Here is a 144,179-nt window from a genome sequence, read left to right as displayed (position 1 = left end):
CATGTTCATTGACTCAGGGATAGAGGTTGGGGGGGGGGGGGGGGCGGGAGGGAGTGGTTCAAAGAGATTCTCATATTGTCCTGTCCCCTGGAAAAGTTGCTCTCCTATTAGAGCTGCCACCACAGCATAGCTCAGCATTGAGGTCCTGGGCTGCACTTTCCCACTCTTCACCATTTCTTCTGAAATATTAGATGTGAGCTGTATTCACCAAGGTGCTGAGTATCTCCAGCCACATCCTCAAGGTCAAATGGAAGTCAAAGTACAGGAGTTTATTTCTCTTTTCTCCCCTGTTTTCTTCCTTTATCAGCAAAAATCATTATGCCAGTTGAAGACAGACAGAAGGAATCAGCTCCCTGTTAACTCCTCAGAAAACCAGGAACACTTGTTCAAAACGAAATATTTCCAGCAACCAAAACCATTTGTATCGAATTTCTTTAGACAGAAAAACTGAAAAACTGGGAGAAATCAAAACACACTTCATTTTTGAATAGTTTTGTTTCAAGCTACCTAAGGTTAATTTGAAAATAAATAGAAACATACAATGTTTTTATTTGTTTGTTTCTAACTGTAAACAGACTGGAAGAAAAATAATTTGGTTTGGTTTGATTTGGATTGGTTTAGTTTCTGAAATGATTTGGCCTTTGTGCAAAAAAATAACAAAACAAACAAATACACTGTTGTTTTTGTTAACTTGTCATGGGAGCCACAAAAATCCTTCGTTTGTTTTATTCCTAACTGATGTTCATTAACTCTATGATATCCCACACACGATCCCATATAATGCTTGGGAATATGGGCAGCAGAAGAGCTGCTAGTTCTATCCAAATGCCAATGTGGTGAGGAAGGGTATCAACATGGCCATCCTGCCACACAAGCACTTATATTATTCATTAGACCCGATGCTCTGGCCTGACTGGTAAGATATTCTCTGCCTTGTGATGCCCCAAGACTCGCACAGGGATGCATTTTTATTTCCTCAAAAGTACAGTGGGTCTTACTGTTCAAGGAGGGATGCTGGTAATCTTTTATATGTGGTCATGAAACTTGAGCATCTTTGTAGAAATCTTCAAGGGATTTTTTGCTTCCTGGAGAGCTCTCAAAGCTACTTCACCTTTGAAACTGTGCAGGACAATGATGTTAGAAGAAGACATTAAATTTTTGGAGCTCTTCTGTGTTCTTTTAAAGAGTGAGTGAGTGAGGTCACAGGCAAATTAGCAGGTTGCTGGAAGGAGATCAGTACTGTTTCTGAACATTTACCCTTTTCCTACGAGGGGTTTTTAGCATCCTAACAAGTGACCTCTACAGGAGTGGGTTGAGGGAAACACTTTGAACACACCTTCGCCTATCTAATTGCCAGTGATGCTTCGAGGGATTAGGCAGCTTTGCAAAACTCCTCCACCCAATTCAAAGCATTGTGACTAACCCTCCTGCATAGAGACCATTTCCTCAAAACAGCAATCAGAGGTTGCAGACAGCAGACAAAACCTTCCAGTGATGGGAGACCGGTCATGCCTGAGTGATGTCCTCAATCTAACCAGTTTAGTGCAGCACGGTGGAAGGAGCATTAAGATGGGTGTGATACCGTGCCGAGGAATTCCAGTGTCACTAAGTAATTATTTGTAATAACTCAGAATAACAATTTCCATATGTAGAACCCAAAAACAAGAACTGCAAGTTGGGAGATGCCTTCTCCAGCTTGTTAGATGACAGCAGGATTTCTATCTCTTCTAAATTAAGATCTATCCTGTTTCCTATTCTGCTCTCCATTACACCACTGACATAAAATCAGCTGAAGACAGATCTGTCAGTGAGCGGAGTTGGAATTTTTGCTAGAGGCTGGAGGGGGTGTTGGCATGGGATGAACTCTCAACACCATGATCATATTTTACTTATTAAGGAGCTGGGACAGATGCACCTTTCACTTCCAGTGTAGATGAGAATCTTTACGGTCTCCTGTAATATGGCAAGTTTTGCTCAATGAGACTGGGAAGCCTCTGAAACAACCTTCCTGTATGGCGTTTGTGCTTTTTTTCAGGTCTAGCCAGAATGTGGAAATTCTGAAACAGTTGGAAAGATGGAGGGGAGGTGGGGAGGAGGAACTAAAAAACTAGGACTGAGGGCTTACTGAGAACTTCCATCCAAAGAGGTCTGTGTGCTTCCCCAAATGGAGAAATGGGATTTTCCCTTACCCATCCCTCAGAGAGCTTCTATGTCCATCTGCGCAGTAAAAGCTAGGAAGCTAAGGGTTAATGCTAACAAGGTTATTTAGCTGAATGGTGTCTTTTTTTTTCCCTCCCCCCAATCCCACACACACATCGCTAAGCAAGAGGAAGGAATTCCCTGTGCAGCCAGATGACAGGACATGGGCCAGGGCCCCATGACACCTCAGGCTGGTGCTGACCTCCTCCCGCTGTGCCCCCTCCTGCATCGGGAGCCTGGCCATTGGGACCAGGGACAGGCACACAAATACTCCTCTGTTCCTTGCCCACAGCCTCATCCTGGCTGTAGCCGTCACAAACCCTCTGGCTCCTAGCCAGGCCTCAGGGTTTTTTCCCCCTCTCTCTGCCAAAATAAATTGACTTCTGACACCTTCCCTTACGTTTTCATCCTTTAAAGGGTGGAAAGCTGAAAGCCTGTCTTTGCTGTACGCACTTCCATGCCTTCTCCTTACTCCCCCAGCCAGACATTAAATAAGCTCTTTCAGGGAGTGCTGGGCTCCTGGGTTAGTGGTAGGCAGCTCCTTGTGGGCAGGGGGAGTGCACATCCTGCACTGTGCCTGTGTCGGCCACAGCTGAGCCGCGTGGTCCTGAGTGCAGCCCGGCTGCCCCGCAGCCCACCGCAGCCCACCACGGTGGTTGCCTCTGCAATGTCTGGTGAAAAGCACTGTTTGGAGTGTAGGTGTTAGGCGTGGTGCCTAAAACTGACAGCAAGCAATGCTTCGATATCTAACTGCTTAGCATTTGTTCCTGCAAGAATCCATTGCCACTGTCCCTGTAGCAAAGCAGGTCTTGGAAAGACATTCCAGGAGAATCAATTAGTCATAGAATTGATTAGTTATATTGAACTGACACAGGACAAAGGCATTTTCTCTCTTTGCCTCTAAACATTTCTGATCCTTCTTTTCATGTTGCTTCTTTGTCATCTCAAAAACAAACAATCACAAAAAAACTTAGACATTTGGAAATTCTTAGAAATGCAAATTTACATTAAAATTTAAACTGTCCAAAAATGAACATTGCAGGAGCACTCAGACCTCCCAGTTTGATCCTGGCAAGTCTTTGCAGTGCCAATTCAGTAATCCTTACAGCAGGTGAGAGAAAAAAATTGTTTAGGACCTCCTTTTCCCACCAGTGAAATGCAGTGAGCTGGGAGGAACAGATTGTCTGAGTACACAGTGACAGCACACCCCAGCTCAGCTCCTTGAGGAAGATACACTCAGGGCTGTGGTCAATTGCAGGCACAGTTTGTGGCATCAAAGTCTGTCCCAGAAACCTGTCACCCAAGGAGCTGATGTTGCTGCCCTAGGATTTATAAAGGCATTGTGTGATGGGGCTGAACTGAAGCCCTGCATCTCAAATGTCACTCAAATGATTGACTTCGTTCTGAGTTACTGTATTCATGCTTTTGACTTCAGCAGTGCTATTCTCCACATATATCATCACATATATCGTCACATTTCAGCCATTTCACGTGCCCATAAAACACCATTTTAAACCTCTCTTCTCATTAACCCTCTAGAAGGTGAGCTGGCTGAATTCACAGGGCTAAGACATCTAAAGGATGCTTTTTATGCCAGTCATCACTTACTTCTCTCTAATTGAAGAGATTGCTGCACAGCTGTGAAATAGCTGTTTCATGGGCCGCCATACCAGCAGGTCTCCAGCTGGAATCAATGACAAAGTTTGGAAGTAAATTGCTGACTGCTTAGAGCAGGAGAACCAGGAAACCCAGCCCTGCTCTGAGCTAGAAAAACAGAAACAGCCACCACCAGTCACCATGTCACATACCTCTCACGTCTATGCACTTCCTGCAGACCCACTGAGAGTGCCTCACTGGAACACGAACCAGTGCTCAGGGAAGCATAGAATTCACAGGATTTCACACACAGCTCAAGGAAAACTTAACCTGTACCAGTCATGAGAAGGGACTGTCTATTCCCAACCACGATTGCTTTTCCAAACATGAGCAGAGCAGCATTTCCCAGCCCTGGCTACTCCATCGGTTTGTTGCATATTTTACTCGGCATGCAGTGAGCTATTCTGAAGCAGTGACTCTTACCCATGCTCCCCATAAATCAAATCAATTGACAAATCAGTCCTCTGTATAGCTATGGAGAGATTTCTTCCACTTTGTAATTCGCATCTACGATGGACATGAATACAGACTTTGACTGACAAAGCTCAGTTGACAGCAACTGTAGAACCAATCACATTTGCAAAGTTGCACCAGTTTCACCATGTCTGTAATATATTATAATACAGCCTATGTAGTATCTGTTCTTGGAGCACTTCAGAAGTAAAGGTCAGGCTTCTTACTGATTTAAAATGGTCTGAAATTGTAATACATCATAAAATATGTCCAAAAACTATAAATAGAATACTCTCTCTCCATGGGCCTTATTCCTAGGGAAACTTAAAACCCAGATAAAAGAAACCAACAGAGTTCATGCAGACGCTTAACAGACATCTCACAGTTTGTCTTTTATGAATAGCAAAAGGGATGTAGTTCATTGTTTCTTAGATACCTCATGTATTCTTAGTTTTGTCTTGTCTTTAAAAAAAAAAAAAGTTATATATTTTTTTAAGTTTTGGAATAGTTTTCGGCTAGCCCTTTCTGGACTTTTGACATTTTAAGATAATGATGTTTCTGCAGGTTTGAAAAACATGAGGACTGAGGGTAAACAGGGAGAACTTAATGTAGCTTTCACTTCAGGAAAGTATGCAATCTGGTTCATCCCTTTTTTGACATAATAAAAAACCATAGCAGATTGTGACTGAGAGAGAAACCAAAATTATCTAGCCCTGTAGATTGTGGATCTCAGTGTCTTCTCAAAAAAAACAAATAAACAAACAAACAAAGTTATTTATAACAATACTTTAGAATCTGAGATAAAACCTCATGCTGACAAGTGGATACCTTGTCCTATGTCTTTCACATTAGCAGAAACCTAATCTGCTTTATAGTCACCAGCCAAAGAATTATCCTGTGTTTCCAGATTATAGAGTGAAATGTAACAGTTTTTCCTCTTAGAAAGGTCCCACCTTGACTTAATTTACTAGGTCATTGTTCTTTTAGGCAACTAAAGGTTTTAGAGACACAGGGCAAAAGGAACCAAAACCAAGTGTCCATTTCTTTGCCCGTGTAGCAAAGAAGGCCAACAACATCCCAAGCTGCATTAGGAAAAACATCTCCAGCAGCTTGCGGGAGGTGATTCTTCCTTGCTGCTCAGCACTGGTGAGGCTGCATATGGAAAGCTTTGTCCAGTGAATGGCTCCCCAGTAAAAGAGAGACATGGACATACTGGAAAGAGTCCAATGAAGGGATACAAAGGTAGCTATGGAACTGAAGCAACTGATATACAAGGAGAGGCTGGAAGGGCTGGAGCTGTTCAACCTGGTAAAGAGAAGGCTCGGGGGTGTCTTATCAATGTGTACAAGTACCTGAAAGAAGCATATACAGAAGACAGTTTCTTCTCAGCAGTATCCAGTGACATAATGAGAGGAAATGGATACAAACTACTTGTACAAAGTACAAGTACAAATTTATTGTACAAAGTACAAGAAATTCTACATAAACATATGAAAAACTTTTCTGTTGTGAGCGTGAGCAAGCATTGAAATAGGATTCTCAGAGAGATTGCACAATCTCTATCTTTGATGGTATTCCAACCCTGACTGGACACAGTCCTGATCAGCCTGGTCTAGGTGACCCTGCTCTGAGCAGGGTATTGGACTAGTATGATCTCCAGAGGTCCCTTCCAGCCTCAGCTATTCTGTGTTTCTATGGTTTCCATGTGCAACGTGATATATGCTACTGGTTTTACCTGGTCTGCACTGTCTGCCAACAGCCTGCTTGAGGAGAGAGACAGTTTTGAACCCATTCCCTGAAAATAACCTTCCTGATTACCTAACTGTACACATAAGGCTTTAGACTCGGACTGTACGGCAGGCTACATTTTTTTAGAGACTAGGACTATGAGAAGGGACCATTTTAGACTGAACTTGTCTTAAACAGCTTCTGTCAACATCTGGGAGAGTGAGAAAGGAGTCATTCTCTTGATTGTGTGGAGCATTGAATGAAAACATCACTTGTGTGGGAGCTAGGCGATACTGGTATAGATGTTTGCAATTTGCAGTAATAAAATCCAGGTGTTACTCTTAACATTTGCAGTATGTTCACATATCACAGCACTCTCTGAGTTGCAGCTGTCTGTCACAGAAACTGCACACACAAAAGTTACATACATAGTGTAACTTATATGAATGAAGGCTAACAGATCTACTCATGTCCTTGATCATATGTAGTTTGCAGTAATTTTCCCAAAAGAATGAGAAAGGAAAAGGATTGGCCAAGAACTGAATGAATTCTGCCTCTTCTACTCTGTATCTTTGTCTTGCATGAGATTAAGAGGGTCTCTCTCTTGCTTTGTGCTTATGTGAAATTTAACACTGGCATTATCACCATCCAACGTAACGAACTGATTGATAATAAAGGTGATGTCAAAGCTAAATAGGATCATCTGACAATTTGTTTAGCTAACAGGTTGCAAAGGAGCAAGTCCAGTGTCCACTGGAAAGCAACTGTGAACGTATGTGTAATCCAATGAACTTGACCTTACCAACAAATCCATTAGCTTTGCCATAAATGTAATCAGGATTGTATTACCAGATCTAATACATGGAGAACTAAAAAAGCACTGTTCGACAGACTAGCATGAAAAAATGTGTCTTGCCAGAGTCTGTTCTTCCTTGGTTTCTAGTGCAATTTTTCCTATTACCAAAGTGGTAACATTAATATTACAGTACTTAGCTGCACACCGCTGTGGTAAGGGCATCTCATCCCAGTCTGTAACAAGCTCAGGGCCCAGAGGTAATGCAGTGTGCCACAAAAGATCAGAATGTGTCATCTGGCCTTGAAAAATGAGAAACAAAAAGCTTAAACATATGCAGGGACCTCCACGTCTCCCTGGGACCACATAGCAAGAACACAAAGAAACTCAAACATACATGGAAAGGAATGTCTCCCTTCCTCCCTTTGCATGTGCTTCAGTCAGGATGTTTGTACAAGAAGAAAGTCAGTTGAACAATAAAACCCGTATGTCAAATGTTGAAGGGAAGTCTAGAGTCGAACATGCCAAAAAAAAAAAAAGAGAGAAACTGAGACCAGTTCATCCTTATGATAAGATTACTCACTCAAATATGCACATCACAGCATCTTTGCTTGGGGACTAAACTGACATTAGTAACCATGTGGTATTTGGTACTTTGAACTTTTCAACCAAGAATTGCAAAGCACTTTACATACGTTAAAAAAGCCTAAAAATATCTCTCCGTGACATGGAGCAGGGAGGGCTCTAAAGGGATAATTTTGTTTATTTTGAGCATGAAAAACACAATTCCATTACAACACAAAACAGAAAGCTCTAATCCACCTGAAAATGGTGCTTTTAATGAATTTTAATGGAATTAGACTCCAAGGCTAGTGGACTTGAATATTGCTAGGAAGAGAGTCCTAAGACTCAGTTTTTGAGGAATAAGCTGAATCCAGGGCCAGACAGAGCTTTATCTGAAGATGGAGCTACTCCATGGCCAAATTCAGACCTTCACAAAGATGTGAGTGTGAAGAACTGGACAGAAAAGCTCATGAGAGCCAAAAGATCTGCCATGAATTCTTGATGGCTTCCTGCTGTTAACTATGGCCGGAAATGCTGCAAGAGCAACTTTTCTCAACACTTTCTTTGTTTGGGATTACGTTTACTCACTCCTCAAATAATGGAGCAGGAAGGGAAGTGTTGTGGTCTGAGTCTGGCAAGCCATAATTTGAAACCAGGTCTAGACACTGGGAGTACTGAGTACATCTGAGTACTTGATTTTTTTCATCAAATTTTCATCAGATTCATCAGTTTTGGCTGGACAAATTTTGGCCTCTCATCTCTCTGTGTGGGAAAAGTTCTTGCTAACATGGTTTCTTTTAGCATGTAACCCAAAAGTAATTAAGCTCATAATTAAGCTTCCAACAAAGTTCTGGCAATGACAGTGCCTGGCAAAACAGTCAGCAGTCCTAACTGGATTTGGGTCGTTAGGCTTTTCCAGAGAACAGCACTGAGCATCTCTCAAAGTTCACAACAAGCCCTGCTCATCCTGCCCTCCCCAGCATCCTCTGGCTCCTTTTCATCTTTCTTGGCTGTAGGCAGCTCAAAGAGATGTTAATATCCTGGAAGTGATCCTGACGCCAAGTTTCTCTATTAAAACCAACTTCAGGCAGCGATCAGGTTTGCCACATGCCTGTTGTCCTCATCATGCTCAGGCAGTTTCAGTATTTCAAAGACTGGGGTTGGTTTCATTTCATGTCTCGTGCTCCTGCTGCTACAGTCCCCAGGTTCAGGAAGGGCTGTAAACAACGAAGGAGTGGGGGCTGCATCTTTATTTATCTCATCTGGCAGTAAATGCCTTGCAAAATGTATCAAGCCAAATAAGGAGGGGAAGAGGCTGGTGAGATAGACATGTGGTGCATTTCAGATTCTGCAGTTTCCCTGATGCATTTCTTTTTCTTTTGTATTTCTATAGAAAGCTTAAGCAAGTGAGTATGGCCCTGGATGAGGAGTAAGCAGCAAGGCCTGTTACACTCCCTGCTGTGGCTCTGACCACCAGAGGCTTCTGGCTTCCTTCATACCCTTTGCCTGTATTTTTATACTCTCTTTAAAGTGGCATAATCTGTTTTTTCTGCCAGAAGAAGCAGTCCTGAAAAAAGAGTTTGCATGGTGATCCCAGTGTGGGATCTTACCCCAGCTCAATTTAACACAGCAAAATAATGTATATACGTTACCCAGAGATCAGTCCTGTAAGCTGTGCAAGCCATCTCACGAGGACTGTGCTACCAGAGCATCTCTCAATTGTGTCGTGCTAGTCCAAACTCTTTGGGACAGGAACTGTCTCTCACTAACTGTGTATACAGCACCCTAACATGACGTAGCACTGATCTCAGTGGGATCCTTGGATCCTGTACAGCATCACCTGTCCTTCAATGGCAAGGTGCACCTTGCTAATAATGCACACCAATACTAAAGGTAAAACAAGGAACACTAGACTTTAAATAACACATTGACATGGCCTGTTGGTAATGAGGAGTAGCAAGGAAAAATGTGGTTCTACTGCAAGAGGGCTTGTGACCCTAGCTATAAATAGCAGCCCCAATGAACACTTTGCTGGTCATGAGTGGACAGCGTTGGAGAGACAAAAGCGTTCCCAGCTGATGACTGGCACAGGAGCTCTTCATGGGGAAGTCTTGAGGCAAACAGTTCAGAGACACTGCTGGAAATGTCTTCTAGTCCAGTACGAACCTGTAGGCTGCATTTTATCAGAGTAAAGAAACACTGCTTGCCTCAAAATGTGCTTTTTCTATGGAAAAGATGGTTTATATGGGCAGTGCCCTGCTGCTAATATCATTCCTGTTCTTTCAGTCATATATCCTCCTATCATTTGTTTTTTCTGGGGTAAGTTCCCTTGGCTCACACATCCTGGTGTTATTTCTTTGACTGTGCTTAAGCTGTTCTGCCTTACAACAACTGAGAACTTGCTGCCACACTGGGAGGTAATTTGGTGACCTGTGTAACATAAGCTGTTAGTCTCTTGTGGTGTCCCGCATAATTGGTCCTCTCCAGTCCTTTTGCCATCACCCTTAAGATGGAGATAAGTGCTAGACCATGGAGGCACTCCAATGTTTTTCTGTTCCCTTCCATACTCATGCGTTTTACAGATAAGGTAGATGTCACAGGAAAGCATGTGCTGGAAAACTCTTTGTCAAAGCTGCCTGGGCCAGATTTGTCCTGGCAAAGAAAAGTTGTTCTGTGAACATTTTCACAGTCCTGGAGCAGCAAAGGACAACTCACCACCACATCTCCTGAGCCTGAACATGCCTCTTCCTCTGGGTGTGCAGGCAGGAAGCAGTAGCCTACAAGTAGGAGAAATTTGGGGTGAAGGTTTGGCCGTCCTGCATTGACTGTGTGGCTGCTCTCAGCAGGACTACTTCCACTCCAAATGTGTTATTGCAATGAATAAACGGGAGATGGGTGTGGTTGCAGGGGCTGTATGGACAATAAAAGGAAATGCCTCTGCTCTGCATATGCTCTGCAGAGGGAGGGTGTCTGTGTGTCCAGGAAAAGGGGATGTTGTGCGAGACAGAGTATGGAGGGGAGGTGTTTGCATGAAAACCAGAGGAGAAGGAAGTATTTGAGAGAGAGTGGGTGGGTGGGTGGGTGGGTGGTGGCCAGGGAGTGGGAACGGGACTAAAGAGTCTGTGTATGGCTGTGAAAAAAAGAGTCTGCTGAAAAAGAACTGGGAGCAGAGAGTTTGTGTGAGAGGACTGCAGAAGAGAGATGAGAGGCAGAATGTCTGTGGGTGGCATAGAGATGGATGCAGTGCCTGCACCATGCTGCCAAACAGGACACCCTTTCAGGGATGCTCTAGCTGCCCCTTGCAATCCCATGGGCTTATTTTGCCCCGTTAACACTCAGTATCATCCAATGTCCTCTTCTGAAGCTGGAAAATTCTTACAGGCTGAGGGTGCCAGGGTTCAGAAAGAGCTGTCCATCCCTGCAAATGAATAAGTGCTGCATCTTTTCAAAACTCCCTTGAGGGAACAGGGAGATTTTAGAGTCACTGTAGTGCTGGTGGATTAAGGATCATTAGGGAACAGCCCATCCAGAAATGCTTCTCCTGATTTTTGAGTCAATCTTTTTTGAACCGTCTTCTTACCAAAGGCACTCTTTCGTACAACTTTGTCATTTTGCAGTTCAAGGCTTTGTTTTGTCTGGTTTAAAAAAAAAAAAAAAAAAAAAAAGGCTTAGGGTTAGCACCCTGTGGTGCTAACTTCTCATGTTTAAGATTGGACACACCTCTAAGCCAGAGTCCTGAATCAGAGTTGGCATGTGCCAAGTAGATTGCTAAATAAAATTAACTCATTTGAAGCTGAGAGAGAGAGTGAAAATCAAGCGTGCTGATAAATATTCTGCAGAGAGTAAAAATATACAAACAGTGAGGTAGAAGAAGGCTGTATTCAAAATTCCAGAGGATCATGGTAATCTGATAGTTACACTGACATCACGTGTTTGGAGTCCTCCTGAAAAATCAGACCAGAGCAACACACATTTTATTTCAGGCCCTGCATGTGATCTCCATGCCTAGCTATTATGATTCCAGTTTGCAAAAGGTTTCTGTTTGTTCCCTTGGTGGATTCTAATTGTTCTGGATAAAATTCAAATAGGAGGGAAAATGTTGGAAAAAAAAAAAAAAAAAAACACAAAGGGAGTCTTCAAAGGTCCTGAACATTATGGCGAGCTGGTGATCTCATGGCAGCAATGACCTCAGAGGTGTGTTTGGCTTGGTTCAGATTCACAGAAGTGGCTCTTGCCAAAGATATTTTAACTGGGCCAAAAACATCTGTAAACACACCCATCCAAAAACACATGCTGCATACAGTCACAAACACACATCATGTATCTTGCAAAAACTTACGTATGCTCCTGATGGAAGACATGGGGTCTGCAGTCATAGTCAACCTGTCGCTGCTATTTATCACGCAGCTCAGGTGCCCCAACACACAGTTTAAATGTCAAGAGTTCAGAGCACACAAGCTCATCAGCTTGTAACCCATGCTGTGTGGTACAGCTGTCTCCTGTGCAGTTCATGGCACTGGATCCCAGATGGGGGACTATCCCCTATTTCTGCTTGTCTTATTTTGGCTGAAAACCAGTTCTAGGATAAGCAATCTGAACTTCACTGTGCTCCTCACAGTTAATCCATTTTCAACAAGAAGGAAGGTGTTCCCAGTGGTCCATTGGGAACAAATCATTCCTTTCATGCTAATTCCCTTCATTCAACCCACTTATTCCTCTTTTCCCACAGGATAAGTGGTCCAGGTTCAACAGGTTCCAGATGTACTGCAAATGCCAAGGATGCTGCTTAAGGCTCTTTACAATGGTTTTCACCATAGCTGTTTCATATCAGGAGAAATTCTGTGCTAGCCATACAGAATAAAACTGATTTTGCACCCTTTTTATGACAAAAAGCTTAAGAACAAGACTTCCTAAATAATACATGTATTTCATTACCACAGCTTCACTTACATAAGCTATAAAACTTATATAAATAGTTCCATCAACTGCACAGCAGTTGACCCTGGTTTGTACTAAGTGAGAAAAGTAAGAAAAAACTCATAATCTGAATTCTGTTTTGTCTTACTCTGGATTTGTACAGGTTTAACTCCAGTTAAATTCCCAGTTATTCCAAATCCACATTTCTCTTGCCTAGAGCAGAACTTTGCTCTGAATAGCTCACAGAATACCAGCTCAGGCCCTGCAGCATTTAATAAGGCATGTGACATGCACATTTCTGAATTGTACCAGAATATTTTTTACCACTTAATAATCCCAGCCTACAAATTAATCCAGGTTTATAGATCCACTGCATCAACAGATTAATCAGAGATGAAACCAACAGAAGGCACACTAAACTTAAAGGCTCAAAGCTATGCAGTGAGAACCCCTGTAGGCACGTCTTTGTCCTGATCCTGTTCCCAGCTACTCATCTCATTTATAGTGGCCTTGCCCAGTTCGCCTGCTCCCACCTGTCTTCATACAGCATAGGAAAGGCAGAGGTACACAATGAAAGTTGCATGTCTGTGCTAGAAACAGATGATTTCTGTTAGTTGAGCAGACATCAAACCAAACTTGAAATGAAAACCATAGTCCTCTTCAGAGAAAAATGTGGTCCAACAGCCAGTCTTAGTATTTAATATTCACGCTATTAACTCCATTCACTGTTTTGTCCCTGTTGTACCAAATGTGGCAGACATGGTGAATGGTAGCAGCTATTTGCATATTTCTAAAGTCACAGTTATATACATCTAAGTATGAACATGAACCCAAGTTCTTGCTTTGTGCATCCCCAAATTGTGAGGAATGCAGATATCCAGATCTGTATTCCCCATCTGACTTCTGTGTTCATGTGTTTGTAGCTCAGCAAGTTTGAAATGGCCCCACGCTTAGGAGCAAACAATCCTACAGAAGCCCAAACTGTCATCTAGAGCCAACAGAAGTAGGAAAAATGGTGAGGCTCAGAAAATGCAGTACTCAAGAGAAGCTAAATCTCTGGATAAACACTATGAGATGATACTGTAGATTCAGTGGGAAATACTGGCAAAACACCATAGAACCATAAAATGATTTAGGTTGTCAGGGGCTGCTGGAGGTCATCTAGTCTGTTCTGCCTCTAAAAGTAGATCCAGCTAGTTCAGATTGCTGAGGACCTTCTTCAGTCAAGCTTTGAATATCTCCAAGGATCAAGACTCTAGAACCTCTCTGGATAACCTCATCTGTGTTTGACTTACCCTCACGATGAAAAAAATGTCAAATTGAAATTTACTGTTTTGCAGCTTATATCTGCCTGGCATCTGACCACTGTGCATCTCAGAGAACACTCTGTCTTCTCTATACCCTCTCCTTAGATATCATAATATTTAGGCAGTCCCACCCTCCAAGTTAGAAAATATGGAACTGAAATCACAGTAATGTGAAAGCAGAAGAGAAAGGAGCTGGAAGGAAGGTAATCAGAGCCTCAGAATGATCCAATCCTAGAAGGTGACAAAGAGCGAAAGGAAAAGAATGGAAATCCTAGGCTTTTTTTTCTGAACATTGTGCTCCTCACAGCCATGAATGGTGGTTGCTTAAAACTGCAATAATGATTGGGAAAAAAAAAAAAAAAAAAAGCACAGGTTGATCCCACAGGGAGCCCTCAGAGCTGTGCCTGCTTGACATTCTTGGTGCTCAACACATGCAGTAAATCGTTTTCACAAGCTGCTGTGCATTCCTCTCCAAACACACACCGGATGTGCCGATTGCCTCTTCCTTTCCAAAGGCTAAATCATGTATGCAGGGCCAAGGCTGGAAGTTGGCAAGAGGAACAGCCCTGTCTGCGTGGGCAGAGTGCTACCATGGCAAAAGCTCCTACTCTCAAAAGCACATATTTTCCCATAAATGGCCAGTCATTAAGACACACCATGAACTGATAGGGGCGTGGGGAGGAGCCTTTATGTCCGTTTATGATGAGGGAGCAGCTCTGTGACATGCTTGGATTGTAGGTGGCTTCATAGCCACTGAAATGCACACAGAGAGAGCTTGGGGCACTGCAGCCAGCACACGGGGCTTGAGACTTTCTATCTGCCAAGCGTCCCCCCAGGGATGTGGAGGAACCAAACCACAGCCATCTCTGATACCAGCACTGTTCTCCCTGTGGGCCCCTCCTGCTCACTGAGCTAATGTGTGGCAAGGCAGAGCAGATACCAAGTCTCACCACCTCCTTTGGGAACAGGAAGGTGGTAACCATGGGCAGCACCACGCTTCTCCCTCCAGCTGGGGAGTACAGAGGAAGCAGGGCAGCTGGGCCCCAGGGTCTGCAGGCCTCTGGAGATTTCAAGAGCAGTAGGTGCTTGGCTGGGTCCGAGTGGCACCATGCCCAGCGGGGAGCCATGCCCGTCCCGCCACCCCAGCCAGCCAGGGAGGGCAGCCAGGCCACTCAGGATCATCACAGCTACTTAGCACCTTGCAGGCCCTGGCAGCATGCTCTAGCTAGTGGGTATAGGAGGTGGCTAACCACCAGGGACAGGCAGCATCGCGCTTACCGTGCCGTGAGAGTAGCATGGGGAGGTACCAGGGAGTAATTCACACGCAGTCAATTTAGAGACCATGTTTAGCACATGTAGGTTCTGCAACAATGCCCTGAGTGTCCAGACTGAGGAGTGCACTCCACTGACTGCAGCACCACCTGGGTACTGACAGTATGGGACCACATCCCCTGACTTAAATGAACCACATTTAAGTAGATACAATGTACCAGTACACTCTAACAATCATAGCAATTATTTTAGAAAAAATATAGCTTTAACTGATCGCACTATTTTTCAAAATCTCTGGTGCATAGTGAGTGTTGAAAAGGCTCCCTTAACTTTCTAATATTCAGCATATTTTGTCTCAAAGTGGTGTGTATTTCAGTGTGTTATTATGGCAGATATCAGCCTCACCAAGACAAGGCTGCAAAACAATGCTCATTGTCATCCAACGTTTGCTTAGGATGCTTCCATTGAATATTTGACCTCATATTTCCCATGTTTGGTCTCTCTCAATAGAGGTCATTTTGTTTTGAAACTGGGAACAAAATCCCAGTAGGTATTTTCAAGTTGAAGGAAAATGAAAAGAAACAAACCCAAACCCCCCAGTGTGCAATCGTCTCCTCTGTAAAAATACTGAGGCTGTACTTTTTTCAGACAGCCTCCAGCAAGGAGAGATGAAAGGTAGTTCTCAGGATCAGGCCTGGAAACAGTACTTAATCCAAGGCTACTACATCTTTCGTGCCTATTACATTACATTGTTACATTGAGGTGTTGAAGGAAAGGTTGGACCTCGTGCTTAGGGACATGGTTTAGTGGGTGACATTGATAGTAGGGTGATGGTTGGACCAGGTGAAGGTCTTTTCCAATGTTAATGATTCTGTGATTCTATGATTCTAAGAGAAGGGTGGAATCTGAAGTGAAATCATTACCAGTGCTTGAAAATTCCCTGTGGGTGTGTCTGTTAGAGTTTTGTAATGCACCTTAATAAAGCTTACTGTCCTCAGTCTTGTGGATCAAGTCACTACTGATTCAGGGCTCCTGCTGGGACAGTTTGCATGAAGAAGACTTCAACATCAGCTGCCCAAAGCAGAATCCTCAGCAGACCTGTCCCCAGGTCAGGAATCAAAGAAGGTCACTGGTCTCCCTGCATGCAGGGAACTCCTGCATTTCATCTCCATTCAACAAGAAACATAAGAGTGTGAGGAGATAGACTGCTGGAGATGTGCTTGTCTGAGTGGGGAATCAAGCCCTGGATTTTTATCTTTTATTCTACCTGAGATAAAGCAGTCACCACATAAACAGACATATTCCTGTCCTTTCAAACCAGCTTTGTGTCAAGCTTTTTACAGCCAGGCAATAACAAGAGCAAGCATGAAGAAAGAGCCCTCATTGTGCCATCACTGTTAAAGACCAAATGTTCTCCAGTTCTTTCACTCTCCAGTCTCTTTGCACATCAGTGCAAGACTGTTTAGAAAATACAGCTTTTCTAATCTGGTGGCATTCTTGTCTGAATTTGCAGGACTGCAAATATGAAATAGAGGCATGGCAAAGCCTAATTAATCACATTACATAAAATCACAGCCCAAAGCTCACTCAGTTTACTCATGTGATTAATATTTCATTGAAAGAGAAAAAAGGAGCAACCCATGAGTTATCCCACTGGTCATGGATATTTGAATGAGTATTTCCAGCTACTCTTATGCTTAACCACACTGGAACTGGCTAGTTCAGTGTGCATGGAAATGCACAGGACAAGATTCCAGAAGTAACAACACCTTGGCCAAATAGCAAGCGCAAGGTATTTTCTAATCCTTTTTGCCTGTTTAATTGTGTAGCAAGGTACACTGAGTGTTTATATGGCAAACAGGAGCACAACTCAAAGTAAGAAATGGTTTTTAAAAGATCTTCTTGATGTCTCATTGTGTTCATGCTAGGAAGGAGCATGGGGGTGGTACCTGTGGGAGAACTTTAAATGTATTGTAGTCACGTTTTTCTCCTCGTCTAAATTATCCCTTGATTCTTTTCTCCACTCACATTCTTGTTTGGGAAAAAAAAAAAAAAAAAAAAAACTTTCATAAAGCAGAAAATCAGTCCTTTTCCTCTTGGCTTTTGCAGGACCCCTACAGACACATACACATACATACACACGTCTAATATTTTAAAGTATATCTAGTCTCCATTCTCTCTCTGGCCACACCTCAAAGAAAGAGGCCTCCAAAGCATCAGTCCCAGAGCATGATCTCTCCTGTACACTCACATAGGGATGTAGCTATATTTGCATTCTCCCATAGTTCCACGTACACTCCCAGGCACATTCCCTTACAGCATCCCCTCCCTTTTTATTGGCCATGGTTCTGTGTGAGATCACAGGCTGAGTGTAAGAAAGGGCAATGACTTGAAACTGCAAACCTTAAATGGTGTTTAATAAGACTGTGGCAAGAAGGGCTGTTATAAAACAGACTTTTTGCCCTGAGGAAGGAAAGAAAAAGTAGTATCTGCCCTTAGGAAACATCTTAATTCAGTAGCCTTCATGATCTTCAGACATGCCAAATCACTGCAGAGACATCCTTATGGTATTTTCAGCTCCAAATGAAGCTACAGTAGAAAAATGAACCAGGCAAACAGGATGCCAGCAAGTCCTGCTAAAGGAAACACGATGTAAATCAGGGAGAGGAATACACAATGAATATAGAATGCATTCTTTCTATAGCAGGGGGCAGCTAAACCTTTGGCTTGAGAACAAGATCCAGCCTAAGCAGCCATTTTAAACAACGTTGTGTAGGAAGAAGGTGATGAGTCTTCATGCATCAAAGGTTATCATCAAAATTCAGGGCACAGGAACACAGACTTTTGTACAGATCTAATCCATGCCCTGGTTAACTCAATTTCCTGCTCCCAGTCACGGCCTATGACTTAATTCTTCAAGGGAAGGAGGAATTTCCCCTTGTTTCAGCTCACAGACAGTGCACCACTAGACACAAACAAGTTTCTTAGGTGATCCCTGCATTTACTCTGAAAGCATCAAATACAGACTGATGGACATCAGTTCATTACAAATATAGGTAGCAATGTTAGCAGTATGGCAAATGGCAGTATGCAATAATGAGTCAAGTAGTATTTCTTCAGCACTGTAGTAAGGAAAGCAAATCCAGGAGCACAGTAAATTTATTTGTTGATCACATGTGTTGGCAAACTCTTTCAAATGGCTTCTCAGATAACAATTAAAAAATAAATAAAATAAAATCCTATCTGTTGAGAAATTTACTTTTGGTCAGCACTAGCCTGCCTCTGGTTGAGTTGCTCATGCCATACAGACATTTCATCATGTCTGCTCATGCAGCAGGGTCAAGAAATTTGGAGAAAAAAGAAGTTTTCAGCCATGTCCCATAAACTAGAGAAGTATTCCAGGGCTCTTCCCTGCCTTCACAGGAGGACGAGGAATGGACTATACTCTGTTTCGAATCAACTCCATAACCAGCAAAGGAAAGAACTGTATTGTAGTGGAATCCCTTGGCTGGTCCTTTATTTTGTAATGTAGATGGGGCCAGTGGTGTGGAATTAGGTCAGACTGAGATGCCTCCGATGTAATAGTCTATAGCTTGCATCTTTCCAAAGCACAACAATTTGGAACAACAGTTGCCAGGCAATTTCTCTTGAATGTCCTTTTGAAAAAGAATTCCCAGCAGTTGCTGTTCGCTTTTTTTTGTTGTGTTTTTTTGGTTGGTTGGTTGTGTTGTGAATTGTTGGTGTTTTTTTATTTGTTTGTTGTTTTTTTGGGGGCGGGGAGCAGTGAATAATTCTAAAAACTTACTCTGCGTTCATTTTGATCTTTTTGCAAATGGGCTTTTCTGTTGGAAAAGGCTGTTTCAGTGGTGCACTGACATTTGGTGCCCCTTTGAAAGACATCAGGGACCTAAAGATCATTGATGCTCTCAGATTTCAAAAGCTGAATTCCTCCTCAGAATATCCAGGCTTGCAGCCAATTTGTCTGTCTTGGAGCAGTTTAATCTTTAAAAATGCTTGATGTGTATTCACAATAAAAAAAAAATACAAATACAAATACAAATACAAATACAAATAAAGGAAGAAATAGATTGCAGAATGATTCAGAAAGACAGGCATATGATGGAGTAGAACAACAGAGCCACATCAAAGACAACCCAAGAAGAAATGACCTTCCTTCCTAAATTCCATACCATCAGTTCTGCCTCTTGGAGAGAGTGCCTCAGCATTTGTATCCCGACATGGTATTTCCTTTCTCCATATCTGATCCTCTACACAGCTGCTGTGATATCATAAAACAAATCAGTTTGAGAAACCAGCAGGCTATGTCTGAGCCCACTCTTATGAAGATGTACCACTCTTCAGAAAATGATTGTTGTTGCATGTTGCTTGGGAAGGATTCTAAGGGGAGGGAAGAAGATCCTCTAAGTTTCCTTGAAAATTTAGGAGAAATGTTCTCTTGACAAACTTTGCTGATCTATAAGACACACATATCCTGAAATCCTATGCCCATGCAATGGAAGTAAAATAAAACATAGCTGAACTCTATTAAGCTACCACCATAAGTATAATAAGCTTAGAGGCTCTAGAGCACCTTTATTTAATATAAAGAGTGTTATTCAACTCAGAAGTCACAGGAACTTCCAACTACAAGGAAAAACTTTTATGCTTGCTCTATTAGGAAAAAGGTGCTAGCACTTTGGAAAGAAATGCTCAAGAAATTTTTATCTGGAGATCTCCTTTGGAAAAGGCTGTACCATTTTAATTATAGTATTGTTGCTATAACAAGATAATGGGCAGAATTGTTACAGGATTGCAGATCCACTTCTATCAGATATATAAAAATATGAACGGAAAGCACTAGAAAGCTCTAGTATTGTTTGCGATCTTAAATTTGTCTGGCCCGTTTGTACCTTTTGGCCTACAGGAAATGCCTCCAAAGGTATTTCCCATGAGAACGCAAGCCGATAGGGAGGGACTACTTTTTTTTTTTTTGTAATACTCCATGAACGTATGCTGACTGCCTTGTTTGTCTTTTTTCCAAAAGTATCTCTTGAGTATCCTATGCTGGAAAATATTTATAAGAGTTGTATAGAGACAAAGTAGAGATGTCATTACGGAAAAAAAATCAACTTTTCAAATCTCGTATTCATAGAGAAAACATAAAGATCAGATCACAGTATACCTGGTGGCAAATAAAGCATTCCTCATATTTCTTTATAGTTTTTAAAAATCACTTGATTTTCCAAGACAGTCTGTGTGACTGAGGTGTGGTGCATTTTTTTTAAGAGTTCAGTTTATTTAACACTTTAAGTATGTGTTTGCATGACTGAACTTTTAATGTGGAAGAGATCAAAATCTTATCATATATTAGAGCACATTCTCCCTCTGTAATGTATTCTTTTCAGTACATCTCCAGAGAGGATTTTATAGAACAGATATTTCCCCAAAGTGACAGAACTGTGAAAGTATCCACCCTCGGTACATGTTTAGCTTGAAATAGCCTCTGAACTGTCTCAACACAAATAGAGTTCCCCTCAGAGACAAAATTTTCCTGCAGAGCAAATTAGAAAGCTTTCTAAACAGAATTTCCTATTTTTTTTAAAAAAAAAAGGGGGGGTGGGGTTGGACTTGGTCTCTATTGCTTTTCATGTCTTCTCAATGATGAACGGTCCCAGATACTTCAGCCTGTGAGACATCCACACAGGCAGATCCCACTTTAAGCAGCACCAGTAATGAAGGATGGCAAGGAATTTGGGCATTTACATACCTCTCAACTCTGTTTATGATGGCAAAACATTCCCATGACAGAATCTTTAAAAATCTTGGAGTAACAACTTAATAGAATACCTACTGGCTTTAGCTTAACTTTCAGCAGGACTTAAGTCCCTGCTTAACAGTCTCTTTCAAAAAATTCCAGCCTTATACATTATGGTAACACTAACAAATACCATAATGATAAAATCTATTATCACAATTGTCATTAACTTGCTTCCTTGCAGGAAGATAAGAGGTCAAACAAATATAGGAAGGAAGATAAGTAAGCCTTTCTCATAATGAGATAGCAACTCTCCACCTAGGGTCAAGCATTAAAAGGGAATGATATAGGAGAAGCACATGTATTCAATCTGCATTGTGGTAGCACAGTAAGCTCCCTTTGCAAGGTTACCAGTCTTCTACCTTCTGTAATGCACAAAGAGTTGTTTAAAATATAAATAAATGAATACAGTTTTAAAAAAAATCATACGCAGTAAATAAATGACAAAATGTTCCAAGCAGATATTTAATAAGAGAGCTACAAAGGGGAACAATACAGGCTTTGCCAGCACACAGAAGAAAGATGAAAGATCTAGAAGATATGTTGATAAATGATGGCTTCCCACAAATATTCACCTAGTAATAATTAGAAAGGAAAAAGCAACAGGATAATCTAGAAATCTCTCCAAAACAAGAATCTGCATTGCTAAATGTCTTTCCTCTTTTACCAATACTCCCTTTAAGACCCATTGCATTTCTCATCCATCAGCTCTACCACAGTGTTGTGAACATTACACGTATGGTTGCTTCAAGTAGCAGGGAGGGTCACTGGATAGCAAGTTCTCCATGAAAGGCACAGAAGAGTGGAAAATTGGATGACTGCCAACATACGTTATTTCTGATCCCATAAAATGTGCTGCAGTCATGACTTTTGTTAGTACAGGGGAAGCTGTAGGAATCTCATATGCTTTCCATAGTAGTTTCTGCCCAACAATCATGGTGGAATTACGGAATTAATGTATGGAATTTCTACCTGCTCAAGAGCCCAAGGACACTGTCATTTGTGTCTGTTTCTGTATGCCATCAGAACTGCCAGCACAGAGACATGCCCCTCATGGAAACATTATCATCATAGACCCTTGGTCTTTCTGACCAGACACCAGGCATCAGATGCCTTCCTTGAAAGTAGGAACCCACTCACAAGGCCTCCTGCATCTGACTGACCCCCAGAAAACTGACCTGGCCTGTACTCATGGGCTCTGGAAACACAAAGTTTTCAGATAGACAGCTGTGAAGCTGAGCTAAGCTGTCCAAGCCAAAGTCTTCCCTTAATGGGCTTTTGCCCGAGTTCCATCAGATTTGCCAGAACAAACATGTTTCCCCAAATGTGAACTATTCATCTCTTTCCACTGGGGAGAAAAAAAAAAAAAAAAAAAAAAAAAAAAAAAGGTTCCACTGGAAAATTTCTGACCATTTCTTTAGTATTTGTATTGCAATAGATTGTAGACAGAATTATGACTGGTAGGTTGTGGTTGCAGTCTCTCCCCCAAACAGCCACAATCTAACTGGAGAAAAGATGCAAAGTGGAAACCCTGAAATGAAAGAGGTGAGAAAGCTGGAAGGAGGAAGAGTGGGGGTCAGGAAAAGATCATGTCATACAGAGGAAATGGCTACAACTTGATGGGCACAAATACACTAATGTGTACCATTCAGCTGTAACCAAAATTTTCCTCCCGAAGGAATGAATGGACTGCTATGTTGGGCCAGATTTTGGGGGACTGTCTATGGAAACATGTAAGGAATGATACAGCAAAGTGGGAAGCTGACTGGTGTTACAAGCTGGAAAATCAGGTGAGCAAGGCTATTCCTGCTATATGGGCCAGTAGATCTGGACATGAAAGTGAAGGAAGAAATTGGCAATATCTTGTAGAGTTATGTTAATGCCCTCATGCTGAGGTGCCTGGACTTGTAGGGACAACTGCTTTCCGGAACAAGAACATGACCATCTCTGGCCCCATCAGTTCTTGGCTCTTCTGCTCAGTATGCCCGCAAAAGCTGTCTGTTAGCATGATTTTCTGTGTAGCTTTTTCACTGTATTTAGTCCCTGCCTCCACTCTTGGGCAATACCCACAGTGGAAAGTAAGTTTCTGCACCACTGGGGGTAGCAAAAACATCTCCTAGCCCGCGTTCTATGCCAGGTTCTCTTTGCGTTGCTTCGTAGTTTTCCAGCCTGCAATAACTTGTGCTTAAACCCTGCCCAGAAACACTTACTTTCAACAAGCAGATCCTGCCCTTTTCCCCCAGCACGAGTCCTTTTTTTCTCTTTTTTCTCCGCAATGCTTTGAGCAAACAAAGGACCCTCAGGTGAACAAGGAGAGGGGTGGGTTCATCCCAGCAGGATGAGTCTGGCACATGCCAACCCACCACCCTCTTCGCGCTGGGTGAATTTTCCCACTCTGCCTTCCCCCGTCGCGTTTCTCGGGAGGGAGCGCAGGCTGGGAGTGCCGGCAGACCTTGCTGCTGCTGCTCGCCCACGGACCGGGTCGTTCCCCCGGGCACCCACACCGGGGCGGGTGAGCGCGAGAGGACGGGGCTCATCCCACGGGGTTTTCCGCCTCCGCCGAGCTCCAGCCCCGCAGGAGCGAGGCGCAGCGCTCGCCCCGCGTCCCCATGCCGCCCGTGCCCGAGAGGAGCACGGCGCCGCCCGGCCCCTCCGTCCCTCCCTCCCTCCCTCCGCCGCCCGGCCCGCCCCGGCCGCCGCGCCCGGCCAATGCCGGCGCCGGGCGGAGCTGCCCCGCTCGCAGCGGCTCCGCGGCCCCGCGGAGCTCCGCTCGCCGCCACCGCCGCCGCCACCGAGCGCGCAGCTCCCGCCGCCGCCGCCGCGCACCATGCGGCGCGCCGCGCCCCGGCCGCGGGCATGACTCGGCCGCAGCGCCCCGAGCTGCGCCGCGGGCTCCGCGCGGAGCCAGGCAAGTACCGCGGCGGCAGCGCTGACGGCTGCCGGGGCGGCCGCCCTCCGCCGAGCCGGTGCCCCCCGCCGGCTCCCGCTCGCGCTTCGGGGGCAGGTCCCCGCCGGCCTCCCGCAGAGCTGCCCGCGGGGCGGGGGTCTCCGCCTGTCCTCCGGAGGCGGCGGCGTCCGTCGAGTGGGTGGTGCCGGGCGCCTTGGAGGGTCCGCCGAGCCGGGCGAGGAGGCGCTGGGGCTGGGGGAGCCGCCGGCAGCCGGAGGGGAGGCCGAGGGGCTGGCGTGCTCAGCCCGGCTGCGAAAGGGAAGGGAGGCAGGGGGAGGCGGGAGAGTTCGGGTGCGGGTGCGCACGTGGAGCCGGTGATCCGTCCGTCGTGGGACGGGTCAGGAAGGAAACAGCCGGAAAATTTCCGCAGCACGCAGTTTTGAGAGCGGTTTTGCTTGAGGCGTGTTCGCAGTAGGCTTCTCTAGAGTGGTGGCAGAATCGCAGCGCTTTTGCCTCTACGTGCTATTGCAGGAGACCCATCGAATGCGTTTTACGTTTGTGTCAGGTCATCGTGACAGGCAAAACAGCCCTTGTGTTACTGCCTCGTGTTTTTAGACTCACCAGAAGAAACTGCTGTCTCCTCTGGTGTGAAGAGCATGTGGCGCTGGCTCCAGCAAAGCAGAGAGCGTGCTGGTGGGGAAGAGATGCTCAGCCCGTACTGAATGGCAGTTGCCTCTAGTGATGCTTTTAAAAGCAGTAAAGCAAACAATAGAGTATCAAACTAGCTTGGAGTTAGGCTGAAATAATGGAAAATAAGGAAAAACCGTAAACGTTACTCAAAATGCCAGTTTGAAATTCTTAGAACAAATCATCCAGAACAAACAGTAGCTGAGTGGAACAAATTTCTTTGGAGGCTGTTTCCACTGGAATAAATAGCGAGTTCAATTAAACAACAACAAAAAAAAAGGTCTGCAGTTAGCTGGAATACTAATAGTGCTTGCCAAGGGCTGGAGAGTGCCCACAACCAAGAGGGACTTGGAAAGATCCATACAATCCAGTGAGGTATTATTGCACCTTTTACTGCCTGTTCTGGGTATGCTTGTAGCTTTTACCTACAAAGCCCTAACTGGAGCAGTTGAGACAGAGATGTCTGTTTTTCCCTTTCCTTCCTGTCTTCTGCTTTCAGAACATCCCTTAGCATTCCTTTTCTTAATGGGAGCCTCTGCTGATGCCTTTTGTGTAATCCAAAGCATTGCTGTGATCTATTTTACCTGCAGATACGGAAAGCAAGGGCCTCAAACAGTCTGTTCTTTGCCTCAGCACCGCAGCTGGCTGTTAGCTCACGCAGCCAGAGCAGTTGGGCTGTGGGCGCCCACTTCTGCAGGAGCACACAGCTCCTCCATGAATTGTGCTCCCTGGGATGCATAGGGTGCCACAGGGCACAGCACCCCAGCCTTCCCAGTGCTTTCTTCAACAACGTGATCATCAGTTTGTTCAGCATGGCTTTAAGCTAATTAAGCCACCATTACTCGATGGGCTTTGTATTAATGGCAGTGTTCTCTGTCACGGGACAGCTGCCCCATTATCTTGCTGACACCTGACACAGCTCATGCCCAGCTTCAGGGAAGTTCCGGGGTGCATTTCACAGGTCCCTGGGCTGGTGTTCTCCAGGACACACACTTAAAGAGAAGCATTTCATTTGTGAATATGAGAGAAAGTTGTCAGGAGGTCATTGTGATATGCACAGATGTTTTAACCCCTCTCCTCCCAGCAAGATTTGCAACTAAACAACTTTCTCCAATATCTCACCGCCTATACAGGCAGTTGGGTTGATTGGGAAACCTATTTATTTAACGCCCTCTAGTGATGTTTTAAAAATTAACATAGATTCCTTTCAAGAGGAAAACAAATATTAAATTTTATTGGTTAAAACAAACTTACATTTGCTGCAAGTCTACTGCTTCAGGGAGTCCCTATCAAACACGACACCACATGCTGGGTCGGTGTACAACCTCGTTATCGACAGGCGTCTCATGGAGGCATTGATAGTCTCAGCCAGCCTTGTAGACTCTCAGTGGTGATCAGTGAAGGTCTTTCCACCAATAGCATTGAACACAGTTGCTTTTTCTTGATTTGTCTTTAAGTGCTGCTGCATTCTAGGTTTTGGCTGAACCCACACACAAATCACTTAATGTGGCTAGGCTTGGTCAGCATGGATTGTCAGAAGGGACAATCTATGCTTCCTGGTGCTTCTGCTGTGTTCATTATACTTCAGCTGGCCCGGAAATGGGAAGCCTGTGGCCTTGTCCTTGAAGATGAGGCTCCAGGACCTAGAACTGTTCTAGACTGTAACAAGGGGATGTGACTCAAACATTTGTAGTCAGGCTGGTTTTACTTCATAGGTGTGTGAGATGCTGAGGAGTGTGAGGAGATATGGTTTCTCGTAGCAGCTTTAAGATCTACTATGCATTTGTTCCTTATGACTAGCCATGAGGGAACCCAGATTGCCTCCTGCTTGTAATATGGGAGACTCTGAATTTTTTTTTTAAAAAAAAGGGGGGGCATTTTCCTTGGTAGTTTGTACATCAGTACACCAGAGCTGTGAGACTGGCTTCTCAATATGAAAACTGTATCTTACTGTCAGAAGTGAGAAGTGAAGCTGCTGGGCAAATTTGCAGCTCTGATGATCCTTCTCCTGGATCCTTTCCCAGTCCCTCGTGGACAGTATCACACCAGTATGCTGTACTCTAACTTCCTGTCTGCCACAGGTTCACCACCCCTTTGCTCTTTCACTCTCTTTGTCATGCCAGAACCCTCACAAACACCCCAGACTCCTGTATTTGTTGTGTTCAATTTCATCCAATAGTACTCACTACTCCACACTTGCTGGTGTGACCATCGCAGCAAGTAGCACCCCAGTAGCACACATCTCTGTAAATTCCTACAGCGGCACTCAGTCACTCGTACTGTTATTGCATCAGCATCCGGCTTACAGCTGTGTACTGTCACACCTATATCTGACTGTACCCATCTCAAACAAACACCCTCAGCAGCCTCCAGAGCACCAGCAGCACATCACCTGTTTGGCAGCGCTGCTCAGGAGACAGCCTGTATCCTCTGGCTGGAAGCTGATATGCAGAGGTCATCTAGAGGAGTTACTACAGGATGGTACACAAGTGATCTGCATGGTCACTTTCTCAGATAAAACATGGAAATCCAGCCTTGCTAGTTCCCCACCTCTCCATGTCGTTCTGGTAAGGGACCTGGCATCTCCTTAGGATACTCACTTTGACTTACCTGTGAAAGCATCTTCACTATGATTACTTATGCCTTGAACAGCATATAGAAAGTCTGCTTAACAGCACCTCCTCCATTTCAGCCACGGACCAGGCAGTTGCTGTGATGAAAAAAAAAAAAAAAAAAAAAAAAAACACTTTTGTTCATCTTCTTCTTGGCATTTTCTCATGAGGGGTGTTAGAGCTGTGGGAGAAAGGACTGGAAGAGGGATGGGTGTGCATGGGCATGGGGTCAGTCCTTCTGTTCTTGGCCACACTGTGCTACCCCTTCTTACATTTCTCTGAGAGCAAATGGCAGGACAGATAATGACATGAAAGTTTCCAAAACCTGGCACTCATAGTTAGCCCCTCTGAAAACAGTTAGGGTGGAGTCCAGCTTGTGGCACGTGAGAGAGAAACTGAAGCAAAACAGGATGTTTTTGTGATTTAAAACTTATTTTTCATAATTCCTATTGAAAGGCTTGGTTTGGTTTGGTTTTGAAGTTGGCTGCAGTGTCTGTTGGGAATTTTATGAACGAAAGAGCTTTGTGCATGTAAGTTTATGTGTGCATGTGTCTGTGCACATGTGTTTGCATAAGGAAAATAAATAAAGCGGCTACACATGGCAATTTTTTTCCATGAAAAATTAGTGAAGCTGATAGGGGACTAACAGCTAAGTGGTGGAAAAGATAAGCACTATCTTTATAGCTCTACTGTAAATCCTGCTGGACAATTGTTTTCTGCTCTGGATTGCTCAAAATCAGAAACATTCTGTCAGATTATAAAGTATTTTTCAAAGACCCACAAAAGCGCTCATGACTGGAGGTATGAGTTTACAGAGTTTATACATAAACCTATGTTAAACCCAAGTGATGGGGAATGAAGTATAAGGGGAAGGTTAGGAAGCTTTTGGGGTCTTGTGTGCCCTCTAATGTGCCCTATGTTTGTCCTGGTTTAAGCTGATAGAGTTTTCATGCTAGTTCCTGTAAAGATTAAGGCAAAAGTGAAAGAAAAGTACTGGGGAAAAACAAAGGTGAGGAAAAATATATGAATCAGAAGAATCGTCTTTAAATAGAATGTTTCTCGGAGTTTTCCACTGCCAGCTTCTTTAGGCTGCACCAGAAATACAGGCATAGAGAGTGACATGTCGGAAAAGCCCCACGGCCGCTTGCGCTCCCCAGTGCCAGTGCAGGCTGGGTGCTACCTCTGCGTCCGCATGGCTACTTTATGCCTGCCTGTGCTACAGAGCAAAAATGCCTCCCTGACCCAAGCTTGTGCCCGTGCATGGTATATGCAGAGTCATTAATGTATGTAGCCTTTGTCTGATTCATTGGTGATGCTGTACCCACTCTTATAAATCGTAGCCCCTGCAAAGCACTGGCATTGTATCATGGACTTGAGTGGATCAAGGTGTTTTCTGCCTTAGTCATTTCTTCTCCTTGGCTCATCTATGACTTTCTGCAGTAGCCTGCAGCAGTTGCTCCCATGGGATAATTATTACAGCCTCGTGCAAGGTTCTTAATGGGAATAATTTCATTCCACTGCTTATCTTTTTCCATCTCTTCTGCCATTCAAAAACTGGAACATGTTCTTTAATACCACACAACTTTACTTGCATTGGTTCTTAGCAAGAGGTTTTTTTTACTGTAAGAATGTACATATTTCCTTGTGAGCCTCACTTGGCCAACCATCCTGACTTCCAGGTTATTTGATCTCAGCTATTTGTCCTCTGTAATTAGCTTCTCTCCTTCCCTTTCTCAGTCCACTGGCATCTCTTCAGGCTGTGTTTTCAGGCCCCTCCTTCACAGCTTCTTTTTTACATGTACCTTAGCCTGCCTTTCCATTCCTGATCTTTGCCTAGCTGCTCAGTGATGTCTCTCTTGGCCTTTTTCGGTGTTACACCCCTAACGTCTTCCTGCAACTACAAAAAACTGGCAAAAATGTGCAATTGTTCGAGCCAAAGTCTGCTTTTATTTGCCCAGCTTGTGTAACTTTAGACTTGCAGCTCCCCTGAAATTCATGATGTTTGGATCCTCATTTTCATCAACTGCAAAATTCTGTGGGATTAAGTCCTGCAATTCAGCACAAACCTAAAATGAGTTTTGAGGAGGGGTTCAACAGGGGTTATTACTAAGATATTAAGTGTGTTAGCCGTCCTGTTGCTGACAGGCAGATGAGCAAACAACAGAAAGCAGAAATTGCCTTTCATGGTGCATGTGCTAGAAAAGCTGTTGTTATTAGCCCATTTTTCAGCCACTCAGCTCTAAGAATGCCATTTAACAACTCCAAGTCTGTATAGTGCTAACAGGATACGTATAAGTCATAAAGGGATTAATGTTCAGCTCTAATGAAATCCAGATGCACAGAGCTGCCTCTTTTCAAGTTCTTTTCCAAGGCTAAGCTGCCAATAAAATGATTTAATCATTGTAAATGCATGTGAAACACCAGGCTTAAACTCACAGGCACCAAAGTCTGCTGGCAGTTACCTGTTGGAGAGGACTGAGTTACCCACTGGTGCTTTGCTTGCAACAAGATTGATTATTCATAAGGTGGGAACTTGGGACCTTTCTTGGGGACCACCGTTCATGCACATATTTTCATTTAGGCTGAGGGAAGGTGGCTTGGAAGTAAGCCTGCTTCTACCCCTAAGAGAAAGCTAAGGCAAATATAAAGGTGTTGTGTGTCTGGTCAGTCTCTGTCAAGGATGTGTTGGAGGTCCAGTAAGAACTTGTCAGCTCACAATGAATGTGCGTCCTCTGGGGTGGCAGGCAGAAGGAGTGGTGCGTTCAAGTGGAGATGTGCTGCCTGCTCAATGGACCTTAAGCGCTGCTGTCTCATAACTTTTTGTAGTTAACATTTTCACTTCCTCATGCAATTTGTATCTTCTTCTATCACCTGCTGAGAACAGGTACTGTGCATTTCAGGTGCTAGTAGATAATCTGGTCCCTAGTGAAGGCTGGGCCTGCATACTCAAGCTCAGAAGCTCTGCTTTGGAAAGGCTGAAGTAATTCTGTAATTGGGCAGATCCTGCTGTCTTTGAATTTTTAATTTTTAATACGGCAGGAGGAGGAGTTTTGAACCAGGAGAAGGAAAGAAAAAGGGGGCTATTTTAAAGACACGAAGGAATGTTTTACATTCTTCTGTTCTTCAGGTTTGGCTGCTCTGCAAGCTTTTCATTTTTCCAAATATCAATTCAGTGAACCATTTATTTGCATTAAAAAGAAAAAAAAAAGAGCCTGGTTCTTAATTTACTTTGGCCTCAGTGATGAATTTTTATGCTGTGAAATCCAGTAAGCTCCCTCCCAATATTATATATATAAATCTAACTCTAAAATAGAAACTTCTGCTCCGAATTACCCGCCTGCATTAAATGGTTTAAACGGCTTTTTAGAAGTGTGCACCCACTGATTTCCTACATGGGTCTTGTAGTTAGTCACCTGATGCTAGAGATCAAATGCATGTGTAGAGCTATGCAGAGGTTTTCCTTAGAGCTATAGAGGCAAGAAGGTGTTCTTAGTGAGAGGTTCCTGGGGTAGCTTTTGGCATTGATTCAAAGGAAGGAAATAGATGAGAAAAGAGTCCCTTTACTACTGTGAGAGATTTTAAAGTTGTATCAAAACATGTGAGTGAAGTCAGTTGCAGTGAGTTTTCACCATGGGCATGAGCACTGCAGGAAAACCCCAACAGGTGACGATGTCTAATCTGTTGTTAGTAATTATTTCAAATTTACTTAGCCCTGGACATCAGAATTGCTGCCAAACCTTCAGGACCTCCAAGAATAGATTAAAATATTTTGCAAAATAAGGTTTTACTTTTCCCACTACTTTTGGCCTCCTGAGTTGGTACTAGCAGGGGGAAGTGCTTCCTCCAGTGGCTGTTAGTTTTTCTGCAGCCCAGATGCACAAAGTACAGAAACATTTCTAAATCAACACTGATATCTATCGATCTCTTCTGTTTCCATCAATTAGCATCTTCTGTGCTGTGCTGGCTACAGAGAAGAGACTTGCATTTGTGTTATTCAGAGCTTTTCAGATTTATATCAATGTGAAAAAAGGTTTCGTCCAAGTGCACCCTTCAAATGTTCATAGCCTGATCCTGTTGTAGGTGATGGCTAGTAATCATCCTCACCGGGACTAAGCATTTCTTCCTGCAGTGCATTTTTCTGTTGTTGTCACACAATATGTAGATGCATGCTCTTGTGCTGTACCTTCAGATTTACAGAGAAAAGATTGACAACAGATTTTTCAGAAGCAGTTGCCCATCATTTTCACAAATTCTGTCCACTGTCACTGTATCATTGGACAGGGGCTAGCAGTGTGTTTTTTTTTTCATTCTTGTATTCACCAGTTATCACATCTGTCTGGTACTGGATACCATAGCAAGGAAGCACAGAACTCCATTTGGGTACCCAGGTGTTTACAGAGGCACAGTTTATTTTCCTGCTTAAAGCTTTTGGTGTCCCTTTTTAGGTACCTGTCCTGCAGCTTGAGTGGCAGCTAAGAGTTTTGCTTGGTTTTAGGACACCCTGGGCAGTGTTAGAACAAGGGACCAAAACCTTGTGCTAATCTCCATGCATCCGCGCTCTCTTGGTGGAGGCTGGCACTATGCAAGCAAGGCTGGATTCACTAACTGGAAACACAGGTCCAAGCCTTGACAAATTCAAAGTGTTTTGATTTGGGATCCAATGCAGTGTCATTTAAGAACATGGGCCAATACATCCACTGTTCAGAAAGATCAGCTTCAGTCTGGAAGGTCTGTGGTGTTTCCATGAGGTGTCAGTCCTCTGTGTTTTTCAGGACATCCTCATTCTTTGTCATCTGCTGTAAATGTTGTGCCAGCAGTCCTGAGGAAGGAAGGCCCTGCAGGCACAAATAGCCCATGGAAGCAGGGGGAAAAAACGAGATGGAATGGATTAGTGTGAGTCAAACTAGTCCCCAGTCACCTCTGGGTGGAAAACTCACTTGGCCTTTGGCAGACGAGAATTGTTTCTCCCAGGCCCCTTATATGGGACATTTAAAAATAAACCAGCAGGGCTTCATTTCTTGGAAGGAAAAGGAAATGTTTTAAAGTGTGTCCTTGCAAACTGATTTAGTGCCATCAGGCCCTGCGTATTTTAAGAAATGTTTGAGTTTGTTTGGAGCTGCTTTTTAACAGTGAGGAAGAGGGAAGCAATTAGTGAAACAACATCTGAAGATGAACTTGTGTAAAACATCTCAGATAAATATTTACACCCAAATTTCATCGGTCTGAGTTCACGTTAAACTCTACTCCATCTCTTTGAAGGGACTTGCATCCACAATAAAATACTGTGCTGTGGCCACTCAACATTATTTTACTCTTCTTCCTCTGATTAAGCTAACTGTGGATCTAAAGTAGGTCAAAGGGTTAAAGTGGTGGCAGTGTTAATGCTTTACCATGTGCCCTTGCTGACAAAATTCACCCCAAAGTGATCATAAAACAGCTGCACTTCTATTATTTTTTTTTCTATCTTCTGTACCCTGAATTTTCACCCTGTTTGGAATGAAGTAATGTGAACCATTAAAATGTAAATGGACAGACAGGCATGTCCTCACCTGAGTGCAGCAATATGGAAAAAATAGGCTGGATGAACTGGAACAGTGTTGCATTAGCCAGAAAATGTAATGGACTGCCAGTGTCTCGGTGTCAGGAGGCACAGGGCAGTTAGTGTAGTGTTGAGATGTGTGCACGCTTAGAATTGCTCCTTGTTAGATGGAATGAGTCATCTCTGTTACGGAGAAACTTCCCCAGTGTTAATAAAGGAGCCTGCTTCTTCAGACAGGTGGAGGATGGCAGATTTTTAGGTATCGGGAATTCCTAGTAATATGCCATGAGATTTGATCTGTTATGATTCTGTCTGCTCACAGATGTTGTTGGTTTGTTCTTTGGATGAGCTCCTTGGGCAGGAACCATGTAGGTCTTGTTTTTTCAATGAAAATGTCACAATAATAACTTTGGGGGAATATGTAACTTTTGATTTTAGGAGAAAGGAGATCTAGCTTTGACCTCTCCCAGAAGGAAGACCTAGCTTCCAAGTCTGGCTCTGTCAGTACGTTTCTGCACCACCGTGGATATGCTACTTAAGTCTTTGTTCTGAGCCTCAGTTGCTCCATTTTCCAAGCAGTCACTTTGAAGCTGAAGTAGACGTATATAGGATATGGGTAAAGAAGTGCTCGGCTGAGTAAAAACTGTAGTATGTTTTAGAACCCATGAACTAGAAGGAATCATGGTGAAACAGTTATATAGAGGGAAAAGCAGAAAGCCACTTTGCTAAGGACACCAGACACTTTGGAAAAGAGGCTGTGCCAGTCCTTGTAGCACTGACACTAGTCGCAGTCCTAAGAGAGCTCCTCACTTGGCCACTTGTAGCAGTAGGTATTCCTCTAGACATTCAGGGTTTGCTTCTCTTCCCCCATTCACCTGCCCTGGAGTGTATCTAGAGCAAGGACAAAGGACTCACGCACTGCAGGGATGCCCACGTGGCATCCATTTGGGAGCTGGGCATGGGGTGGTGTCACGGCACAAGGTGTGGAGCCACTCCTACAGCTGCTGGAAACGTTTCTGTCCCTGGAATGAGAAGCTGGGCAGCTGGCGCGTGAGCACTATGAGCTGGATGTCTGAGCCTGCTTCATTTTCTCCTGGCTATTCTGAGTTGCGGGAAAAGGCTCATCTGGTATCTTGGGGTGGAATATATGACAGAGGTGTGAAGCTTGCCTGCAAAGCCCAGCTCTGCACAGAGACAGAGAATGTGGAGCAACTGCAGCTGTTAATAATAGTTGTAGAGGTGCTGTAGGCCAGGCACCAAGCAGGCAAAATACATTATTTTTTGGCTGGCTTCCTCTCAAAATGAGGTACTTGCTGTCACACTGAGGACTGAGAGGGGATTGCACCCTGAGGGGATTGCTCAGACCAACAAAGTCTGAGCTTATTGGTGGATTGCACCCGACTTGGTGGGCAGAGAGGTCTCAGCAGCTGGCGAAGTTGCAGTAGGCTCTGTAAAGGAATCCAGCTGTGACATCTCACAGCCCTACTGCTGTGAAGGGTGATCCTGACACCCCCCTTGGCAGAAGATAGCCCACAGGTAGCAGAGACCCATTTAACACAGTTCAACCTAACTAGTGATGAAGTTGCAGGAAATAAACTGAACTGCACAGCAACATGTTCAGCTCTCTGCCCTGAGATTTCACGTGCTCCCTGGTGAAGCCAGCCGTTGCAGTTGTTGACACTCATGGTCGTCATATGCACTCCAACTTGGGGGAGACTAAGGGAAGGACAGATACAGGAGGTCTTTTTTAAAATGTGCTTCTCCTTCCTCTAGCCAACACTTCCATGAATGTTTTCATCTCCTGCCTGGCTCACTTTGTCTACATCTGCAGACTCACTCCCTGTTACATGCCTTACAGCATGTGCTGCAGACACTGCTGATCCACCTTCTGACATCATTCCTGTTTGCTAATGTCGATAGGCACTACACTTCCACAGATAAAAAATGTTAGGCATAGCATAATTTCTGGATGTCTTCTGAAGACACCTACATTAAATGTGCGTAATGCTACTGACTACAGTGGACCAGAATTGATTTATCTCAGCTGAGGATCTTGTCATCTTTACTGGCCTCTGCTCAGTCCTGGAGATACTCAGCAAGGTCTGTGACAGTCTCCTGTCTTTCCATCTCCCTCCCCATCCACAAAGCCCCTGAGACCTTCTTCACTGCAAACACCGGAGCTGGGGGTGTTTTCAGCCTGCCTCTCGAGGCCCAACTTCTCTGGGACCATTAGTGAGGTTACATTCATGCCGGGATGGAGGCAGAGGAGGTCTCAGGCCAGCAGTCTGTGCAGGACACAGCTGGTCCTCTCAGGACCTCCAGGTTCACATGCAGTGTGTTTTTTGGAGGGCCTTCTCCCTTTTGGCCATCAGGCTGTACTGGCCTGCCTGACTGGCAGCAAGCTGGAAGGAAGCTGATTAACAGTGCCTAATCGTGACCACCATCATAACAGATCTCTGCTATATATAGCATCTTCCTCTGACTGGGAACTGGTCAAAGATGGGGAAACCAGCACGGGAACCGAGCCGCAGCCCAGGCCTTTGTCTCAGTCCTAGGACTCCAAACACTAACCTTTTAAGGGATGCTTGGAGGAGAATTAGAGAGGTTTTATCTTATTATGGGTAGCAAGCTGGGCAGGAAATCAAGGCTGCAAAGAAAACAAGTCCTCTTCCAAGGGGCTGGTGGTATGGTGTAGGAAAGAGTGTGGCTTTTCAAGCCTATATCACCCAAGATCAGACTGGCAGAGAGTTGTATGGGCACACCTGGATGAGATGCAGAGCAGGAACACGTCTGAGGCTGCTTCCCAGTAAGGTGGTACTGGGCATCTTGCAGGGGATTTTGCCATCTAAGGGCAAACGGGGGATGATGCCAAGGCAGCAGCTGTTACAGCCCCTGCTAAAACTGCTCCTGGTCATGGGGTCACATTCAAGTCTGCAGTTTCTCAGGTGGCAGATAAAATCTGGAAACAAGGGGGAAGGACACAGCAGCTGTACAAACGCAGTACACAAGAGGGTGGAAGGACTGCAGCAGCAGGTAGTGCTGGTGGTGCAGGGAGGGCTGATAGTACATGGCTTCATTTTCCTTCCCGCTGTGCATGGTGAATTATGCCAGTGGACCGCTCTGCTGCACAGTGTTCCTCCTGGTCTTACACCAGTCCTGAGGATTGCGGGAGGATTTCATTTATAGAGTTATTAATCAAACACTTTTTTCTCTACAGTAATTTTAAATGCAAATCAGCATGATAAAATGACAAGCCTACTTCTTGTAACCTAATGCGAGATGTCCTTTTTTGCAGTGAGCAATCTCTCCTTCTCTTTCTTTATCTCTCTCTAATTCAATTTTCTAACTAGAAATGCAACTGCAGTATTATCCAGGCGCTTTGTAAATCATTCTACGTTCACATAAACAAGGGATATAACAGAGCTGAAGCCAGAAGTGTTTCACATTATCTCACATTAAGATACTTCTGCAGGAATGCTGCTGCTAACATAAACTCATTGGATGGAAGAGCAGCAGCAGTTTTTTTCACGTGGATGGATCTAAGCCCAAGCCATCAGTTAATTGTTTCTGCGCTCTTAAATGGATTCTCTAATATTTTTTAGAGCTAAATAGCCATGTGCTACATTTCTGCAGTAACTTTTGCTTTTATGTGCATTTACCAGGATCAGTTGATTAATAACAGAGATCAGCTATCTGCTCTAACACAACATACCAATACTGTGATGAGAGTATTCATAGGAAGAGAGTGTTTCACGAGATCTATCCAAGAATGAGAATAATATTGGTGTTATTGACTCTGAGCAATCTGTGATACTCCAAATAATCAAAGACATTGTGGCTGATGTATTGTTCTTTCTGACAGTGTCCTTAGCAATGTAAGCCTCCCTAACTGATCTAAATGTCAGCATGGAATTGACTTGGAGTCCACATTTATGAACACACATATATATATTTAAGAGGATATGATACTCTTTCACTGTCTTCACAGTTAGAAAGTAGAATGTCTAAGACTTTGGAGATTGACATGGAGAGCCAAATCCTCCATGTGAAAAAGCAGCAGAAATTAAAAGGTCAGAGTGGTGGGAGAAGTGAGTTTCCTTTCGAACTGTGAGCTGGGTACCTACAGCCGTACTAGTGACATTTTGGTAGGGTTGCAATTCTTTTTCTCCGTTCAGCAGTATGCAAAGAACTCATGGTGAAACATCAATATGCTGAAAATAAGGGTAGACCTAAATTAACTATCTCCCTACATCTGATCATACTGCTTTTAACTCCCCTGAATACAGGAAAGCTAGTCCAGTGTCAGGTGTGAAGTTGGTCTGACTTGCATATGACGGTTTGTAATAAAATGAAGCTTCAAAGCTCTTTAAATCCTGCTTGTCAGTGTAAGAGCTCAATAAACAATCACATAGAAAGGAACAGAGGGGGAAATGGTTAAACTGAATTCAGAGCTCATTGGGGTAGGTGGACTGTTCATTCACAACAGATTAGACACTGATGGGTGAAATGTCCTGGATCTAAAGTTGTCTTAATTTTTAGACTATGTCCATCTCTATCAAGGGGCAACTAGTAAAGTCAGTGTACAATGCTTCCGTTGTCCAGGAAAGGGAGGTGGTAGCTATCATCTTTGTTTCAGCAGAGAGCATATGGGATGGACATAGGCTAACTGACTGATCGTCTGCGTTCAGTGCTCATAAAGAACATGTTTCCACTACTAGCTGCAGGGTGGCATGGATGTACCAGGCTAGTTTTAAAGTTGCTAGCTAACCTCGTGTAGTGGCAGAGACTCTGCAGAGCTCCATACTATTATTTCTACACTGCTATTTGTTTTCAGACTGGCTTGACAATCTGTTTTAGTGATGACATACCCCATGGCCAAAGAACTACCCACAAACTTTTCGATGGCATATTTTTTCCCTGGAAAATGCAGATTCATTGAAAACAAACACTTTTATGGAAACACTGCTTTGGAAGAGCCTTCCAGTAAAATGAAAGGGGGGCTCTGAGGGAACTCTTCCTACCACAAAGGATCTTAAAGCTTTTTGTCCAACATGTTTCTATGGGAAAACATCCTTGTTTTGTGCCAGCTTACCCACCCTGTGCCATAGTCTCTAGTGTTGCAGAAGCCCGTATTGTATGGTTTAACATAGAATTCAAAGTCCTGTAGATCTGCCACGTCTTACCATGCAGGTAGTCATAGAATGGCCTGGGTTGAAAAGGCCTTTAAAGATCATCTAGTTTCAACCCCCCTGCTCAGGGCAGGGTTGCCAACCACTAGAGCAGGCTGTCCAGAACCGCATCCAGCCTGGCCTTGAATGCCTCCAGGGATGGGGCATCCACAACCTCTCTGGGCAACCTTTGCCAGTGCCTCACCACCCTAAGTCCTGGGCTTGCAGATGGCCAAGCCAACCCACTCTCAGCCTTGGCTGTCTAGCTCCCACATTCAGTCTAAAAGTAGGATCTCTGATCCATGCCCTCATAACCTACAGTCTTTCATAGCACGAGCAGCCTGTGAATGATAGAGATGTGTTTCCCTGCTGCTTTGCACTGACCGATAGAGATGAGTCTGACCAGGCAGCTTCCCACTGCTGCTGGCAGAATGCACTGGTCTTGTCAACTTGCACCAGCTGCTGGGGTCCAAGAAAACACATGGTGTTTTTGTAAACATGCATCAGTGTTTCTGAAACAAATATTTTAATTTATGTTTTGCAGAGAAATTGAACTATTAAAAAAATTCAATTTCTGAATATGAACTAAACCAAATATGAACTAAACCAGACATTACAAACTTTGACCAGCTATCAAGAGAAGGAAAATCCACCCTGTACTAAGCAGGTGTCATTATTTTTCAGCTCCCTCCCACCTTAACTATCTGAAGAATAACATTCAAGCACAGAGGTCAGGGAGGGGTGCAGGGGCATGGAATCTGCTCGTGCTGGCCAATTGAACCGATATTGCAGGCCTTACATGGGTTTGGAATGAGGGGTATTAGACTCACAACTTTCCCAGAGCCAAGAAATACACAGCTAAAATTGGCAGCTCTGAGATGAGTAATGCACAAACACAGTCCGGAGTGTTGCAAGTGTTCAAGCACTTTCAGAGTATGTTGGGTAAATGAGTATCTGTTTCCGTGGTAACAAAACAGCACAGATTATGACCCTTTGACGGTTCTCTAATTCGAGTGCCTGGTTAGTGTGAACAGAGCTGACTTCCAGCAAAAACACTCCCTGGCTCAAACATGATGGAGCACAGCAAAGTGTTCTCTTCATGTGAGAATACTGCTTTTGTGGAAATGTGTGATGCTGTCCCGTGTCCAGGTGAGCCCCAGCAGCTCACCAGCAGCTGCCTCCAGGCTCCAGCAGTTCTGGAGGGCAAGGAGGCCATGGCCATGTAGAGAGCTCCTGACTGAGACAAAGGCCTTGTGGTGTTTCATCCATGTAGTAAGATGGGAGGCAGGCGCTGGAGTTGCCCGTCCCATAGAGTGCATGGGAATGAAGCGAGTATCTGGGCCGCTTACCTGCCGGTCAGTGATGGCGATGCTGGTTCAGCGATTCCAGTTCTGGTTAGTGAAGAGCATCCGTTAAAGGCGGTGCAGTGTGATGCTTCAGATTTGTTACAGGAGTGGTCTCCGAGCTGTTCACGTGTATAGTAATAAATAATTAGCCATTAGTATTGATCACATTAAAGAAAAACGTGACCTATTTTTCTCCTGTTGTTGCACCTGTGAAAATGTTTACATTGCATTTCAGTTTAATTCTTACAAATGATTTCTTGACATGTTCAGAGATCACCTCAAAAAGCATAGCTTACATTACCACCATCAGTTGCTTAAGTTTAATCACAACCGCATGAGGCAAATAAAAGTTCTGCTTCACTTGTTAACAGGAAAATGAAGGCACCAGGAAGGTGACTCTCCTTAGTCTTCTTACTCTCGTTAGCAGCCAAGCAAGAGCAAGAACCCAAGAGTTCAGCCTCATACAACTTTTATCTGTCAGTCCGTAGTGTCAATGACCTGTAAGACAAGAAAAACATTCAAGAGGTCCAGTTGTGGTACAAGGTTTCCCTTAGGGCTTTGGTGTAATGAAAGCCCAATCAGACTCCTGCAAAGCTTGAGGCTCAACATCTAGAGGCAAGACTATTCTCTGCAGCAGAGCTAGAGCAGAGATGAATGTACTGAATACAGTGGCATGTCCTGTCCTGTAATCATGAGATTTAGAGTGCAGATAATATGAGATGATAGAGAGCTGTCGTGTGTGGTTTTTAATGTCCTTCCATTAGTGACATATGACAACAGATGTTGGTATTAAAAGTCATATGATATTTAAGCAGGCTCCAGAGCACTTTTTACATGTCACTGAAAGAACACGCAAAGTGTTAGGAGACTCTTTCCTTGTCCAGCAGCTTCTTAAAGATACATCATTTACATTGGCTAGCCTATGCAAACCAAAATTGCGTGAAATGGGGTACATAGCTAAGGAAGGAGGAAGTGAGCAACTATTTAACCTTGCACAGCTACAGAAAATTTATTATTCCTCTACTAAATATGCAAATAAAGTATATTAAACATGAGATTATGCCATTCAGCTGTGTCCTGTTCCCTCAGTAAGATGCCACTTGTGTGATCTTGTGGCCATCATCTCAGTGGTGTCCTGCCAAGGCTGCTCGACTGGCTGAGGTCACAGAGACTTTGGATGAGGATTTGGAAAGCAATTTGGTGTTTTCCCTAGAGTCTGTTTTGCATCAGACAACTGGACCTCTGTGCAACCGATGATCTCAGTGTTTTATTTGGAGATAGTGAGTATGGGGAATAACTTGTGTCTTGTAGTCACAACATTTCACAAAAAAAAAAAAAAGAAAGTTCTGTCTTGATTGAGAGGCTTTCATGGTAGTCCAGTGCCTGCTGGAAGCAGTGCTAGTGAACAGGTCCTCAAACTTCTCTGGAGAAAGCATGAGCAAAGACAAGGCTTCTTGGAGGGCATTGCTGCCAACATTCAGATACAATCTGGAACCATTCCTGAAGGTCAGAAGAAGAAATCCACCAGTACTTTTTCCTCTATCAGCTGTATAGTAAATCCCGACTCTCTGATATCTCCCATGAAACGTATTCTGAGTAAAATGTCCTCCTACACTACACACACATCATGTATATCATTGCTACTCTTTACCACCTTATACCACAGAGAAGACTAGTTTTGGGGTGGCCAAAATGATTGTTTTATCTACAGTGAGGTTATTACATGCCATAGGATTCTTCAGAGCAGAGGATTCCATCACTTGCAAAGTTTTTCTGCAGTGCCATTCAAAATGTTAAAATAAAGTCCCTGGCCCAGAGATGCATTAGATCTCCCTGCATGCCTGCTTTATTCATTCAAGAGACCTTTGCAGCTGACAGCCACTTGGGGTTTTCCACGAAGCAACCACGCCCTATGATATGGCATTTCTGATGCTTTACTGTACTATGTTTTGTAGGAACATTTTATCTTGTTAAGGCACCTATGAAAGGCAGATGTTCTCTTTCAGTATGGACTTTAAAACTATATATATAGTTTTCAAGTCCATACTGAAAATATATATATTCATGTTATTTTTATTTAGTTCTGTCTGTGAAACTTCCAAGGAAAGAACATTGTTTGGCAAGGTCATATCAAGGAATGAGGGAGAAACTGCTGTCCATCTGTCCCTCAGTCTACATATGTACTCATACATAAGGAAACTACTTGGAGAGCATTAGGAATGTTGCAAAGCTGAGCATTCATACATTAGAAAATGACTTAATTAAATTGCACTTGTAACCCTACTCCAACTTTGAGTTATATGACCATACATTATTTTTCACAAAGCCACCTGTGCTTTGGAGGGCTCAGATGGACATGATCAGGTATTATTCAACAGTCTGTGTTGTAGAAAACCTTTACCTGTTGAGTTCCCTGGTGTCTTGTCACAGGAGTCAAGAAGCGTATTGTATATTAAATGGGATGTGAGTAAGCATGAGACTTCCCTGGCAGCTGTATTCCACCCCTGCCTCTGCCACAGATTTTCTTTCTTTAGTGTAGTAAATCACTTCCACCAACTTTTGAAGTGGTTACTAATGTCTTGTTCTTAATTTTTGGGATTCCTCACATAAATGCTAGGAGACAGACTTATAGATGTGCTGAGCCCTTGTAGCTCTAGCAAAAAATGAGCAGGGAGAGTGCTTCAAACAAACCCCCTAATCCAGTCTTTCTGTCTACGCAGAAAAAGCAGATCCAATGTGTAGAACAGTGTGCACCCAAATTCATTGTAATCCTTTGTTCTTGGCCTTTTCATCAGTGAAATGGGGACAATACCTTCCTCTAACATCATAAGAATGCCATGTTAACATGATTAATATAAGGTACCAAGCTCTAATAGCATAAAATACTCAGAGATTGTACTAATGAGTTCACATGAAATGACTATTTCTACATTCAGCATAGTTTGAAAAGTATGGGGTTAATAAAAGTAACACACTTTATCCACAAGACCTCAACCAGCAATCCTAGTTTCTTTTATTCTTTGGATAGTCCATATTTTAATATGTTCAGAAGTCAAAAGATCAATAATTCTGAACATAATCTTAACCTCCTGGTACTTAAAGCTCTAGCACAAGCGAATGCTGAAATTAGATATGAGGTAAGGGAAAGATTTTCCCATGCTTACTAAGTATGAGCCACTGAAGTGCGGATTTGTTTCCCAGGCTAAAATATGGCATCTTTCTCCAGCACAAAATTCATTTAGCAACTAAAAGAAGACCCGTGACCTTCTGTCTGTATGTTGACATATACTTATGGATGGTTATCATGTCTAACTCACAAGTCTCACCATTACAGTCACCTCATTTATGTGTCATACAAGACTGTGGCTAAGGCTGTTAAAAAAGATACAAGTGTCTCGAGGTTACATTACCTGGAGAGAGACATAATAATAGTCTATTTGATGAATCTATAAATCATGGAAAATAAAGAGAGAGAGAAATCTAATAAGTAAACTCATCCATTCCTTCAGCCCATAAAATATGGCTACCTATGGCATTAAATGCTGTCCATAGCTCTGTCCAGTCCAGTCTTAAAGGGGATGTCCATGCCCTTCCTTAAGACTATTCCACTGTCTACTAGATAAGAGTGTTAGGAAGTTTTCCCGACCTTCATCCCATGCTTTTTTCTCTGCCTAATTTCGTGTCATTACTTTGAATTTTGGCTGTGAAAACTGGAAGTGTTTCAAGGTAGGAAAGATTTAAGTGTCTCACATAAATGCAAGACTTTACAAGTGTTTGAAAAGTAAGTATGGAAGGGGAAGTGTCTCACATCATGGCTTTCAGTGGTGAGGTATGGTAAGTGTTGGCAAGATAAAAAGAGAACTTGTAGAGTGCAGTAAGCAAATCTGCTTCCAAGGTGGTCAAACTAACTGGAAAGTATTTTTCTCTTGCAGAAGATGAAGCCCATAGTCCAAAGAAGACGATCTACACCTTCTGCCATTACTAAAGCTCTCAGCAAGTCAAAGTACCATTCCAGGTAAAGGAAATAGCTTTCCAACTCCTTTTTCACTTTTCTGCCTATACAGGCTGAAAAGAAACTGCTTTTAAAATTCATTTAACAGTGTCAAGGGCAATTGGTTTGTGGACAGATCTGGAAGATTTTCTTTTTTACTGCAACATACTTTAAAAATGCAGTGCAGAGGATGTAAAGTGCCAGACAATGACATGAGCTGCAAATGAGACAAACTTCCTGTGCCATTCTAGCTGGGCAGTCAATGTGTGTTTAGCTGACACATTCATGGCTGTTTAGTCTGCCGTCTAACCCGCAGCAAGCAGCGGTATGAGAAGGTGAACAGAGGTACCCCAAGAAATGAAACAGCTGATGTCTCAGGAAGTGAGACCAGTACATGAGGGCCTCCTCTGTTCAACAGTGCATTGCCGTGGGTGAGAAGCACAATTGCAAATTGTCAGAAAGCGGACTTCAGTGTAGAGAAGCTGCATATGGGCCTGCCTGTGTTCTGCAAATGTCCACTGATTTGGGAGAGAGCAGTCATCCCTGTCCCCTTAGTCCTGACTGCAGTGAGGGGCTGCAGTTTGGATTAATGGGGAAGGGACCATAAACAGTCCCCAACTGAGCAGGTGTGGAAGGAGCTGCTCCAGGGAGAAGGCTGCACAAGCCACAAGTCTTTTCAGGAGAACAGGCAGCCCTGGGGACACATCCTGGCCCTGCAACCAGGGGGACTCTCCACTGGGGGACCCTCCACAGGAGACCTCTCTGCCCTCTGCTCTGCCTGTTGGACTGCCTGTGGGAAGGTCTGGCTTTGAGATTTGGCTCTGTTTCAGACACAAATTCACTTGGGAGTGTGAAGAGGCTGGGAGCTGCTTTGGGGAACAAGGGCAGTGCTGGGAAGTCTCTACGAGAACTGTGTGTGTGGCATCATCTCTGGCCATTTGGTGAGACAGGATCCATCCTTCCTCTAGGACAATCATGTCCCCTGTCAGAAGACAGCAGCTTCCACTTGCTACTAGCTTGGGTGGACAGGTTAACTGACAACCTTGACATGAAAAGCTCCCTCTCTTGCCTGCAGCTCCAGAGCCATCCAGTGTTGTCGTGATGGTTTGCCCATTAAGATATAAAGCACCAGGAGTGTCAGCAGATAGAGCTAGGTACAAACATGCCAGACTTGCAAATCTTCCACTGAAATATCAAGTGCCAGCTATGAATTGAGCTCCTTCATCCTTACATGGGAGCTGAACCCTAGTCAATGTCATGCTCTCTTCCTCCTGCAGCACCATGTAACTACTAGACATAGCTCAGGGGACACCATGCTCCTTTCTGCCTTGCGCTGATAACGATCTTATAAATAACGCTTCCTGAGGTATCAGTCTAGTTTGATCTTTTTTTCTTTGTAAGAAAAAGTTGATAAAGCTGAACTGCTTTACATTTTGATGCTGACCAGCCCTCCTGAAGAATACACCTTTTATGTTACACCATAGGTAATTGATGCATAGTACATCCTGCTTTTCTGAAACAACCACCTGAGGTCAATCTTGCGGGATCATTTAAAATAAAGGTCAGGACTGATTTTCATTTGGTCATCTCCTGACCAAATTATGTGGCTTCTTTGCCATTCCTCCCTCCTTTAAGTTGCACTAAGGAAAAAAAAAAGAGAGCGAGAGAAACAAATTCTTGACTTTATTTGGCTGAAGAATATCCTTGTGAGGGAGGGAAACTTTAAACATTTCTCATGACGGATTGTTGTGGAAGGAGCTGGTACAATGCCATCTTTGCTTAGGCCACCAGAATATCGGTGAGTTTTTTTTTTTTGCTATCCTGCTGTTATGTTTACAAAGCTGTGTAACTCCTCCACCTTTAGGAAGTCCATTGCTGAGCTTGTGTGATGATGTGGCTCCCACTGCTCAGTTAATGCACATGGAAAAATTTTAATAGCAAGTTTAAAGGTGATTTAGCTTCTCACTTGCAGTGGCAACAGATGTATAAGCCAAGAATTCACTTGTTGGTGACTGTGGTGAGGAGGGAAGAATGTAGTTTTTCTGTAACTGGGGAATGATTTTCAAAAGCAGTTAATAGCTAGCTTTAACCTCACTCCCATGAAATCAAAGAGGCCTCATTATGAGATCGGTGGAAATTGAGTTAGACTAATGATGTCAAAAGTAGTACCCCTAAATTTCATGTGTCTGATTTGCCTGTATAGAGACTGCCCTCCAACTAGAGAAGTATTGCAGAGGGGTGGAGGGATGGCAAGTATCTGTTTTACATGCACCCTTGCCTGCAGGCAAGATGCACATTTTTGTCTGTGTAGAGACAGGAGGATCTCTGTTACTTTCGATCTACATAAATATAGGGCCATTTCTCAAAGGTTAGCTAGTTCAGTCGGGATCAGGTACTCAAACAAGGTCTTTGAATAAGACTCAGCTGAGAGTTATTGCTTGTTAGTTCAGCACAATCCCACCTGCAGGGTGAGGGTAGACCCAGGAAATGATGGTGTGGGACCTGTTGTATGGTCAGCACTGCTGATGACAGGCTGTTGCAAAATAGTCACCAGTGTTCAGTCACAAAACCTTATGAGAAAAGCTGCTGACAGTCATACAATTTTTTGTCCTCTTCCAGGGAAACTACCCTCTCCTCTTCCCATTCAGACAATGGGCTGCCAAGTTGGATGTTCAGCAGCCCAGGCTCCACTTTCATCCTGGATGAGCGAGTACAGCTAACTGTGGGCTTACAGACCCAGGAGAGACATTTGATCTTGTTCAGTGACATGCTGATCATCGCCAAATCCAGGTAAGGAATTTGCACTCAACTCATTCTCCCCAGTACGTGCTGTTGAAGCTAGACCCTGAGCTATCTGTGTAATGGGCATCAAAACAACTCTTCTTTACAAATGTGGATCTAAAATCCGGCATCTCCCCCTTCCACCTAAAGAAATTCTTCTTGGTATTAATGTTTCACTATATTTTTCTGAAGGAAAAGGTAGTTTTTGCCCTATTCCTCATGGGATTTCTTGAAGAAATCACATGAGGGCAAGAGACAGTAAGTACAGAAAACTGATTCTTGGTCTCACTGTTTCTGCCATAGTTTCATGTAACACATGGTTACAACAATATTTAGCCCAAATCATTACCTGCCTGTGACTGTAGTGAAACACATTGCCCTAAGCCACAAGTGGAGCCGCCAACACCAAAATCCACTTGCAAAACTCTCCTGCAGTGCCTCCACATGCCCAGACATTTAGTTTTGGAGGACTGTTAGTGTTGCTGCATCTGCAGGACGATGGTGGCACGAACAAACGTTGGAGGCATAGTTGTTAGAATATGGCCTAAGAAATTCATAATTTGAATTGCAGGTCTTCTGCCAGCCTGAAGCTGAAAAAGCAGGTACATCTGAGTGAAGTGTGGACCGGCACCTGTCTCAGCGAAGTGACGGAGAAAAAGATGAGTCCTGAGAATTCGTTTGTCATCGGCTGGCCTATCATCAACTATGTTGTCACCTTCAGGTATCACATCAGACCTCTCTCCAACCAGGCAGCTGCCCAAGTCTTCCATGTGTCAAGAGAAATGATGACTGAGGATGCAGGACCCTGAACTCTACCACAGCCCTTCTCCCCATTGAGTGCATGACTCATATTAGGCAGTGTGGTAAAAATTTAGATCTTGGGAGACAGTCATATTTTAAAAGTATCTGCAGGCTAGTCCCTGAGAGACTTTTAAACTAGAGGACCATGCCTTGCAAGTGGTGTTGTAACAAGGGCTGACCCTGCTGCAGAACGTACTGGAACATCACATCCAAATCAGCCATAGCAAACTGGCTTGTGCCATCATGTAACCTACATACATGTTGTTTCAGCACCTGCCAGCAGACATTTCATAGAATCATTGAACAGCTTGGGTTGGAAGAGACCTTAAAGATCATCTAGTTCCGACTCCCCTGCCATGGGCAGGGACACCACCTACTAGATCAGGTTGCCAAGGGTCTTGAACACATCCAGTCTAGTCTTGAACACCTCCAGGGGTGGGGCATCCACTACTTTTCTGGGCATTTCTGTAGAAGATTAATCCTAGTTTGGGAATTTTTCACTACAAAGGATGGTTTAGTTACATTAATGAAAATGCCAGATGGCTTTGTGCAGGGATTAAATTCCTTTATCCACCACTAATGTGGCATGGGCAGCTCCTGGGTAAACCTTGCTCCTGGAGTCATCTTCCAGGATGTCTCGTGCCCACAACAACAGCCTGTAAAGATGACAAGGATTGTCAAGATAGGTCTGCACAAGCAGCACAGTCCAGACCTGTTTAGTCCTTGCTAACCCCAACATCAGAAATGCAGGGGAGTGTGAAGCAGGCTAGAGAGAAGCACGATCATGTCCAAATGCCATCTGAAAGGCTATTCAAGTGTTGCTCCTGAGCTCATAAAGCTCACCAAAAAGAGTGTGACTTTTTTTTTAGCTTGAGCTCAGTCTAGCCTGGCCAAATTGAATCTAGAGCTGGTATATCCACAAGGAGCTCAGGTCGCTGCTAGCTCAGGCATCTCTGCTTCACAGTTGGTTGCGAAACTGGGAGGCCAGCAATCTTCAAGGGTCATTCTGACCTTAGGGGTTCTGCTGACTTGGCTAGAAAGGGCTGATCTAGCCTGATGCTTCTCCTTTTGTGGGGCAGCTGTCCTTGTGGGAAAAGAAATGGGAACCATACCCTACTTTTGCACTTGCTGCCTCATAATTTCCAAGGGTCAGGATGGTCTCTTCTGGGTGATGGATTCCTGGCCTTAGGACTCATGCTCTGACATGGAAGCAGCTATTTGTGTCTTTGTCCAAACTCAAAAACAGTTGCTATTCCTTCATGTCACTGAGACCTGGGTAACCCATGTTGGCAGCAGAAGCTTCTAAGAACAGCAGACATTGGAAAGGAAATAATAGTAGAAAGAAAATCGTAATTAAAGGTCACCACAAAAATAATAAAGGCCCACAAAATGAGTTAACTCCAGAACCACAGGAAGATATTTGTTCCTTATCTGAACACATGCCAGCCTGGGCGGGAAATGTAGTCTAGTTTGTTCTTGGGATTTTTTTGTCATGGTTATTATTGTTGTTCGTTGAAATAGGACAGAAGTAGGAAAGGACTGTGCTTTTGTTCCAGGGCTTTGCAGGAAGGAACTTTGACTTACAGCTATATATAAATGAAACTGGGTAAAGTTTCCAAAGGCTGTTACCCACTCAGCACTTGTTTGATGATCTGCCTCCCTTTTTATCTTCAGCTCAGCTGACGTGAAGGAACGATGGCTGTCTGCATTACTATGGTAAGTGACTCTCCTTTTATCCTTCTTTGGGGTGGTTCCTCTACAATACTCAGAGGAAATTTGTCATGCTTGATATCAAATTGCCCTCTGATTTTCAGCACAGAGAGTGTCTAGCTACTGTTTGAAAAATCTACCTTTGAAGCCTGATTGTAGAATCCGTTGGTGAAAGCAAAAGTAGTGTTTACAGTCCAGAAAAGATGAACTCCACTAGAAGATATTATTATTGGAGCATCTTTATTCCTTTGGTGCTGGAAGTTGGCTTTGCAAATCACTGTGGAAATGTCATACCTGGTATTGATTCTTCAGATGTTTTTTGATTTGATTTAAAGTTTGTATTTCATGGCATCTGGAGGCTCCAGTTGTTTCTTTTTAATGTTATGTTTCTGTATGTCATTTCCACTAACGTTCAGGCAGAAGTGTTTGTATAGATAGAGAGAGGGGAAAAAGTTATCTCCTGATTCTTGGAGAACAATAATGATCCAAACAATGATGGAAGGTGTTAAGCTAGGCACGTCTATCTGCATTAGCATTGCCATGTGGGTTTTTCCTAGCCTGGGGCCTCAAAGAAAGATTAATAAGTTAGTAAGAGCACATGACCACTCTGTAAACATTGCATGTTATTATTACTGTTGTAGTTACTCTGTATTTGTTGCAGTGCCGAGGAGCAGGTCTCTTGCATCTCTTGGATCCAAACTTTAGGGTCCTTCTTGAGTTTGCTTAGGAAATTATATTCTCCCCTCTCTTTCCTTTGGCTTTCAGGCATATCAGTGAGATAAAACAGAATGAATATCTGAAGAATCTAACCCTTCAAATCTTTGTGCTGGATGCTGATAACTGTTCTTCTGTAAGTAAAACTACAGCAGCTGTTGCTGCTACAGCTATCCTTGTTTAAAATTCAAGTCCCACCTGAAAAGGTTTTAGAGGGTGCATATCTATGCAGCTGCTCACTTCCTGCTGGAAGCCCACTCAGAGGGTTTTGGCTTGGGGAATCATGAGGTATCCAGACCCTTATTAAAGAATAGTAAAGTCTTAAAATTATTCTTGGCTTCTGGCTTCTGTACTCTTTTCCTTTTGCTTTACTTCATAATTGGCGATGTTTTGTGGTAGAGTGCCCAGTAATTCCTATTTTCAGTGCAGTAAGTGAAGATACTGATCCTGAAAGAATCACTGGCTTAGTCTCCTGAACTATTTTACTAGAACATGTCCTGGTCTCTTCATATTTATAGCACTCATTTCTAGGCTTCACACCAAGCTTGGTGGGTCACCTTTACGTTTTAGCAAGTCGTCTCTCAGAGAGGGACCCCAGGCCCTCTTGATTTATTAGCTTTATGCCATGTTCAGCCTTTGAACTAACAATGGCACTATTGTCAGTCAAATACAAACGTGATCAAATACAGTATCTGAACACCACCCAGTTCCTTTGTTTTCTACAGGATGAAGCCTTTGTATGCTAATAAACCAATGATGGAAGTAGCTGACAATAGTTTTCACAATGTATAACCCTCACCTATAACAATGATTCCATTGTAGTTCAAATTAACACAACTGTTCTAAACATCAACATTTAATAAAGACAGCCAATAGACAGATGAGTGATATTTTTTTGCCAGATTTTCAAGCTACAAGAAACTGCAACCAATCTTCATGCCTTCTTAATGGCTTCCTACATTTTCTCTTTTCCTTTCTAGACCACTGCAGTCAATGTGTCCAATGTGGAAACTGCAGAGAGTGTGATGAGGAAGACGCTTCTACAGATTGGACTTCCTGTAAGTGACTGTTGCATAGGTTTGCCAGATCTTAGCTAGGGGAGCTGGCAACATCTGGGTTTTGGGACAGTGCAGATACGGAGAAGTCTACATTTGCTGTAGTTAACCATTAAGACATTGATACTCTCTGGACTAGAAGGTGAAGAAATCAGTTTGTGTGGATGCAAAAATTTAGAAAGACGCACATGCTTATGTTCCTACATTAAATTCAAACTTTGTAAAGTGATCCAGCATTAGGCTTGAGTCTAGCTTGTCAAAAAATTATTAATATAGCCATGAAACAGTGAACAAATCAGTGATGTTATCAGATGAGTCTTTCCGATTGCAATGGTCCAGCAATTACAGTGTTTGGTAGCTTTTACAGTGTCCAGTAATATAATACCAAGGAAAGGTGTGGAACACATTGCTAAAATAGTCCTGGGAAGTCTCATTCTCTTTCTGTAAAAAGGAAATCACTTCTATTGTGTCATATGCTTATGTGTAATTCTGTGGAAAAGTGTCTGGGCATACTCCATAGCATTGCAGTCTTAAGAGAGACATTAATATTTCTCGTCTTTCTTCAGCTTGCAGAACATGTGATGCCAATACATCATACAAGTATGGCAGTGCTGTGGCATGCTAGGGGATTGGGAAGTAGGGAATAGCTGGGACAGCAAGAACCCAAATAGGCCAATCTGTAATCTGACCTGGCAGCAACACCTAAATGCATTGGACTGTTGAGGCTGAAAATGGTACTGCACTATGTGTTTTCCATATACAGTGTGGGACACCAGCATTCGTGAAAAAGCATGTTGACTTGACTGGTAGTGTTTCTCTGGTTGTGTGTAGGGATTTCTTCACTCAGAGCCTACTGGGTGGACAGTCAGGAAACCATTACGTGGTTTTACAACCTCGTGGCGCTCAGTCTATTCTTCTGAACCTTTTCCCTTCCACTCTTTATCAGACAGAGTGACCCAGAGCACCCATCCCTCCCATCCCTGTGTCCTGCAGTTAGCTATACACGTCTGCTGCTTCTTGGCCTGTTCAGCCATTATCTCTGTCGTTTTCTGAGTAGAATGCAACCCCTTGGACCCTCATCCTGGTCCGCTTCACCTGTAATTCTCTTTTCTGTTCTTCAACCACCAGGGCAGGACAAATGACCATCATCTCTGGGTGATCTCAGGAAAAGATGAGCCTGCTTACCCTCTCATTGGTAAGAGCTCTCCCATTTTCTCTTAATTCTAGCACCACAGAAGTAAGTGAAAAATGACACTGGTTTATGTAGCAGAGAAATAGCTCAAACAGTGCATTCTTCACATAAAAAGGCAATTGTAGGGGGACCGTATCAAGCTGATGTAGAATGTCACTTGGCTCTTATGGTGTCAGGATACACATTTAATGAAGGTATGTTGACATGTTTGAATATCTTCACACTTACGTCCCTTTTTCAAGCAAATCTGTGCATTTCTGGATCTGAAATCATGACACTTCTCAGTAGACAAAGCAAATTTACAGGAGATTTTTAAGCTGGGTGAAGAATCTCTTTCCTTTCGGTGCTTGTGATGCAAGGGGCTGTAGGTAGAACATAGAAGAAAGCTTGCTCCTATCCCCCTGGCTGCTGGTATGAGCTTTCAGGTCTGTTTGCTTGGTGACTGGTCATTCTGTCCAGCACTTCTTGGTAGGCTTCTGCTCCTTACAGAAAGTGCCTGTGGTCTGGGGCAGCCTCTGTCTGCCTTCACTACCTGTGATAGAGATATCCACTGATGTCCATCCAAACATCATCAGGAGCATCTCCGGACACCTTCTCAGCATTTTGTATTGAGGCCCTATGAGAAGTAAAACAAGTCATTGCAGTTAGGTGGCCACTCAGCAGAAGCATGCTAGGTCCAGGGGAAAGCAGTTGAGCAGCTTTCCCCTGGACGTAACAGAAGAATGCAGAATTTTTAGGTGGATCCACTGGTGACTTGTAAGCTTTTTATGAAGAAGATAAGATATTTATCTAACTTTTTTGGTACTTATTTATCTTTCATTGCATTGCAGTTCACAAATAATGAAACTGTTTTATATGGAAGATCTTTATATGGAAGATCAAAGCCAATTTGTTTCATAAGGCTCCTTATAGTTGTTGTCCTCTGAATCTCCACTTTAATCCAATACTGATCTGATCTCACACAAAGACATGGGCTACCCAAGGCAATGCCCTTTGCAGGCTGTTTATTTGAAAAGTTTCCGTTTTTAACATTTTGTGTTTTGTTTATAGGAACTCCCAAAGCTTGAGGGAAAGCAGGTGTATATTTAGAGGGTTTTGAAGACAGTCACAATGGAGGGGAGTGATGGAAATCTGTAGCAGATGATACCAGAAAACAATAAATATTTTAAAATAAAACTCTGAATTTTGATTATTCAGTACTCAGCATCGATCGCTGAAGCTGGAGTTTTCCAATAATAGTAATAATAATAATAACAATAATAATAATTTCCATTTGTGAACTGTTGGCAAAAACAAGACACCAAAGTGTAAGGTTAAATGCAAAATTAAAATAAGGCAGAATATTTAATGTGGCAAAGGATGCAAAACATGTCTCTGTTTTTCCTGTTGTAATACATAACAAATTCTATTATTATGTTTGTATTCAATGATATAACTATATTTAGGTATCGGCCATTAAGATAAATTAAGAATCAATCCTAATTTGAACTTTTCCTGAAATTCAGAACACTTTGGTTAATTTTCCTGGGAAAGGTGGTGGTGTTTTAGGATCATTTTCTTTAAATACCTTCTTGAGAGTTTGCAGTTCTGTCAGGGACCGAAAGAGCAGGAGTGTCCTGTTCTCTTGTCCTTACTGCTAGGTGAGAGCAAGGTAGCACTGACAGTACTCATAGACAGCCCGAACTTGCACTAAGCAGCTCACTATTTAGATTTAACCAGAGAGGAAGCAAAGATATACTGTGATTTACCCAACATGTAAACCAAAGCTGTTGGATGCATTTAAACTGCTTCTTGTTTCTCTGACGGATGTGTCAGTGGTTCAGCCATTGCTCCCAGTGTTGTCCTAGAGCATACTGCTTAGTTACACCAAACAGGTAATCTCTGCATTAATGCTGCATTATATTTTCAGAGATAACTCAATAAATATATCCCCAGGCTGTCCAAGGAAGTTTATGCCTGTTAGTTTATTCAGGAGATCTTGCTCTGAAGACCACATAGTCGTATTAAAACTATTATTCTGGTGTTCATTAGACTGCACGTTTGTTTATTTGTGGGTGCTTAAAGATGTTTTCCAACTCCTCATGCCACATGCTTATTTTTTGTATCTGTCCAGTACATACTAGACTGTCATAGGGAGCTGACTGCAGCACAGAGCAATGCTTACAGTATTTTGTTAGTGTAATGGGGTTCATAAGTCTATTACTGAAGACTTGAACCATAATGTTCTGAAGAGCTGCTAATGAAGAGTGACTGGCCAGGTTTAACTTGATGAACTTATTTGTAAAGCAATGATCATATATGCACAGAGGCACCCTAACCTCTTTAGTCCTCAGGTGGAGGTTTTGAGCAACATTGCTTAAAGGCCCAGCTGCAGTGAGAGCCATTGGATGTGGCTGCTTCCTCTCGCCCAGGTTTAGATCTGTTTTCACATAAGTCTGCATCTTTACTTGCTCTTTACACACCTCTTTGTTCCACAGGGCACGAGCATCCTTTCAGCATCGCATTGTACTGTCTCCGAGATTCTGTTGACCAGCAACAAGGAACCAACAATAACACCCTGCTGGCTGATGGGTCAGAAACCTCCTTCCTTGAGCAGCTTCCAAAAGAAAAACAGTGTCAGTTTGTCCTGAAACCCAGGCTCCAAGTTCCATTGCAGCTGAAGAGAGGTAGGAGCTGCAGAAGTGCCTCACAACCAGACAGATTTTTCTGTTTTCAGTGGCAGTGCCAAATTCTTCCAAGCATTGTACATGTATCCCAGAGTCACTCCCATATCCTACTGCATGCATAGAGGATGGGATTGCAGAGGGGCTAAATTTGTTGGTGCAAATGTTCAGAATTAGCTTTCAGTTCCTGAGTAGCTTTCAACTGCAAGCCATTCAAACATTGCATAGATGGTAAGGTTCCCTAAAGAACAGTGAATGAGTAAGAGTTTTGATGATGGTTGAGAGATGAACAAGTGTTTTCACTGCAGTGGTTTCTACCTGACTATCCCCCTTAACGGTGTATTTATTATCGATGAGATGGTAGAAAGTTCTTGTTTTGCCGGGAACTCTGACTCCCCTGCAGGTCAGTCACTGGCCAGTAGGACGACGATCACATGTGTAATGAAGGTCTGTTTCCTTTTAGAGTCACTGCAGAAACACACCAAGAGGAAGAAGTCCTTGATTGACTGGGCCCTGCGCCGTAGCACCAGCACACCCACAGACAGCCCTCCTTCACAGTCGCCTACCACCCCACGGAAGCTCTTTGGCCTGTCTCTATCCTCTGTCTGTCCTGATGGGATCCTTCCCAAGCCAATCATGGTAAAGAGCAGCCTAGGCGTTCATTCTGACATAAATGTGATGCGTTCGGTCAAGAATTTAAAGAAGACAACCAGCATTTGCCTGTGCTGTCAGTGGACTACATACATCTACATTGTCTAAATCTCATTCACTACAAGAGTCCACTGGACTCTTGCTTGCCACAGGATAGGAGCGCCCATGTGAACTGTACGTGCAACTAAGGTGACAGGCTCTTGTCCCTGTTTAAGTCATGACAAACCTCTTCTACATCTATCCTCTTCCCAGTGCTGACTAGGTCTTACACTAATTATATGTGAGGGATAACATACACAACAGGATAAAGTATTAGGTTCTTACGTATAACTGAGCTTTCTCTTAGGATATGCTGCTCCTGCTGTACCATGAAGGTCCCTCCACTAGGGGCATTTTCAGACGCTCTGCCAATGCCAAGACTTGCAAGGAATTGAAAGAGAAGCTGAACTCTGGAGGTGATGTCCAGGTGGACGGAGAGTCAGTCTTTGTGGCTGCAGCTGTCATCACGGTATGTTGGGCCAAGTAACTCAGCTGTCTGAGCTAATCATGCCTTCCTTCTTTTAGTAAGAAAGCAACATGAGTCTTTATGCGGAGGGATGATTCAAAGCAGGGATGGGCAGGGGGGGTTGCACAAACCATTTCTAGCGAGGCGCATTCTCAGCTGACAGCTTTGTCCTCTATGTGCACGAAGGTATCTGTCTGACCCAGTGGTGGTTGCTTTAACGTGCAGGTATGTGCAGTGGCCCTCAGGCCAGTGTTTCATTTTGCACCTCCCTTGTACAAAACAGCCTTCACCAGCAGTTCTAGTAACATCTACCTCCAAAATAACCATGGCTTCTACGAAGGAATTATCTCACAGTGCCAAATACCATGACAGTGCCTGAACTCAGCAATTCAGATGCTAGACACAGCAGGCCATGAAGCCTTGTGGTGACAGCAGTGTAATTGTTTTTTTGTCCTTTTCGGACACATGGAAGAGCGTGGAGGGAGATGTGGGAGGACTAGTGCCATTTGACTGCAACCACTCTGTATTCCCCACAGAGAGGCCATGCAAAGGAGATGGCTTGTACAATCTAGGCTCTGAGCCTTCACCCTCTAATCAGACAGCAAGCAAGAGGAAAACTGCTGCCAAGTCCAAGCAGAGGCATTGTAGTGAATGGGGGATGAAGCTTGTAATAAGACACAACTTTTGATAAGAAAAAGCCTATCTTTTGCATTGTCAATTAAATGTGGTCAGAACAATTCAGACACTAAAGTGCCAAAAACATTCCTACCTCTTGTTCTAGTTGGCCTAATATAAAAAGCTGTTGACTGGGAGGATATTCAGGCATTTTACAATGCAAAATGTATGTTAAGTTGTTACAAAGTCCTCTCATAAAAACAGCAATCCTTATTGATTAAAAATATTTCAGACAGAACTATGCATAACCTTAGATACCAGTCCTTGGCCTACTGTAGCAGAGATCAACCCTGTCCTGGAAGAGGGGCAGGCATGAGCATGTTCTTCTGCCATAAACTATAAACACAGTTCTGCAGTGCTGCAAATGAAGAGCTTGGTGGAAGTGGGGAGGGAAGGAGAAATGTATTTGTGTCGCGTCTCATTTTATCTTCTTAATATGAATAAACACTAACTATATGCATCATAAAACCAAAACAAGGAATTCAAAACTGACCAGACTGCTCTGCATATATATATTTAATTCAGGATTTTCTCCGAAATATACCTGACAGTGTTCTATCCTCAGACATGCACGGACTGTGGATGGAAGCTGTGGATACAGAAAATCGGGCACATAAAATTGAAGCTATCAAAAGGTTTGTAAAAGCCTTTGTAAAAACTTTGTAAAAGCTTCTTTTGGTGGGAGAAGGGGAAATGTAGGGCCCTAATCATAGGCTTCATCTTCTGGGAGACTCCTGTTGCTGCTCCAGGCCACAGTAGAGCTGTTGCTGGTTGCCAGTGTCACTGGTCAAAACCTTTCACTGGTCTTTTGTTAACATTTTTGACACAGAAAAAGAAAATTCTTTTCTGATGACCAATTCAAATTACCAGAACCAGCAAACTGAAAAACCACAGTAGTTCAGTCACCAGAAGTACATCAAATATTAGTGGAATTAGATCTTTAACAATGGTAACTTTTTTTCTATGAGCACAAAATAAAGATAATCATATTGGCAGTTAGAAGAAATAGCCCTACCAGGATGGTGACTGGAACCTTGAAAACAGCTCTACTGCCTTGAAACTGCTGCCCCAAGCAAGAAAAGTGTATTAGGAGCAAGCGGGATAAGCGGTATATTGAATCTCTTCTTGTTAGTGGCTTTTGAACCTTGCTGTTTGACCTGGATCTCCTTCTTGCATTGTCTCTATAGCGTAGGACACAGGCAATGGCACTGTCTCATGCGCTGCTGGCATGGAGCTGCATGCAACTCCTTTGGGTGGTCTTTATTTTGTTAAGACACTGTGGACTTCTACCCACAAGTTCTGGGTGTAAGTCCCTTGGTCTCCCCCCCCAGGCTTTGTGAACAGAATAGCTGGGCAATATGAATGTAAAACTGTGGCTCTCACATACTTTGAAGAGGGAAGTGTCTTACTTTATTATCAGATGAGAATGTCTCAGACTGGTTACAAAAGAGCAGAAGGGGACAAAAGCTTTGGGAAGCAACCTCCAATACTTGAAGACCAGATTTTTTACAGTCTGTTACATTTGCTGTTTTTCTGTTATCACTCCCTTAACAGCCTAGTCAATCAGCTCCCAGACGCCAACCTCATCTTACTCAGGCACCTCTTTGGAGTTCTTCATCACATTGAGCAGAATTCGGGTGTGAATCAGATGAATGCCTTTAACCTGGCTCTTTGTATAGCACCCAATATGCTGTGGCTACCTAGTCCCACTGGGCCTGAGGAGGAGAGCAGGTCTACAAAGAAGGTAATTTGTCATAGGTTTGGCCTCATGATTGTCTTTCCATTTTACCGCTTTTTATTGGCACTATATTTTGTAGACTAAATGGAGGCATAGTTATCAGTGATATTGTAAGCTGAGTGGCATCTGAGCTTCATCCTCTCCCCTGTGCAGTCATGCCCAAGCTAGTGGGTCAATTTAGCTACTCAGGTTATGTAAGATGGAAAGGGAAGCCATGGTTGCTTTACCAGATAAAGTCCTTTCTGGACAAGCATGTTCAAGAAAGATGGGGCAGCTGAAGTTAGACACTGCCAGTTCAGCTGGGTCTAAAGCTAGCCTACAGAGACAAAGTGAGCAATAAACATGATGGGGTATCAGAGGGGAGGAATGCTTGCTTGTGGTTTGTGAGGTGTTACCAATAGTAAGGAAAATCATAGAATGTTCTGTATCTGGCTCACTTCACCAACGCACATAGTTCATATTCCTGCCCCAGGTGTAGTTAATAAATAAGTATTGCTGTATCCTTAACAGCTTTTTGAGCAAAAGATTCTGTAGGAAATTGCATCTTTGTCAAAGAAAGAACTTTTGGGGACTTATTTGATTTGCTATATATTCATGAAACTGACTGTAAATTCATGTCTTTGCCAGGTAGCTATGTTAGTGCAGTTTCTGATTGAAAACTCAGCAGAGATTTTTGGAGGTGACATTGCTTCATTGTTTCAAAGATCAGATAAAAAGAAGTCCAAAAACTCTGAGGAATCTCTGGGTAAGTTTGTGGTACTGTATCTTCAAGAAAAGGTTAAAATCTTTTAATAGATAAACTCTTCATGCAGAAGAGTTTGTTTCTCCTTCACTGCCAAAGAAAAGCACTGAAAAACAACAGGTTTGGATTTTCTCTTTCCCTGTAAGACATAGGCAAAAAGCAAGGGGAAAACAGAGGGCTGAGGTGTGACACCTCAAACGTGTCCCTGAACGATTGTCTTTCTCTGTGGCTGCTGTTCAACCTATTCCAGCCATTCCAGATTAAAGCACTATCACAGGAATTTAGTGTAGCCTTAGCAATGCCATGGTCCAGCAATCTTCCAGATTAGTTCTGTAGAGCTAAACCAAAAGGTTGAATGAAAAAAGATCCAGTTGTTAACAATCCTGGGTTGTCAACCCAGAATTTTTGGTATTGTTCCTAGTACTGTTCTAGTCCCTGGGAAAATAATAGCTCATCTTTGCTTTCCTGTCGGCAAAATGCAGATGATAATATTTCCCCTGCCTTGATTGTAAGGTGCTGTATGGAGTTGGGAGACATAGGTAGCAGATTAATTTGTGTTCTCTGCCCTAGGCATAGGCTTGGCTCAGAATGATGATTCCTCCGATGAGCTGGAATTTTCTGCTTGTGACCCAGAAAGACCAAAGCATTGCCTGGTACCTGAAACAGATGCCATTTTTGAACAATCTAGCAGCTTGTTACTCGATGAGGAGCAAGAAGACTGGGACTTGTTCAGTGAGATCACAGCCTGCTACCAAAGCAAAGCCCAGAATAACACCAGTGCGGATAGCTATGACCTCCTAGAAGAGGAGGGCTCCTTCTGCTCCATTGGCTCAATACGCTCACTCAGCCCAGCCAGGGACCGGTGCTCATCAGAGCCCAGTGTCTGCCTTAGCTCCCAGCTTCCTGCTCAGAGCCATGAGCCCGTGGCTCGCCAGTCTAGCTGTGATGCGACCATCATGCACAGCCATACAGACTACATCCACAGGCTCAAGCAACTACAGGTGGAGAGCCAGAAGTTGATTGACGAAGGCCTAAGCGCTGGGGGTAATAAGGTCAGGCAGAATTTGTGGCAGTCACCTCAGACCAGCTCTAGGGTGAAGAAATCCAGCCTATCCAACAGGTCCAGCTTCTCTAGTCTGTCCTCCACCACCACATCCCCATCTGCCTCCTCACTTAGCTCCTTAGACAGTGCTTTCTCCTACTGCTCAGAGTCATCAGCTGTTAGTCCTACAGATGTCTCCTCCCTGCCATTCATGTTTGGCACGTCTGCCAGACTTCATGCTGTGTCTCCCAAGATTGCCAAGAGGTCCCCAAAAGAGTGGCACAAGTCTTTCACCTCTCCTGTGCCTTTACATCTGTGTGACCTGGACAGTTTCCATGAGTATGAATCCAAGACTGTAGACAGCAGCCATTTTGGGGGGGAGAGGAAAAGTTCTGCATCTGTCAGCAGAGCTGCAGTGGGAAGCCCACTAACCAACACTGACTGGGAAAAGGAGGAGAGACAGCTGAGTTGTGCAGGGGGCTCTGGTCCAGTGCTCAGAAGCCAGGATTGTGCCAAGGAGCTAAAACAAAATCCCGAGCCCTCAACTGGCAGCCCAACCAGTGAGAAATTCCCACCGATCAGCCAACAGCAGCACAGGGAGAAGGCGGTGAAGCACATTGAAATCAAAAGCGTTGATGACTGCCCTCCAAGTCAGGAAAGCCTGAAGCGCACCAAGATAACTTTTTACATGGCTCCAAATAAAGAAAGCTGTCAGGGGTCTCCAGTGGAAGAGGAAGAGGAGTGTTCCAAGGCAAACACCAGCAGCAGCGACTCATCCAGTAGCAACAATGAGCAAAGCCTGTCTAAGAGCTTGCAGACTGTGAGAGTCCATATCCCCCAGACAGTTTTCTATGGGCAGAATACCCCCCTTGTCCTGCAGTCCACCTCCAGGCGACACCACCATGAACCAACAATCCTGTCCTTACAGGCAGAGCACAAAGAGAGTCCCCGAAGTGCCTCCACTCCCAGTGAGCTGGAGAGCAAGCCAGTGGAAGTGGTGCAGGCACCAGCCCAGAGTAAGGGCTTCAGCACATTCAGCCACACCATCCGTATCATCCTCCCTGCCTCCATTCGAAACACTGTCAGGGAATATTTCAAACACGATGAAACCAAGACCTGTCCCATGGCTGAGGCAGAAGCAGTGGAAAATGAACTTCTTCGGAGCAGGATGGAGTGGCTCAGGAGCCAGCCACTGGCAGAGGTGACCACGGAGGAGTGTGATGCAGTTGCATTTGCAGAAGAGACGTTTGTCTAGAGAGATGGCTGTGGGAGAACTGAATATTTTTTGTGTATATGCAGCAGAAAATATTCTGTAAGATATGATCAAGGTGTGAAGAATCTAGTGGGCTGCATTGGCAATAAGTGTAAAGTTACTCTAATGTGTATGTAATATAATGTTGGGGTTTACAATTCATTTTGATTGGGCTGGGGGGGAGGGCATCTTGTTTTTCCTTTACATGCTTTTTATACTTCAGAGACTTCACCGACTAGGTGTCAATTGGTCTGAATGCCACCAGACTCCATCCCTGAATTAGCTGATGTACAGAGTCTGATCCATTTCTTTTTAAAGCAGGAAAGGGAAACTCTGCTTTGTTTTCTCCAGTCACCAATGTGTGTGGATGACTGGAGAACCAGGACAGCAAATACTGCATCAGCATTAGTTTAAAGAATTTAAGCTTGCACAAAATTCTCTACTATTTGCTGTTCATTGTTACATGAACAGTTAGTGCTGGTCATTCATCCAAAAGAAGACCCTTCACCCCCATCCCACAAGTCACTGCTTCCTCTCTCTGCTCATCTTCCTTTTGTCCCCCCGTGGTTACAATTTGCGTTCATTACTGCTTGAGGCAGAAACACCAGATGGAGCCTAAAGCCCAGCTTTCACTGACAAGGCATGTGTGATGTTTAACCCCAAGATGTTTTTGTTTTTTTCTAAGTTTATATTGATTCTCTCTTGTCATAGCTCCTCCAAAGCTAGCATTTGACAGAGCCACAGTTACTATAAAGGGCAGTAGTTCTGTCACTGCAGAAGGGCTATGAATATTTGTCTTCTATGGTATTCTCTGGGAGCAGATGGTCCTTTCAGTCTCAGTAAAAGGTGACATTTTTCTGTGAATGATGGTGACGTTTCAGACAGCCCTTTCCAGAGGCAGTATGAATGGGAATTCTAATCAAATCCCTAGTCATTCTGAGAAGGACTCAAGCAGTATTTGGCTTCAGCATGAAGTTAAGGAGCTGTGGAAGTAGTCAGGAATGTTGTTAAGTGGATGCTGCAGCAAAGTCCCATCTAGCCAGAAAGCTGACAGACACACTATAGGCTGACTGTCCAGGCTTTGACAGCATTGATGCTGTGTTAGAGTAGTAATGAGATCCCACTCATCAAAGTGCATAGCCCACTGCAGTCCAGCAGAATTAAATATGGAAAAGTCACAGGCAGGGATGTGTTAAGAAGCCTGTTGTACCACTAAAGAAATGCAGCCAGTAAACTCCTGGAGCATCCCCATGATTCTACTCAAGACAATGCTCAGAATGGCTTTTGCTATGATGCGACAGAGGATTTTGATGCTGCTAGCTGCACTCTAAAAAAAAGCTAAGAGCACCACATTAGCTTGACTGGCATTAAGAAAATGATGGGAAAAGTCTCAAAGGTTAAAATGTTCAGAATGTTTCATTTGAAAGTTATGTGAGAGTTTTCTACAGCAGTTTCTCTCAGAGAGACAGCCCTTTTACTCAGTTACTAGTGAATGGGTGAAGTACAAGAGAAATACATGAATCTTAGTGATCAAATGGCTATCCTTGTGGAGTAAGTGCCCCATGCAGGTTGCCAAGTGTATGCCATAGCCATGCCTGGGCTTGCTTGGCATCAGCTGCGGTTCAGTCCTTGCACAGAGGGGAAATCACCTTTGTAAAATGATCCAGTAAGTATCTTCCAGGTGTCAGTGACAGTCAGTGCCTGTGAGCTGGCCCAGCACTCGAAGTTCACACCCCATTCCTGTAGGGATGGGGGGAGCCCCAAGTCTACTTTACCAGGTGTATAGAAAACGATTTGTCATGTTCAGAGTGTTTAACTCTCAGATGTGGCATTCTTTGTCCCAGCTCACCTTGGTGGCCCTTATATGATGAATGGTATATCTAATTGTAGTACAAACCATCTGCCATCATTTTCCGCACACACAAACACTACAGAGGCATTCAGTTTTTTTTTCCAGAGCTACGGTTGCAACTATTTCAATAAAACGAGACACAGTTTGCTTGTGATGTGACAATTGCCTTTTGTTCCCTCTTTGCTCCTACTTTCCCTCTCTTCTGTGCTTGGGTGGGCGTGCTTGCAACCATGCCATGAACCAAACCATGCCATGATACACGCACGTGCATCCCACTCGAGCTGTGAGACTGGGTCTTGCTCACAAGGAACCCTCTCCCAGCTCCCTTGCTTCTCTAGCCCTCATTATTTGAGCTCCCCTCCAGGGGAATACAGCTACCCACACAGCATCAAGGAGAATGCAGTAGATAACATTACTGCTGTTTTAACAAAGTAGCCCACAGAAGGCTGTGGTTGAAGTACATGTTGGTCTTTTTCGGGGAGGTTTAAATGGATGTGAATACTTCCAGGTCAGGGAGGGCACATTGAGCCTGACACTGACTACAGCACAGTGTCTGCAGCACTCTGCCCTGATAGGCCAGGCAAGTCCAGCTCATTTACCTTGAGGAGACAATGACTCACGCACTTTAGCCTCTTTTCATTTCTGTTTGGCATGTATAATTTGTTCCCTTATCCCTCAGGCTGACCGAAACTGATGGAAGTGCCCAGAGGCAACTACAGTTGTTTATTTTAACTGTCTTAATTCCATTTCTGATATCCCAGTAGAGTCAGGAAAGCCAGGTCTCTAGAGACAAATTCAGAAAGGATTCTACCCTCATCCTTTGCAGATAGCCCCTTTGTGCAGCATACTCACTGCTACCCTGTGGCAACTTTGAGGGTTAGACTTGCAGAAGGGAAGCACAGGCTATTTTTGCTACCTGCATTTCAAAGCAGCCTGCCCTAGAAACCTTTTCTTTGAAGGGCAACAATGCTCTGAAGAGGAATGTGACAGCCACTCAGACCTTTTAAGCCAGTAGTTAGTGCCTCACTTGCCCTCCCAACAGCACATGGCTTCAATGCCTCTGTGCAGGGAAGTGATGTCTTTCAGCCACAAACTGTGGTCCAGCTTCGGGCTTACAAACAGGAGATGACTGATGAGAGGGACTGCAAAGTCACAAATCATCTCTGCTTTGCAAAGGGATAGTGGCAGAATCAGGGAGACATAAAGCGGTACTGAAACCGGTGGTTTCACTGCTTTCATTTAACCTCTTTTACAACTTATGTTAAGTCACAAGCAAGTGTGCAGCACCAGAAAAATCCTCCCATTGTATACACTTGTCTTAGTCTCCCAGCATAAAATTTTGTACAGATTTTTGCACAGTGGATGGACCCGAGAGGAAACCAAAGTTTGTACCTGGGGATATACAGGTTGTCACTCTTCACCTGTGAGCCCCACACTGACACTAGACCACACCTAGCGGGGCAGAACTCATGTCAACATTACTTCTGCCCCAGGGAAAGGTATGGAGGTAGCAGCTGAAATCAAACCATGGATAACTGCTCTGAGCCTTCCAAGACAGAGCTAGTCATGACTCAGTGTAAGAGACTGAGGAAGGAAGAATAGAAATAAGGCGAAGTCAAGGAAATTCAGGTTCAAGTCACGTCCTCTTCCCTTCTGCTTGCTGTTTGACGAGCTGCTGATGTAGGGAGAGCTCCACCTGGTGTCTGGTTGAAGCCCTAAACCGTCGTCATCCCTCGGCCCCTGTCGTTCAGATTCAATCTGACACTGTGAGACACGTTGCACAGTGTTGGCATTTGATGCTAGAGACTAAAAAGCTGTGGGAGAGGAGAAGATTACGTTCTCGTTTTACTGAACTTTTCCAGGTGGATCCTGCCTTGCAAACCAATAGCTCAAACCTGGAGCGTAAGGAGGGAAAGCTCCAGCAGAAGGCAGAGTTACAAGGCCATCCCAAGCAAAATAATTTAATATACTTGCAGAGATCCTGGCATTTAAAAAATGTTTTCTACTCTGCACCAGGATGCTTAAAGTTGCCATATGTTTTCATCCAGTTGCTTCAGCAGAGCATTTAAGCAAACAATTTAAAACACATATGGAAGATCCTAGCATCAAGCTTTATTTAAAGAAGAGATTTGCTGAACAGTTGTACATACTAAATCAGACTTCCATTGTCTACTGCAAGCCAGCCCCAAAGAGCACCAGTGTTAACCAAAAGCAAAGTGCCCTGCCACACCTAAAGGAAGTGGGTTGGGCAGGAGTCGTTTCCAGTTACTGTTTGCTTTGCTTTCCGACCTCCAGCTGCCTCCTGATGTCTGATACCTCCATGGGGACCTGCACTGTCAGACCATCCATCGACTTCTTAATGCGCACCTGGCAACCGAGGCGAGATCTGGCAAGAAAAAGATTAAGTGAGGTTCATCAGTTCCCACAGTAAGGGAAGAAATTCCCAACCCACATTGGAATGTGTGGTCCAGGCTAACTTTTCATAAAAGTTCCTGTTAAAGATAAAAGACCCAGGAGAAAGCAGCTCTGCAGGCATAACTGCAATACAGGATAAATCCTGTCTCCTTGGAAATAGGTGCTGAGATTCTGTCTGAGAGGTTTGAGTATCTACTGCAATCAGCAGGGATGCTTACGTCTCAGTGAGTCCATATGCCAAGTCCAGCATGTCCATCTCTTCATCTGAGATGGCATCCAGCTTTTGAAAGGCATCCTTCTCAAAGACAAGGTGACAGGTGGAGCAGGCTAATGTCCCTTCACATGCACCTGGTGCAGAAGTGGGGGGAATAACAGCAAATCAGAAAAAAAAAAGGTGGTAAATGGAGATCATCTTTGGAAATACCGGGAGAAAGTGTCCTTTAACAGATCTAGAGCATGTCAAAATAGATGCCGGAAGACAAAATAGATGGAGGCAGACTTCAGCCTGCCTCTGCTCTGGGAGGATCACATCAGTTTTCAAATTCATACTTCAATTCCAACCAACCACAGTACCACTGAAATCCCAGCAGCCACAGGGTTGAAGTCACACTGCCACGTCAGTGCAATAAGCCAGCCCAAGCAAACAGCTGTTGGGGAAGAGAAGCTTGCCAGCGGGTGGATACAAATTAGGGCTCCAAGTTTAAGTAATTTGAGTAAGCTGACTGAAGAGCAAAAGTGCTGATGACCAAATTAGCAAAGGAAACATATGCATCCTCCCTGTGCTCCATGCTCTCACCAGAGCACAGTAGCATGTGTACAGTTGTACTATTCCCAGGTATTCACTGGTCACAGCACGGACACAGAACTCTTAAGAGTACGTACCCTTCTGCAACACCTACCAAATCCATCAATGGCCAAGTTTTGATTGACTACCACTTCTAGCAAACTCTCCCCTTCTTTGGCTGTGGTTGTAAGTCGCTCTCCATCCCGATTTATAAAATGCACTGTCACCTGGTCTGCAGAGCTGTAATAAAAATTTGCAAAAGAAAAAACATATCAGAGGAACCTACTTTCTTCTGCACATCCACTGCCAAGGTCTTTTGTCTGAACACTAGAGCCATGGCATTCAGAGGGAAATATGTGTACAAATACTGTTTCCAGAAGGATTACGCTACATGTGCTAAAAAACATTAAGGTTGTTGGTTCCCAGTGGAAATGGACAAACTAGAACAGTTCAAATATGAGCTGACCAGAATATTTTCCATTTTACCAAACTTCCCTCAAAATACACGTTGGCTGTGAGTCAACAAGTGCAGATGTTCTGCACTGCCTCTACTTGGTCTGGCTGGCAGAGGAAGCATTTGTAGACAAGGAAAGCATTTGCAGCTCCTGGAGCCTGGGATGTAATCCTGGTTGGAGTAATAAAAAAGTCTTTAGGATCAGGTACTAATAATGAAATAAGGGACGCTGTCATTCACATGGTGTTTCCCAATGGGATTACTTGCTGACTGTTCCTTTTCTGCTCTTTGTTCTTTCATGAAGTGCCCACTCCTTCCCCGAACTCAGTCTCAGGGAGCCTTGTTGTGATGAGACATGCTCAGCCCCAGTTTACAGAGCAACCATGTTGAATAACCTCCTCTGAGCTAACACAATCCTTGTTTGTGAGAAACCACTAGTTGTATTGACAGCCTGCAGAATTTAATCTGGTGATGTGTTAAGGACAAGGCCATCAGCATCGCTCAGTGCTGACTTGCAGAAACTGTATCTACAAACAAGAAGGAAACAGTATCCACTTCACCACCTCCAGACTAGGCCCTCCCTACCAGTGTGGAGGCTGCCACCCTGAAGAGCAGTGTCAGGGATTTCTCAACAAGACTGTGTATTCTGAGACTATCTGTTGTATTTGTCATGGAAAGCACCAAGCAACAAAACAGCAGTCTTTCTTAGTGCCCGTACCCAAACGGTCATGTAGGCGCAGGAGGTCCCAGTTATCCCAAACCCTACCTCCTGTGCTGACACTGGGCAGCACCCCAGCAGCAGTGCGTATTTTGTTCAGTATCTCTCAATTGTGGCACTGCCCAAGTGCCCATCATCTCAAAGTCCAGGACACTCTCCAGTGGCAGAAGCTGGGCCACATTCTTCCATGAGGCCAGCAATGCAGACCTGTCTCCCAGATCTCTGGAAAGAGCCATAGCTCTCCCGCACAGCTCTGGTATGCTTCTGAGGACTGGAAGTGTCAGTGCTGCCCCATGGCCTTCTGCTGTCATTTCTGACATCAGAAGAAAGAACTATAGCCTTGAAGGTTCACAGTGAGAACAGGCCAAGTTCAAAATCCCCTGATGTCCCACTTATAAGAGGATGAATGAGGCAACATCCACTTTTTCCAATAAAGGTGTTGCTTGGAATGCTCAGCAAAGCTTGCTAAAATTACTTTCCTGGAAGCCCTGGGGCTACTGAAACATGTAGCAAGTGTGGCTCAGAGCTCTGAGAATTTCTAATATTATGGCCCAATTTTTAGCAATGCATTTGCTGTACGCAATGAATACAAGCTGTCACTGCCAAAAAAGACATGTTACAGCAAATCCTCTGGCCAAGGAAGCATGACAGCACCTGCACTCCTTGTGCTGAGCATCCTCATGAAAGTCACAGAGATTAGGAGGAAGAATTGGTTAAATGGGATCTGTGTCTGAGGTAGCAACAACAGCAGCAACTAGAAGGACTTAACCTGTCTGCTCATCCCTCTCTGCTCTGAGGCAGATGAAAATTAAATGCGCAGAGATCTCTGCTCGTGTAAGTTAAGAGAGAGCAAAGGAAATTGCTCAAACTTGATTCTTACATATTTCTGTACTTAAAGGAAATCAGCACAGTTGGAGTACAGGGGATGTATCCAGCTGAACAGGACACAGGAAAGAAATCCTGTAAAAATTTAATGGAGAAAGGAGAAGAACTATTTTCTTTCAAGTTTGCAGGTCAGTTCATCCCCCTTTCCATAAATCACAGTCACCATCTAGATCTAATCCCCTTTACCTGCCAACAAGTCATTGCAGGATATCTCTGAGTGACTCAAGATGCCATCACTTAAACTGTTGACATACAGATTGTATCAGCAAGCCTACAGGAGTAGAAAACTTCAAATAATTCTCTCTTTGGAAAGGTGGTCCCTCTATTTCATCGAAATTTAGAAGTGGAGAAAAGAGATAATATTCATGCCTTCTCTGATTCTTTTTCAGCTGTGGCTTGATTCAGTTAAAAGGAACGGAACACAGGGGCCACTGTACCTTCATGTGAGGAGATCAGCTTCCTGTTTTTCAGAAGCTTAGTCAGAAAACAATGCCTGGGCCATTGGTCTGTGACAGGGTCCCCTGGTTATGAAAACAGCTGTGAAGTTAGCACTAAGGCCATGCTGCAGAGGGAAGTTTCCCATGCACAGAAAGAAAAGATCATGTTGTAGTCACATGACCAAGCAGGACCCCCCTATTTCACAAAGCAAACAGCCAAAGAACATCTCCAAGACATTTCAGTCTCCTTCATAACAAGACCCACAAACATTTCTCTGTAAATAAGCAATTTAAAGATTAGTTCTCAATTGTCAAAACAAAGCAAAAACACCCTTCCTCTATTTTGATGAATTGGATCCATTTATTTTTATTTATCTGTTTACTTTTAAATGGCAAATATCCAGTTTTCCCCTTCAATGTTCGTTTTACAGCTATGGGTGAAATAATTTGTACACAATAGATATGGTAAAGTTATAGGACTTCACTTAATGCTACAACTCGACACATTCATCATAAGGATTATAGAAGGCAGCTGCCTGCAAGCACAGACTTCTGGATTCAACAGTCCCCCAAAACCGCACAGAGACTTATGGATAGAAAAACCCATTCATGTTATCTTGGAGGCAACCTGAATCTTGAGCCAACATCCATGCCAGAAGGATCCCTGCACTTGGGCTCCCACAAATGTTAGGGGAATTCATTCCCTGCAGTTGCAACAGTTTTAGCTGTTGCCACCAGTTAAATGAGCCATGAGACAGCAGAGTTGCAGCCTGGGAAAGCACACAGGGTATTCACTTAGATACAAGGAAGTACAGATGCTATTGTCATTGGCCCCCTGCATGACTTTGGACAAGCCTGGCTGTAACAATTCACCATTTTAGAGAACAATGTAGGGATGATGACAAACACTCCTAGACCATTACATAGAAAGCACCTGTAAGCATCTTCTCTTTATTTGCTGGCTGTAGGGGAAACTTAAGTTGCTTGTGTTCTAAATATAGATGCCTCTGTTGGGGGCATAAACCCAACCTGATTAGTCCCTGTTTTTACTGTTCAGTTATATCCTGTAGATCCACTCATACTGGCCTAGCCATCTTCATATCCCCTGAACTAGCCCCAGTCTCAAGTCTCCTCTGGTGGACTCCTGCTTTGGGCAGCCAAGGTTTCAGGAGAGACAGGAAAGAAAATAGATATCTTTTGTTTTCTATTTAGCATTTGATTTTGTTTGAAGTTGGTTTCAAAAATACCAATAAAGAAATCATGAAGAAAAAAAATCCTTTCACATTTTGTTAATAATTTTGAACCAGGATTTGAAAACAACTCAAAATTGATGAGACTGACTTTTGCTTTGTTTAGGCTGAACTATTTTACAATGGCATTACTGTCACACATGTTCAGGGCTTTTGGAAAGATGTCATCCAGACATAAGCTCAGCCCTGCAATTCAGCACATGCCAACTGATTACTCCCCTTTTAAAAATCTTAAACTTTCTGTGACAAAAGGAGCTAGTGAAGGGGTTTAAAGATGGTGTTTCTTCTCCTTGACAGTCTTTTTCCCTAAAAGATACTCTCCATATAGGCCATACACTGCCTACAATAACTTCATATGCAACAAAGAAATTAGAAAGAAAACCCATTGATAATGAGACTTCATAAACCCCTTAAGTAGCATCATCAGCATAATTTTTCAGGAGGAATGTGCCAGAAAGGCATGAGAGCTTACAGTGGGGCTTCTAATGACCTAGAGATGGTGTTTTTGCTCCCTGGGACTGCAGAAAACATTAGCTCCCCACTCCGCCTTTCCAGCAGCAGGTACATGAAACCTGAGAGAATCTGCAATTCCCAGAGTAACCCAGAAGTCATCCCAGTTTCTGCCCAGATGACTGACCTGCCATGCCCACCATCCCCATTCCTCAAAGGCTCATGACTGGACCCCAGCAGTCCACGGACTCATGTGTCATATTGTCATCTCTATGCCACCAGCTGTAGCCTCTGTGGCTCCAGTAGCAGGGGAGCTGCACCTCTCACATCAGCTCCCTGTACCATCTTCATCTCATCAGCATCTGCTTAGCCTACACTTCCTCATTCACTACCCCTTTACAGGTCATGTTTTGTACCAGCCTTTCCTCTCCCTTCTGTGGGGTGAGGTAGAGGTCAGTGCATTTCCCTCTTGAAAAGGCCCTTCCCAACACAGTGATGTATGATTCATCCTTTTACTCACCCTTGACTCCCCGGGGCACCCTGGAGCTTGCACGTTGAGCTGAAACCCCTTCTTGACACCTGCTTTGCTGGCACACGATTCTGTTCTGTCACCCCACAGAGGAAAATAAAGCGAGTCTTGCTCACATTCAGTCCACTGCGCAAGGGTCGCATGAACCCCAAGATGCCTTGAGCTATCATGCTACTTAGGTCTTGCTTCGTGTCTCCTGGGCTGTCTTTTGTTGCAAGGCCAGCTAGATTAAGAGTTATAAATATGGCTGAGAAGGGGAAGAAAAAAAAACAACACATGAGGACAGCCTCCCTGGGGGTGGAGGAAGGGAGGGAGGAAAAATGAGGGATGGATAGTGGGATTATGCTTTGATCTTGCTGCAGTCCAGCCCACTTGTAGTTGTATCAGGGCACAGGTATTGAGAAAAGTATGGTAATAAGTATTGTCACCACATACCTGCCCCCAAGCCGGACTCATCTTGTTTTGCCTTACAGACTTCCCTTTTAGGAACTAAATCTAAATACAAGTTTGGGGAGCGATATTCAATGCAATATCTAATGACAGAAGGGGTTGCAAGCTGAGGATTGGTAGAGCAGACTAACAGGAACACTGAATGCCTGGATGATGCCACCTTGTGAAGGCAGGTTGGGGTACCAGTTCTTAGAGCAACAGAGTGAGAGTTAGGCTTATGGAGTCTGCTCCTGACATAGATACCATCTGGCCACATCGTTGCCTTCCCCAATACTGCAGGCTCAGTAAATATGTCCCAGTAATATTGCCTTCTCCAATACTGCAGGAGATGTAAAATGTGAATATTCACCTACTTTGCAGGACAGTCATGAGAAGCAGCCACTGTTTGTTCATTCATTAAATCCTGTTGAAAAGTGCCATAAAGAAACAGATAAGTATCACTCATTTCAAGCTAACTGATATTTCATGCAAGTGAGACTTCCTCAGAAGAAAATACTTTATTTTCAGAAACACTGACACTACTTTAGCCTACACCCTCTGCCCCAGGCTAATTAAAATTGCCCCTGAGGACCAAAATGCTACAGTAGAGACAGGTTCACTTCCTGTTTTTTGTGGAGTTTGAGAACAACTCTCATCTCAGGAGCCTTAATTGCCCCTAATACCAAATTAACAGCTCATATTTTGGTAGAATGCTTACACACACGCCCTGCCCAGTCTTGTCTTTACTTTTCAGGCACCATGAAGAGATGCAGCAGGCAGCTCAGTTATCCAAACAAACAAGCCACAAAGCATCTTATCTCTCTAGCAAACCTTGAAATAAGAGATACACTAGATATATGTGCAGCAGTTCTCACAGCAAGGACATTCATGTGTTTGCCTGGCACTGACTTCTCTCCTTGCCAGGAACTCTGAACACAGCAAGTGAGAGGTCAATGCCACCAGAGGAGAGCACAGAGAGGGAAGTTAGGTCAGAGATCAACACATCCAGTCCTGTAGGGAAGTGAGAAGCAGCGAAGAGGACAACTGTCCTCTGGTGAAAACAGGAACACCACCACTAGGGCAGGATAGAACCATGCCCTGCACTAGACTGATATGTTATTTTAAGGTCTTCGAAACAGGGCAAAGAAAAAACAGAAGTAAGGTCTGTCTTTCCCCCCCTTTTCTCCAGTTCCATCTAACAGCAAGCCTAGAAGTAAACTCAGCATTTCCAGAGTAAACCTTTGTTCATTTAGTCCAGGCCACAAACAGAAATCCCAATCAAATAAGTATTCATCTCACAAAACATAGCAAATATAAATCTCACGTTTTGAAAAAAAAACACTCAGAACCTTTTTTTTTTTTTTTTTTTTTTTTTTTTTAAAAAGAATTTTGCAATACTTTATGAGCAGGACAGGCAGAGACGAAGTGAATCTTTAGCTTCATTTCATAGAAATTTGGCAGAAGCCATGCTTCCACTAGCAACCACACACAGACATGCACACACACGTCCCATCTCACTTGCCAGCAGGTCACACTGCCATCAATGCAGTGGCTGTGCTGACATGTTTAGTAATGTCTTAGCACACACTGGGAAGGAAGTGGTTTTCTAGCCTGAAATACATCACCCAGTTTCTTCTGCACCACACAAAGAACAGTTTCCCCTCCTCCCCAGTCTAGGGGCTCTCACAAAAATGGCCAAAACAGCTAAGAGGCACCATTATCCCCCTTGTCCCCGATTGCTACATAAGATGTAAACATATTGATATCAGCACAGGACTGGTCCAGCAGGACATTATACAGTGGTACTGCAGCCCTCCAGAGCCAGAAGCACTCAGACTTCCTGGATACCAGACCCAGCTCCTCTGACCACTGTTTCAATCCTTCTGTGGGCCAGTTCAGCAAATATGTATGCACAGTCAGCACAAGGTAGACTTGCATCTGTTCCCTTAGGTAGAAAGCACTCTGTGCAAACAACTCTAACCAAAAGAGCTCTTCTGCTAACTTTGCGGCTTCCAGGAGACCCTAGATGGATGGTTTAAAATTACTCTACTAGTCTGCTGCCTCTCTGAAAGCACAGATTCACAGAAACACAGAATCATCTAGGTTGGAAGAGACCTCCAAGATCATCTAGTCCTACCTCTGACCTAACACTAACAAGTCATCCACTAAACCATATCACTAAGCCTCTACATCTAAACGTCTTTTAAAGACCTCCCAGGTTGAAAATAAAATCATGCTTTAATCCTGTAGTTATTAATGTAAAAAGGCACCACATTTCCGTCGGAATGAATCCACTACCATTTGAATCAACATTTGACAAATCTAGTAAATTAAGGGAGGAATAAGTCCCTCCTGAGGGAGGTGGGAGGAAGAATCAGAAAAAGCAGCCTGTCCTGCAGCAGATCAGCTACAAAGATAGGAGAGGGAAGAGACAGAAATCAGACATGCATCAGAAATAACCTAGTCCCTACCCATGAACAAGCTGCAAGACACGCAGGAGTACAAACATCATCCAGGTCAGCACATCGGCACCCACTCGCTCCAATGTGCTCAACAGTGGAACAGGAAACATGTCTAGAGGAAAGAGAGACCTGAGTAAACAGTTCAATAAATCGTGACAAAGCTGAAGGTCAGCACTCTGCTCCAGTAAAGAAGTGGCTCCGTTCATGTTTGGAGCAAGCAGGACTGATCCATGCTCTCCTCCAGGTTTGTGGGAAGGCAGGCAGTCTGGACATGTGTGAAGGCAGAGCTGGAAGTCTGAGCTGAGTTCCATGAAATGGGCCACTATGTTCCTTCACAACTGTACTGCCGTGGAAGAAAGGCATCATCATCTGAGAGGTAAAACGTGGCACAGAAAAATGGAGAACAAAGATTCCTGGTTGGCCTCTGAAGAAGCATGAATGAGGGATGATCGATAAAATGGATACCTGAGACAGAAATTCTCTTGTGAGAGTTGTACAGAGCTGCTCTGGATTAGTCCCTGCCAAGAGTCAGGGAGGGAGTCAGGCCTGTGCTGCTCCCACAGGTGAAGTCTCAGGGACTGCAGAGCAGCAGACACACAGAACCAGGAATAATGAAGGCTACCAGAATACCTCCTACCAAAGCCCATCACCTCACAAATACTGCAGTAAGGAAATAGATACAGGCTGCTTACACAGACAGAACTAAGTCCACTAAACAAAACTGAAAATCCTCATCCCCATCATCACCACAAAAACCCACCAATGACTATTTTCTGTCCCCAAACAAACTGCTAATAAAAGCAAACTGGACAACTTGTGCTTATCCTGCTTTCTCCAAGCCCACAGGACCAGGCACAGAGGGCTGCCCCAAAAGCGATGTGCTGAACTCAGACCTGCAAAGTGCTTACATCAAGTGTTTCAAGTCTCAGATACTGAGTGTTATAGGCTGAAAGGTATGTGGGAAGGCTTTCAATGTGCCTCAGTTTCTACATCTGTCAAATGAGAAAACCAATTGCCCACTCTGACCTCTCTCTAGATGTTCAGCAACCTCTTTAGTATTGCTATAAAGAAAAGGAGCAAGGGACAAATTTTCAACCACCGGAAACAAGAGGACAGGTATGCTATCAGAGATGAGCTGACAAATTCATAACAGGGCTCCTTGATAGCAGCCACCCCTGACAGAGCAGCTGCTGCCTGTCTGGGTGAAGGCCACTAGAAGTTACGGTGCCCCAGTCAAGGCCTTCATTTGCAACTACAGCTGCTTCTCCTTGTCAGTCAAGGATGCTTCAGAGATGGATGGAAGGGCAGTACTGCTACATGTGGAATATAGACAAGCTTCGCTGTAACCTCTCCACTCAAGAGCAGTACATTCCACATCCCTTGACCCTTAAGTCAGTCTTGATGGAAGAGCAACCCTGGCTTTAAAAGAGCACAATCAGAGGCAATAACCATGATGAGAACTTGTAATTTTCCAACTAGCTCTGCTCACCAGCAAGCTGTATCAATGGTACTAACATCTATTCAGAGCAAAAGAAGCTGGAGGTACAGCCCCTTCCAGGAGTTCCCAATATTCCCTTAAGTCTCAGAGACACTCTTTCCTTTCTCCACCTTAGTCATTCCTATTTTCTGTATACCAACTTCATTTTATCATCTGAGAATATCTATCCTAAATTACTAGTAACTTTAAGAGAGCTATTACTTAGCACCAGATGTTGTTTAGGCATTGCTCTGTAGTAGGAACCTGCATGCTTGTCCACAAGCTGCACTTAAATTAGAGCTGCAGACCAGCGAGACTAAAGCCAGCCTCATTTTAATGCTCAATGCATTGAGGTCCAACTCATTTTTTCTTACAGATGAGCTGTATCCTGCTTGTCTGTTCACTGAGAATCTCGCACCAAATCACTTCCAGTCTGTCCCTGTTCCACAGACAAAAGCGTGTGTCCCCAACAGTTGTAGGTGTAGCCTAGATTAGAAACGTTATCACTGACAGCTTCTTGCTATTGCTGTTCTATGTAAACTAGAGTTTAAATACAGATTTGATTCTAAACTATAAAATATCTTCCAACAGATTAGAACAATCTGGCGTTTCTTTACTATATGGTCCTGCACAGCAGCCTTCAGCCATCAGTGCTTTGCACTTCCAATTCTTCAAGCACAAATTAGTATAACTATACTTTTTTGGAGAATTAACTAAACATCTTAAGTTTCCAAATACAGGCAAGGGCAACACCATGAAAGCCACGGCATTCACGCAGAAGAATAATCTGACTGCAAGCAGAGTCTTCAGGAACTCCAGAAATGTGAGCACAGGTGGTATTGTTCATCTAGAGGTACACGCATTAAAAGACAGAATCCCATTTGTGAGAACTGCATCCCCAGGCCAGCGTGCATTCCCTTGAATAATGCAGTACAGTAGTATTCAAGTAGATTTGTGCAGTTAATCCAGTGGTGTTCAGGTTTTTGGAATCCTGGAAGGAATGAGGAAACCCACCTACAGAAAACAGATCCATGTCAAGCCTGATGTGGATTGCAGAAGTCTCCATTGCTCCACACTTCACATTGTGTTTGTAGATAAGCTCAAGTTTCTCCCACAGTAGCAGATCTCTGAGCACTTACAAATTTTGACGAAATCTCTGCCTTACTTTACAATGCAGCAAGTATGAGGCAGTTTCTGCAAAAGCCCCTCTTGACAACCACATGGAAAGCAGATACAAATGAAGATCACACAGCTCATTAGCAGAAAGGTGGCAGTAGCCTTGCTCCTCCATCACTGGGCCCTGTACTGAGACCTCATGAAACATGAAAGATGGGAAAAAATACCTGTGAAAAAAATCAGACTAAAATCTCTGGTACAAGGCTAGTCTTGGACAGACCCCAGCAGCAAGTCTGGGACATGCAGCAGCAGCACCGAGCCTGGCCACCCTCTTGTGTGCTCACCTGGTGCTGGATTCCTCATAAGTCAAGGCACAGCAGGCACTCACCAGTGGAAAACTACTGCAGCAGCTCTTCTTCCCCAGTTTGACAGGCAGTTTGCAAGTTAAACATGATACAAATATACACTCAATTTCTCCACACAGAAATCTGAATTCCAGTACTAGCTCCAGTCAGACAGCTGGGAGGGCTGGGAAGGTCAGAAGGGGCATTACTTCAAGCAGTTTCTTACTTTTGAAGGATGCAAGTAAGATATCCCTATTTGTGAGAGTGATATGATCATGGCTGACCTCTCAGGGACCACATGGCAGACCTCTAACTTGGAGACACATTGCTAGACTCAAAGCAAGCCTTAAGCAATCATCCAGACACCATCTGCTGAATTTCTCTAAACTTTATTGGCACTGTAGGAAGAACAGGGTATGGATTTTTTAACAACTCCTCCAAACGGGAAAAAAAGCCTTAACATCAAGGTTCTCATTGCAGATAACCACATGGACCCATTAATTACTCCACAACCCTAAGGAATTGACATTTTATTATAATCCAATAAAAGACTGGTCAAAAAAACACCATAATTTACAGCAACAACAACAAAGATGAAGCCAGGCAAACACTTGATAAGGTATTTCCCCCCCCCCCCCAATTAGGAGTAGTTAACCAATTAAACTGGGACATGGAGAGGAAGAAAAAAATTCACTGTATTCTAACATAAAAAATGTGCCTACAAATCTCAACATAATACTGAAAGCTTCTTACATTAGTTTTCTTGCAAAATATCATTTCTTTACAATACAGTATACATTTCCAAGGGAAGGGGGACCATAAACGTATCCTCCTCCCATGACTAATATTTTCTAATTGTGCATAGCTAGAAGTATTGAAATCAAATATCATTAGATACCACTGGAATATAATACTGGTTAAGAAGAAGAGAGGGCTGAAACAACTACAAAGAGTTAGGTGGACTCACTAGCACAAGCCGTTCTATTCCTGTACTGGATCTTTTGGAAGTAGAACGACATTTAACAAAAAAAATCAAAACCCTATAAACAGAAGTCATGCCAGCATCATAACATGAGCTCAGCAGCGTTGTGTGACTCAAAGCAGTAAGGCTTACTAGTTCATTATTTGAACACATTTCAGGCACTGTGTATCAGCTTGTTAGGAAATTGTTTAAATGTAATAAGGGCTTTTTTCCCTGCAAATGCACCAATAGTTGCTACAGACAGAACAGAAGTGCTGAGAACCAGCTTTAAAGCACCAGAACAGAAGTGTAATGGTTGTCTGCCCTGCCAGTAATGAGACTCATGCAGAGTCAGTGCCAATAACCCTTCAGCACAGAAATACACAAATCAGTTCTGACAAGTTTAACTGCAATCTTTCATTTGTGGCTTTCAAAGGACTGGAGCATGTGTTTTTGGCCAACCAAAACTTCCTGTTTCCCCTGCCCAAAAGCATGTTGTATTCAGGGGAGAGAAGGGGGCTCTCACATGACTAATCTGGATGTTCAGAAGTAACACGCTAAGTTATGCTCCCAACAGTAGTTTGGTTGGTTGGTGTGTGGATTTCCACAGACTTGTGTTGATTCCAAAAAAAGCAGCATTGGTGAGGTTGTTTCTAGCAGCCCAAGGAATTCTTGGGGAAATACTGCAGTTTGTTAACACTGACATGGACATTTCTTTTTGGCACACTCCCCCCTTTGTCCTTTACTATATTTCAGGGAGGTGAAAATGCTTCAGCGTTCAGATACTTTCTTTCCATCACCATGAACAGTGACACCATACAGACAATGGGGGCATCCACAAAAATGAGAAAGTCACAAGATTTAGGATCATGTTAGGCAAGAAAATAAGTCACAGGCTAGCCCAATGACTTCCTATAGGGACAGGCTAATCCAAGGAGGGTAAAGCAAAGGAGGACTCCATTGTAGATGGAATCCATTTTAAGAGGCCTCTTCTAAAGGTTACGGTTTCCTTCCATGAAGGATCAAGGCAAAATCCAATTCAACCCTGAGCATACATGGCTGTTTTCCTCCCCAGAAATGGGGGTGTGGGGGTGGGGCAGAAGCATGGGTAGGAATAGATAGCTTGGAAGACCGGAGGTGATGGGCATTAGAATGATGGATACAAATGGTTCCCAGGACCAGTCTCCCCACAACCACTAGTGTCCTGTTTCTAAGAGACAGATTCTGTGTTCAAAGCTATAACAGGGGCAAAGCATCCTTCTGGAGAAGGAAAACCATTTGAGCCAGGGATCTGGCAAAACACTATTGAAGATTAAGGCAACAATTGGACAAATATTTCATGACCCTCTCCCATCAAATGCTGCTGGTAGCCAGGAAGACAGCTACAGTCTTGTTTCTACATGACCCAGATACAAAAGTAGTTTTTGGTCCCCAGCTGCTAATCACTTTATGATTGTATCTAGTTTAAACCAAAGACACCTGAGCTACAGTAGATCTATACACCATCATAAGGCACTGACAACTATGTGCTAAAAAGGCTTCATAGAAAAAACTGAAATCCCATTCACATGACTGAAATGAACTGGTTCAGCAAGAGAAAATATAGTTACAGGACTTTGTAGTCGTTTACATTTCTGCTTACCTCTTTTCATTTTCAGTGGTGACCCAGTAACGGAAGGCAGCGTTCTTTAGCTATCTCTGCCTCACTAGTTACATTCAAGTCAGACAAATGACAGTGAACAAAGCCATCTACCCAGAGGAAAACTTCTGTAAAACAGGGAATTCAAGGCTCTGATATACCCCTCATTAGTGGAAATACTCCGAAGGCCTCCATGTAACTAGGAAATTCCAAGTTTCATCATTAAATAAAAAGTAACAGCAGGAACACCACAGATTCTGTTTGGTCTGTTTAAATTTAAAGGACAAAAGCTTTGGTCTTTTATAAAGAAAGTCCATATTCTACCTCCAACCCTTCTTGCCACACTCCAGCCTCTCCTTCTCGACTACATGATTTAGATCCTTAATGAAGTCAGAAATGGCCTCTAAGCTTAATCATGAAGCTTGTGCAAGTTAGTAGGAATGTCAAACTGTTAGCACTTTATGTAATTCAGTGAAAGTATCTGCTGGCCTCCCTACCCAATGGGAGAGGACAGCAACACAGCCATTTCAGTAAGCAATACAAAACTAAATGCAGTAAGACTTTACCCAAAGCCAAAGAATTTCGGATTTGCCCCAATACAAGTTGCTTTCCCAAGCGGCCCCAGGAAGGTGTTAAATGTTGTTCTTCTTCTGTCGCTGAACTCCAGCATTTGCCCAAAACTCTATAATAAGACCATGGTCACTCTTCTGTAGTGGTTCCAGCGCAGCACAATTACGAGTGAGTGATGGGAGAGGATGGGAAAGGGGAGAAGAGAGTGCAGGGCAGCAGGTGCAGAGGAGAGTTTACATGGACTCAAACTCATCAATGCGCTGCTTGGTGTTGCCCTGCCGAATCTGACGAAGGGTCTTGTACTTGTCTCGGCCCAGCCGCATGTTCTCAGCGTGGATCATATCATTAGCTGTCTTCTTGGTTTCATCCCGAGCATTTGCCAGCTCTGAGGAAGAGCCTTTGTAGAAAAGGAAACAGACAGCAATGGGTTAGCCATGCCAGAGACTCAAAGCTAGACAAGGAGCTTCCTTGCTGATCCTTCTAAACAGGAAACAGATAAGCCCAACTGCATACAGTCCTGGGCAACCTTGTCTAGCTGACCCTGCTTAAGCAAGGCAGTGGGACTAGAGGATCTCAAGAGGTCCCTTCCAACCCAAACATTACTGTGAAAGTTATTAATATTTTTCCCTAACATTTGAAGGTAGAAAATTTCAGGCACTTCCACCTTACTTATCTTTGTCTAGCACAGTAACAAAAACAGTCATCAGTTTATTTCAGAAGAAGAATGAGAAAGTCCAGTGGAGAAATCCCTAAAGACTTCAGGAGCATTTTGCAGAAACGAAGCAGTTACAATCTTCTAGCACAGAAGAAACTTGCTGTAGATGAAAAAGGGCATATCTCTGTCACTCTGCCTGTGCATAACCATCACAGCATGATACAGAACAAAGTCTGCTGCAAGCCAGGCAGCTAGCAGGCAGCGTGGGAAAAAAAAAGACGAAAACTAACAAAAACACTTTGTAAGCATCAACACTGGAACACCGGCATTCCCATTCCTTACATGAAGGAGGTGCAGCATTGCTTCCCCCATGCTGAGCCCTAGCGGACTGTTCTCAGGATTTTGCAGTGAAGCCCATTCAGACAAGAAAGACAGTTATAGCCTGCTTCATGATAAGAACTTGACCAAGTCCTCTGACACATTGCAGCCAGGGCTATGAACAGCTGTCAGATGGCTGGCAAAACTTACACAAGCACAATACATCCAACAGATGCTGCTTCTTGGCACTGTTTGAAAACACTTTGCTGTTTCCAATGAAATGGACGTCAAGTGTCAGGAAACAAGCTATGCCCCTCTCCCCACGGTAAGGTAAGCAGCTATCTGATAAGATAAAAATCACCTTACTTCAACCACCTCTCACCCCCTCCTTTTTTTTTTTCCTTTCTTTTTGAGGAATATCAGTAAAACCTTCCAGCTGTATTAATGTCAAGAACAGAAGCAACACCCAGGCACACACTCTCTATCCTGCCAGCTTCTTACCTTCAAGTGTTTCTGGACCCGTTCATTCTTCTCTGCTTCAGTGGTACGCTGCTCCTCACTGCGGTCCTTGATGGTGGCCTCTGATCGTAGCTCAGCACTTGCTTCTGCTGCATTCTCATCCTGTTCATCATCATGCTCATTCTCAGACTGCATGGGTTCGGTGACATGAGGGGTGCTCATAGCAGTCTTCAATTCCTCTTTGGTCTTTTCTAGGTCCTCCTGCACCATTTGTGCCTGCAGTAAGACATGCCACAGTGAGTTAGTGAATGCAATCCTGAGCATGAGGGACTTCTCACACAAGTTCACAGAAGCACTACTTAGTGCTTATTATATCAAACCTTGTAGTTCTTGCACACTGAAATGGTACGTTCCAAAGCTACCCAGACACAATCACTTGCAAAATTTTCTGCTGACTAGCACATCAGAGATTTGAGAAATGCTTGTAACTCATGGAAAATTAGCTATAGGTCTAATCAGTCAAATTGTTTCTAGATATGGGGCACTCAATCTACCTAAAAAAGCAAAGCTAGATATCCACAACAGCCTGAAGCTTGCAGACAATCAGTCTAGTATGGTACCTAGTGCAGTAGTTTAGGTCACAAAACAAAACAAAGATTAACTCCACAAAAAGTACTGCTGTTTGTTCAGATTCTGCTTTACCTTCTGTTGCCACTCCTGGGCCTCACTCTCTTTCTTCTGCCTGGCCAGCTCCAGCTGTGTGATCCTAGCTGTGAGTTCTGCCATCTCAGCAGCCTGCAAAGGAAAGACTTTAAGTGGGGACAAAACACATATACTTGCTAAATGAAGCATTAAAAAACAGTATCTCTCTAATATCGTTTTGGTAAGGAGAATATCTTTCTGTATACTTCAGTCCCACTGATAACTACAGAATTAAAGGGAAAAGGAAGTTAAAGTTTTGGGTTTTGTTGTGTTTGTTTTTTCCTCCAAACAGAACTGGAGAACTCGCTTCTTTGAATCCAAGCCAGGGAGAGCAATTAGTGAGTTCTACATGCTGTTCTCAGCATCACATACTGTTGAAAGCAAAAAGCACAACAATCCAAACCTACTGTACAAAAAGATACAAACACCTGTATTCAGATATAAGCTCATCTACTTGAGGATAAAAATTAATGAACCATACTATTCTTCCTTACTATGTTCGTAGCCTGGTTTGTTCTATGAGTTTAGACCCCTACATTGTCACTATTTGCCCTACTCAATTTTCAGCTCACCCACTTACCAGCTGTTCCTGGGTCTTTTGTTGATCATGGGATGCTTTCAGTAGGGCCTCCTTTGCCTCTTCTGCTTCTCTACGTTCTTTAGCCAGTTTTTCTGCTTCCTCTTGAGCTCGTTTTCTTTCCTGTTCCAGCTCCATGGCTCTGCGAGTCTGTTCTTCCAGTTCTGAAAGAGTAGCATAGTACATTCAAGAGAGATCAAGTAAAGAATGGCAGTAGAAGAGGAAAGTGTTCCTATCTCTACCTCCTGAATGAGACCTTTCCTTCAGAGAGACAAGAAAGATGCAAGAAACTGTCCCCTTTCTTCTCCTTCACATTGTAAATGGAAGCTGGAAGACCAAGAGTCAGGCCTGTTCCAAACCAGCAGATTACTTACCTCATTGATTTGTAGGGAAGTACCTATCCCAAAATGATGTCCTTAAAGACAGAGAAGCATACAGCACTTTGATTGGGCAACACTGCTTGGCCAACATTACTATGCAACTAGACTGTAAGAATCAGAGCACTGGCTGGTGGGACCCCTGCTACACTTTCTTACTCCTTCCTCTACAGGTGTGCTGAGATAAAGCTTCCAGCCATTATTTGAACAACTGCAACATAGTTTGGCTGCCAGAGAGGCAACTTAGCTGCCACCCACCTCTTTAATGCAAGCCATACTTTAGTAGGTGCAGTTGGAGAAGTTATATTCAGCTTCAGAAGGCTAAATTTGGGCCCTACCACACCAATTTGGGCACAATACCAGAGTCTGAATGGCTCAGAGATGCTTCTAGTTTTACTCCTTGAAACCTTCTCACTCAGATTGTGCATCTAAATGGAATACTGGAGCATTTCATCTTACCTTGCTGGGCTTTCTTGGTTTGCTCCTCAATTTGCTTGAGTCTCTCCATTAGCTCCTCCTTTTCACGTTCAATCTTCTCCTTCTCCTTTTCTGCCAACTCCCTCTTCTTCTTCTCATTCTCCAGGAGGGCTCTGACGATGGGAAAAATCATGATGCAATTTACAATTAACAGATATCCAGTCTGGAGTGCTTCCTAGTGAAGCTATAAGCACACAAGAGATGTGCACTAGATCACTCAGCTGATGAGCTTTACTCCAGCTGTATCCCTTTAAACTGAAGCAAAGAAACAAAAAGCTGTGCCAGCATTCACCTCAGTGGGAAGTTCACAATAGCAATGATACTAAGGGAAAGCTCCTTATATCAAGATCCAGATTAGTCCTTTCATATAGTCAGACACATTTTTAACTCCAAGAAAGTGGCAGTGGGTCATACTTGTGATGAATGCTATTTCCATCCTCCCATTAAATCTACTGAAGCAGAAAGAAATTTGCCCTGTTTTTGGCTCAAGCAGATTAGTGTGCTGCCAGCAATTTATCTAGCACATGGTGCTATCATGCTGTGACCAACCAAGTCCAGGTTACTCAGAATCCTACACCAACCTCTCCATCTGTTTCTGATGCTTCTCTTCCCGAGCCTGTGCTTTCATCTGCTGCACCTCAATGGTATCTGGTTTACGTCTGCGCATGTAGAGCTCATGGTTCCCCATGCAAAGTGCCAAGATTCGTTTGTTAATCCGTAACCGAGGGGCGTAGAATACGAAGTCCTTGGGACAAGGAAAAGGCAGCATTAGACTTGTTCCTTTCGCATAATAACTCCCTGAATATGCAATACGCTCCAAGACCCTAAGCTTTCTAGAACTGCTAGCCAGCTTTTCTGCTCAGCATCTAAGTTCGCTCTTTCAGGAGCAAATTTCAACCTGATAAACACAGGGCAGAAGTGCCCAAGTCCTTGTTACAGTGTGCTCAGTTTCACTGTAAAGCATTTCTAGTACACAGAGTGCAGAGTGACTTGCTCCATTGCTTCATTGCAAACACAAATCGGGAGTTAGTTCACCACGCATATTGAGACTATACCTTCTCCCATCTTTCTTCCCACTTAGCTCTTTAATATAATAGTCTGGCCATCCACAACAAGTATAATGCTTTGTCTGTCAGAAAGGGTGTTAAACGTTATGCCCTGCAGATAAATAATTTTGTTCTGTTAAAAACAGAAGGTATCAGCTCACACAGGAAATTAATAAGCCCTATAAATGAAACCAAGCTGAATTATGTCCATTAAAAATTTGTAAGAAAAAATGCTCCCAGTGTACCCTACAAAACAACCTGAATCTTCAGCTTCAAATAAGGTGGAAAACTGTGAAAGACATTCCACTCTACTAAAGCCAACAAGATCCAACAGAAGCTTTCAAGGTTAACATGGGTAGCTCAGACCAGTAATTGTATCAGAAAATTGGTATGGTCTTAGGAGAAACAGAAACCCTAAGCAGAAAGCCTGGCTTTCCCACTGACTTTAAACAGAGTAAGGTTACAATGAACAAATTTCTCCCCTCCTGGCCAGAACCAAGCTCCATCTATCCCTTTACTGTTATTAGATCCATTCTGGGCATACTGCCCCAAACATATCAGGTAGTAGAGCACTGCTTAAGTCAATGTTGACATTATTGATAAAAAGATAATGTACAATAAAATAAAAAAACACACAACAAGAAAAAACAAAAAACTAACAATCAACTGATCATTCAGCTAAGAAGAAACTGAAAGTTTAAAAACTTTAATTTGAATGCTGCTTCTTACCGGTGCTTTCTTGTCAATAGGCTTGATAACAAACTTCTTGTCATTGAATGAGATGTTTCTGATCTCGCTCCAAGGGAATCCAATTTTCGGTGTTAGCCTGCAGAAATAGAAAGCAAAGGAGATGAAAGTCCCAAGTCATTCCAAATTCTTGACCTACAATAAAAAGCTTAAAATTCTGCCAAACCTGCCCTCATATTTCAGTATTTTTCCAGGTTGACTGGAATAAGCATACAAAATTAGAATCATTTAAATGAACTACAAACACAGGGAGTAGTTTTACATATATTTATTTATGGAAAACATAACTGAAGAATTCACCTGCATCATGAAGACTAAGGATGGAAGTAAAACCAGCTTGATAACATTTGACAATGTATTATGTTTTCTGGTCCAAAGCAGCATGTTTTACGGAGCATTCTGGCAGCATCAAAAATACAGCCAAGAATGATACAGAAGTAGTAGAGTTTAGTATAAGACTAGAATCCCAGAAAAGACTACTTTTACTAGAAAGGAGTTGAAGGCAGTGATTGGGGGCGGGGGGGGGGGGGGAGTTAATTACCTGTCATTCTGCTCATAAATGTTGAGTCCAAGAGCATCTACACCTAGCCAGAGTTCAGAGCCCTTTTTGTTCTTAATGCTGAAGTAGTTCACACCATACATTTCCAGATCCTGTGCAATTTTCAGGTACTCCAAGACTGCATCTTCTCTGCAGCATGCAAAAAGAAAGCAGATATTCCTTTTGAGTCAATAAAACATTAGATCAAGAAGGCGCTGTCTTCCTACATGGCTAGAGCAGCGATAAGCTGGCAAAGATTCCAAGAACCATGCTTGAAGATAATAGCAAACAAGCTCTGCAAGCTCAGTTTTGTGGTTTGTTTTTTTTTTTGTTTGTTTTTTGTTTTGTTTTGTTGTTGTTGTTTTCTACACTAAGGACAACCAGCTGGGCCTAGTTACTCCCAGCAGAATAACCTGAAGAACGCTAACTCATCCTGGAGTAAGCCACAGATTTTTATACGACTTCATACTTTACACACTAGCATATATCACAATACCTTAAATACAGCAGTTCCACATGCATCAGTTACCTAATCATTCCTCGATGTTCCTCGTGCCACACCTGGATCCTCTCCTCCCACTGGTCTTTGTTAAGCTTATGCTGCTCCAGAACTCTACAAAGAACACATTGGATGATTTAGACCAGCCACTGCATTTATGCTCACACAGTTGCATCACTCCAGAACAACACATTATTAAATACTCCATGGGCATCACAGTTTCCCCACAAAAATGTTCCAAGAAATAGAGTTCTATAATAAGGCTAGGTAGAGACACACTAGTCAGTGTTCCAGACTTCTGACAAATGACAAGCTATGTTCACCTTGTACCATAATATTTTTGTTTGTTTGTTTTGAAGCTTCTCCCACTACTTCCAATCAGAGTTTCTTCAGTAGCAACAGGACCTTTAAGATTAAAGCTCTTAAAGAAATAAATACCAATCCTCATCCTCAGAGGTGCACCAGACTATTTTATTCTGAAAAGTGCAGTCAAGACCCCAAAAAACTGCAAACCTTTTAAGGCAAAGAAGAACTAAGACTGACTAAGTTCACTCACCTCTGTGGAAGCAGTTTGTCACTAGCAAGGTAGCCAGACTTATGCACCTCTTTGTTGAAGTCTCCATATTTTGACTGGACAGCATAGGAAGCCAGCAGGACAGCTGTTTCTGGAGGACAATAAATGTCATCGTTCAGAATTGCTTCCTTTACTTGGAGGAAGAATAGGCGCTGTGTGATGTCCTGGATCAGCTCTTCTGCCACATCCTCTGGGTAGAACTTGGCTCGGAATTTGAAAAGCAGAGGGCTTTCTTTGCGTACATCCTGTGCTGTTACCTGGAGCAACAAAGTTATTCTATTTTATAGCCCACATACCAAGTGAAGATGATCAGGTTTATGGACAGGAAAAGACGACAAGCATGCATTTGAAAAAATGTCTCCTTTCCAACACAGTAGTGAATGGGCAAGTATTCACATGAGCATCATATTAACAGTTATTGGGGTGGGTAACAGATCTTCCAGGGTGGGGAAGATGGACTGAAGGAAGGTGGTACCAACTTGCTGTAATTTCAGGTGTTTAGAGAAGAACAGATCCCTGATCAAAGTACAGAGACTGAATCTTCAACAAAAGGGAACCAAGGATAAATGAGAGGTTGAAGCAAACATACCTTTTTATTTAATTTCAGCCATGTTGAGAATCCTTTTGTGTCCTGATACTGGAGTCCAAAAAACCAGACCTCTCTTAGACCAATTGTCTTGACGACCTGGAAGAAAGATAATTATCAGGAATCCCAGCCAGACAGGCTGATCTCACTGGTGGTGGAGAACCTGTCAGAGGTAAGAACACACAAGCACAGAGACGACCAGGGCCATAGCATTCTGACACCCCTGCTACTTTTCACAAACATAGATGACAGGGCAACAGAGGAGGCCCACGTGGCAAATACATTCATCCCTCTCCCTCCTATCTTTAAGGTTTGTTGCTATGTAAAAACAGCAGCTGGGACAGAGTATTGTTTAGCCACTTATAAGCCAATCTGTTGCATTGCATTTTAGCTATACAAATCTGACAGGTGTAATAACTTTAAGAGCTTCTACAGGAATTAACTACACCGATACAGGAGCTCTCTCCTTAGTCATGCCTCTAGCCCACCGTAAGGGGTGCATAAATAAGAATTAAAAGTGTTTTACAGACATACTGTAACAGGAGACAAAAGCCTCATGGGGGGGCAAGACTACTGCAGTATTATGCTAGTATAAAGGAGGGGGGAAGTTTCTTTGCCGAGCCTGCTCACTAGCATGAGGCCACCGCTTTGTACTCTGGCAAGTCTGGGACCCGCCTGCCATGGGGTTCAGCAAGTCAGGGGAGGTTCAGGCTGGATATCAGGAAGAGGTTCTTCACCAAGAGGGTTGTAGCGCAATGGAACAGGCTCCCCAGGGACACAGTCACTGTACCAAGCCTGTCAGAGTTTAAGAAGCGTTTGGACTGTGCACTTAGTCACATGGTCTGAATTTTTGGGCAGACCTGTGTGGTGCCAGGAGTTGGACTCAATGATCCTTGTGGGTCCCTTCCGACTTGGGATATTCTATAATTCTAAATCTAGAAACTGAAGTTCGTCTACATCCGTCCTGACCTCCCCCCCCCGAGTTGTTCTTATACCTGTGAATGAGGCACTTACCTGTAACCTCCAATACTAGACAACAGAGGAAGGAGAAGACACTTGTCTTTAGGTCTACACTGTACCTGGAGAACTGCTTTTAACACAGCTCCCACCCCTTGTGCTCCCTCACAGCTTCCTTCCTTCAGGGCGCAAGGACTTGACAAATAGCTGAGGTAGATTTAGCACTGCCTTGTCCCATGTTTTATATGATCTCTCCCTAACCCTCTACTTTCTTTTAAGTTGCTTCCACACTGATTCTGATTCCTAAGGATGCACTGTATTTCCTTCTAATGTGGTCTCCAGATTTGTTGATATACAACATTAAGGACATAGGTTCCCTGCAAACACATTACTAGTTAGATTACTAAGGGCTTGGATCAGACATTTCTTCTGGCTTTACAAAAGCAGCAGTAGGGCACAAAAAAAAAGGGGGGGGGGAGTTTTCAGCAGAGGCATGCTATTAGTAGCACATACAAAACCTACACAAGGCCATGTAGTGTATATACATCATTCCATTGAAGTCCATGAAATTATTCAGCCTGTCCTTGCTTGAATATGGAGAACTGGCATTAAGCCCAGAGTAAACACAGGGATCTGTGGGCCTTCACTTACACATATCACATAGCAGGATGCCCACAGCTAAGGAGGCTTTCAGAATAGCATTAGAGTTTGCTGTATGTATTGAAAGCACATGGTAGGAGAGGAAGAAGGGCTGTCCTAGAGCCTAAGGAAAGCTCTGTTCTCGGTAACATTAACATTTGAATGGGATGGAGGCTCGCCCTCCACTGCTGCATGTGTCTGCTTGCCTCATTTTCATTTGTCAGCAGCTTAAGCCTGGGAATTCAACAAGCTGAACTGCCAGCAAGGAACTGAATGGCATCACACTGCGGCCCCGCACAAAGGGGCTTTTATTCCACAGCAGAGCAATAGCGGTGATAACAATGGCCCGGACGGGGCGAGAAGAGCACAGCACACATCATCACACCCCCAGATTGCTATTGAATCAAAGCAAAATGCAGTGCAATTCCTGCTCTAGGAATTATGCGAGCTTGTAAAAAGCAAGGCATGTTGTGGCTTCTTAGCCTGAGCATAAATCTGGCCCATTTAGCCTTCATCCTGAAAGTAAAGACACATGATGATAGCCTCTGTCGAGTGGGGAGAAGGAAAAAAAGACAGTCCTCCCCACCTCTGCTTTAACAGTATATTTAGTTCCCTTTGGGAAAACAAAACAAAACACACCACATGCATGAAGAAGCAGCAGCTTTCTACATCTGCAAGGAGTCTGGCTAGCAGTTAGCAGCTCAATTTTGTTTGGGGGTGTACAGCATTTAGAGCCCTGATGAACTGTGAGATGTTCCAAAAAACAAACAGCTATTGGCCATAGCTAGGGCTGGAAAAGAGCTGGCACACAGAACAGGAGAATACAGAGAGTACTGTTTAACACAGACCACTATACTTAAATACCAAAGTTTACTCTCTCGGCTGGACAGTGACATCTTTTCTTTGTGCCACAGAGAACATTAAGTCAGTCCCAGCGTCTTGTTTAGCATGCAGTACAAAGTTTAATCTACAGTTGGCAACAGATTACAGGCAGACTTAAAATCCAGCTGTTGCACAAAACCTTGACCAGCCACAACAAGGCTCTTCATCAAGCACCTTTAGCTTAAAAGGCCACTTTTGTGAGCAAATTTGTCTCTCCACCTTAGCGTAGGTGTTGTATTTCTAGAGACAATCTAAGCACACAGTACCATTCTTTACACATGTTCAGAGTAGAGACTCAAGGTCTTCCCAACAGCCTTCTCTCTCATTTCTCCTTACTCTACTTTTTCCAGGTCTGCATGGCTCCTGAACTTCCCCTCACCAAACACTAATCTTCCTCCCAGCTACAGATCTTGCCATTAAGAGCTGTCCCACAGCAGCAGGAGGGCCATAATAGGCAGGTCTCCTAAATGTAGATTTTAGCTTTAAGATGGTTAATGAAGATTGCCCTTTTTCTCAGCCCCAGGAAATATACTACCATACTTGCAAACAAGGGTGGATCTTGCATGAAAGCAATATCTACACAAAGATAACAAAGCATTCAAGCAGAAAGATGTTCCACTCAGAACAAGTTCCTGCTCCGGAGGCCAAAGCATCCTGGACTATTCCACAGTACATAAATCTGTCTTGAATCTTACTTGTTGTCCTGCCTGAAGATGAAGCAGGTCTTGACAGGCATGTCAAGTATTTCTAAGAGTAAGGCACTAGCAAACAATATTGCTGGAGTAGCTCTGACCTGGTGCCACACCTGCAGTTTAATATGCCATAGTTATTCTGTTCAGGCTAGTAACCAAGGCACCTAGTGGATAAAGGTCACGTGATTATCCTGCAGTTACTGACATTCAAAACCTCTATGCCACTCCACAAGTGCCTTTCCTTGATTAAACCATGGATTAGGATTACCAAAAGATTGCCAGCAGGCCCAGAAATTATTTCATTTCATTTCATGCAGCGATTACGGTAGGGGAAGTGTTCTCTCAATTACTGTTCAAAATTGAACACAGCGTTGCCTCAGCTAGTGACTTAGGTGTTCACACCCGTGTCCACAACGAAGCACGAGTGCACAAGAGAATGGAATTTGGGAGGGGTGGAAGCTCTTTTTTAGTTCAATTGCCAATTTGGAATGGTTTATGAAATTGAACATATATCTAGTCCATAGGTAGATCACACTGAGATTCAAGTCATGTCTCTCAAGCAGACTCAAGTTTCTTCACCATGTGTCTTCAGTCTGGCTATGGGCACAGATGAAGCCTGCAGAGATTAATCCCAAGAATAATCCCAGGGATTAATCCCAAGAATCCCAAATCATTCAGTTCGTGCTACTGTCACCATGCTGGTTCTTTTCCTAGCCTTCCTACATCCAAACTGCCCACGCAAGATTACCATGCCTCAAGAACTTACATCATCAGATAACATAACCATCTTAATGCTGAAGCCACCATCTCTTGGACTTCAAAATATCCAGAAGATAGTACTGGAAGGACTGAAGTTTACATGGTCAACTACGGGCTCAGAGAGCACAAAGCATGTAATCGAGAAGCAAATCTGAAGTCAGGGAAGTGGAGTTCATTGTAGGTTGGAGAATGAGGCACTGACTAAATAGTTTAGTAACCACAACTCATTGTTAAAAAATAAACCCTGATGTAAGGCCTATCAAATAGGTAGATCCTCACCCATCTATTGTACTTATCACCCAATAGATCTAGTATTGCAGACAGCTAAGACGCTTCTACAAAAGACTAGAAGAAGTAAGAGGCTCTAAAGTAGGAAGGAACAAGAAACTAACAGGATCCAAGGTCAGAAGTGATCAGAAACAAAGCATTTGAGAAGCTGCCTTGTAGAAGCGATTGGGTACACAGAAGAAGGGAGTATGTTTTCATACCACAGAAGTGCGCAAAACAGATGAAGGTTCTGTGACTACAGTCTGTGTGCAGGCTGTCTGAGGAGCTTGTAAAATCAGTGTCCATTAAACCAGGGCATTTCTGAGAAAACTTTCCAGACAGCCAGCTGTGAAGCACTTGGGCCAGTGAATTACTGTTACCTCTCCCTGCCCAAGGCACAGGCTAGCCCCCCTGCCCCAGTGACAGAAGACATCTGCTAGAATCAGTTTATCCCCTCCCCAAAAACAGTTTGAGAGGGAATTGAAACTGGAGGGACACAACTGCAAAACAATAAGTAGCTACGCAGTTTTACCACACACACACACAAAAAATGTTATTCTTTCATAGAATATCCAAGCTGGAAGGGACCCACAATGATCATCAAGTCCAATTCCTGGGTCCCCAAAGGACCACCCAAAAAAATCTGACACTGTATGTATAGGAGACGTATAAAGCAAAGCAATGCTTTGCTTTACACACTAGCCTCCAGTCTAACTACTCTTCAATCTGATAAAGAAAAGGGTCAAAGAAGGAAAACAAGCAGCTATCACTGCTGCAGTACCTGCACCCTACATCCCAGGAAAGCGATATTCCAAGCTGCCCATGAAGTAACCAGAGTCATTCACTGCATGTGGGGTAAGCAGCCCTCCCAATAGCCATAGCCTATACTCAACCTTGGCAGAGCTGTTTTTCCTGGTGAGTTGGCAAGCACTAGAATCCAGCATCTGATGCTAAGAGGCACGTAAGCAGAGCTGCTAAAGGCAGGTTTGCATAATCTTCCTGTCTCAATTAACATAGGTTTTGTCCGTATAAGCTATTTAAGATAATGCAATACAATTACAATCCTATGGGATGGGATGATGTAGGAAGACCTCTAGTATAAATCATTATGTTATTACACCATATGTCAGCTCATAAGGATATTTCTAGTCAGGTACCTTGGGGCAGAAGATGCCAACGCTACAAAACTTCATTGTGGAACTTAATCCAGCATGATAGAGGAAGACAGGACCTCAAGCCCGTTCACCTACTAATACTATGGAACTTTATCTCTAAACCCAAATTGTTCTTGCTCATGAAGCTACGTAGATATAAACTTTTCCAAAAATCCTTTGAATCCCATTCGGAGTAGGACAGAACTACATCTTGGATAATGAATATATTTATTCTACCTTTAGACTCAACGAGTAGAAACAAATACTGTCTAAACATTACTGAACAAAGCCAGCAGCATGCACTAACATAGTTGTGTGGCCAGAAACCTTGGTAAAACTTAGTAGCTTCCTTTTTGCCTAACTCAGAACTGACCGTGCATTCAAATTGAAAGGGCACTCTGGGGCAAAAACATTCAGGATCTCTAAAAATTCTTCTGTGAAAGAGTAAAAATCAGGTTTCACACCAGAAGGTCAATGTGCTGCAACAGCAAAAGCATAAACTTGCTTTGTAGAGAAAATTCCTACCCTCAAAAAAGCCCTCATGAAGGCAGACATTTTTTCAGAACCAGATTCATGCAAAAACCACTAGTTTAACACCATAAGGAGTGCATGATATTTTAAGGGAGCTAGAAAATATAGTTGAAATGATGTCTTTTAGGTATTTCCTAAAAAGGAAGGGATAGAATTGTCCACAGAAAAATAAAAGATGTTAAGAAATAATGAACAAACAGTCCAAAATTGAACTGCATAGTATTTAAATTTATTTGAACTTAACACACACTAAATTGAGTTCAGCTATAACTTTGTTCTTACACATCCCAGTACAGGACCCATGAACACCTCAGGATGGAAACTGAGATAGAGTGAGAAGATTATTAGTCAGACAGTCATTCCTTAGTCCCTATTAGTAGTGTCAGCATGGAGAACAGCTCTGGACTAGTCCTTTACAAGAACTAATCTACACAAACAGCTCAGCCATTTGAAATATTGAATACATGCCTGTTGACAGCAAAAAATTTTAAGAAGAGGGCAAGCCAAAAGTGGCTAGACTACAAAAATCTCACTTTGTCTAAGTTCTCTTAAGAGTGAGGTGAACAGGCATTAGTTTTTGAGAATCAGTCATCAGATGAGATGATTTGGTTGCAACATATCAAGTGTTCTAGTATAGTGGACAGAAGTATTTGCATCACTGAGAGCAGCACTCCCCACTCATGCGTCTGCCTCCAGATGACTTTTGCTAGATAAAAGAATGCTAGAGGCTCCTTGTGATTGATGACCATTTCATCACTTTACACTCAGCAAGAGATTCCTCACATACTGATCAGTAAATTCCATAGCACAATAGTCCAATATGTTCAAAGCTCTCTCCCTGTATTAAAGGGAGTAAGTCTAGCTATGCACTGTCAGGTCACTATACGCTCTCTTGTTTTGATATACAGTTAGCTCTTTATGCACAGATCAAGAATCTGAGCTTGACTAACCACTAAGTCAATGCCTGGACATCTGCCAATGGTAAGGCTCTACAACATTCATTTCAGAATCAGTCCTATCAGAAACCAGAAGCACTACCTCTACAAAGCATATATGCTAAAATGCTAAACTGTAAAAAAAATTAAAAAAATAATTCTTATGACTATAGCACCCATCCACCGAGCCTCTGATATATGGATAGTATAAAGGGATAGTGTCCACCAGATCCTTTAAATATAGCAAATGTTTAACAGCTAGCTTCTGAAAGTTTTTTCCTCCCATAGTATTCCTTCTTCCAACTCTATCTACAACCCAAGTTAGCTGAAGTAAACAGTCTCATCTACATCAGCAGCTTCAAAACTTAGTTTTGCAACAGCATTTATTTTCTCCCTTCACTGAGGGTTTATGATGGAAAAAACAAAACAAGACTTCTGTTTAGACAGGTGCTGTGTGAAACACATTGCACCAAGAAGAATGTACAGCTGTTCCAGAACATGACATGAAGGAGTGAAATCAATTACTAAGACATGAATTCCCATATGGCAAACATGATCAGATGCTTCTCAAAAACAGACAAGTTGCCGAAGTTCAAGTTTGACACCACAATTTCAGTTTGTACTCTATGTCAAGTGAGGCAAAACCTGCAGATGGTCTAGAGCTGACTGAAAAGTTTATGTACAGATTAAAAAAGTACTACTGATTTCAGTAGTAACACTTCTTAGCACATGATGCTTTATCTAGAAAACATCAGACATTAGATAATGAAAAATAATCATAGAAAGCATTCAGCTGAGGAACATACTCTCTAAAGGAAAACAGTTCACCCTTTGATGAACTTTGGAGTACGTCATGTCAGCTTTATCAGGATATGGTTCCATAAACTAACTGTGGTGGAGCTCCATGTTGCACACACACATTCTCGATGGAATCCAGCACTCACTTCCATTGAGCAAGAATTGTCAGACTTGAGACCACAAAGGGCTAAAATACATAGGACCTACTACATAGTAACATGAAAACAGCTGAGAAACCACATGGCAGCACAGAACTTTCCTGAAAGCATTTTTTGCCTTTCCCATCATGAAAGGGTGCTCTTCACTAACCCCTACAATCTCTCTGTTCCACACACACACACACACACACCATTTCAGGGCTGGGCTACAGAGAGCAATACAATATCTAGTGTTAAATCATCCAGACGAGTATGAGAGAAAGCAGTAATTTGTGGTTAAACATCTAAAAAAATTAAATTTGGTTTGCTGGCCCCATATGAGACAGCTGACCTCTATGGGTGGGTCAGGCCTTAAGTACCTCTCTTCATTAAGATAGGCTCACTGTAGAGCTCTGAAGCACACCCATATCTGACATATCTGGTCTGACAGTTCCTTCATCCCGTCATTAATCTAAGATTCATCATACTTTTCTTTAAGCTATAAACTTACAGCTCAGATTACTCTCCAGTTTGGAAACACTTGATTTCTTCCTCAGAGTTCTGACAAAGCCTCCACTGTCTACAAGACAAGACTACATCATTTCCTAGTAGCAGATGCCAAGACTACATCATTTCCTAGTAGCAGATGCTTTGACCGATGGGGCACTTGCCTAGATATGGCCTTTGGGATTACAGCAGAAACACATAGTGGAGCCTGTCGAAGTTTCAACAGCTGCAATTGATAAAAATCTGTCTTCAGCTGCTCCTAATTTGGAGTGCACTTGACTCCCTGCTTCAGTTTGGGCCAAAGTAGGAGGAAATATGCCTAGTCACTGAATGAAGAAGGAGGCTAAAACACCTAGATAAAGATGGCCTAATACAATACAGTACATAACTTATCTTAAAATCTCCCTCAGGCCCTGATGAGAGTATAGAATAACACTTGCACTTAAGAGTTGCAGCAATGTTTGAAACGCCAGCTAAAGCTCTCCTGTTCTACAGAAGACCTATTCTTTGAAATCAATTACACAACAGTTGCAAGTAAGCCAACCAACAATAGCTTACTAGCTCCCCCAAGAGACCGATTTTGTGAGTTATGACTGCAGACATCTATCCAACCCATATTATGAGCTATTCAGTTTGTTAAAGGCAAGAATAGCTCCTAAAACATTTCTGAAGCTAAAAAATGGTGTAGTTTTTAAAAGTGTGCCATTTCTTATTTTGCTGATTTCTCTCAGAATGGATCCACACACTGTCATTTAATCTTTGAAGCCCTTAAGAAATTGCTTGCTGTTGCCTTAACAGAATCACAGCACCAGTATCAACTTTAGATCTTCTGCAGGTCCATCACTTACCTGATCAAAGAGTTGCTTCCCTGTAGTGTTGGGCTGGATGGCAAACTCCAGCTCAGCATCCATGGTGGTAACACGCACACTGATCTGGAAAACAGAAGAGACATCATTACAATAGATGCTTCAACTGACACTACACATAATAATGAATAACATCATTTGCCTCCATCCAGGGACCTGCTCCCAAGCCTCCGTGAATTCCACTGCCAGTGGTTATAAAGTCATCTGTACTGCCAGTACAGTGTTCCCAAACCCCATCACTTCAGTTCGCTCACAAAATGTAACCTTCCTGTTTCCTAGTGTAAGAGTTTATCCTATCTGTTCCAATTTATATTCCCATCTACATACTGATACATATGAGACAACTATTTACAGCTTATTTAGTTGTATTTCTGAGTGTAGAACAACACCCTGATACCTTTCACTAAAGCAGAGACATTCCAAACAGTTATACGCAACCAGACATCCAACTTCTTCCATATGAAGGATGAATGTCAAGGAAGTCCCTAGATGCATTAACAACTCAGACTGCTGCAGAAGATGAGTGAGTACTGAACAATATTGTTCTAGTCTCCCTGGAGATTTTAAGAGAATATAAAGCACAATCCCTGGTATACTCTAAGGGCTAGTGGTACAAAGCAGACAGGATGCAAGGATGACCTCACATGCTAAGGCAAAAAGGATGCATACTGAACTAACACACATTAATATGTGCAGGCACTTCACAAAGAAGTAGAAGTAGTTGTCTCTATGTAGTTGCCTACTACCACCCAATTCTTTCAGGGAGGTGAAAGATCTCTAAACAATGAAGAAATGGTTATGTTTTCACTTATTATGCAGTCAAATTTCATAGCTGTAGATGCCTACACAAAAAAAGAAGTGAAATCATGAATCATCTTCCAGAAGAAATGGTATATGATAGGCTCTATATTGATAGAAAAGTCTCATATTTTCCACATGAGAAATGAAAGTGGCAAGGAAATTGCATAAGGGAGCTTGCAGTTTCATTTCACAGAAGCAGGAATATGCCTGTATCTTTCAAAAATGGTTCTCATGGAACAAGTTAAACAGAGGCTTCTCACCTTAAATATTGGTGTAAAATATAGCTGATTCCATTCTGCAACTCCTGATTATTACCAGAAAATGTTATGTAGATCCTTAGAGACAGATACTGCCTGAACACAAATTACTTCACTTTTAACCAGGTAAACCAAAGCCTCCAAATATACCAAGCTTCCCAAGAATTCGTTTCTATTTGCATATCTATCAACTGAAAAATGATATTTCACAGTTTATGTACACAAGTTCCAAATATTTTAGAACCAGAAGTGTTTTAATGCTTTTTCATCAAAGCAAAAGTTTGAAACTTGAAGTTGCACAGACAAGAGATTTCCAGTGCACCAAATTCCAGCATACATAGTTCTCTTCCTTGCCAACAGCCATTCACTGTACATCACCAAATCCTCCTTTATTTGCTCTTCAGTGCAATCAATCCTCTTAACCTAGTCTACCAGCCTTCCAGTGATGGGAGAAGTATGCTGTGAACAATTTTAGCAAGAATAACCCTAACTGCAATTTACACTATAAACTAAGTGTGAAATTAGAGACTAAAAATGCTAGAGTAAGCACAGAAATATCCAAGGAACCACCCAAGACTGCTGTAATTGCAGCCAGTTCTGACCCCTGTTTTTCTACCAAGTCTATGGATAGATTTCATATTTCCCTTACAAAGACTGCAAGAGCAGACTGCAATAGAGCTATGAACAGATCTGTTCACATGCAAGAAGCACTGCACTAGTTAAGTTTAAATCAAGTGCTTAAGGAGACTACCACATCCAAACGCATTTTGATGTTTCCCAAAAAGCCTTCTTGAACCTACTTGAGACTAGTCATGCCACTACTTGGTACTTGATAACCCTTGGTGATGAACCATGGAGTTTTCTTGTTTTAAGTTCAGTTCAAAATCTCAGTATATGCTATAAGAAGTTAAAGGTAGCACAGCAAAGCTGAAGTCATTAAGAGCTGCAGTGCACAAGGAAAGCTATTTAGACATTGCTGTAGCAAAGATCATCAACAAGCACATTAGGAATAAATTGATTTTGAAATTTCTGAACCTTTTGACACAAAAGAAGTCAAACTGCAGAACAACCATCCCTTAGAAGTAGTAAGGAAAGAGAAAAAGGTTGGTAGCTTGTGAGTTCAGGTTATTTAAAATTACCAGTTTTCAGTAGTATGCAGACATCTTAGGTTCTCTTGCTATACCTTCCCAAAATCATAGAACGGCTTGGGTTGGAAGGGACCTTAAAGATCATCTAACTCCATCCCCCCGCCATAGGCAGGGATGTCACCCACTAGATCAGGTTGACCAAGGCCCCATCCAGGCTGACCTTGAACACCTCCAGGGATGGGGCATCCACAGCTTCTCTTGGCAGCCTGTTCAGTGCCTCACTACCTTTACAGTGAAGAATTTCCTCCTAATATCTAATCTAAATCTACCCTCTTCGATTAAGACCATTCCCCCATGTCCTATCATTATCTATTTCAGTAAAGAGTCCCTCTCCACCCTTTTTATGAGACTTCTTTAAGTACTGAAAGGCCACAATAAGGTCTCCCTGGAACCTTCTCCAGGCTGAACTTACCCAGCTTTCTCAGCCTTTCTTCATAGGAGAGACACTCCAGCCCCCAATCATCTTTGTAGCCCTCCTCTGGACTCGCTCTAACAAAAATCATTCTCCCTAGATTCTAGATAATTGACAATTCGTTATTTTCACAGTGCTTCGGTGAACCACAAATCCAACTGCTTGCTAGCAGGGCTGCAAACCCCCAAACCATCTTTTCTACTTATAATTGGAAGCAGTCTTTTGTACCAGAAGGAGTGCTGGCTTCTACGACTGTCTTGCCTAGGCCACATACCAGCAGCAAGAGTAAAGATGTCCATAAACCACAGCTAAGAGGGGTTAGTTAAACTAGTCATTAAGCAAGAATGTTGCTTTAAAGTAGCTCCTGTTCACCTACACCACTAATGTACCAGCTACCATGAAAAGAAATAGTCTTTTTGCTCCACTGTTTATGGGATTAAAAAAAAACAAAAAACACAGTAGCTATCTTGGCTGATAACATCTGCATAAGTGATTGAATACTAAAGTATCTGAGCACAGTGGAAGCACCAGAAAACGAACATTTGTGGCAGCTCTTTGCAACTAGTGCCTGAATAACTTTAAAGTAGAGCTGCTTCAGTAAGTATCATCACAGAATTGCATAATTCTTGCAGAATTATTTGTAAGATTCACATCTTTGTTAGCACAGTAAAATACGGACCTATACTACAACCAGTACACTGTACAACCAGCACAATTCCTCCACTGTCATTCACTTAAATGTAGTTAAGCTCCCTGACCAGTTATCCTTCAGTTAGTACATTCAGTAAGATGAAATGTACTTTTTTGCTTAGTAGAAGCCTTCCGTGCTCAAGATGAGTAGCAATCTAAGGTTTAGGAGTAGTAAAGTCTTGAATGGGGTACACACTTCCAATTTCAGGCTATGCTATTTTAGAAGACAGCATGAACTAAGATACCACAGGAAACAGCCTTGTTTTTTTTAAAGAACCACACCCCGGTAATGTTAGCTTCCCTGATCTGAACAAAGTTTTAACAAATTAAATAGCAGACTGCTGTTAAAGACCAGGGTGGTGGCACTTTGAAGCACATCCTGGGATGTACCACTGACATTTAATACAGGGCTGAAATGCTGCTGTAAATTTGAGCTTTGTTAAGCCTCATTGATGTGGGGGAAGAAAAAAAATAAAAAACAACAAAAAAACACGTATGCTACCAAATGGAATTTTTAAGCCAGTTGTGAACTGGAAAAACAAAGTGAGATTTCCACCATTACAGGTAGTGGGAGGCACTGGTCTGCATTCCCAGTTAGCAGGTAAGAAGCCATTTATTCAGAGCAGATGCAGCTTTACTGGGGTGTTTTTTTCATTTCAAGAGCCTAAGTACTAGTGCAGAAATACGAATTGGTTCTTCCAGTATGTAAAAGAGCCTGAAAAAACAAGCACCAAAGAAGCTTTGTTCTGAAAGATACCCAGGGATCACCCTACTCTCAGACAGTTTCACTGTTCCCTTAATGGGTTCTGTCTGCAGCTCAGACAGAAGCTACCAGAGATCTATAGATTGCTATAACCTCTACCTGACAAGTAAATGCCAGGCACTACATGCTTGCCTTCATTCTCCTCAATCATCTGAAATACTAGTTTTAGTTAAACCACGTTACTGAGGCACGCACAGCTGAGTACTGCCCAACACAGATGTTGCGTACTCCTTGTGTAACAGAGTGCTATATCAGAAGAAAGCCAGCATAATCCAGTCCCATCATAATTTAGACTCATCTATTTGTCCTGTTCCTTGAGTTACCCTGCCAAAGTGCTTTTAAACCACTAATTTATCAGTGCTTACTCTAAGCAAGAAGAGCCTCAAGATTCACTAACATTAAGCTTTTATACTTTTATCTCTAAACCATTTAATGAGGTTTTATTAGAATAAATATCCTAGCATCTACGAAGCAATAAACATAGATGTGTCTCCTCTTGAGAAATAACTGTAGTGTATATATTACAGCTCTGTTCCCAGAAAAAAAACAGTGTCTTCCAAGTAACAGTGCAGAAATGGTTAACCACTAGGCCTGAATTAAGACACTGCAAGGACCCTTTTGTCTACAGGTGCTCAAACTTTGCCCCATAAAGACATGCATGAAAAACTTAATTGCTTTTCCCAGGGGTGAATGTATCAAGACCACTAAGAATACTAGAATACTCTAGAATGCAGTCAGTTAGACATGGAGACTGAACAAGACTGTAAGAGTTTGATTCCTCATCAACACCTTCATCTGAGGGGCAAGCACAACCATCGGTGTGCTTACTGTTCTGGCTGCAAACAGAATAAAATGCTCCTCAAAAAGATAACCAACTTGGACTGCTGAGCATACACAGCTCTAGCTCTGTCACCCCAGACAGGCAAGGCACATACTTCTTTGATGCTAGCAACAGGAGAAAACACGGTGACAAAAAGATACTACCCACAACTGATCAGATTACAAGCACCAGAGTGGCAGCACTCATTCCCATTCCTTTTTCCAGAACTGACAGTTACTAAACTCTTTTCTTAAACTTTCAACTTTCAGGATGTATTTTTAGAGGACTTACTGAATTTCATCATCAACCAATTTACCAAGAATGCTATCCTAATGCAGTAAATTATACTGAAGCTCTATTTAAACTAACTGAATTTTTATCATCTTAGCATATATAATGCACGCACTGATGCATCCAAGTGTCTGAAACCCTCAAGTTCTGCTTAGATCTTAAACTAGCAGAAATTTTACCATGGTAGGTGGCCTTTGAATAGGCTTTTGTCTTTCCATTATAATTTAATAAAGTATTTTGTATACAAACAGCTAACAATATTGTATGAAAAGCTTCTAGAGAAGCCCATCTTGCACATTACAAGTTTAGCTATTGCATTTCAACAGGCAACTTTACATTCACCAACATAAAAAATACTCAAGAAAAAAGCCCATATTTAACTGATTCATTTCATAATGGCTACAGGAAAGAGCTAGAAATCTAGCAACTCTTCCTCTTCTCTATTTGAGGAATTACCATTGTTTTTACCAGTCTAAGCACAGCTACAGATTGCCACTACCAAAGCATATTAAAGCACTTCCTGTAGCCAAGGACAGTGGCTCAAGGAAGACCCCCTGCACAAACAGAAGCTCTTCCATAGAAAAGACACTGTTTTAGCCCCAAGAGCAGCCAAAGCAAGCTCCTTTTGGTAGAGAAAAGCTTTCATAACAGCACCCTCCTCACATGGTGTCTAGCAGACTACGGGAAACAGACTTAATAGCAGTACCATGCACCTATTTGCAACATGTCTTTCAGAAACGTTAACATTGCCCACCCATATATCCTCAAGTTTCACGTTTTGCCCCACTCTGATTCCCAATAAACTAGCAGCAATGATTATCAGTTCTCTTCCAGGTCTCTAAATGATCCCTACTAATAACCTGCTATAACTTCTTCCTAAGATGAGAGTTTGTAGTTGTATATGAAAGAACAAACAGGAAGGACTGATACCATCACACTAAATAACAGATGTATTACTTGTACTGACACCACAGTGTATGAAACAGTGTAAGAGGTAGAACAGACAATTCTGTTTGTCAGACTGAGACAGGAACAGAGCACTAGGAAATTCATGTCAGAATAACAGGTAGAGTCAGCACAACAGAGTATCAACCTCTACAGAACTCTGACCCTAAGTTAAAGCTTCTTTCCTCCCTGGATTTCCTGAATGCAAGGAGGCTGTTACACAGTACTGGTCTGGAGACCTCAAGCTTCAGATATTGTTTTCCAGGTTCAAGCCACCAAGTGGTCTATTTCTGGATAAAGTGGCATAACTACAACTAGGGAAAAATAATTTTTTATTACTCATTTCACTGTCACAGAAAAGAAGTTAACAAGAAACTCCTGGCTAGCCAACCCTTATAGAGCAACTGTTCAACCAAGAGCTGATGCAAGTAACAATACTGGAACTAACACCATGCACTAGTGGCACAAGCTCTGGCTAAAGAAGTACATCATATCCATCTGAAGATGCAAGAGGAACTCAAGATCTCACAAGGTACCCTAGAAATCTAAAAACTTTCCCAGTTTTGGCTTTCAGCAAGACTAACAGCAGTCTAATAGGTATAATTAGAATCGTGTCACTATCTAAAAAAACGAGTGTTTTTTTGAGGTGACAAATGCTTCTCAGGGCCACATATTCCACTCCCTGCTGCAGCCACCTAACATGGGCCCTGCCACCTTACATGCTTGTGGGCGCAGTGCCCTGCTGGAAGGACAGGAGTCACATGCCAATCCACATAGCACTTTGCTTGGCCTCTAAAGAGCATCAGAGGTAATGACCCCCACCTGCAGCACCAGCGATACTCACAGACATCTGGCTCTTTTCCAAGTACCAGCACTCTTCTGAAAACAGTCCTGGGTCCTTTGTGTCAGGGTGAGGCTGGACTCAGGTCATATGAAAGTGCTTGCAATTTCTAAAGGGATTACATTTAATTAAACCAGCCCCCTTCCAGCAGTCTTAAAGGGCCTTTTCATACCCCTAAATTCATCAGGAGCAGAACACCAGCAGGGAGCAGGCACACCCCAGGCACCAGCCCTGGCCCTGCCAGGCTGCAGCCCCCACTGAGAATTAACCCTGCAGATGGCTCCCCAGCACTTCACCATTCTCTCAGCCACCTTCCTCCCCATTCAATTGGGAAATGGCACTACTCACTTGACTGGAACCATAGGAATCCTAACATGGCCAAGGAAGGTGTCCCATTCCCACTCCACTGTGACAGTTTGAATAGAGTCACCATAATAAAATGGAGGAGGAAGCTTGCCCACCTTTGATGTACTCAGTGCCAGTGAGACTGAAGTACAGCTTACGTGCTACATAGTATGTGCTATAACATCCCAGACACCAATTCTGTCTTGGCCTTGTTTTGGAAGGAATTCACCCTTTAAGGGATTTCTAGTGATTTCAGAGCAGACTCTGAAGATAAAGAGCTGATATTAAAGAAAAATTCAGCTTCCTTCCACATATCTCTTAGCCATCTCCGGGTAAAACTAAAAATAGACACAAGCAATCATCATTATCCAAAAACATTTCAACAGGTAAAGATACCACCATGATTGTTATAATAGGAAAAAAAAAAGTCCTTTCCCCATCCATCTTCTGTTCTCTTTCCACATTTGACAGCACAGCATGTAAGTTCATTTTACAGAAGTAATAATCAGTTAGAACTATTTTTAATGTCATTTCCAACAAAACCAGACAGATTTTGAGTTGACTGTACCTTTCAGTGATACACTAATTATAAACACATCCCAACTTCCTGCACCTGCTGCATACTAAGAAGCAACACAGGACAGTCAGTTATAGACTGTGGCTCACTTTTCTGAAGGTACTGAGATGCCTAAGGATCTTGTAAGCATACTACCTTTCTTTAAACCACTGTTTAAAACTAGCTCAATATTACAAATTTCAGACTACTTTACACAAACAAGAGAGATATAGCTGTCATTACTGCACTACTGTAAGAGTTGGACTCAGTAAGAAATAGCAGGTTTACACAGATCTTACAGGAAAGTTTCACCTATTGCTTTGCTGAATTCCACAGTACAGTGTTATCTACTGAGGAAAAATTCAGTTCACACCTACAGTAAAACTAAATTAAAAACACCTGCAGAGGGAGGAGTGGCTTCCCTGTAAGCAGCCAGATACAAAAGGAACAATGGACTACGTATTTGAATCTCAGTTAATGGGCTCAGTTGCTGTCCAAGTTGAATCTGACAGAGACATCAAGAGCTGTTGTCTGTAGGCTATGAAAGATGCTCCACTTACTACCTTTAATAACAGATATTTTGCTGCCCTGTTACCTTATCCCCCACCACCGCCATCCTTGTAGGATGGAAGAGACCATACCTGCAGCGTGCTATGAAACACATCACTGGGCTCTAGACCAAAAACATGAGAAGCTGGCAGCATCCTCCAGACCTCACTGGAAAGTGCTTATTGCTGCTGAGTGACCTAATGTGATCTGACAAGTCCTCAAGGAGAGTGCATAGCCACTGGCTTTATGTGCATAGCCCTGTGGTAACGTACACAGTGTGCTGCTGCTCTATCCTAGGTATAACCACAGAATCATGTGTTACATGTAAACACGTGTTACTTAAAAAACAACACCTTTCTTAATTTGAAAATCAAATGGTAGATGTGCTTGAGTCCCTTCAATAAAATCTCATACTTAGGTCAGTATCTGAACTGCAAATGATAAAAGAACAAATCATTTGAATTGCAGCATGATTATCATAGAAAAGCAAGTTGGGTGAATAGTAAACTGAGGAAAAGCTAGGAGAAGGCACCCCATGAGCTCACATCTCAGAAGGCCACAGTTACTGGTAACTGTGGTACCCTCTGAAGCCATTGAAGGCATTGTGAGCTGTGTGCCCCGTCCCACTGCCATGCAGACCAGTCTGGAGGCAGGGAGGTTGCAGCTGCTGGAGCTCCATTTGACTGTGAAGACCTGTTCTCTCACAGGTGCAAGCACCAGCAAGCCAGGCTAGAGAAGTGATACAGATACATCTAACTAGATCTAGGCTCAAACAGTCCTGTTCCCTCCCCATGAACTAGCACAGCAACAAGCCAGATCAGTTCCTAAAAACACTGTAGAGCCACACCTCAAAGCCACATGACAGCTGCAGCCACCCTCCACTCCTTCCTCAGTCTCCACTGAGGCAAGATGGCCTATGTGGGCAGCAAGTTGCAGTTTTCACACAGATACTGAACAAAGTTGTTGAGAACAGCAAGACTATGAAGCTGCCACAGGAAGTGAGCTGCAGTGACAGCAGTGCAGATTGAAAAAGTTCACAGCTTTGAAGAGTCTACTTGCAGAAACTGAACCGAGAAAGGGTGGAGGAGGCATAGCCTGCGCAGGAGGAAACCAGACAAGATGATTTTTGAACCAATGATTAAAATAGCAAGTTGTTTGTCCACATAAACACGAGTAGAATTCTAGGATTATCCCTGCCCCCTCCCAACCACCTTGGACTCACCAAGAGGCTTTGCAAGTCTAACTCCACAGAATTTATACGTTAATGACCAATGTTTACTGCACACTTAATCCCCTACTTGTCTACTTTGTGGAAAAAAACACTTTTTCAGCCCAGTTATTAATAATAATGGTACAAACTGCATTCTACCTGCATGAGTTTTGTCTCTACTCTTTATTCTACTCATTCAGCAGATTGAGATACATACTATAACCGATTACAGTTCATCATGTCGGCAAACATCTCTTCAAGACCCTTCTTGCCACATTATGGAACTTTCTAGCTGAAGAGCAAGGCCTCTATGCCTACTGGCCCAGCAAGTAGGCATCTAAGCTACACATTCATGAAAATACTTATTCACCACAGTATAAAAACACCTCTTTATTAGACTTATGGTGACAGGAACACAAGCTGTACACTGGAACTGAGTGCAACAGGCTTAAAAAAAATAAAGCACTGAAAATAAAGATTGAGTTACGTGAAGAGGCCTATCAGTAAATGCCCCATGCTGCCAGTTCTCAGCAGAACAGCCTCTTATCGGAGAAGGTCTACCAATCTTTGACACTGAGCAGTACTCCAGAGCACTAGCAAGAGAAACTAGTTACCATGACTGCCCTCATCAGCAGAGCTACAACGGACAGCAGAGCCAGGGCACAGGGGTTTTTTTTTTTGATCTTTTCTGTACCAATGCATAGTGATAGGTTCATGGACAAGATACTCTACATTTCAATTCCTCCTTCTCATGATCAATTCCTCACAAATCCATTATGCAAACGTTTTGACAATAAAGTGCAGCAATAAGCTGTACCTTACTGCATCAATTCTAGCATTTAAACACTTATTGCTGCTGCATTATTTCCATTTTCCGTTATTTCCATCCCTTCCATTATGAGATGAGCTAGAGTGCTCATCCCCCAGTGATAAGAAAAGTAAAATTCCTCCATACAGCCAGGGGTAAACTTTTTTTTTTTTTTTTTTTTTTATAAAAAAGGGCAGTTTCCTTGAAGACACCTTCTGCCATTGAAAAATTAATGTCTACAGAACAGAGCAACACAGCAGTACTTTGTTGCTTTTCTGGTTCTTGAAACCAAGTGTGAGAAGCCACAATTCGCTTCCTGCTGAAATCCCCCTTCGAAACCGATCAATACCTGATATTCATAGGATCCTGAGTACAGGGTAAAAAAGTTGAATGCAAGGAGATCCTCCCTGCAGGACAAGCCCATCAGACAAGAGATCAGTTACTCATATTAAATCAGGGAGTCTACTTCAGGCATCCTTATATAAGCTAAGGCTTCTCCCCAGAGTCCCCCACCCCACAAGAGGTAGAGAACCAAACTTACTGGTTCCAAACTTAGAGACTTACCCCCCAGGGCAGTCTCTTCAAAAACTCAGGTCTTCTTCAAACCACACCCACAGAGATCACAAAAGGGACTCAGAAAAGCTTCTTCCTTATCCAAAGGGGCTGGCATTTACAGCTGCCTTTCTTTAGAGGCTACCTTCACTGAACCACTCTGCCTCAACTTTTCTGTTTTCTCATAATCAGCATTTCAATGTCCAGGTTTCTTACTACAGTGCTACCAAGCATGCACTAGAATGTGGGGCCATGCAAAGCCAGGGCTATATATCAATGCCTCTTAATGGGTTGGAGAACTTGGAATTTTAGAACTCTGCGGACATCATTTACCCAGCTTAACTAGTGATCAGATTTGGGTTCCCAGGGAACATTTATTCCTGAAAGAGTTCTATTTCATAAGAAGATTACTATAAAGTAAGTCATTCAAAACAATAAATAAATAAATTTAAAATAAATAAAAAATCACGCAGGGAATTTCCCTGCACCTTACACATCAAGTCTTCCAGAGTCATTAATGTTTCCAAGTTAAATCTACTTGAATATAATTCCTTCCTTTTCAACCATACAGATAGTAACTAGCTACATCCCACCAGTGGTATTTCAACATTGTGGCTGCTAATAGCCTGTAACCCTGTCTGAAGTGCAAACAAGTTTCAGTTTGACAAGAGGAGTTGCAAGATAAGAGTACTAAGCCAGTAAAAGAAGCCACGGGTGGATCCCCAGATTTGCAGTCAAGTACAGATGTTTGCAGGACATTTATTACACAACTTATTCACAAGTTTGTGCAATGGGTCAATTCCTCTGTTTTTGCCATTTCCTCTCTCATAAATAGATTCCTCACACACCTCCATTCGCTTTCCTGTAGCTGCTCCAAGCCATAATGTTGCCATTTACTATTCCTTTAGAGCTAGTTTGAAGTCAGGCCTTAGAACAACTATTTTTGTACCTGCTATTTAGGCTAGAGACAACATACTTCATTAGTCAAATCCAGAAGGAGATGAAAAAACAACATGGGGGAAAAAAAACTTCCCCCTCATCTACAACTTTTGTATCAAGAGGGAAAACTCAAAGCAAAGTCTAGCCATATGCAGTTGCCATCATTCAAATTCTACACTCTGAGGTAGATTTGGGTTTGTTTGACTTGTTTGGAGTGGGGGGAGTGTTGGTTTTTGTTTTGTTCTTTTTTTGGTGGTGGTGGTTTGTTTTAACACCCATTTGTTTTGTGCATGTTAGAAGGTGCTATTCTCTGGAGAAACAGTATATGCCTGTTTTAGCCTCTGTACCGTAATAGTGGGGTTGGCAGTTGTGCTTCACATGTCTGAGCTTAACCACATCCCTCCTTAAAGCTCTTCAATTTAACGGCAGTCAGCAGGACAGTGGGCATGTTTGAAATGCCAGCAGTGGTATGTGTGACATTCCTCACAGCTATTGCATGCACCCCCTAGACAATCCTAATCACAGGTTACAAACAAGTATTTTGCTCCCTCACCACCACTGGAGTAAAATCTATGCCATACACTAGTGTTATGACCCTGTCTGTTACTGCAGTAACTTAACTCACAAAACAGTTCCATTACCCCACCCCACCACCATGGAAGCATATCAGATTTTCTGAGAAGACTTAGCAGCTTGTTCCCCCCTAAACTTGCTTAAGTCCAGTTCTTCCCTTCCAGCAGGGGATTTCCCAGTATCATTTAGCAGCTGCAAAGACACTGCAAGTGTTTAAAACAGACAAGCCTAGTAGTCAAGATGCATTTCCAAATAGCCAATAAGCTTTCCAAACCTAGCACCCAGTGGATACCTGCCAAAATTACAAGCAGCTTTCGGCTGGAAATAAAACAAGATCAAGACAGGATGATAACAATACAAGCGTGAGCTGTATAAAGGAATCACATGTACCATAAGTACCTGAGGTTCATGAGCTAATAGACTAAACAACTCACTCCCTATGTAAAGGTCTTCAAATTCACCTGTGGTTAAGAACTGTTTTAGCAGTAACTTGGAATTTAGGGCAGTAAAAAAAAAAAAAAAAAAAGCCATACTCAGAAGCTCCACTTATCATTCAAGAGACTTTTCCACAGGGAAGACAGCACAGAGATCACTGCTGTGACTGAGCTCATCCTTCCAAAAGGATTCTCATGTGTGGATGAACAAGTCAGAAATGTGCTCAACTGTTTCACATGCTTCTCTGTTCTTCAACCAAGAGTCATCCAGCACTTAGGCTCACTGATAACAAGAAGGGCAGCTGTACACAGGGGCTGCCTTTTTCAGACATCCAAGGCAATGCCTGGGTGTGGCATTTCAAGTTCTTGGCCAGCTCACAGAGCTCACTGAATATCTGAACAATAGCCAGATTTCTAGGAGCTAGAACACAGCCTTACTGTGGGATCTGACTGCCCAGACTATGAGCTATCCCTCCAAATTTAACTGCAGGCAGAGTCAAATGTGAGGTAAAGCTGTTTCATCATCCAGTGATTTTCAGTTTTATCATAGCCAGTGTGCTAGACAAATTCTGCAACTTCCTTTTAGTACAGGGTCTCATGTAGTCTCACTGCCTTTTCACATCTATTTAGGTCATGGTTCCCTAAAATACAGGATTTCCCTGGAACAGCTCAGTTTTACACTACTTTTTAAGTGTAAGTTCCCCCACCCACATTCACTTCCCTCTTCACCAACCTATTTTAGGTTTTAAATAGTTCTGTTGGGACTGCACATAGTTTATAAAAGACCAGTTTGTGATTGCTGAAGTACCTTTTGTTATTTTAAGCTCTGTCTAGTTCAAACACTTGAGTTTTCCTAATATAGAGCAGAGTAGCTACAGCACCAGGATAGAGAGAGCCCTGTGTCCCAGAAGACTCTCAAGTGGGTGTAGAGCTGCTGGCGGCAGCCTGGAGAGAGCAGTGCCAGCACGCTCTGGGTGTGGTCCCACCACCACAAATCATCCCAAAAGTCCTGTCACCATGTTGCACACTCCCACTGCCTTCTTTGGACCAGTATTAACACTACCATGACTACACAACAAGCAGGATCAAAGAGTAAGTCAGGCTGAGAATAACGTACCTGTTATTTTTTCCAGCAAGATCGTTTCCTTGGTCCCATTCACTATACTGACACAGAGACACTGCTACTAGCACAGATGACAGGAAGGCGGAAGTGTAAGATGACTCTCTTTGGGTACAATTGGAGGAGATAATCGCTTCTTATTTCTCACCCCCAGGCAATCCTATTTTATCCTGTTTTATTGCAGAGAAGAGCAATAAAGCTGGTGAAGGGACTAGAAAACAAGACTTATGAGGAGCAACCAAGAGAACTGGGGTTGTTTAGTGTGGAGAAGAACCTGAGGGTAGACCTCATCCCTCTCCACAACAACCTGAAAGGAGGTTGCAGTGAGGAGGGCACAAGTGATAAGACATGAGGAAATGGTCTCAACTTGCACCAAGGGAAGTCTAGACTGGATATTAGGAAGAACTTCTTCACAGAGAGGGTGGTCAAGCATTGGAATGGGCTGCCCAGGGACGTGGTAAAGTCCCCATCCCTGAAGGTATTTAAGAGATGCGTGGACATGGCACCGAGGAACATGGTTTATTGGCAGGACAAGTTGATGGTTGGACTTTATTATCCTGAAGGTCTTTTCCAACACAGATGATTCTATGATCCTTTGTAGTGACTCAGGTTCTCATACAACCCCTTGCCAAGATTTACCCCCCTAATCAAGCCACATGCAAACTTGCCATTAACCCAGCTTTCTGTTGTGCTAGCAAGTCAGAACTGATTCACTGTTGAGTTGAACTATCAGAGCCAATGTAAGCCAGGACCGCACAGATGTGAGCAAAACTCTTCAGTGGCAACAAACCATCAAAGCTCTTAAACAGGAAACCAAGTTAATTGCAGCCTTTAATAAACTAGATCAAGGAGTTCACACTTACACGATCTTGAAATGCATTGCTTAAAATTGAGTTATTTGAAAAGAATGCCTGATATCAAGTATCAGGTATCACTTTGCATTAGATACATACATGAAGACATGGCTAAATGCCTCGCAAACCAAATGGTCAAGTAAGATTTATTAACAATATGTCTTCCTTTTGAGTACAAGCTCATCACATACCACCTTTACTACATGCAGATTAAAGTGCAAATGTTAGTTGACATTTTATAGATTGGGCAGACACCACAGGATGCCATACTGGAACCACAGTCAAAAAACAGCTGTAGCAGAGGGCATCATTTCGACCAATAAATAGCATTCTGCATCATGTTGCCTTTCACAGATAGCCTGACTAAACAGCAGGAAAAAAAAAAGTTCTGAATGTAAGAAAGCACTTAACTACCCATTCCTCTCCAGAGTATTTTCATCTTTAATGTTTCAGGGTGTTCTAGCAAAGCCTATTTAAAAAATGTTACAGTTACCTGAATAGTATTTGTATCTGGTAAACTTGATAAAGTCTAGTTGTCTCTACAGTTCTCTACAGAAACTGGATTACAACTTAATACAATAAAGCTTTAGACTCCCAGTGAACTGCTACTGAGACAAACTATTCCCAGTTTGCTACAGGGCCACATCTCCTGAAACAATGGTATAAGCAATGCTAAGAAGCTATCCTGCTCAGAGTTCTGACAGTTTAATGTGATCTCCTGGCCTACAATACCTTCCTGTAGGAAAGTGTTTTTAGATTACTGCCTGGACACGACCAGAGACATTGCATGGATCAACTGTACCAGCAAACAGAACAGATAAACTAGCCATACTCAGTAGTAACTGGGCTTATACTATGTATTTCTTTTAAAAGGGGTTGCTTTTGATACATTTTTGTCATTATACATGACTAGCTCCTTCACTGTCTCCACGCCTTTGCACTCCTGAAGATAAGGTTAAGAACCTCCAGTCACCGACAGAATATTTTGCAAATCCAAGTACTTTCCAAGCTATGCTTATGAACAAGTCAAAGTATCATCTCAACTCAAACAGCTCAAGAACCTGAACAATCCAATCCAACTTAGAAAATGATCCAACCTTGAAATCAGCCTTGCGCTGAGCATTGGGTGGGACCAGATTTCTTCTAAAGATCTCTCTTGGCTTAACTTTTAATAATTCTACAAGACTGCAGAAGTTGCTGCAGAGCTACCCTGTAATAACGCAAGTCTTTACAATGCTCGTGGTGGAAGCTGACTTATTGTATCAAGTGAGCAGGAGCAGTTTCCTCATATGATTTACAGTTCCAATATCCAGGTCTTTCAATTCTCCTCAGCAAACAGAGATGATGTGCACTATCTCCACAGTCAAACATATACAGTAGGAAGAAAAATAGCCAAACACTGAGCACAGCTCCTGCCAGCACTCATGCAAATATAACTTATGAAAGTAAGCAGTAGAACTAACTAGACTAACCTGAGGCAAGGAGCCTGCAGAGCACCTTCTGCAAGGGACATTTGGAGTTCAATTTGAGAACTTAGCTCTTTATTCAGACCTGCAGTATAGGGTTGGTTTTTCTTACATTTTCAATTCCCACCCCACCCCCCATAAGCCAAGGAACAGCAGCAAGGATTTATAGGCAGTACTTCAACTCTGATCATAGCCTGGGGCTCCTTCAAGATTCCTGCATGCAGAGACCTCACACCAAACTGCACATCTTCAGAACACTGGAAACAGTAAAGCTGCCTGCTAACTACTACTCTTGCTCAGGCTTGTCATGAAAACAGATAGATCCACATGAATGCATCTAATAACCCTTCCTCCTCTAATGGAATGGCAGACCAACAAAATTGCCTGTTTTACAAGATTTTCTGAACCCCTTCAGACTGAAATTATTTTCAAATCCTTCCTAACACTACCACACTAAAGCTACCATTAGAATATTATAAAAGCATTTCACTGAAGAAGTCCTTTACACCAGACTTTCCTGAGACCAAGGTGTTTGGACATAGTCATTTGAAGAGAGATGAGGAAAAACTTGAAAATACAGAGTAATGCAGCATATAATAGCAAAATACAAAAAGAAAGTCATGTGACACCTGCCTCCTCCTCCCCTCACCAAGAGGGAGGGAATCAGCTTACTGAGAAGCAAATTATGATTGCAATGAATCCTAAACTCAAAATGCTTCATGCAAATTTGAAGGGTTCTATCCAAAAAACACCTGCAGAACAGCCTTTTTTTACATTATAATTTTACATGAATGAAAGACACTTTCATCAAAGCTTAGCCATGAGAGAAGTGGCTGGATATTTCATCTGCATTTGGTCCCTACTGGTAGAAGAGGCTTTGCACAGAGGTGAATGAAGTACAGAGAAATCAACAAAACTTATATATTGAATGCCAAAACTGAAGCAGCAAAAGAGAAGCAATCCAGACATCTGACAAATGCTGAATGATCAAGTAAAAACCTGACAGAACAAATACTAAAATAGCATCATATTTCCTGTGTATGATGCTGAAGCAAGTATTGTTCAGTACTGCCTCTCATCTTCAGTTGATTGTTCTGATATTTACTCAAAGTCCTTCCATTTGTTCTGTCTTTTGACAGAGAGATTCAGGACACACACTACAGGGATATGTTCTTACAGCTGATGATGTTAAAGTGCACCCACATTTGAAAGAAATCTGTTCTATTAGGTGTGCAAAGAAGTATTCCAAGCATAATACATTACATTGCAGCTTGCAGTAGGTTCTCGTCTTGAGATGTTAGCAATGAACCACAGAAACAAGATAAAGCAAAAGATTTTTTTTTCTGAGCTTCAACTCACTTCCGCATACACATCTGTCACCACAACATCCTAGGTATACATTGTGCCCATCAGTATCTACTGATTTTTTATAGCTGACAACACTTGCTCTTTTTTTAATGATATGCTGTTCCAAGAAAATCACAAGTCTTCAGCAACTTACTGTTAGAACTTACTGCTTTCAGGTTTGCAGGGGCTGGGTCAAAATTCCATCAGTTTGGGTTCACTTTAGTGTTTTATCCAAAAAAAAAATTACTTCAGGAGACACTAGACACTTCTGGATTTTTTGAGCACCAAATACAGGAAGAGAGGTTCCTTGCTTGTTTTTTTTTGTTGTTGTTGTTTTGTTTGTTTTTTTTGTTTTTGTTTTTGTTTTTTTTCCTGAGCAAAACACTAACACTGCAGTAACAAGGAAAGCCTGTCATCCCAGGAAATAATATTTTACAGTCCAGCCACCATGACAAATATACACCTCTTGCTTACTTGCATAAAAAACAATTCACATAAAAACCATTCACTAAAGTAGGCTTATTGATTGAGGGAGTTGTCATACCAAAAGGACTAACAGAATTTTTCTCATATAAGAGGACAGTGAATCATAAAGTATTGTGTGGATTTTGTATTACTACTTTTATGTTGAGTGACTTGAATACGTTGGCAGTAGAACTGCCTTACTTCTTTAGAAGGTACCTCCAGAACCATTTGCCACCATTCTGCAAGTCCTGGGGATTATAATCATCGTAAAACTGCAAGTTCTGAATTTTAATAGAGAAAAAAGTACAACCAGAAGCCTCTTGTCCATCCAGCCTGAAAAGACACATAGTATATTGAGGAAACAGAATCAGACTTTTTTATCCACTATTCCGGAATAGCATATTCAGAGGGTAAAAAAAATCCACTTCGTTATTCTTAGACACATTATGAACAAAAAGCCACAACTCCATAGGGGAAAAAAAAAAACTGGTATGTGTGTTTGCTGTGGGACCTGACACTTCACCCTAATAATTTGTCTGTCGGCTCAGTTTTTGCACTATAAAAAAGTGCAGAATTAATACTGGAGAGCCAAGTTCAGTACAGTTTAAAAGCCATAGCAAGGAGATTTGGCCCATAATTTCGTGCTTTATTAGACTTACATAAAACCAAGTACTTTTATTAAATGGTGTGACTAAATGATTGATTGGACTGTAATGGCAGATTTTTTTCTCTACTTAGTCACTTCCCCACCTTAAATCCAGAGAAAAAGAAGGCTATGAATCATAAAGGCTTACTAACAAGAAAAGGACAAGTCAGTGATATACAGACAGACAAGAATGGCTCACGGCTGCAAGGAGACATCAGTTTTGCCTTTGAAAGAAAATACCTGGAGAACACAGGAATGCACACAATAGCAGAATTGCAGTTCTCCAATATGCTGTATGCAAGATTCTCTGACATTGACTTAATCTCAAAAAAAAAAGAAGTGTGGTTTTGCAGTATTCACACTCCAATACACTATTGAAGTCAGTGTTCTTTTACGTAGTCTTTCTCTAAGCAACAAACTTGTTAAGCTTGCAAGAGAGAGCATAGATCAGTCCGGACCATGTGCACTCTGCCATTATGCTTCACTACTTCAGTTGTCCCTTTCTTGATCTTCTCAGAGATTTCCTTCACTCTACACAGAATTGCTGCTGGCAGAGAAAGGAGCCTGTCTCTTCCCTCCCACACCACCATCCAATTCTTGCCTAATCATGTCTCTCCACAGAGCTGATCAGCTTCAGAATTTTTTCATTCATTCCTCCTTTTGCAGCACATCTGCACTTTTGTCTGTAGCTATTAGTCCACCAACAATGGCAAAAAGGAGAGAAACCTAGTATAGCCAAATACTCCTATTTTTTTTTAGCCTGGGAATGGGATGAGAACAAAACATCATTCCTCAATCCTAAATTTATCTTTTTGAAAACTGGTTCCTCAGGACAACTACAGCTTCAGAGATATCAAAACAAATAGGAAAAAAACAACACCTTGCTCATCATACCACTAAAAATCACTTCGTAAAGTAAAAAACTAAGTAAAAAACTTAAAACTAGTAAAAAACTTTACTAAGTAAAAAACTGTTTTCTCCCCAGGTTCAAAAAGCTGCTATACATAGACCAGGAATTTCTGACAGCCCCACTACTCCACTGGAGGATCACAGATTTACAGAAGTAAAGATATCATTTCACAGATGCACAGGAGGGAAGCAGCACTAGATCACCTGCCCTTGCGTCCATGGTTGCTACAGCCGTAATTGCCTCAGGCAAATGTAAGGCCCAGATCTCTGCATTTTCAGATTTGAAACCTCCAAACAGTTGCAGTTGATCCTACGGTTTTATAACCACCAAGGTTGCCAGTGACTGTTTTTCTTCCTACACCACTGCCAAGTACTTGCTGCACAATCTATTACGTGTTACAGTAAGAGTCAGCATTAACTGTTGGAGTCAGAAGGATGGGTTTTATGCCCACAACTTCCAGAACACTTGAATGCTCCACCTAGACACAGCTATAGGTGTTGTTATGAAGAGGTTTACCCAGGAGTAGCTTTCCATGAATCTAGACTTCAGCCTGCTTTAGATGTTTCAGTTGGGATTAAAAAAATAATAAAAAAAAAATCTTTGATGCAGTAATATTGCCTGCACTACACAAACTCCTGCTGTTCTCAAACACCCCCAGGGAAAAGCAAGCAATTAACTGGCTGCATACTACTGCTCTTCATTTACATCAGTTAACTGCCCTGGATTATTCCCAGGCAGGGAGGGATTTCCTCTTTTCCAGCAATATGTCTACAACAGCAGGGAAACTCCTCACAGGGTGATGTTGAGTTCTAGTATCATCATCTAGCAGGCAAACAAGACACCTGGGGGAGGGGGGTCAGGAGTTAGAGCTGAGATCTTGGAACCCTTTTTGAAGCAGACCCCATTACAGTCCTCAGAACAATAATTAAGCACAGATAACAGTTTTATTGTGCAAATTCAGGGAGGCCCTCTTGCTGCGCAGAGGCAGAAAAACAAGTCAGCCAAATAAGGCTGTTTGAGCTGTACCAAGCCAGGAAAGAGTCCAGGAGATGACGTAGTTAGAGGAAGCTTTTAGTCAGTTTCCTTTATAGCCTGGAGCAGGGCCAGAGCTACCTCTTCCAGACAAGTTTCTCAGTGAAGTGTCAGTTGATCAGAAAGGACATGGAGAGCCCAGCAACTCAAGAAGGGTCCTGTTCCCCCCTCACCCCAGCTTCACAAGAAGCAAACACAGAAGGTATTTGAAGCATTCAGTTTCGGTTTGCCAGCTGTCTTTCAGATAGCTACCTAGAGACTTCAGTGAGCTCTGCGCAAAGAGAAGTTCACACCAGCCATTATACATAAAACAACTGAAACAAGTTTCCTCTAGAGGCAGCGATGCCATTTCCTGTCAAAAAATGAGTCCATATTAAGACATCTTATGAAGTATCCCCTTGAGAAAAGCAAGAATTGTGATTAACATTCAGGGGTGATTAATCAGATGAGGCAGTCACCCAAAGGAAAGTGCTGCAACCCCTTGCAGGTCCAAGAAAGGCAGTGCCTGCAAATGCTAAGGGGACAGGGTATTTGCTAGAAGTGATGACCAGCCCCCTGATATTAGGCACTATTTTCAGCACAGGATTCTTATAGCAGAAGTAGCAGATCTAAAGCTTTCCTTAGGCTGCTTTTATTATATGCACCTCGCCAACCTCCTTCTTGCTCATCTGCCTCAAGTAACAAATCAAGAGGTCAAAAATGAAAAAAGGACTCAACTAACATTCAGTCCTATGGAACCTCTGGTACGACAAGCACTCTTAACCCTAATAATCTGTAATGTTAGTTTTACAAACTGGATCATGACTACCAATTCATATCAGGCACTCAGAATAGTTCTTGCTCACTACAGTTTAAAAACACTGTAACTGATGCCTTCTGCAGCGCACTGCCAGTTAGGTTCAGGGCTTTCCATAAGAGGGGGAAGTAAAATTTTACAATTATGCATTAACTGAGTGAATATAAAGTTTATTTTTATTCTATAAAACCCCTGTTTAACTTCAGCATAAAAGGCTTGGAAGTACTAAACAGAAGCTTTTGCTCATTGTCAGTGTTAATTGCTTCATCTGCACAAGAAGTAAAACCTTGCTATTCTTGCATAATCTAGGAACCAAGATGATTAATACAATACAAACTGAGGTGTAATTGTCTTTCCTGATTTGTTACATCCCAGGACAGGTATTTTACTACAGGTAATTCATTGTACTCCAAATTGGTAGTTTACCAGGTTTCAGGGCACTCTCTGCATGCTTTGTAAGTTACTGTTGCTCCCGAAGTACAAACTTATCTGAAATTCACCAACAAGGGCAACACGGGCTTCTGTGTAAAGCAAGGTCTTTGGGAGCTCTCAGTCACACCTTTTTACTGCAATTCAATGCATGCAATAGTGTTAGAAGAAAGATAAAACGGATTAAGTTCGACCAACAAGCTAGCACTAGTGCCAGACCAAAGCCTGCCTAATTTTGTTCAGTGGTGACAAGTTTCTCAGGTTATACTGAGGGACAGAGAGAGGGAAATACAACATCTGAAAACCAACCCTTGGGTAAGAGAGAAGACATCTGAACTGTTCCTAGTGTTCCTTCATAGTTGATAGCACAACAAGATTCAAATCCTGGGCACCAAAAGTACAGCATCCATCCATTACAAGTCACGGTTTGCATCACTGTCCACCCCTGTCCTTCCAGCTTTCAAGAGCTCTAGCAAATTCCACAAGAAAAAAAAATAGGAATTACTCAAACATAGTACTCTGTTTACAATTGTCATCTTGCAGTATTTAGTAGCAAGTTGCCACACCTCAAGAAACTAATTATCCAGAGGGTTCTCCTCATACTTGATCCCTAATCCCTGTTATCATCCTTCTAACCAGACCCATACCATTCCAAAAATTAGAGGGACATATGCTTCAGGGACCTTTGGAGTCCAATGGGGAATTAGGACCATCAATTTTCACTACAGTGTCCTTGAAGGCCTTAATGGCCACCACTGCAATGAATTTTAGAAAATAGAGGAAAAAGGCAGCAGTAATGAAGAATTTTTAAAAATCTGAGCTAGCATAATAGAGCTGAAATCCACAAATCTCACTGTTCTTTTGTGCTTGTCCAAGATTATTTTTTGCAGTAATACTTTGCCCTAGAAACCTGGAGACTTACGTTCTCAACATCTAGAGAAAAACTTACTTCTGCTAACAAGGTAAGGAGTCCAAACTTTACTACCTCAGTTTGAAGCTGTTTGTAACATTCAAGCTCTGATTAAATCCATTTCTCTACAGTGAGTGAAGGCTACATTACCTAGTACTGATTTGTTCAATAAGACAGTTTTAAGAGTTGAATACACACTTTATACAAGGCAGATGCTCACATTTCAAGTTCTCAGTGATATATCCATTCATATAGCCACTAAGCCAGTACATTCACAGGCAAAATAGTTAACGAATCCTGATATAGAAACGCTGCTTTTTCCAATAGCTAAAAATACACAAATATCAGCCCAGTTGTCAGACATGACTGGTACAAAATGGTGGCCTTCACCTCTACTACTCTTCTCCAGCTAAAAAGTTTTTTGTAATATTAAAGTGATTAACAATGTGTTAATGACATCTCATTCACCTCTATCAGGATTTGGAACAGAATGTGACATTCAGCTCTACCCATCCCAAAATGACTCAGGACCAGTCAATGAGCATGAGATCAGAGCCTACTCATGACCATACTTCCCACAAGTGGGAGAGTTTCAGAGCTGACAATAGCTTGAAAGAGGTATCTTACCACCCAACTGCTTCCACCCCTTTGCAATACAAATTGTGCGTGGGGATTATTATATGCCCCCTTTCATGTGCACTTTAACTGTTTACATCCTGCAAGTTTTTCAGAATAAAAGTTATGAACAGGAGTTGGTTGCCTTACTGTAAGAGCACTCCAGATAAAACAAGGAAGCCTTCCTGTGGAGAGCATGGCAGGATAAGCAGGCTGATCTGTGATGGACTTTCTATAGTCTACAAGGCCTCCAACAACCAAACCCACTCTGACTGTGCAGACATTATGCTTCACAACAGCAAAATCATGTGCCACTAGTTCAAAGGTTACCAAAGTTAATCTTGGATTCCTATTAATAGTGCACTAAAGCATAGTGGCACTGAACAAATCTCATGTTACGAAGAGGCAATCTCTAGCTACATGTGTTAACATTTAGCCTAGCTTAACAAAGAGCAGGGACTCAGAACTCAACAGGTTTTGCTGCTCAAGCCACACAGCAGCTGCAGCAGCATGTTCTGTAAGCTTGGTGAGATGAATGATAAGAGCTACCAAACACTTTAGACACAAGTGTTTTTCCTGCCCAGCCAGAACTGTTCCCTGGAACATTTCCTCCATCTGTCTTCTTCACAATGGATTTATTTTTGTGATGAAGCCTACATATAGCTACATCTAACTGCTCAGGTTTCACCCACATTTGACCTTGATTAAGAAAAGTCACTTGCATTTTACTGTTTTGTTAATTAAGTAGCTATTAACAAATCTAAAGCTAGCACACTAGTAGTCATGTTTCTTTCACATGAAGAACTGATTACACAGTTATGCCAGCATTTCCTGTTCCTGCAAACCACAGCTCAAAAAACGATGTTTAAAATATTATTTCAGTTGGGTCTGCAATTAGGGCAGATGGGGCAGGAAACCAAAGTGGCTGATATAACAGCCACTCTCTACCTCAACAGGCACAAACATGTGAAGTGCTTTCTGCAGAATCTGCAACATACAGCAAAGTACCCGAATGTCTTTATTTGTTCCAGTTTTTAAAAGCTCTTGAAAGCAGAACTGCTCCATCATAGCCAGAAAGCAGCAGATTGTGAAAATGAATCCAGCCTAGGGCGTGTCTGCAGATTCAAAGGCTAAGAGTACCTTGTCATGCAGTGGCAGAGCACTTTGATTCAGCCTATTAGCAGGGAATCCTGCCTCATGAGCCTCTCTGCAACATATTCAAATTTTTTTGGCTGATTCGTACTAAAAGAAGTCACTCCACAATTGTAAACTTTCCTCTGGCTAAAACATCTCAACCACATTTTACACAGGAGTTCCCTAATCTGAGCCACTTCTGTTTATCTTACTGAAATTGTTGCCTTTTTTTCAGAAGTAACTCTTCACTAATGGTTGCTGTTGTTTGAAAAAACACTTTCCAAAATCTTTAGAAAATACTGTCTTCTCAACCTTTAAGTGACTGAGTTTGATATCCTTTAAGATGATGTTTACAATTAAAAAAAAAAACTACAATAATCTCAGATTTTTTGTCAGATATATTGTCTCAGAGAGACTGCATTTAAGACAGCAGGAAAAGCAGAAGTCATTCAAACAGGCACCTAGTATCTAAAGTGATAAAATTAAACTACTTAAAAAATTGAGGGTGGATTCCATTTCAACTTCCACTTGCAGAAGCGTGGGGTTTTTTTGTTTGGTTCTCTCCCACCCATGTAAGTTTAAAGATTAGAAGTGCTTAGGCAATTTCAGATCATCCTAGCGAGGAAATATCTAGAGCCTTCCAGCCTGCTCCTTCCTGTGTTATCAATGAAGGGCGAGGACCCATTCTTTTACTCCAACCAGGAGAAATTAAGTTGAAAAAAAAAAAGAGCTCCTTATTAGTCACTGAACTACTACTGTAAGAGGGAGAGTCAAGTACAGACTTGAACAGACTTTCTGAAGTACCAATCTCTCTCTAGCCAAGAAATACTTCAAGTCAAGCTGGGACATGGCTCCCTAGCAACTCAAACTGACTAATTAGAAGTTGTGAAAACCCTAAACTTCTCTCTACAAAGCACACGAGATGTAGCCATAGATTTAATTAGCTCCCCACCACGCTCTCAAAAGCTTCGTCCGACACGCTGAGCTCGGAGCACACGTACTCGAGCAGCACGCCCGCGTGCAGACTGCGGAAGACACGGGCGAGGCAGGAGGGAGGAGGAAGGCACCTCTTTATTCAGACATGTTGGGGAGGAGAGCAGCGGCCAGAGGGAGCTGCCCGACGCGCCGTTACTCAGGCAGCTGCGGCGAGGTCGCCGCGGCGGGGTCCCCCGGTCCCGGCCGCCCTGCACCCGGCCCGCCCGGGCTCCGCCAGGCGCGGGGATGCCGCGACGGGACAGGAAGCGGCCGGAGGCGAGGGGAGCACAAGATGGAGGGGCGGGCGGCTCCGCTCCACTCCCCCCCGCCCGCCGCATCCCTCCCTCCCTCCTCCTCTCTTCCTCTCTCCCTCCGGGGGTCGCGGCCGTCCCGCGGCTGCCGCCGGCCCCGCCAGAGCCCCCCGGGTCCCGCCGCCACTGCGCTGGGGCCGCCCCGCCTGGGCAGGGCGCGGGCGGGAAGGGAACGGAAGGCATTCCGGCTCTCCATCGGGCGGGCAGCCGCGGCTCCGCCATCCCCTACCGCCGCCAGGCCCCTGGGAGAGCTCGGGGCGGGAGAACCGCGACGCCCGGGCGGCCGCGGCGCGCTCACCGTTTTCGGCATCTTCCCGGCGGACTGGGCACGGCAGCTCGATCCTCCTGCGCTGCTGGGGCTCTCCGCACCGCTTCTAACGGGACTCCGCGCCGCGCCTCTCGCCCGCCTGCCTCGGCACAGACCCCGCCCCCGGCCGCCTTCCTTCGGGGCCGGAGCCGCGGCGCCCCCGCCCTGCGCGGCCCGGCCCCGGGAGCTGGGCGCGGCGCGGCTCGCTCCAGCCGTGCGGCGGCGGGAGTCGGGCCGGGAGGCGCCGCCGCGGGAGGGCGAAGCACAGACGTGCCCCCCTGCCCCGTCTGTCGGTCCTCTGCGAGGCAGGCTCGGAAGGGGAGCGGTGCTGATGGCAGCGGCCTGCCAGGGCGAAAGCCGCGGGGGCGGGGGGGTCCCGCATCCCTGACGTTGGGTACCCGAGAAAGCCCTGGACTCTCGAGCTTATTTACATACCAGCTGTCGCTGGGACTTCTGGTCCTTGCTAAATGCATTATTTTAAAAATAACCGGATTTTATGGGCGATTGCGCTCTTCAAAATAAGATCACAGCGCTGGTGCATGACAGATCCTTTTGTCTTTCATTTCGTCTGAGTCATGCACGCTGGGTACAGCTCAGCCGTGGTGGTAAGTCAGTGCTCTTCCCGGCTGATTGGGGCGTTTGCTGAGCATGCTGTGCTTTACGGGGTTTTCATAGCCGGCTCTAACTAAAAAGCACACATCCAGCTTCAGGTATTTGGAAAACATAAAAGACACAAGGGGCTGTGGCTGCCAGAAGCACAGCAGGCTCACCACTTCTTATCCTCAAGCCTCCTCAGAGGCCATCACCAAAATTACACGGTATAGAAGAGCAGTCAAATTCATGGACTGAAATAGGCTGAGGACCACTTGCCAAAGTTTCCCTTGTCATCAGTGTTTTGGAACCACTAACAGAGGGAATCAAGGTCCAACATTTTCACGGGGCTTTAAAGAACCCATTCCATCTTATTTGGGACTTTGAAAATAACTGTCAAACAGTGACACAAGTTCTACTTCCTCCTAGAAAAAAAATATGTTTTTACAGTTAACAGCTTGGACAGCTTGTGTCCAGTAGAAGGAAATTAAATGTTCTCAATAAGCTTCATATCTTATTTTTTAAGGAAAGTAGAAACCTATCTTCCTATCTAGCTTGAATTTTATCTTCATGTCAAATCCACTAAATGTTTTCAGATCTATGTCTTTCAGATCTTTTGTGATGGGAAGACCATTCAAAAGTAGCTGTACTTCATACTCACTTTTTCCCTGCATATTAATAAATAAAGATTGTGTTAACATGAGAATACATGAATTCAGATATAAAATGGAAAAGATGCAAATCAAGCTCTATGAGGCATTTCAGCACAGAATTCTGCTGAGTAAACTGTTTTCTTGAATTTGATTACAGGATTCTACTGGGATTAATATTAAACTGAGGCACATTGGGAACTGATGTCAGATTCATAGTAACACTTTGTACATCTTTAAAATTGCACTTCATTCAAAAGCTCTTAAAATGCCTTGTAAATACCCATAGTTAAATCCTAACCATCTGAAAAAAAAAAAAAAAAAAAAAAAAGGAATTTTCTCTTTTTTCCCCTAAGGAATAATATTGTTGTAAAAGCATATGTAATATAACACAAATAATTTTTAAACTAAAGGCTTGTAAGTTGTGTTGATTTGCTTTTCAATGTCATGTTTCCTCATCATACAGTATTATGTGGGGAAAAAAGACACAATAGTCTCACCCTATAAAAAGGAGGGAGGGAGGGAGGGAGGGAGGGAGGAAGGAAGGAAGGAAGGAAGGAAGGAAGGAAGGAAGGAAGGAAGGAAGGAAGGAAAAATTAAGTTTGTAAGAGACAGGGCCTTGCTTTACCCCAGAGTAAAATGGGAGTAATACTATTGAGAGCAATACCATTATACCTGTACTCACCTGGAAGGAGATGGGAATGAGGTTCATAAGCTTTGTTTACTTCATCAGAATATGTAGGTTTCACCTAAAGTAGAATCTCTATGCTGTCTATATACAGGGGGAAGATTTAAAAAAAAAATATATATATATATATATAATTGCATTTACACAGGTTTTTGTTTGTTTGTTTTTCCTTTTCTAATTTTTACACCAACTGTTTCTTAGACTAGGCCGAACAAGACTGCTCCATGAAAGGGTCCCACTTGTTTCCCACAGAAAACTATTACTGACAAAAGACATCCATAGTACCAAAAAGACTTGCTTGTGATTTCGGCAAATGATAGAGGGCACCCACAGTGTCAGGTTTGGATCCAGGAACACTAAATGTGAGGTTTCCCACTGAATTCAAGTGGCCCTGTGAAAACTTCTTCATTACTATTCTAACAAAAATATCAATGATGGGGAGAGTCTGATTCTGCTTCTATTGGGACTTGTATTCCCAGGTTCCATCATGAGACCGAAGTTACTGTTTGGAGGATTTAATCATTCTTTTTCACACAGATGATAGAACTGCAGATGATAAAAGTATATTTCCTTGCCATATTTAAGGAGCTACAGTTTAACATCCAGGGAACTGACATTTTCTTCATAGTACTTAGGACAGGAGCCGTGATGCAAAGGAAGTCCCTTGCCAGTGAAACAATCAGATACAAAGCAGTCACACTCATGGTGTGTCAGGCATTGGCTGTGTGCACAGAAAGTCACAAACCATATGTCTTCTGTCTACAAGCAGCCTGAAGGGGTGAGACAAAGCAAAGGGAAGTCTCCAGCATGATAGACACTTCTCTTGTTGTTCTCTATTGCTCATAGCAATAGCTAAACAAAAAGCTATACATGCCACTTTGAAAGACAAGGGTTCCCTGTGACAGGCACATGAATTGCCAAGCTTTACTTCCTCTCCCGCTTCTTCCTTTCCTCTTCCCCTTCCCTGTTAAGCGGGAGAATGAGACATCTGAAAGGTCTGCACTGCAGGATGCTCCAGCTACACTGTCACCAGGAATTCCTGCTGTGGAAGTGCTGCACCAGGATCTGATTTCACCCACAGATCTCTTCTTTGCTAGCTGCTGGGGAGGGACTGCAGTATCAAGCAGTCCATTTGCGGAGCCATCTCTGCCTGTCCATGTGTGAGAACAAGCACAGCAGTGGATTCCTGGAGAGCCACAGGCAGGGGTTATCTCTCCTCCCCAGCTGAAGGATGAGATTTCAAGGGGTAAAAGTGTCAACTGACTAAAGCTCCTCCTTGGAAGAGTCTGAAGTAACATTGCCCAGGGCCTCAAAAGTGCCATTACTTCCAGCCTGCTCAGAGCCTAAATAATATTCGAGTATTTCAGAATTAGATTAGACCAAGATGACGTTAAGCATTCTCCTGGGAGAAGGCCTGGTATTTCACTAGGGATTTATTGCCTTGGTTTTGTTTAGATCATGACTTTTGTAGTACCTTCTTTTAGGCAGAAAAAGCACATCAATTATTTGGTCTGAAATAAAAGAATTATTTAGTATGAACTCTTCAACAGGAGCCATTTCTTCAGTATACAGTTTTTTTGGACTAATGCTGGGTGACTTGAACTGCCCTTCACGTAGCTTTGACAGAAGACAGAGTACTCCTTCCATCCACAATATGGCAATGTAACAAAACAAACAACAACAAAAGAAAAATTAAAGGTATTCCATACTCGAAGGTGTAATTCAGAAGGCTGAAAGAAGGTTAGCTTTGATTTGCATAGCCAAAGGAGGGCACAAAATGAAATTATTACTGTAGTGTGAGAACTACTCCTTCAACACACAGTAGTCCTAGATTATCCTCTATTCATTCCAAATACCCTTTGCCTCCTTAGCACTGATGCCTTGAGCATCAGGGTAATCTTTTGCAGTGATTCTCAAACTGGGAGGATGAGAGGGGAAGGAGAGAACACACCATACCTAGGGATGCAGGATTTGAAAAGGCTGAGGATAATTCCTTGCCCACTCAGCTTCTGGAACACTGCAGAAGCTGATGGGGCCATCAGACATGTGGCCCCATTTATCCGATCCACTTTCCACCTCGAAGAATGGAGCTCACTACAGGGTGTGGTTCCAGCTCCTTGCTTGTCCATTCCACAAAGCAGAAATATCTGGATTTGACTCTGCCAGATGCTCTGTAAAGACCTAGTTCCTAGTTCCCTCCTGCATATATGACCCCCACTGCCAAGGAGGCCCCTGTAAGGAACAGGGAAGAAGGCAGGACTAGGGACATTCACTGTATGGCCCACATCACTTACCTCACCCTGTGTGTCTGGGGACATGCTGTGTTTAAGCAAGAGGAGGCAAAAGAGGAGACTTTCAAACCAGACCAAGTATGTGCAAAGTATGCAATGACCATATGAAAAAAAAATAAGAACCACACATCCGCTAGAATTGCCTCTTCTTCAGATGCTCTTTTTATGTACCTTATGGGAGTAAATGGTTATATGTTGCTTGCTTTCTGCACCTTATAATGCTTGCAGCAATGAGAGGAACAAAGAGAAATCTAATGAATATTCTGGGACACGACTCCAAATATTTACATCTCAAATACTAGATAATATAGCTAGCAAGGACAAAACAATGAATGGGCATATACTTTGCCTGTTTGGGTGAAAGGTACTAATGTAAAAAATTCTCTGAAGCCTTTGTAGAATTGGAACAATGTGAGCTTTGGAGTCTGACACTGCCACCTTCTTCTCAGAGCAAGAAGTTGGGGATAAGGACTGCTGATCTCTTCCATCTCAAATTGAGAGAAATGATTTCTGTGGATGATGGGGAAATCAAGTTATACTATCTTAACAGGACATTCCAAAGCTTCCTATGCATAAAATCTGGAGAATCTTTTATTCAATACAGCTCAGACCAGCAAGTGCTTATGTGCAACACTGACAGGCTTTGTTGCAGAAAGGGAGGTGACTTGGAGTCTTCAGCAAAGATCTTCCATTGCTGTGCCCTGAAGCAGAAGGCTCTTTGGGAGTTTTCTCCTCTCCCCCTCCCACTCTCCTGCTCTGCTTCCTCTCAGATGCTTGATGTGTAGCCAAGATGATAGTTCTGGTGTAATGACCATGTAGGGCACGTGGATCACCAACACCCACAGTGAGCCACCACAGCTGCTGTCAAAGATCAGCAAGTCTGAGATTCTAGTGAGGGCCACCAGGTGTGTCCTTCCATATCTCCCAGAGAAAGTGAGTGCCCAGTCCAACCACTGAGGCTAAGTACTAGGCTCCGGTTTGCTCTGATAGAGGTGACCACTGGATAGGAGTCTAACAAGAATGCATTTACTTACACTCAGGATTTCTGAAGGCTTTGAAACCTAGTAATTGGGAGTAAATGTGTACAGAGACAGTTCAAGAGGGTGAAAAATGGGCCATAGAGACCAAACAATCTTACTGAACAGGAACCAGGGAGAAGCGAAGCCGGTTCTGAAAGGTATTTTCAGGTCAGTAGGTTTTGGCTGTTTAAAACAAAACCACACCCAAGAGCAAGTGGATCACCAACACCCGCAAACAGATACCAGTGTTGCTGTCTCTAGTTGCGGAGAGAGCCTGATCATGACAGGAGATAGTGGAGGCAGGCCAGTGATGCTGTGACACATTGGGCAGGGCGTGGTCATTGCTACTGTTCATACACAAAGGTTTTTAATCTATACAAAACTCTGGAGACGGGCAGGGCTTTTTCTGTTTAGTTCATGGGTGACAAAGGAAGAGCTCTATGATCAGGAAGGAAAGAGGACATGTGAAATATATTCGTCCTTTATCCTGTATCTCCAGTGGAATCAACAGAATTATATGAGGGATGAATTTGACCAACTGAGAATAATGAAATGACAGCAAATTATTTTTTCAACTGTTGCTAAACTTATTAGAAATATTAGAGTTCTTTGCACAAGTGCCAGTACCTTGCCAGTCTTAGTTGGCAAGGGGAATGCTTACGAGGTATAGACAGTGACTGATAGTCTTTGTTGATCTTTCATTAGACGCTCAACAAATACTGTGACAACATGTCAATGATCTTTGTAGCCCTAACTGATTCATCCCTTGTCAGCCAGAGAGCATGTCACAGATACTTCTTCACCCTTTACCCAACCATTCTATATAATGAAATTTCTTTAAAAAAAAAAAAAAAAAGTGTTAAACTTCAAATTTGTCATCATCAGTTGAGGTATATCAAAGAGGCAGTATTTACTGAAGTATTTAATTTCCCCACACACATCCTGCCCTCTCCAGCTCTTCATTTCACAGGCTTTATCTTCTGGGTGATCATTCGAACAGTATTCTTGCACTGCCGTGTTTGCAGCCCTCAGACATCACAACAGGAGCTCAATCTTACAGAGCTGTACTGCTTGCCACCACATCAGGACCAGCTCTTCACCACGTGGCTATCAATTTCTTAACTTTTGCAAGGGCTTGAGGAAATCCTGTATTCATTTCCCCTTTAGTGGTGGCTGAAACAATGAGCTGTCATTTATGTTGGTTACAAGGGCTGTAAACTTAGATTTAGTGAAACCATTGGAAAGACAAACTTCTCACATTTCTGTTTGCCTTTTATAAATTATTTTTCTTGCCTGTCGCCTCTTCACAGATGCACATACACACACACACATTTTCTTTTACAGAATTGAGTTTAAACTGGATCTAACTTTAACACCAGCCAGGAACATGATACATAGAGATGAGCAAATCACCAAGTGACTTCCTCAGAAAAGGCTATTGGAGGAGTTAAAACAGACCTAACTGAACACAAGCGCACATTCGATGCTGGTGCAGGGAAAGAAAAATCTACTGACTCAGCATGGTTCATATTCTCACTTTCACTGTCTTCACATTAGAGTGATTATTAAAACTTACTTGCAATTGACTTTGAAGTATGGAGACTGCTACCAATCAGTTAGGTAGCAAAGCAGCTATGCTGAAATGGCAGTAAAATGGATTCTGTCTTGAGGCTGATGTCTATTCCAAAGAACATGTTATGAAAGAAGAAGCAATTTAAACAATTCATTCCTAACCCTCTTTTTTTTTTTTTTTTTTTTGTTTCCCAGTCAAATAAAATTCTGGATTCTGGCATTCTCCTAAACCTCATTAAAGGTTTCCCTGAGCGTTGTACCAACATCCATTAAAGTGTCTTCAAAAAGCATATGACAGAGAATCTGTAGAAAGTAAAGGAGGAAAGGATGGGTGGACGGTGAAATTAAGATCCTGTTTTATGGGGATAGAAAAGAGTGAAGAGGAAAATGAGAGTTCTGCAGGGATGGCAATAACAAACGTCATTTCTTCAGAAATCCTGACACTGCCACAAACACAGGACCTGCCTATACTGTTCAAACACCAAGGTTTCTTTTTTCATACAAAAATGACAAATTTGCCTCTCCCTGAGTAAAGTAAAAGTATCTGAGGTACTTAAAATTCACACCCCCCAGTCTAAGAAAAAATGGGGTTTTTGAAGTATTGTCCTATGGATAAGAGACAGAGACTAGAAGATAACTCTCCTCAGTCCTATGAGCTATGCCAGTGGCTACTGGATGATTTCCTGCTCTTTTTGATTAGCCTGGCTATGAAACTAATATAATAATATTGGTTATCTTAGAGGGGCAGACAAAATTGTCTTCAGGTTTTGGTCAATAGTGCAGATGCTCTACTTTGTGTTAATTATTTTTTAATAAACGTTTGTACATTATGTCTAAATTATGAATTTAAAATAATTAGTTCCTGAATATTTTTGAAAATAATTATTTCTCCAGAATCATCTATCATAAGCAGAAGTTATCTGCCCGGAAGCAGTAGCCAGTAAATAAGCTACGTGCTAACCCCCAGGCAGCCCTGCCTCTGAAGTTGTTGGTGGTTTGGGCTGTTGTGCATTCAGCTGCAGGCCAATGTGGTATTCAGGCTGTGACTGAGCTGGATTAAGAAGTTTTCACCCCTCCTATCATCACTACATATAACTCTCCTGGAAATTACCGGTTCCTCAGGCAACAAGGCTGTGTTGGTAAACTGCATCTACACTAGCCTTTTAGTTCAGATCAGGAGTTTGTTTTTGAAGTGACTTTCCTATTCACTGCACTTTGTTTCCCGTCATGGTGTAGTCTCAAACCTGGTGAACTGAATTTGATTTGGATGAAAATAAGCCAGAAGATGCTCTTCAAGAGTACACCTAACGTATTCCAGCTATTGGAAAGCATTTGGTTAACAGGACCGGAATAGAGCAAGTTCAAAATAAGCTCCCTCTAAAACACATTTCATGTGAATGTTCAATATTCAGCAGCAGCTGTTTTGTTTTCCAGATCTGCTCCTATTATACCACACTACTTGTTAATGTTGACACAATGACCTGTCAAAATGATCCCTGCTTGCTTGTGGGTCTATTGAACCTGTTCAAGCATTTTTAGCAGGACAGATTTTCACCTAGATCAGAGCTGGCAGAACTAAGCTAGGGAGCAAGGAGACATGTAGATTTACCGGCACCTCTGTGGGGACAGTAACCTCCAAGGTAGCCAGTCTCAAATGGAGACAGAATAGCACCTTCAGTCTCAGGCCAGCTGAGGCATAGCTGGGCACCAGGCTAGCCCATGGCACACTGACTGCCAAACTGAAGGTGGCACCTAAATTCTCCTTCCTTCTACAGAATGGCACAGGCTCAGCTATGGACTCAGGCTTCACTAACTAAAGTCAAACTCCTCCTGGAACATCAGTGTGCACTTTCCCAGAGGTCTTACCCTTCAGTTAGCCCTAGCTCCCTCTCATTTGACCTTTTTCTCTTGCCTGCTATTGTGATTTGAAAGCCTTCTCTCCCTCATTCACAGAGTAGCTGCTTGTAATCCAACTTCCCTCTGCTTCTCCAGGGCTCCACATTAATGCAGTGCTCCAGGCATTCCAGCTCACACAGCCCAGGAGCAGACCAGGAAGGAACTCTCAGTCTCTCCGCTAATATTAAGTCAATTCTCCCCACTGTACTGGAACTTTGTCAAGTGAATCGATGCACTGGAACATAGGTCTTAGCCATAATGAGGAGAAAGAAAACTGGCCCATGTTTCCAGGTAGTGGCGTATAATGTGGACGATGATCTCAGCACTAACTGTTTCAGGCAAACCACCCTTTACTAGTTCTTTCCATCCAAGTCTTGGCTCCATTCATTTTGCCTGAGATTTAGATCTATTTTTGGAAGCCTTAAAAATATACAGGGAGTTGCCAACCGTTTTTATTCTAGTGCAGGAACATTATATACTGAAGACAGTAGTCTTGGCTCCTGCTCGAATTACATTTTTTTTCCAGGTGAGCACCAAACCCTGACACATAACAATGTTGTTTAGTTAAATGTAAGTAAGCTGTTTCTATGCTAGGACATAGAGTAGACTCAAAACCAAAACCAAACGAACAAAAAACAACCACAAAATCCAGAGCACTATTTTGTAGGAGATGCCAAGGTCTGAAGTGTAATCTGGGAATGTTCATGTTACCTCTCCCACCCAGCTGATTCACTCACAAGTGAAGGGAACTCCCTCTCACCCTGTTAACACTAGGAGGTGTGATCTTACAGTCAGGGTTGCATGGCTGTGAGAAGCGTGCAGCCCAGGGCAACACTAACTCCCCTCCACATTCTGCAGCCAGTTCTTCCCTTTCCCGCAGTTGAACACAATGACACACCACATAGCACACACGCGAACATGACAGATGGCATAATTTATTTTTCCTAGGTTTTTGCTAAATACTCCCTTGCCATTGCATCTCTGATCCTAAAATGCAGAGAATTAAGGCATTTGGGATATTTGCTCCAGAAGAGTGAATAGGTAATAAAAAAGAGGAATGGATAGGTTGGGTAAATAGATAGATAGGTGAATAGCAGATGGATAGGTAGGTAGATGCATAAATACATACATATGTACATGAACTGTTCTTAGCTATTCTCTGTCCCAGAAGTAGCTGCCATTCAGTAACAGACATAAGGAGAATAGTCCTGATTTGACTGTTCTCTTTCACGGTAATTCTTCTCTCTTCATAGGGAGCACAGACTTACCTTTTTAAAATGCAGCCATAACATTTTTTCTTTGTGTTGCAACTTTTGTCTCTCACTCAACCCACTTCTGATTTGGAGGTTTCTGTTTGTTTGCTTGCTTGCTTGATTTTAAGAAAAGAAATCCCTTGAGTTAAAATGACAAGGAAAAAAGCCCCCGGAGTCAAAACTAGTCTCCCAAGCCCAAACACATATTTTGAGATGATCCCCAAGCCCAAGGTAGTCTTTTCCCACCCCCACCAGAAACCTTCACCCTCAGCAGCCCTGGAGGTAGGGAGGAATAGCTGGTGTTTGTACAGTGCTTTGAAAACACATAAATCCTCTGGATAATTCTCTTTTAGAAACCACTCAGCCATCAGGATACCAAAGTTCCTCCCAGTGAAAGGCTAGTGCACAGCTAATCATTAAGCAAAATGGACGGCTCCTCAAGAGCACATGAAGTATCAGAAGTCTTCACTGCTGCCAAGGAGCTAGACGGTCTGTTCGAGGTCTGAGTCACAACATATCAAATTCGTGTTTGTGCATAGGTTTTCTGACTTTCTGTGATGATCTCAGAGAGAAGCAGCAGGGCTGGGTCAGGCTACCTCTTCCCTGAATCACAGCACAAGGCTCCACTAACAGGTCAACAACTCTCCCTGGGCTCAAAGTGCAGCATCCTTTCAGAGGGATGGCAGGGAAAACAGAGCATGCAGCTGCTTCCTACAGCACCAGTTACTGGCCATATCAGTGCAAGGTGCTAAAGTCTCTGTCTATCTGCAGGGAGAAGCAACCTGCCTCACACAGAGCTCTGAAGAAGACTACTCGAGAACACTTGCTGTCCTCTGCTGTAAGCTGCCAGGCGCCATATGGGAGATGGGCACCTAACCAGAATCAGTCAGTAGGCACCTGGTTTACTGGAAGGAGCTTAATCTGATGCTTGCTTATATTCCCTTGTTTCTCATCATGTCACTCATTGCAGGCCGTCCAAAATCAGGAAACTGACCTACATGTTTGGAAGAACACTGACAACTAGAGGAGTTTGAGATTCTTTGTTTCCTAGCTGCATCCAAATCACTGTTTTCATGTCTAATGAAAATGTTTTCATGATTTTTATTACAGAAGAATTGAAAGGAAAGAAGGAAAGGAAAGGAAAGGAAAGGAAAGGAAAGGAAAGGAAAGGAAAGGAAAGGAAAGGAAAGGAAAGGAAAGGAAAGGAAAGGAAAGGAAAGGAAAGGAAAGGAAAGGAAAGGAAAGGAAAGGAAAGGAAAGGAAAGGAAAGGAAAAGGAAAGGAAAGGAAAGGAAAGGAAAGGAAAGGAAGAATATGATATCCACACGTAACCAGTTCCAGGAGCTCAGGTTCATAAAAAATGCTGAGGATATTAAAAACTCAAGATTAAGTCCTGAAAGCTGGCAATATTTCTTCACTTTAACCTAATGAATACCAAATTCTTTACTGGTACAGTCCCAGAGTTAAAATAACAGAAATTTTGGCTCCATATCTCTGAAAGTGTTTAAACTATCATTAAAGTCTAAAAGAAGCTTTAGTTCTAAACTTCATGCTATATTGGATATTCTCACTGAAGCACTGGTCCACACTACTGACGGTATTCAGTACTTTAAAACTACAAGCCGGTCTCTAGTAAACAATTAGCTATTTCATAAATCATGAGGTTTGGCTTTTTAAATAATTTTGTCATTTACTAGTTGTTTTTTCTCCCTTGTATGTGATATATATCAACATTATAAAGAAAAAACATATTTTTTCAGAAGTGAAGCTGAAGTTCTAATCTGGTCATAGGAGTCCAACGGGTAGATTTCTATTTCAAGTAAAGATTTTTATTTCAGATAAAAGCAGCAGAAAAAAATGAGCAATTTGTCTCCAGCTCTCCAAGTTATTAATCAGAAGCTTTTTATTTTGTTCACTAGGAGTTGAGGAATGATGTAGCAGTAGCTTGTTGGGTTGATACTCCTCCACCGTGACATTTATTTAAAATGGTGGACTTAGCAGTGCTAGGTTATAGGCTGGACCAGATGATCTTAGAGGTCTTTTCTAACCTAAATGATTCTATGATCCTATAAGTCCACCTTCTGCTAAAGCTGATACCCGAAGAGCTAATAAACTTTCATAGGCCTTGTTTGCCTTTGGCAGCAATGAAACCCTAATGCAGCTGTAATGATAGGATTTCTCTCAGTTCACACCCTTGCTGCTTGTTTCCTCAGGGGATTCACACCAGCAAGGTTAAAATTGCACAGCTGAAATATACGAGAACCATTTCTTTTCTCTTTTTGTTTAGGAAAAATCAACAATAAGGAGAGCAGAAACCACGGACCGTTAGCTCTTTCTTTGCTTACTGGCATTCACCCACATGGTTGTGTTTGCCTTAGATTATTCTGCAATGGGAGCTGCTGACAATACAGGTGGAAGCACAATGGGCTGCCCCACAACACTCCTGAGGTGAAAAGAAAAACTGAGGGTTGCCTGTAGTCCCAGTGAAGATTTATAAAGTTACCTGCTTTGATCACTGATGCATGGAAGATCTGTTTATTATGGAAGTAAATAATTTTCTTTCACCTCCATACCTGCACAAAGTAGATTTCTTGTTTGCACTTGCAGTCATGTGAAGAGAAAGTAGGATTGTGAGGGGCCTCAAAATACCATCCAGCAGTACCTGATCCTTGTTTTGTGGACCACTGGTGGGCTGCAGAACATCAGACATGCACATGTTGCTTCACACAAAAGCAGACAAATTACAAGTAATAAAGGAATGTTCACAGTTGAGCCAAACTGGTACTTTGCTTTTGAATGAAAATAATAATAATAATAATAATTTAAAAATAAATAAATAATGGCAGCACAGCAAGAAAGGATATAGGATTCTTTTACCCTTTGATGAAAACAATTGAGACAAACTGATCAAATCCAGTTCTGTGCACTATGGCGGGATTAACTACCTACCTAAATCGTTGAGAAATGTAGTACTGACCCAAGGCTTCACAGAAGTGTTGCCAAAACAGATTATTCCAGCCTTAAGGAGTAGTTTTGCCTACATCCTCTGAAAGGCAACATGATATAGTGAGGGGCTGTGGGGAGGAAGAGAGAAGGTTAAAGATGGTGAGGAGGTCATAGATGTAACTACTGGAGACTGAGGCGGCTGAGCTTCAAAAGCCTTTCAGGGGAACTTGAGGTGGAAGACTGAAAAGTGTGAGTTAACAGATGGCCGCATGGGGATCGTTCCTTTCTTCATTCCTAGGACTGCCTCCTCTTTCATTCATTCCTTTTTCCTACACTTGTCACCCTTTATGGAGCCTTGTAGACCACGCATACTGTGCCCCTAAAAGCTGTTGTCCTACAGGCAACAGAGGCAGTTCTGCATAGGATCTGCATCTTTCAGAAATCTGAGGATTCAGGAAGGTTATAAAGGAATTTAGGTTTGAATATTTTCAGTTTAAGGAAAGAAAAAAGAAGTATAGTGAGAAAGTCCATTCCACACTTAAGGGCAGGCTGGTCAATGAGGAGGTGCTAGAGGGCTACAGGTTTGGCCATGGGCACAGTTTCTCTCTCTCTTTCACTGTCTGAATGTCAGCATATTTCCACATGCATTGTGGATGGAAAAGTGATGTAGTGAGAGGAGAGGGCATTCCCTGCACTTCCCTGAAGGTAAAGCCTCTGCACATTGTGTGAACACAACTGATTTGCTCCAGATAGTTTTTCAGTTCTATATTGAAACTGGGGCATGCCCCATTCCCAGACTTGGCATGCAGATCCTGGCACTGCCACCAAAGGGAGGGGAGGACTGTGTTAAAAACTGAACTCACTTTGCCAAAGAGCTCCTAGGGCTTCCACTGTGCACTGCAGGGCCTTGCTATTTCATTGCCCGCAACGTGGTTAGCACTGTCAGAAAGATTGAAGTAGGATAGTTGAGCTTGCCTTACAGGTAGGAATATGTAGTAGGTAGCTTTCTGAGAGTCCATTCATGTTTTTTATTTTTCCTATTACTTGATGCATTTGTAGTAGCTGACTACCTTTCAGAAGTATAAGAAGTATAGGACTAGGATAGCACAGGGTAGAACAGAATAGCTTGGAACAGCACAGAAATAAGCCTGCTCTTATCAGTGGTCATCATGTCCTCATGCATTCATATTTGCAATGTCAACATAGTAATGATTTCAGGCAATGTCATTTCAGTAGGGATTTGATTTCAGCAACACAAACATGCTATTAGAGCCATTCCCACAACAACCAACGCAGGATCTGAGGGTACCAGCATAGCCTGCCTAGATAATTTGAGCTTTCTTGGAACAAAAATATAAACCCTTCATTGCCCCACTACAACATGCAAAAACAGCAAAGTGCATCACTGCATCACGCTGTGTTTCATTAACCTACTCCTGAACTGACGCCTTCCCTCTGAAGACAACAGATTGCTTTGAAAGAGTGCTTCATTAGTTAGGATTACTGCAACTCTTCCTGCCTTGCTTCAGTTTCCCAATTAATGCTTAATTACTGGGATGCTAACAGTCCTAATTAGCAATTGCAATGCACTCTGAGGGCCAAGAGTGAGAAAAAAAAAAAAAAAAAGATGGCATTATTCAGCTTCGCAGGATTCATTTGTTATTGTGAGTATTCTGGGGGATTGACAGGGAGCAACAACTGCATTTCCTTATACAGAACTAGTTTATATCTTATTAGTCAAACCACTGGTCCCTGGGGAATCCTCTGAGCATGTGGGAATCTTATGGTGGGAGAGCATTAAAAGCACTGTTAGAAACACTGCTAAGGACTTATAGTAATCACAAAAGGTTTAACACTCAGATTTCCGCCCAAGATCCTGGATGCAGGGTGTTGATCCACTCCCTTTGTCCCAGCATTGCTGCTTGTGGTAAATAAACAGGGAACATAAAGCCTAGTTTGTCTGGACAAATAAAAATCAACAAGAAGAAAACAGATACTGATTACAAGTGGCTGGCTGACAAACACTAAGTAGCTGACAAACACTTTGTATTCAGAACAAAGATGGCAAAGGTGTATGCTACTTTAACTGCACATTTCTGCACTTTTGATGCTCAGTCCACATGTCTGATGGCTGGTGTCAATATTGTGCAACAGGACAAGGAGATTTCAAAATGGTGATATGCTCATCATGTGTGAAATTCATCCCATCTGGAGACTTTTGAGCCTGACTTTTGGGACCTTTTATTTTTGGCCAGAAGAGGCTGTTCCTTAGATATATAGAAAACATGCCAAAAAACAGTGCCTTCCTACTTTTCTGGAGTGCTGAACAGCTGATGTCTCAAGACATTCCTTGGTCTTGGAAAACCTGACCCATTTCTCCCCTAGATATAAACATAGATACTGACTTACACAAATGTTCTTGGCTTCTGACACCCACTTCAAACAGAATAAAATTAAGAAGCTGCTTTGGCCACCACACATGACCACAGAAAACTCTTTCTTTCCCATTTTTTTCCCTGTTTTCCATGAAGATGCACATAATTTTGTATTTGTATAATCTCGTATTTGTATAACTTGCACTGCTACAGCTCGATAGGCATAGGCCAGAAGGCAAATACTTTGGGATATCATCAGAGGAGGAGGTGGTCCGTGCTGAAGAAGCCCCACTGTACAACAAGCTACCAGAAAATGAGAAGAAATATGCCCTGTTCACTGATGGGTCCTGTCGTATTGTGGGAAAGCATCGGAGATGGAAAGCTGCTGTATGGAGTCCTACACGACGAGTTGCAGAAGCTGCTGAGGGAGAAGGTGAATCGAGTCAGTTTGCAGAAGTGAAAGCCGTTCAGCTGGCCTTAGATATTGCTGAATGAGAAAAGTGGCCAGTTCTCTATCTCTGTACTGATTCATGGATGGTAGCAAATGCCCTGTGGGGGTGGTTACAGCAATGGAAGCAGAACAACTGGGAGCGCAGGGGCAAACCCATCTGGGCTGCTGGATTGTGGTAAGATATTGCTGCCCAGGTAGAGAACCTGGTTGTAAAGGTACGCCATGTAGATGCTCATGTGCCCAAGAATCGGGCTACTGAAGAACATCAAAACAAGCAGCAGGTGGATCAGGCTGCTAAGATTGAAGTGGCTCAGGTGGACCTGGACTGGCAACATAAAGGTGAATTATTTATAGCCCGATGGGCCCATGACACCTCAGGCCATCAAGGTAGAGATGCAACATACAGATGGGCTCGTGATCGAGGGGTGGACCTGACCATGGACACTATAGCACAGGTTATTCATGACTGTGAAACATGTGCTGCAATCAAGCAAGCCAAACGGTCAAAGCCTCTTTGGTATGGAGGACGATGGCTGAAATATAAATATGGAGAGGCCTGGCAGATTGATTATATCACACTCCCTCAAACCCGCAACGGCAAGCGCCACGTACTTACAATGGTGGAAGCTACCACCGGATGGCTGGAAACATATCCTGTGCCCCATGCCACCGCCCGGAACACTATCCTGGGCCTTGAAAAGCAAGTCCTATGGCGACATGGCACCCCAGAAAGAATTGAGTCAGACAATGGGACTCATTTCCGAAACAACCTTATAGACACTTGGGCCAAAGAACATGGTATCGAGTGGGTGTATCACATCCCCTATCATGCACCAGCCTCCGGGAAAGTTGAACGATACAATGGACTGTTAAAGACTATACTGAAAGCAATGGGTGCTGGGACATTCAAAAACTGGGATACACATTTGGCAAAGGCCACCTGGTTAGTCAATACTAGGGGATCTGCCAACCGAGCTGGACTTGCCCAATCAAACCTATTACGTACTGTAGAAGGGGATAACGTTCCTGTAGTGCACGTAAGAAACATACTGGGTAAAACAGTCTGGGCTACTCCTGTCTCAGGAAAAGGCAAACCCATTCATGGGATTGCTTTTGCTCAGGGACCTGGATGCACTTGGTGGGTAATGCAAAAGAATGGGGAGGTCTGGTGTGTACCTCAAGGGGATTTAATACTGGGTGAGAATAGCCTATGAGTTGAATTGTAGTATGTTAATTATTATATAATACTGTATGTCATCACTACCATGATTGCTATATACCATAAATGAAAATGATGATTAATTAGAATGTATTGGAAAGAGTGTAACCTAAGCATGACATAAATGGTATGGAATAAGGGGTGGATATCTGTCCTTGTTTCAGTTAGGACAGAGTTAATTTTCCTCCTAGTAGCTGGTAGGGTGCTATGTTTTGGATTAGGATGAGTGCTGATAACATGCTGATGTTTTAACCGTCGCAGAGCAGTGCTTACACCAAGCCAAGGACTTTTCAGCTTCTCGCTCTGTCCTGACAGCAGGCAGGCTGGGGGTGCAGCAGGAGCTGGGAGGGGACAGACCCAGGACAGCTGACCCAAACTGGCCAAAGGGGTATTCCATACCATCTGACGTCATGCTAAACAATATATAGGGGTGGCTAGCTGGGGTAGGGGGGCTGGCTGCTTGGGGACAGGCTGGGCATCGGTCAGCGGGTGATGAGCAATTGCATTGTGCATCACTTGTTTCATACACATTATTATTATTATTATTATTATTATTATTATTTTCCTGTCTTAATAAACTGTCTTTATCTCAACTCACAGGCTTCGCTTTCCCATTTCTCTCCCCCATCCCAGAGAGGGAGGGGGGAGGGTGAGCGAATGGCTGTGTGGTGTTTAGCTGCCGGCTGGGTTAAACCACAACAGTCTCAGGCAGCGTTCAGAGTTTTCTGTGCCACATGATACAACATATATCCTGGCTTGTCAACTTGAAAATGTTACAGATAACCCCTTCCAGCCCCCAAGACCCAAACCTGCATGGTCTAACATAATTTATCAGTCCTACAACCATACCCTGCCATACTTGTTCACTCTCTTCCCCAGGCCTCTGCAAGCCTGCAGCAGATCAAAACACAAATACATCTGTAAACTACAAAGACTGAAAAGCCAACACCTTCCCTGGATTTGTCTCAGATTACTTCATGAGATCCATTTCTTGGACATAGACATTAATTTTATACCTATCCACTTGTCAAGTGAATCTTGTCCATAGACTTCGGAACACCTAAAAGACCATGTGTGATAACTGAATCTGTGTTCAAATTACCTGAATCTTCTTCCAAACCCCATGAAAAGGGCCTTAATCAGGCACATCAATCTTCTGTTATCTCTCTGCTTGAATTTTGCTACTCACTTGTGTTCACATACCTAGACACAGAGTGCCCTTGGGGTTCAGGGAGTCACAGTTACTTAACATGCTTATTCAGAGAAAGACACTGATCTGTACAGCCACACCATCCAAACAGAGTCCAATGGCTCTCTTCTTAGGTAACAAGTGACTTTCTTTTCCCTTGTCTGTGATACCGTTCAATGACATTCACCATTTTGGATGCTAAGAACAAAATACAGAGAAGGTGTCCTGCTTCCTGCTAAGAAATGTGAAAGCCAGAGACACAAAAATCCAGCTTAGTGGACTCTTTTAGTGAATATACAATACAGAAGTATAAAATCTTAAAATAGGCTCACTTGGCAATATTTTTTTCTTCTTCTAAGTTAGCAGGTAGATGATGAAACAGCTTGAGAATGTTTTGCAGTTCCCTATTGTGACCTTTAATAATGTCAAACCAGCATTTACAACATTGTCTGGAGAAGTTCAACCCAAGAAAAATCTTGGCTAGCTTCTTCAACACAGCCTAAACCCTCTGGTTTGTGTGACGTTCATTCAAATGGATTTTTAGTCATCTTTTTCAGAGTCATATTTCCTTTCTTCATTGATAGCTATGGGGTTGTCCCTGTATGGTGGTATACTTGAGGTGGTGGTATTGATCCCAAATCTGTCCTAATGTGAAGAATTCATATGTCTTTTTCGTGTCTCAGTGACTACATCATCAACACTGGGGCAATGGTTTTCACCGTGAGTCTTAGGGTTTCAGGAAAAAATGTACATTGAATGTTGAACAATGCCCAGACAAGCTGTGGGTGCCCCATCCCTGAAGGTGTTCAAGGCCAGGCTGGATGGGGCCTTGAGCAACCTGGTCTAGTGGGAGGTGTCCATGCCCATGGCAGTGGGTTGGAACTAGATGATCTTTAATGTCCCTTCCAACCCAAATCATACTATGATTCTATTCTCTAGTACTTTCTGGTTTGCCAAACCACACATGTAAAGTGTGTCAGTTTCTCCCTGTTGCATTTTCTTGCAGTTTCTACTTTACAGTATTTAGAGGAAGTAGACTAACAAAATATATAAGGCATTTATTTCTTTTTAGAGGACTTCCTTGAATACAGGCTATGTTTCTGCGAACACTAATACCAGATCCACACAGTTCTGGATCACTGACAGTAAACCTTTCATCTGAAGCAGGCAAAGATATGTCTGTATGATTAGCCAGGTCATTTTGAGTTTTGCTGACTTCATGCTTTTATGCTAGCACTCTTCAGCAGAGATTATCTGACGTAAATCTACAGGTGGACAGGTGATGTTTGATCCATTTCCCTGGGGCAATCAAATTCAGCAATGTTTTGTTGTTGTTGTTTTAAATAAATTTGAACCAGAAGAAAGACCCTCCTCTTGTCTATCTCTTTGTATCACCAGGCTGAGGTGTTTCCAGTCAGATATTACAGCCTTAAACTGGATTTCCTGCACTGATGAATGACTGCTCTTCCAGATTCTCTTCCACTTTGTTTTTGCCTGGCTTTCCACAATAAATGGAGTCAAACTTTCCAGGATGATTCACCGTGGATATGAGCAGACATTATCCTGTACAAATCATTGGGAATCAAGCATATGTTGCTGTTCTCCCACCCTGGTCCTCATAGTACAAACTACTATCACTTCTACTTTGTCATTGCTACTAATCTGCTCTCTACACTACTTTTTATTTGTCAGAAAGGGTCAAGTATTTTCATAAAGTCACCATGATATTATAGCACAGTACTCTGCCATTTTTATCTTTGTCATACCCAGGAAACATGGCATTGTGCCATAAAGCTGAAACAGGAAGTATTTATCATCAAAGGCTAGCTGTGTCAAAAACCTTGTGACACTAACTTGCCCTGCAGAGAACGTTAGTAGCCTGCAGTGAACACACACAAAGTGAAGACCAACGTTGTGTAAAGCAAGTCATTCGTGTGCTGTGGGAATAAAATGAGAGAGAACCAGCCTGAATCTTTTCCTGCATGAGAAGAGATCGATATCCTAGAAACACACAACATGACATCTTAGATGAACATTCACACCACACCAAACTCAGCAGCTACCCACATACTGCAATCATCTGTCTATCATCAGGTACGCATCTCTGCTTCTTGTTCCTCTGCCATATAGCAGGTTGCATGTTTTCATATGACTCAGCAAAAATCCCTGAGCCAGAACTACTGCACGCTAGATCTGGTAAATTCAATGCTTAGAAGAACCATCCTCTCCTCCCCTCCATTGCCAAGCCAACATGACAACCTCAGTCCTCAGATGAGATACAGAATAATAGAAGTAAATTCATGGCTTCAGTGCTCCACAGCTATCACAGTGGTATCAGAACAATTTGCTCTCCTGGTGCCATGCTTCTGGGTTCCTAGCTCTTGATTTCAGTGGACACGGGGTCCTGTCATAACTGTGCATAAACTTAAGTTCACTTAAGTTCCCAGTGCTGCACCCTGCGGTATTGGCAATGAATAGTAAACTACTTAATGAGTGATAGTCATCTTGTATATATAGCTTTCAAAGGAGCTCAGCATGGTAAAGAATTGAATGGCTTGGTTCTCCTATCCAAAAATAGCACATGTGGGACAACCCACTTTTTTATTCCAGTAAGTCCAAGCTAGAGTAATAACAGCAGAATTTATACATGGTTTTTATATTCATCCAGTAAACTGCAAGATCATTCTGTTTCTTTTTAATGTCAGTCCCAAGCATGCTTTATTTACTAGACTTGTTTTTATCATTCTTCTCTTGGCTGACTTTCTCCAGATTTTTAAAATCTACTTCACGGTAAAACAAATATAATTTGCTGATCATATTTGGCAGTATGGAATTAGTATAAACCACAATAAGAAAAAACATTCTATTCTGTAATGTAGTGTTTCATTTAATCTCAGTGCCTCCATTTGTTTACATATAAAGTGAAAATAGTCATTTCTCCTGTTTCAAGAACAAAGTTACACTATAATTATTGATGTTTGCAAAGCACTTGGCAGATATGCAAGGGAGGGTATGAGTCTAAATGATTACAGTTATAGTACTGTGATTCTGAATTTTATTACCCTGCTTATGAAAATACAAATTTTGCAGATATCTCACTGTAGTCTTCCTGAAAGGCTGGCCACAGAAATTGTGGCTGAAAGGTGTGGTATGGAATCAGCGAAATTATTATCCCTCTCAGAAAAGCTGTGAGAACCCATCACTGTGAATCTGATCTGTTCTTCCTTACAGTGGTGCAGACTGAGAACAGTGATTCAGGATTAACTGTAACTGAGACAAAAATCTGCCCCTTTGAGTCAAATTCCAGGATAGTTCATGTATCCAGGCTCAGAATAGCTTGGCTCTTCGTTTTTCAGACAAATGCCTCCTGATGTAATGCACAGGAAAGGAAAGAAGAACATTTCACTGGCAATCTCTGCTATATTCAGGGTTAGCTTCATCTTTCAAAGTGATCAAATTAATTCTGTATTGGTCTGTTTTATATAATCCACAGCTTTTGACCTAACTATCCTCGTTGTAGAGTGGAAATAGAGGTTGGTAGTATAAAAAGTGAATGTCCAGAACAATGAGCTGGCGTGACTGTGGTGAGGGTGTCTGTGGAGGGGGGGTTTACCTCTGCTTGTCCTCAGCAGAAAGCATTTATTATATTTCAGCTCTGCTTCTCAAGCAGAGCCAGTTCCAGGCATCAATATGTCATGAGGCATAAACAGTTCCCCTGTAGGAAAAGTAAAAGCAGTTTTTCCTGTTTGTGAAATCCCCACATTGCCAAGAACAAGAAAGCTTTCGAAACTCCATCTTTGCTGCTCACAGAGCTTCACTGCCTTATAGGGTCTGAATTCCCTGGATTCACACCGGGGGCGGGCTGGGAATGCTGGCTTTTCCT

At 42.9% G+C, this 144,179-nt stretch overlaps 3 protein-coding genes across 5 annotated transcripts; 1 reads left to right on the top strand and 2 right to left on the bottom strand.

The window, feature by feature from the left end:
* The first annotated feature begins 23,402 nt into the window (after positions 1-23,402).
* Positions 23,403-62,450, top strand: LOC121077329 (rho GTPase-activating protein 20-like). Of its 2 annotated transcripts, XM_040572499.1 has the most exons (15): positions 23,403-23,612; positions 42,876-42,958; positions 45,554-45,724; positions 46,287-46,436; positions 48,191-48,232; positions 48,992-49,076; positions 49,921-49,998; positions 51,124-51,190; positions 53,665-53,853; positions 54,314-54,489; positions 54,848-55,009; positions 56,207-56,316; positions 57,236-57,425; positions 58,047-58,164; positions 58,732-62,450. In XM_040572499.1, exons 2-15 carry the CDS (start codon positions 42,879-42,881, stop codon positions 60,456-60,458), a joined length of 3,345 nt encoding a protein of 1,114 aa, XP_040428433.1. In that variant the 5' UTR covers positions 23,403-23,612; positions 42,876-42,878; the 3' UTR covers positions 60,459-62,450. The 2 variants fall into 2 exon arrangements, with proteins under 2 accessions (XP_040428433.1, XP_040428434.1); XM_040572500.1 differs by lacking the exons at positions 23,403-23,612; positions 42,876-42,958; positions 45,554-45,724 and having other exon boundaries at positions 48,073-48,232.
* A 1,954-nt stretch (positions 62,451-64,404) lies between these two features.
* Positions 64,405-71,152, bottom strand: LOC121077330 (adrenodoxin-like). The gene is made up of 5 exons (XM_040572501.1): positions 71,033-71,152; positions 70,221-70,476; positions 65,622-65,746; positions 64,941-65,070; positions 64,405-64,693 (listed from the first exon to the last, which is right to left on the bottom strand). Exons 1-5 carry the CDS (start codon positions 71,070-71,072, stop codon positions 64,573-64,575), a joined length of 672 nt encoding a protein of 223 aa, XP_040428435.1. The 5' UTR covers positions 71,073-71,152; the 3' UTR covers positions 64,405-64,572.
* A 5,278-nt stretch (positions 71,153-76,430) lies between these two features.
* On the bottom strand, positions 76,431-122,314 carry MSN (moesin). Of its 2 annotated transcripts, none has more exons than XM_040572497.1 (13): positions 122,149-122,314; positions 95,889-95,972; positions 86,786-86,881; positions 86,179-86,453; positions 85,653-85,736; positions 85,127-85,273; positions 84,568-84,664; positions 83,374-83,537; positions 82,775-82,905; positions 81,942-82,102; positions 81,362-81,454; positions 80,702-80,935; positions 76,431-79,624 (listed from the first exon to the last, which is right to left on the bottom strand). In XM_040572497.1, the coding sequence occupies exons 1-13, from the start codon at positions 122,158-122,160 to the stop codon at positions 79,565-79,567; spliced, it is 1,638 nt and encodes a 545-aa protein (XP_040428431.1). In that variant the 5' UTR covers positions 122,161-122,314; the 3' UTR covers positions 76,431-79,564. The 2 variants fall into 2 exon arrangements, with proteins under 2 accessions (XP_040428431.1, XP_040428432.1); XM_040572498.1 differs by having other exon boundaries at positions 79,461-79,624; positions 80,695-80,935; positions 122,149-122,310.
* Between the last annotated feature and the right edge of the window lie 21,865 nt (positions 122,315-144,179).

This window comes from Cygnus olor, chromosome 13, assembly GCF_009769625.2.
Source record: "Cygnus olor isolate bCygOlo1 chromosome 13, bCygOlo1.pri.v2, whole genome shotgun sequence".
NCBI lineage: Eukaryota > Metazoa > Chordata > Aves > Anseriformes > Anatidae > Cygnus > Cygnus olor.
This window is presented reverse-complemented; position numbering and strand designations above follow the sequence as displayed.

Bases quoted from the DNA above. Each gene is read 5' to 3' on its own strand.
- LOC121077330 (XM_040572501.1), bottom strand. From the start codon at position 71,072: ATGAACAAACAGTGGCTGCTTCTCATGACTGTCCTGCAAA. The intron at 70,477-71,032 runs GTAGGTGAATAT...TCCCCTTCTCAG, and splicing joins TCTCATGACTGTCCTGCAAA to CCATATTTATAACTCTTAAT. The intron at 64,694-64,940 runs GTAAGCATCCCT...TTTTCTTGCCAG, and splicing joins GCATATGGACTCACTGAGAC to ATCTCGCCTCGGTTGCCAGG.
- LOC121077329 (XM_040572499.1), top strand. From the start codon at position 42,879: ATGAAGCCCATAGTCCAAAGAAGACGATCTACACCTTCTGCCATTACT. The intron at 48,233-48,991 runs GTAAGTGACTCT...TTTGGCTTTCAG, and splicing joins TGGCTGTCTGCATTACTATG to GCATATCAGTGAGATAAAAC. The intron at 57,426-58,046 runs GTAATTTGTCAT...TGTCTTTGCCAG, and splicing joins AGAGCAGGTCTACAAAGAAG to GTAGCTATGTTAGTGCAGTT.
- MSN (XM_040572498.1), bottom strand. The intron at 84,665-85,126 runs GTAATTAACTCC...CTATTTCTGCAG, and splicing joins ATTTATGAGCAGAATGACAG to GCTAACACCGAAAATTGGAT. The intron at 82,103-82,774 runs GTAAGATGAAAT...CTACTCTTTCAG, and splicing joins AACCAAGAAAGCCCAGCAAG to AACTGGAAGAACAGACTCGC.